The sequence below is a fragment of the Epinephelus fuscoguttatus genome, linkage group LG7 (genome assembly GCF_011397635.1).
Source record: "Epinephelus fuscoguttatus linkage group LG7, E.fuscoguttatus.final_Chr_v1".
NCBI lineage: Eukaryota > Metazoa > Chordata > Actinopteri > Perciformes > Serranidae > Epinephelus > Epinephelus fuscoguttatus.
The window spans coordinates 29779349-29908142 of NC_064758.1; the positions used below are offsets into that span (position 1 = coordinate 29779349).

Below are 128794 nucleotides of genomic sequence, written 5' to 3' on the forward strand. Positions count from 1 at the left end.
TGGAAGTTGACTTATTTTTCTACCCTCATCAGTCAAGCTTTTTTTTCATCACAGTTACTCATTGTTTGTTCTGATGATTCAACCAGAGGAGCTTAATGTCCATCCAAACCCAGCTCTGATGGTCTTCATAGAAAATGTACAAAAAATTAAACTTCTGGGATCCTGAACACCCAAAAATACCTGCTCCCACCTCACTACACAGAAGGGCACTTATCATGGTGGGCACTGCATGTCAGTGCGTAGTTGCAGATCTCACAGTGCGGAAGAAGAGCAACAACCTTGTGCACTATTTTGGTACTTTATCTCCATTTTTTTCCAGGAAAATTACAGCGGGCCAGACCTTAGTGTACTCACATGTGGCTGCAGCCTTGATAGAGTGAATCATATATGACAGTGAGTCACACCTGTGATGCAATGATGAATACTGAGCATTAATAATCATATTGATCTGGATATCTTCATGCTGTGTGCTTTGTAAGTAGTTAAAACATTTGTAAGACCAAAAACAATGTTCTTTACTTGGTAGAAACTATATTAAACAGTAAGGGATAGAATTAGGGACTATTTTTGTTTGTTTGTTTTCTATAAATCCTGTCATGATCGTCTTCAAACATCACCTGATTTCTCAGAGCAAAGTATGTCAAGCCCTCCCAGACAATTCTCCATTTCATTTTCATCTCCTCAGGCATGCATAAATACTCCTGTTATTCTAATCGGAGGCTGTGTGCCACCATACGATTGGCTGATCAGCTGATGACTCACTTCAACAGGCTGGTGCGGGGCTGGCAAAGAAGAGGGTGGGTGGAAGGGTGGGTGGGTAGGTGGCGGTGAAACAGGGAGAGCAGGAGGCGGGAGTAAAGCTCTCTCCCACAGCTTGTACGCTTATATTGTTGTTGTCAGAGCATGCTGGTTTCTCACGCACTAACACACACACACACACACACACACACACACACAACATATATACTTGCAAAGGGAGTCAAGTTAATCTATATACACTTTCTCACTGTTTTTTTCTCCTGCCTCCTCAGCCATAGCTGCCTGTAGCCAGACTTGAGGAGAGACACAGAGCCCTGAGGAGAGAGAAAGAGAGAGAGAGAGTGTGTGTGTTGTGCTGATCACAGAGGCTGCAGCCCCCAGCCTTTCCTCTGCTGCTGCTACAGTACGTGTGAAAGGCGGAGAGGGAGAGGCAGCGGAGGCAGAGCTGGTGTTTGTCTCTGAGACTCGGAGGGAAGAGGAGAGCGCTGTGAGCTGTGCGGTGCAGAGCAGAGACAGTCGGTCCTCTGGTATGTGTCCAGTGTGAGCGACTCAGTCCAGTCCCCTGCGCACCTCTGCCGCTGTCTGATCAGCAGGACTCTGACCACCGGCCACACAAACAGGTGAGTCTCATCAGCCTCATGATGAACTAATCTCATTAGCCAATTTGACTTGACACTTTGATGTGATTGTGATTTAATGTTGCTGTAAAAATAACAAAAATGCTTAAAGTTCTCATAAGAAATGAGGTGTATCCATCATTAGTTGTGTGTGTGCTAAGGGATGTGGCGTGTGGGGGTGTTTTTTTCACACGTATGTTTTGCATTAGTTTGTGCGAAGGCTTGTTTACCTCTTGACTGACAAGTGAAAAAGACCACAGGGACTTAGGGTTGGGGGGGGGGGGGGCAAAAAAAAAAGCCTCTGATAAGACGAGTAAATCTGCCTGATTTCATCCCCCTTTTCCCCCATGTGTGAATCCATGTGTCCCTGAAAGAGAAAGTGGGTGGAGTGGTAGCTCTGCTACTGTTATCTCAGTCTTGTTTGGAAACAGAGAGAGAGAGAGAGAAAAAAAAGAAAAACACGATGAAGACAGTGCCATCTCAGATGCTGCGCTTTAGGAGGACTACGGTGTTTGATGGAATGCAGATTGTGCATACATTTGTGTTGGTAACGCGCGTGTGTGTGCGTGTGGACACAGGCATTTATCGGCAACTGTCAGGAAAATCTGCAGCTGTTTACATGTCAGATTTACACTGTTTTTCTTGAGCTTACTGTGAGCCTTTTGCCTCAACTGCGCAAGAGAGCTGCTGCATCCAGCCCTAATTGTTGTGGCATTGACAGGCGATCAGTGTAAGATTATAACCAAATTCCCAGATCAAAGTCTAATCTATTACATAACAAGATTTTCAACATATTGAAGTGATTTAAAAGACAAAGCTGACATCAAACCACAGATCTGTCTAATGAGCAAGATTGTGAGTGGCTCTGTTTTCTGTGATATAATGTGCAAAGGTAGATTTTGTTGCCTGCATGTCTAAATGTGATGTCACAGTTTTAATCTACCATGTTTATTTTAATTTTGTGCCACAAGTTTATTATTTTTATCTTGATACGAAGCTGTCCTCTGATCTATCATCTGAACCAAACATTGCAGATTTCAGCACCTTCCTCTCCTCCATGTTAGCGTGTGACACTTGTCGCTCGCATCCTGGGAATGTAATTTGTGTGTAATGGCAGCTCATGAGTGTTTACCGCAGGGAATCAGCAGGTTGGTCCAGAATTATTTCCTCCACCGCACCCACTTGTTGAATCAACTTCAGCTCTTTTTGAAGTGTGCCTGTGAAGTAAGTCCTAATCTGCCGTGTCTCACTTCGAGCCTGTGCAATTTGCGTACAGAGGGGACAGAGAAATACGAGGCTTTGAATAGGACCATATGGCCGAATGAGATTTCACAGAGAGACATTGTCAGTGTCTGGATGGTTTTAAAACCCCTGAGCCATGACCGTGATCTGGGCTGCCACTGAGAGGGAAAAATCTCCCTCCCGTGTTGGTCTCCGTCACTGTGGATGCTGCTGTTGTTTGCCTCCGACTGTCAATCTGTCAGTGGCTGTGATGTTGAGGAATCAGCCCCTAGCTCCCCATTGACCCTGCCTCATCCCTTTATCACACATCCCTCAATATATCTGTCCATCCATCCGTCCATCCGTCCATCCATCCATCCATCCATCCATCCATCCATCCATCCATGTTTCTCCCATCCAGGGTTTCAAATGTTTGTCTCCTCACTTTCACCGCGCACCTCCCTCCACCCCCCCCTCCATCCCTCCGCTCTGGTCGCCACAGAAACGGCTGATTCAGGAAGGGTGGGCGGGTGTCTCAGAGCTCTTGCTGCTCTGCCCCATGCGGTGCTTTCACAGTACATTTCTGCTTCTGTGCTGCTTTTATGGCCCCGATATGCTGACAGTTCAGGTGGCTCAGTCAGATGTTATACAATCGTATCAGCAACACAAAGGCTGTTTGTTCCATCCCCACAAAGGACAGGTTCGGTATTTAGAGATGCATTGCCATTCATGTTCAGTTGGTACCAACACGGGGAATCTCTTCACTGCCCGCTGACAAATCACCAGTGCTGGCAGATGTTTTTTTTTTTTAAAGGTTTACTGTGCTGAATTTGCGGAGACATTATTTATGATTCTGACGTAAATGTCTGCCTCTTGACTGGCCTACTAATTGATCCTGAGAGATTGCAGTCCTATTTTTGCTTAAACTTATATGACACCTGAGTCACACTGTGTGTGTTTAGAGACGACACCGAGGTGATTAATAATGTAATATACCATGACCGAGTCATTTAATAATAGATATGCTACGACCTTTCCCTTACATAAGGTCGATGAAGCAGAATGGGAGTGATGGCGTACAGGATGGGAATGAATAGCTGAAAATTCTTGGATAAATAACCCCCTTCTTAACTGTGTATTGCTGTAGACCTCCCACTCACAGAAAAAAAAGAAAAGAAAAAACCAGTGAGCGCCAGAAAAAAGATTTGCTCCTGTAATTACAGATGACTTTATCAGAAGTGGCTTTTTGTTTTTGTGTTGTGGTTTTATCCATTTTGTTGCCGTGTTTAGGATTTAGCTCCGGTTGCCATGGTGATGGTTTGTACAGTAGCATAAAAACACTGCCTTTTAGAAAAGCTTCTGAACAGGAAATGAAACCTGTGTTGCACCGCAGTCAATCCTGAGCAGGACCCCGTGAACTTGTCCTGCTGTGCCTGATTAGATTAAAATGGGAATTCGTATCCACTGAGGAGCTAATGGGAAAGACCAGCTCAAGCTTTTCATGTTTTTGTGTTCATTGTGCAAACACATTGTGGATCACAGAGTCACAGTCTTTCTGTGGCACACAATCTCTGACAGATTAGCTGTTATAAAAAGTTGCTTGCAGTCAATATTATTTGAATATTCACTGTTGCTTAAACAGGGATAAAGAGCAGCGTCTCATCAGCCTGACCATTACTGATATCAAGAACTTGCTCAAAGCCAAATTCTCATCCTATGTAATGACAAACTCTCAGTTTATGTTTGGTTTTTTTGAGAGCAAAAAGGTATAAATGTCTGCAGGCTGCAGGGGTTTCTCCACCCTGCAGTGTTCAGCCATTACAGTCAGTGGTGACGCAGCCCGAGACTCACACAGCACACTGCAGACCCGTCACGAGACACAGCCAGAACAAAGAGCATACACTGTCATCTAAGAGAAAAACTCAACATGGATGATAAGACAGAAGCAGCGTTTCCAAAATACAAGGACTGTAGGTTGGCAGGAACAGTATGATGCCACGACGAGACCCCTGCTACTTTTTTAGGACGCTGTCCCAGGTAGTGCTGCGGCACTGGACGCCTCAGGTGGGACACTGGTAGATAACTCTGACGTCCCTGTGTGTGTGTACCTGTAACTATTCACTGTGTCATGTGAGCATGCGAGGTTGTAAATGTCTAAGGAGTTCTGCAGCTTTACTTGATGTCTCAACAAACTCATAACTAAAGCACAAAGGTAAGTTTATAAAAGATGAAGTCAAAAATTGCCAAAAAGAAAAATGTAGACTCAAAGTTTTCTAAATACATTAGACCCCAACAATTATACTGAATGTTGCTGTGATAGCTAATGGATATCTGAGTAAAATAAACTATGTAAAGAGATCAAATGCAGAGTTCAAACTAATTTATGACCCAGTGCTAGGCTACACTGATATGGGAATATACCACCCCAAATGCAGAAGACATTGGTTTAGTACAAATATCCAGAAACAGTGGCGACATACAAAAAAACCCAACTTAAGTGGGGCCCCTTCCCCCTTTAATACATTCATTATTGTGCCTGTGCGTAAAATCTTTGAACAACATACTGTTGCTGAAGTGTGGAGTTTTACTTTGAGCCACTAGAACATGACAGAATGTTAATTTCATTGTAGTTTGCAGGCCTTCATAATACCCTGGGTGCAAGACAAAGGTGGAAAGCCATCTTACTCTGGCCCCTACACTGAGAACGGATACTGTATATCATGACAGAAAAAAGCTGGGATAGGCTGGAGCCTATCCCAGCTGACACTTGGCAGAGGCAGGCTACACCCTGGACAGGTGTCACAAGGCTAACACATCATGCTTACATTCACACCTACGGCCAATTTAGAGTCACCAATTAACCTGCATGTCTTTGGACTGTGGGAGGAAGCTGGGGTACCCGGAGAGGGCACACTGACATGGAGGAGGGCATGTGGGCTCTGCACAGGGTTCGAGCTGTTTGAACAAGGACCCCTCTTGCTGTGAGGTGACAATGCTAACCACTGCACCACCATGCCGCCCCATTTATTACAAGCTAAAGTCAGCTAAAGTCGTTTGTTACGCGATCTCAGACACGCTCTTCTCCTACAGAAAGGCACAGCACAGTCCAAAAACTGCTGTATGCTGTATACTCACTAGAACTGCATGACATTTCTCCTCATCAATAAGAGGGTGTAGTGGGGACAGGTTGGTAGCAACGCAGCCAATACTGCACATTATTCATGACATTACACAGACTACAAGGTCTGCATTTAAAACAAACAAGCAAATCACTGGGAAACTGAAGCAAATCCGACTCAATTCAAGCCAGGGGGAATTTCGAGAAATTACAGCCTGGCCCAAACCCAGAGGGCCGGGTCGGGCCCAATCGAGTCGGGGCAGAGAATCAAACCTTTTGCCCATAGATCTAGAATAATAAAGCACTTCAAACTTAAAGGTACAATCCAGATATATTAAAAAAGGGAATCAAAACCACAAAGACAGGATTAGAACCTGCAGTCACTCTCAAACTGATTGACTGGTCTTAATATAGGAGGAAATGTTGTGTAATAACTCAGTTAAAGTCAATAAACTGTTCCAATGATGCAAACACAATAGTAAAACTGATCCAAACACCACATTTCAAGCATCCTTATAATGCATATTGCTTAATATTTATACAGGAGAAGGTGATCTAATGCTGTTTTAGATATGAGAAATAGTCTCTCAGATTTATTCAGCCAACAGCAATATTGTACTTTACTTATACTGCTTATAACATAAAGTTTCAAAACAGTAGATAAAAACGAACAGAGTGTCCAGCCCTCCTCCTGTCCCGCTGTCACACACTTCTCCAGAGGGTGCGACACAACACTAAAAGCTACAACACATATAAAAGCAGTAAAGAACGCTTGTGAATCACAACGAGCCAAATAAACCTGTCTGAGAAGGATCTACTGTAAGAGGGTCAAACAGCAGCAGGTACTCTGTAATATAACAGGCCATTGGCTTTAGCATCAAGCTGATTTACCTTTATAATAAAGAGGCACAATCATGCATAATGAAGGTAAACCCAGGCTTAAAACTGCCTACCTGGGACTTGGGTGTATGAATAAATCCTCAGCAAACCACAGGATCCTTGACCGCAACTCCTAAAATAAATGGGAATAAAAGCTGTGAAAGTTTAAGTTTGGGGATATGCTATATATTTTTTTTTTACTGTCAGTAAATCCCATGAAAAAACCCAAACCAGATTATTCTTCTGTGCCACAGACCAACACTGTTATCCAAAAAACACACATCCATGAGCCTCAGCATTGCACTGGCTGACATGTTCCTTCATTAGCATGGACATCGGCAGAGTAGTTTATTTTGAGTTGGCCCCCAGATACACCGTCCTGCTGCTGTAAATACTCACTACAACACCAAGATGGAAAAAGTCCCCAACTAATACAGCTATTTACTCCTGTTTGATTACTGTAACATTTGTAAATAACTTCAGTGGCTGGCTGCTTTAGGAAATTGTGCAGCCTGTGTTTATGAAGCCTATGAATATTTCCAGCCTTTTCTTTAAAATACACAATTAGAATACATTAAAATCTGTAAGAAGCCTGAGTCTGAATAGAACAGTGTGGAATAAAGATGTTAAAACACTTTAAAGTTCAATAAAACCAGTAGCTTGTATCCACCTCATTAAAGCCCTTTTAACACAGAGATCCTGCTGCTGCTACAAAGACCCTTAATACCACCCCACTGTGGAATTTTAGATAGCATGATGGCGCTCTGGAAGCAAAAATGGTGTGACGTGTGTGGCGTGTAACACAACAGCGCTGGCCTCCTTTGGGACTTACAATATACGCATCTGGCTGAGCTTTCTAAACAATAACAATTCTTGAATTCAGCTTTAGGGGAAAGATAATCCGGTAACTTTTGTAAAAATGTAGGGAACTGCCTGAAAAAGTGGCATATTAAGATTGTTTTCTTCGAGACATCAACATGCCAAAGAACTGATCGGTGACCGGGTGTTCAACTGACAGAGCAGCGACTACATTAAACATACTCATACTTAAATCACTTGTTAAGCTAGTGCTAAGCTAGAGATATAAAGCCCAGTTCAGACCAGTGATTCACGACAAGCCGGAACCGTTTTAGAACGTTGCAGAGAAAAGCTGCAGAGGTGTGAAGTGGCCGTCTGAGCTCGACTCAAGCTGGCTGATGGTGTCACCTGCAACTCAGCTGGTCAAATCGCCAGCGGGTGGTCTTAGAACGTAAAGCTGGTCACCTGTTTCAACAGCCAATCAGCTTGTAGTGAAGCTCGCTGGTCAAGTCAAAATGACCGCAGACGGCATGTTCGCTTGCTACAGCAAGAGCTCTGTCCCTGCCGAGCCTTGTGTTTCATCCTCAGTGTCAGACGGTGGGTCGCTACTGCTGCACGCTGTTTGCGCTTAAGCCCCGCCCACACACATGCACACTGACTGACTAACTGGCGCTGCTTACTTGCATTATTGTGGCGTATTTATTATGAATCCAATCTATCTGATGCTCATCTTGTTTTTGTTTTTTGCCCATTTCATCGCTACTACAAATACAGCTGTAGCCAGTATCTCACTATCACTATCCTCATTCATATTTTAAGAAGCAACAAATTATATTTAGTTACAAATAAGCCTGAAAAGCCGCAAACAGAACGGAAGTACAGAGAGTTGTTGCATAGAGATGATACACCATCATATGTAGTCGCATTGGTGTGAAAACTGCAGGTTTTTAGAACATTGCAGAATGGCGCATTGCAAGTAATTGCAAGTTTCAACTCATCTCTTTGCGAATCTTTGGTCTGAACTGGGCTTAAGACAACTTAAGGCTTGATTCAAAGCCGATCAAGGTGAGTTTTGTCTCATGTCTTGTCTAAGATCACCAGAAAGGACTTCAGAACAGTCAAACGCCATGGTGGCCTCAGTATTCTTCGGTCAAAATGTAATTCAACGCTGTGAAAATCTGAAACTCACTCGAGATTTTACAGTGTACAGACCACAAAATACAAACAACCTTTCTGCCAAACAAAGATGGCGACTATCTCGTTGTGTCACGTTGACTTCAGTAATGGCATAATATGGTAAAATCAGTCATCAGTCTTGATCTTGTCCTCAGGGGGGTATGGAGCTATCGGACCTCATTGTCTCCCCAATTTGCAGACATTTTTAGCTTCTGTTCTTTGAGTTAGCTGCTAACTGCAACTGTGGTGGGTCATACACATCACACGTAACATAAACGTAGCACCCATTCCATCCCTAGTCCTGTCCTGCTGGCTCATACTTTTAACACAGATGTTGATTTGGCCCGCTTGCTGCTTCCACTGCCGGCTTAAAGGTGGAACAACTCTGTCCCCTGATTCTGTGTTCTTACCTTTAACACAGCACGGTGATGACGCAAAATAACAGCCTTGAGCAGGCAGTGTAAAAGGGTCTCTAAATTCACACACACACCTGGTAATTCATGACTGACAAGGTGCTAACTGGAAAAAATGTATGCAGCATTAGATGTTTTTGTCTTCCCTGATTTGATGTGATGAAGCAACAAATCCCGACTTGGTTGTACTCATAAAAAAGATTTAAGAATATCAGCAGTGGAGCTCGCTGCTCGTGTAGGAAGATCGTTCTCCTTTGCTTTGGTGAGCAGATTAATGAGTATTGAGTGTTTCTTCCTTTATTGACTTCACTCTTTCTACACTCAGCAGCCACCAAGATTGATTTTTCCAATAAGTTGGCCGTGTCTCTTTACTGAGCTATTCTGCTGGTGGATTGGGGGTAATGAAGGTGTTGAGGAATAATCTTAAAAATGTTGCCACGAGGAATTAACTTCTTTTTGTAATCCTGGCTGCGGACAAGTGAAAAGTGCATGTTTGCTATCCACAAGCTAAAAGGAGCACACTCGGTTCAAAATACACTGAGAGGAAATCCGGTGAATCATGCATCTTGATTTCCACGTGGAGTGAAAGGTGAATATTTAGCCTCCAACCAGTCATTACCACAATCAAGCTCCTCTTCAAGAGGATCCTGGATGATTCCCTGCGGCTCGCTGCTGTCTGATGACTAATGTTCTCCCAAGCGCCATATTAAAGCCCCCTAATTGGTTAGAATAAACCAATCATTAACTTGCTCATTAGAGCTTATTGTAGTGCTGAGCCCACTGTGACTCGATCATAGCAAACTTCTGTAATTGTTCCCAAAGCCGAGTCGTGGTCCTGTCTGCGACATTATTCAGGACTCATCAACACCAATGTCCTGACTCATTTTGGTTCTTTAAAGATTCCTCGCCACTTAGTGTCAGGGTGATTCTGCACTAACCTTGCTGTCCTGGCCAAAGATTCCCATCTGGACACACTCTTCCTGCCATCTGCTCCTCTGCTCTCTTATTGGCCAGTCCCTTTGACAGTTGTGAGGCCTCCAGTTCAAAATGGCCCCCACACACACTTCTCTTTCTTGGGGGATGATTAAAAGAAAGGAGGTGAGCTGGAAGAATAGAGGAAGAGGAGGAGGCTTCAGAGGCACAGATATTCATAAAGCTCCGGGTTTAAACTCGATTCACCACAGTGCGTTTCTTTCGTGCCGCGGCACTGCGCGTCTCAGCAGTTTCCACCCAATCTCCATGTATCCTAGAAAGTGCTGACTGGCTTACGATAGGGATCACTAAGAGAACAATATGCAGTTTATGCTTAGTCAGAGGGAGACTGTTTCCCCTTAAATTAAAAGTTACATCCAGAGAGGAGCTGGGAGGGACAGGGACAAACTGAGGCTGCAGGTGTATGGATTATTTTCAGGGGGAGAGAGACAGCATGATGTAAATGCCTTCGCTGCTGTTGTTGGTGTCGATTTTGGTGCTAGTTTGGCCTCTCTGACTGATGGATACGAGGAACCTTAACTCTTGGGGAATCATCTGTGCTGCTGCTGTGCCCTGAGGTTTAGTACTCACTCTGTCCTCATACTAATGGCATCATTACTGGGCTTCTGAAATAGCATTTTCCTGCTCAACAAAATGTATACGTACACACAAGTAGACACAAGTAGAGCATCTCCCATTCACACACAAAAACACACTCAGTGATGCACAATAAATGCCCACTGTAAGAAACATATGCATGCATGCATTTATCATTATAAATGGCATACATCTATTTAAAGCAGGACGAATTAAATTGCCACCTCCGTCTCACATTGATACTGATATTTGTGAAATGCACAAAATAAGTGCTTGTGTGTGATACTTACAGAAGTACTCATGTACATATACCATGAATTCTTCACTCTTCTCACTGACCCCATTTAGATAAAAGGGATGATAATGAAAGGATGGAGGAAGCAGCACAACATGCATCTGCCAAATAGGGCAACCTTCCACGAGCGTCATTTTGAGGTGACGTCATTCCGTAAGATGTTTCCCAGGCACAGACACATGGCAGATGTCAAAGTAAGACATGTAACTATACATAGTACCCTATAGCTCCACATAACCACACCAAATGTCTACTGAAGGGGCTGTGTGAGTAACGGTGACTGAAAATCAATCACTGGATTTAAAAAAGCATCCAAAGCACAAATTTAATCACCCTCTTTTGTTGGCTTTATCATCTTTTCACAGTCCAATGAGATCAGCTGCAGTTTCATGCAAACTGCTAAATAAAATTTCTTGCCCATCGGCCAGCTGATGTCTTTCAACTGATTAATTCATCAAGCATGCACAGTCTGACAGTGTATAAGCAACAGAAGGTGTTTCTAACTACGAACATGTATTCCCTGCTTTTAATGACCATGACCGTTATGAAGTAAAACTCAGCCTTAACAGGGTATCTGCAGCTCTTAAAAAGTCTGACAACGCAGTGAATTTAGTTCTCTCAAAAACAGCCTTGGAAGGTATTAAAGGTAGGAAGGTAAAAGTCTTTTCCTAATTCTCAAAATTTGAAAATGTTTTCTATTGCTTTAGGATGGTATACGCCTATAAGATTTTTCACATATTTTCCTACAAAAAACAATAAACCCAAATTCGTACATAACCCGACATACTTTAAAAGGCTGCGATTGCGTGTTTATTGCCCTGACGGCAGTAAGCAAGGAAGCAATCCTGAGTGCTTGTAAAGAGGCAGACTTTCACCCAGGACTGTACCCTGGAGTGATGTGTTGGGATCCATTTGAACCTCGAGTGAACTTTGAGTCCTTTTAAGGTACGTCATCACCATGTTTCTTCTCCTTAACTCTTACCTTAGTAACTTTCATTGCCTAAACCTTACCTCCATAACTTTAACGTACCATAACGTAATGTCATTTGTGGGGTGTGAATTTCAAAGGATATCAAACAAACCATTCTGTGTGAATACATGACTAAAGACCAATGGGATCACTCCAGCCACGACACAGTGGTTCACAACGTAATATAAACATGGATCAGGGGCATGACCTATATCCAGCGCCCTTGCTTGGACCACACCCACCTTCAACCCCGCCCTTCATTTTGATCTGAACCACACAAGTGTGTGACTGCATCTTGCACGGTTGCTATGGTTTCAGTTCAGGAGAGGACCCAAATGCAGATTCAGCAGGCAGGTTTAGGTTTTCAACAAAAGGCAAGCCTTAATGTAGCTGATGAAGGTCTTCCAAATAAAGGCAGGCAACTCAAAAAAACATCTGGGAGCAGAACAAAAATCAAACTAAAACCAAAAAGACATGAAGACCAGGGATGGATGCATGATGATGGCAGGAATGATGAACACAGAAGGAACACAGAGGTACACAGGCGGACTGACAAAGGGAAACACACAGGTACATATACACAGAAGACTAATCACAAGGACGAGACACAGCTGGAGAAGGAAGACATGGGCAAAAGGAGTGAAACGGATTGACTGATAACAAGGGTGGAGCAGACTAATTCAAAACAGGTGTGAAGGGAAGACTCAGGGAACAGGCAGGACTTAACGAGACAGGTGTGGCAGAAAACAGGCGGGAAAACACACAAATACAGGAAGTAAAACCAGACATGACACATGAGAGAACCTACAAAATAAAACAGGAAGCAGATTAAAATGTGCCAAAGTCCACAAGATAACAGAATATGAAACCAAAACCCAAGATCATGACAACGTTGTCATAATCTGAGCATAGACAGACAGACAGACAGACAGACAGACATTTAAACACCTGGAAAATAATCAATAGTTAACACCAAAGTTAACATCATCCCCGATCTTTCCCATCCCCAACCAAACAGTTCTAATGATATCCTACGAATTAGCGCCCCACGAATAACATTACGTCCTTAATGTAAAGCTACGGATGATAAGTTTGAGTACGTAAAGTCAATGTAGTTATATTTAGGAAAAATCATGGTGAGGACCTACCCTAAAATGAATTAAAGTTCACACAGTCAGAACACTAGTCTCCTGGGAAATGTTCTGGGGTAAGTCTTGTGTTTTGTGACTTATCCACCACCCTAACCTGCCACCTAACTGAACTACTCAGGACCCCTTCTGTCTCTACTCCTGTCAGCACATTGGTCACATGATTGCAGCCTTCCAAAATATGTGGTTATGCATGAATTACTGGCTCATCACTATGTGGGATATGTACGAATTTTCAAATTACTTTTCATAAGAAAAACGTACAAACAGTGCACGAGAACAGCCTGTGAAAATTTCAGTGTGTTTTAAACCACTTATTAAATATTTGTATCCTGCTCATAAATGCTAAATAGGGGGATTTAAATTAAAGTGTCACCCACTTAATATACTTTGTGTCAACGAAACTGAAGTAAGAAGTTGCATAGGGTGCACTTTATTTCTTGCTCCAAGCTCTTCTGGATGGCTTCCTGTTCTTTTTCAGCTCCAAAAGGCATTTTACCAGTTGGAACGCTGTTTGAGATGGCAGACCTCAATCGATTTACAGGTCACAGAGAAACGAAAAGGACAAGAATGCATAAATAGGCAGCTGGAAAGAACCCCCACATCACCCCGATGTCCTGGATCCAAATCCAGCAGGGGCTATGTGTGTCACCTGCCTGAGTCTCTTTCATATTTCAACTATCGTAGAAAGACAAACAATCTTTAAAAATATCAGAAAGAAGGGTTTATGATTTCACAGTAGACTGTTTTGCTTTGACCTGCATCGTGACATAAAACTTAATCTTTTTCAAGTCTCCAGTTTATTTTTTATTTTTTCACAGTTCCATCAGTCTCCTCAAATCATCCCATGGCTTCATCTGCAGCCCATTTCAACTCTAATACAATTCAGAATGCATGAAAACAATGTGAAGTCTATTTTTTTATTTATATTTGAATGGGTATAACATCAAGGCAAAAAACTGTTTATGATTAGGAGGGTATGGCCAATAAGCGATTCAATAAACTGTTTGTATTAGATGGAGGAGGGATAATCAGAATAGTTTAGGATTCATTTCCCTTCAGACAAAAAGGGAAATGTTGTATCTAGCTTCTGATCATAGTTGCCAGTTTTAAGTAGGTATTTAATGGTGACAATATTACTGTGATAATAAAATAGTTATATCAAAATCATCCCTTTCAAAACGCATGAAATGGAAAAGTAACTTGAAAAACAAAGGGTCTACAGCCATGCTAGTGGCTCTGTGAAGCTATACGTAGGCATGTTGGTGCAATGAGCTAACCGCTAACATCAGGATGCTAACATGCTTACATCATAACATAGCCTGGAAATCCAGACTCAAATCTAGAAAGATTTTGAGTCTGGCCCTCACTGATACACCCTTCCTACCCTCAGTTAGTGGCAGCACTAACTGAGGCATATTAAATGCCGCTGCATGCAATTGGATAGCACGATAGCCAATCAGAGCACAAAAAACAAGGTGATGTATTCATTGCAGTAAGCCCCATTTGTTTGCCGACCAGTGGGGCTAACTGATATATTATGCTTTTGCTGTATCCCATCGGCAAAATGGCAAAAACGTCCTTCCTGGAAGCGAAGGCTTCTAGGACAGTCTTTTGTTCCTCTCTCAAGGTTTCTTCTAAAGCTAAATTGAACGGACGCTGTCCTTCGGCAGCTGCCATCTTGGTTGTTTACTTTTAGACTCTTATGGCGCACCGCTGTCGTCATCATGTTACGCCCGCCCAAAGCCCTGTTCAACGGGCTCTGCTCGTCGGGGCCAGATCCCCGTGCAGTGCAAATTTGAATTTGCTAGGGCCGGGGCATCTGGATTTCCAGGTTAATCATAACATGTTTCGACCGTAAAATGTTTACCATGCTCACCATCTTAATTCAGTGTGTTAGCACGCTAACATTTGCTAATCATGAATGCATAAAGAGAACTGAATACAATGTTTTAGGCGGAGCCCCGTTCATGAAAGTTGCTCAGTGGCACATGAAGCCAAAACAGTTCAGCTGCTGCATATAAAATGACCTGGATGATTGTCACTGCTTCTGCACTGTGTGGCCAACAGAGTAGGTGCAACATGAAACTTCTGCCACTCACTTCCAGTTTAACCCTCCACTGACATGAATGGGGATAAAATTATGTAATTATGCAGCTTATCAGACCGAATGGATCAAATCCTGATAGTGAAGCAAGTCATTTTGTGGGGGTTGTGACACTCAAAAAAATGTATCCACTGATTTATAGTGGGTTTTTTGCAGTGTAAGTTTAATGGAAGAAGTCTTTTTGGGCCCCAGGGCTTCATGTATAATTCCACTGTTTGGCCTTCACGAAAATTGGCTTCAAAGCCCAGCGTACTTCCTAAAAATAAAGTGCAGCAGAGGGTGATGGGAATGTTATTAGTTTTGCAAATATTTGGTCATGAACCAAATTTTGACCTGATGATAAGGCTAGATGAAAAGTTAATAGTTTTAAATGTAATGAATTTTTTACAGTTCATCCTCGGGGGGGCATAAATGTCAAATAAATCAGGTTAATCTATCCAAAAGAGATCCTTCACTCAGAACTGCAACTGTCAGCCTCACGGTAGCACAAGAGGAAAAATCAGGTGATCACCAAGGTTATTAGGACATGCTGTGGGGAGAATGCGTCGCTGTATGAAATTTTAAAGATGTGGAGATATTTCTGTTTGGACTAAAGTGGTGGACCGACAGACCAACATCGCCATCCCTAGTGTGAGTGTCGCTAAAAATTAGCACAATTCCTCCCAAATATAAAAGATGGAAATTATGGAAAGAGTTAGAGGCATTGCTATTCATAATTTAAGTTGATTTAATTTCAAATTCCCTAACAAGGCAATTTATGTTGTGTTTGTAAATGCAAAATAACCACTGCACCCCAGAGAAGATGTAGAAAAAGTCAACAAAGCCTACTTAATCCATTAAATCTTCCATTCCCACGAGGCTGCGGTGGAAGTACTTCACAGACCAAAATCTTTGGTTTCCTCTTATGAGCTCTGCGTCACTCTGAACGGCTTTGACGAGATGATGATGTGATGCGGGCAAAACGGTTCACTATTACACCTCCTTTGTGAGAACCACACACACACACACACACACACACACACACACACACACCAACAGATCCTATCCATTGCTGCACCACCTGCCTCTCATCAACCCCCTCATCAAGCAGAATAAGATCCCTGTTAATCCACTCGTCTCAGCCCATGGCGTACTAACAACGCTCACACTGCAGGGCTCAGCTGTTCCCTCAGGGCTTCCTGGAAGCCAAGAGTATAGAAAGGTGCTCACCGCCTACACGCTCACTTTATGCTTCTCCCTCTCTGACTTCATTTTATACACACATGTATCCTTGCTGTTTTCATAGTTTGTTTTTTATTCTGTAAAGGACAAAGTCAGTGGACAGTCAGGCACATGTCCAGTAGTGAAACGTAATTAACTATATTTACTCATGAACTCTTAAGCACAATTTTGAAATACTCATACCTCACCCGAGTATTTCCATTAAATGCTACTCATCTTATCTGATCCGCTCAGAGCCCGAGCACAGACGTGCCAGGGCCCAACATTCCCACACTGAAAGGCAAAGAGCCCTTTATTTTTGTAGAGATGTATTTTTCTGGGGATGCTCAAAAACTCACGAAAATCGGCACACAATTCAGAACTGGCAAAAGAAATCCAAGGTTCTGCAGTGATTGGGCTCGGGCGTGGCCATTAGGCCTCATACCGCATGTCAGAGTTGGGATAAAGTTCTGTCTGAGTGGATCATTGCTTTCATCTTTAAAAACATATTTAAAATAATTTTTTTTTTTTTTTTGCAAGACAGGAAGTCAGACATCTTGAATTTTGTGCATTGCAAAGACATAGTTTGAGGAATTTAAGATACTAAAAAAAACCCTCACGAAATGTATTGAGGTAAATATCCTACTGAGATTTGAACCTTGTTTTTTGGTATGCACTTTTAATTTCTCCTAGCTATCTGGGATCAATAGGACCTGATAAGTATAAAAAACGAAACATTGTCATCGATAATTAAGTCCCAGTGTCGTCAAACAAGATGATAATAAAGTCCCAATGTCTTCAAACGAGTACTTTCTAAATAACTGCGTCTTAGCTTGTTACTGTTGCTTACATTGGTCAAATGTGTTGCCATATCTACAACTACAAACATTATTAATCATAAATAAACAAGTTTCAACCATAAAATGCGATCAGGTTTTGGACATTGTCCATTTTTGTGTCGGGATCAGCTGCAGACTGACTTTGCAGAGATGGCTGCCATCTTGTTTTTACATGGATACGTGTATTGTGGTTCTTATACTAGATGACACAAAAAGGTGTCCATGAACAAGGACAACAGGTCAAGTGCCAAGTTAAGTAGAGGGAAGTATAAGGCCAAGTAAACCAAACATGTGATGTCTTCATATAAGAACACAAGGTCTCAGGAGGGTATTATGGGTTGTTCTTGTGAAGCATAAAGTCCAACATATTTCCTTAATATCTCTGGTGGAGTTTATTGGAGACAATTTACATTTTAACATGAGTTTGAGTTTGATTAGTTGCATTGTATGTGTTTATTTACATTTCCATAGCCCCACTTCAATTTGGGAACAAAAATCATAGCGACTGCATTCTTTTTGAATTGGGCCAGTAGTTTTTCCGTTATCCTGCTGATAATAAAACAGACAATGCAAACCAAAAACAGGGATAAATTCGGGGTTTATTAGTTAAAGGATCATTCTACTGCCGAGCCAGTGCCAGAGGATACCTGTATACTTTTACTTAAGTAGGGTTTAATGCACCACATTTACCTATAATGGAGTATTTTAACATTGTTGTATTGGTGCTTGTACCTGAAAAAAGGATCTGAGTTCTTCCACTGGAGATGTTTAGGTGTGATTTAAAGTGGAGGCCATTGTTCATGTTAGATTTGATTTGTACTTGTTTACCGTCCCTGCTTCCGGCTAGCTCCCTAAATGTTTCCCTGAGTATTTCTGATTGTGTTGTTCCGTCGATGGTGGATCCTGATGCCTGAGTTCACAACAGTGGAGGAGTTATGGGAATTATTTTGGCCTCAAAGTCCTCCAGAGGACCGTCAGGGGAGATCCAGTAACAAGGAGGTAATTGAATTTGAGGTTTCAGCTAATGATTTTTCCAACAGCAGGATGCTCCCTTCTTCTCCTGGGCTCGCAGTGTCATGCATGGCCTGCGCAGAGCGTCGCTCAGCCAAGCCCTAAATCATCCAATAATGGCTTTGGAGAAGCTAAGTACCTCTTACGCTTTTAACAGGTGTTACTTAATAGCACTTATTAATCCAACAACATATACAGAGCTTTCTTTTTGTGTGTGTCGTCTTATAAGCTTCCCTGAACAGATGTTCAGTTGGATTCATAGCCTTTGGACGAGAGAGAGCTTCATTGTTAAAAACCAATTAGGGGCTAATGAATCTCAATGAGCTCGGGATACTATATTATAACTTCACGTAGGAATTCATTAGTTGTCTTATTTAGGTTATTGTGCTTTCAGTTACTTAAAGAAGATGTTTAACCAATCCACTGATATTCAGTGGTGGAAGAAATACTCAGATCTCTTACTTACGTAAAAGTAGCAGCAACACCACAGAGTATAAATACTGTGACAGATGTAAAAGACCTGCACTCAAAATTATATGAACGTAGAGGTAGCCTACAGAAAGAACCCAAAATGAAGGTACCAAAAGTCATTAAATATACTCTAATAACCATATTCCTAAATAGTGCCACAGTCCTGCACTGGACCGTTATACTTATCTGCAATGCTTGAGTAAGAAAATGATTAAATTTGGTTAAAATTATCTCAAAAAGGTCTTTAAAAAAACATTATATTTAAGCATCTGTTACTTGTAGATGGCCTGTATTACTGATGCATTAATGTGTTTATCATTTTAATGTTGCAGCTGATAAAAGTGGAGCCAGTTTTAATTATTTTTAATAATGATGAGTAGCTTATGAATTTCCCCTCAGGCTTCCATAAACTCTTATCTTCATCTATAATAATACGTCATAATTTGTTCATTATATTTTGTGTTATTTGTCAGTGTCTGCAAAGTAACAAGTAAATTCAGATATCAGTTAAATGTAGTGGAGTAAAATGTACCATATTTGAAATGAGGTAGAGGTAGTTGAAAGTAACATGAAATGGAATTACTCAAGTAAAATACATGTACTTCCAAAATTGTACTTAGAGGGATAGTTTGAATTTTTTGAAGTGGAGTTGTATGAGGTATTTATAGTGTATTACACACAATAGATGTCAGTCAGCATGTCCTCAGTTTGAAAAAGCAGGCAGGAGTACCAACACAGAAGCTAAGCAATGCGCTGCTGTGGAGGAGTCAGCAACAAAACGTATTTTAGCCAACAAAAAAGGTCCCTCCCAAAAAATCGGTATTGGTTTAAGTGTACCCTATACTGTAATAGGGTATTATTTACCACTTTCACCACTTAACATTGCCGTTAGACAGCAAATTCCAGTGGGGAACTAAACCCGTTGGAATAGGTTGTCTTCAGCGAGATAAAGTGGTAAATATGTTCTAAATATAACATACACCAGGGTTTCCCACACATTCACTTATTTGTGGTGGCACGCTGTGATTAAAACATCTGCCACCATTTTTTATTTTCTATTTTTAAGGCTGGACCATAGGTGCACTGTTATAATTTAATATAAGCCTACTGTAAACTCTTCAACCTAAAGCAGAAAAACACCCCATGGCATCTCTTTTGTCGCCATCTTTTTTCCCTTTGTGTAATCGGATGATTTGAGGCGCAGCTTGTCTTCTGTGGTGGTCACAACAACAACAAGTTTACAGCTGGTAAACAATGGAGGAGAAACTGGTGGTAGCGGTTGCTGAATACTCAGAGCTATACAGCCCAGTGATGAACAGCAGGTTGTCAAACTGCCACTGAGTCATCCTAAAATGTGCCTGGAAACAGCCATCATGGAGGAGAAGCTCCTGGACCAGCTGGTGGTACTCCCCATGATCCACCCTCTTTATTAGGGTCTCATGTACCCACACAGATCTCTGTTTCCCTGTGCCCAACAAACTCAGCCTCTCATCCTCAACCAGAGCTACAGCATGTACCCTCTGCCTCAACATTTTAGGAATTAGCAACTAATTATTGTCAAATAACTAAAATAGATAAATAAACTGTGAATTGATTACACAGGAAGGTTAGAATAAGGTGAATCCATGGTTGCCTGGCAACACTGAAAAGGTGCAGCAAGCATTTTTTTTTCACTAGTGGCATTCAGTTTTTAAAAAATACAGTGCGGTGCGTGTTATCAATTTTTTAAATTTTAGATGGGACTGTTTTTAAATGACTAAAATTCATTTTGCTGCTGACCCATCCACTGCAGTACATTGCTTAATGTCTATGGCATGCTTCTCTTAACTGTGGGTGTGCCGACTGACATCTACTCTAGATAATTCACTGACTGTGGATAAGTGCCTCATACAACCCCACTTCAAAAGATATCTCTTTAAGTTAAGCACTTTAGCAAATGTACTGATAAGATCTACATCAGTGTTTCCTGATAAGAACCTGTTGAGCCCGTTTGAAGCTCTCTATCATCAGGTCAGTATATGTTTGATCTTTCCTTTTTTTAAAAATTAATCCACCCCTAAAATGTCAAATATTAATGTCTCAACCTCAGCATTATAATCTGCTCATAAAACTAGATTGATAGTAAGGTATATCTTATCTATGTGTTCTCAAAAGTCATCTTTAAACTCTATTAGACCTCACACTGTCTTTTGCCCCACACAGACTGACAGCCTAAATTTGAAATCTGGTGACTTCAAGGCTGATTGGTCTCCATTTGTAGTTCAGTCAAGAACAGACACTTCTCCCCTCGGACCCCTTGTCTCCTCACCTCCATCGTTATCCTTCATCATCCTTTTTATGTTGCTTGACATAATCTCCGTCTCACTTTCTGTCTTTTATTTCACCGAATCTTACTCGGATATCTATCCTCTATTAAGCTACTTAATATATTTATTTCTCTTTTCCAGCTCGGAAGCAGCTCTTATCACAAAATGAGTGGGTATCATAATTGTTCCTCTTATCCCACCCCGGCTCAGCCCACTCCTCACACACACACACACACACACACACACACACACACACATACACACAGCGGAGTTGTCATCCCTGTTGTTGTGCTGTAACCCATTTAGATGCGACATCTTGTTGTTGCCCTTCAGCTGCACCGACTCACCAGCTAATGGCCACCAGGTTTTTCTCATTAGTTAATTATGCTTTGTGATAAAGTCCGCAGCTTTGAGATGTTAGCTGAACGGCTTTTAGGCTAATGGTAACTGATCACCTCTGCACACACACCAAAGGTTTTTTTGGCACTTGTTGCGTTGTCACGGCCGTCTATTAAGCCAGTCCTCATTCAGCCACACAGACAAGCGGGTGGTGCAGCATGACTGAGGTTAGAGGCCAGCAAAAAAAAAAAAAAAAGGCTCTATCAGAGATAATGGTGGCGCCCACTGGTCTATATGTAATCATACTCTTACCAGTAGCTGCCCAATATAATTTTCCTCTCAACCTGTAATTCCAGTTTTCCAGTCATGGAGGTGTAAGTGATTCACAGATTCTGTGGTAGCACCTGCAGCAGCTTGAGTTCGACACATACGTACACAGATTTGTTCCTCTTCGAATCTTTGTCTGGCTTTGACTTGATCTATTGAGATGTGATCGATTTGTCTCATCTCATTGTCTGCTCCTTTTTTGTACTGTCACAGTCAATTTATATTTCTTTGTTCGCTCTGGAACGACTCCGGCGTGAGTCATTACATGTCCATTGTTGACTGCGTTGCTGCACAAAAGCACTGGTTTTCAAAAAAAAAAAGGGCTACAACAATGACGGAGGGTGTCAAAATGAATCATGCCTTCAGTGGCTACTCTCCACTCTTTTGAATTTGGGCTTGGTACCCAACTCTACATAGTCAGTATTGGATTCCCTTTTTGTAAGCTCAAAGCTTCAGTGCCAAACAGATGTTGGTGGAGGTGGATTTTTCTCTCCTCAAGTTACACCATTTTTCCAGCACACATTTAGCTATCTCCTGCACTTCTTGTTTACAGAACAATGATGCATGGACCCGTGTTGCCGCGGCAGTGTTTTAAAGGACGCTCAGCCCATTTCAAACCTCTTGGGTCCATCTTCTGTGTCTTTGAAACTAGTGTGAAAACCTGGGAAGGCACTCCATTCTCCGGTGTGGCACTCATACTTAATCACGCTACCTCATCACGGGTGCACTGACAAAGCGTTCCAAGAACAGGCAGACGACTCATCTTCAGACTGAACACCAAAAGACGTCTCTTTCATATGCGCAGCACTTTACACACACATGGAGAGCAGTAAATGCTTCCCATATGGCAACATCCACACATTTGTCAGCCCTTCTGCGCTGGTCCAAAAAAAAAAAAAAAAAAAAAAAATCGCAGCTAGTAAAAGAGATATTATGGAAATATACTGAGATGTATAACATTATTGCTGGAGAGAGCTCTGAAATTGTGAAAGCCACACGCTGCTGTCACATCAAAGCCCAGTTGTTATCAGTCATACTCAAAAAAGGAAAAAGGGTTTCTCTCCTTAGCCTTAAATAAATAACCTCTTTAATAATTCATCACATCAGGAGTGTGTGGATCATATGTGCATCATTGTCAGTGCTGTAATTAACCCATTCAGCTCGCTGTGGATTGCATAATACCACTCATGTAATCATACTCGCTAACAAAGAACGTAGCATAATGTAAGTGAACCAGAATTATGTCAGCTTATTTTCATGTACCGTAACACCAAGTTCCTCTCAGGATCATGCAGTAATTGTGCTGCAGCGTTGTTCCGTGCTAGTGACACATATTTCAAGAGCCAATAAATTCCAAGTTTAAATTTTGTTGTAGGGAATTTATCAGAAAAGGAGATTGTCCTCCCAAGGAAAGCAACGCTTCTGTAAATCAGGAGACATTATTATAGAGCCATAGTCTGCATAGAGAGGCGGTCAGGGTGGATGGATGGGTAAACAAAATGTCGGGACTCTGATCATATTTTTTTTATCCATTTGTGTCTAAGATTTTGTCATAACATGAATGTTTTAAGACATTACTTGATATTAAAAACACTCTTCCAACCACCTACCCCACCCTATATTTCCACGGCTAAGTAAATGATACAAACCAAGGATTGTAAATAAAGATGGACGCACAACTCTACTTCCTCCCACTGTACAAATATGAAGCCAAAATATTCTGGATACAGTCGCTGGCAGCTTTGGTGACATCATTTGGAGCCAGAGTCTGCACAGTAGTGATCTACGAGTTGGAGTTCTTGCCCATACACCCCTCCGACTGATCTCGAGCAGCACCGTTTATCGTGCGCACACCAATCAGCACGTACAGTCATGGCTTTAAAAACCCCTTTTTATAAATCAAATCTCAGTATTTACAATAACTTCCATGTAGAAAACCCCTGCATCATGTACGTAAAATCAAACGGTGCTGAGCAAATACTGCTCCTTTTTAGCCACCAAAGAAAAGCCCAACTGAAAAAATCAATATCAGTTGAAGTGTGCGCTATATTTGGAATAATTTTACCTCTTTAGCTTGCTGTCAGACAGCCCTTTCAACCGGGGAACTGAGGCCGTTCTTTCAAAGCCACCAGGCTCCACTGACACAAACATAATTATACTGAGGAGAATATGGCAGTTCCTGTTGTACCGCTGCCTCGATTGGTTTGAAGGGTAAGGTAATGCGGATAAAATATTATAAATATAGCATACACTTAAACTGATACTGATTTTTTAAGTGGCTAAAATATGTTTCGCTGTGGCCTCAGTCTACAGAATTACGTTGCTTAGCTCCCATGCAGGAAGATTTGGTTTACCAAAGCTACACAGTACATAAAATAAGCATACCAATGTTCTACTAATATATACATATACATATACACATCTGTGCACTTGAAATCAATCGCTAGTTACACAAAAAAGATATTGTTGTTGTAGCATCAAATAAGTCATTAAAACCAGTGCTGTTTCTACAGTAGCCCAGAAAGGACAAACCAAACAACCTCACTGCACACCAGACCTTTAATGAAGTAGTAGTTTTAGCCCAAACCATGATATTTCCCGAAACCTAACCAAGCTGTTCTAAGCTTAAACCAAACGCACCGATGCATCAAGCCAACGCAATGTCACATCATGAAACAGACTCTTATAACAGTGATTTATCTCCTGCCAATGGAGGCGTCAGATCAATAAATGCTTCTCTGTTTTGTTCTGCAGTGCCTGGGCCAATGCTGTATTCTGTTGTTTAATCTGGGGAACTTGTTGCAAAGATGTATCTGAGCTTTAAACCCTGACAGGTGACATTATTTGGTGGGTACTTTGTGGAAACCCCACATGTTACTTTATTTACAGCAAGTGGGAGAAATGAGGGAATCGTTCCAGTCAAATATGCACCTAGTTCTTGAGCCATTACGTAAGGCAGAAAGTTACATAATAACCCATATAGCGTGACTCCTCACCACAGGTTAAACTGCAAGATAACTTAATGCTTTCATTCAGCCATAAAACACAGCAGTGACTTGCCCTGGAATCCGTCGAAGTAATGGAGCAATCTGGCGAACCAACAAGCAATTTAAAGGGGTTCAAGCCCTTTTTCCTCCGCAGCATCAAGACGGCTCGGGGATTTGCCCGACCTCTAACGCTGCGCCGAGGCTTTCAGGGCTTTTACTGCTAAAGTGTTGTTGCATCACAGGAAAAATGGCTCAGCTATGTGTTCAACTCCTCTCTGCCATGATGTTTCATGTGAAGAGACCAGTGGGAGGACGTGTAAAAATGCATAGCAACAGACTCTTTCCTGCTCTCGCTCTCTCGCACACAGGCACAAACTCACACAGGCACATTAACGCACATGCACAGACAAATAAAAACACTGCAGGCACAGATATAGCACACATGTATCCCCCCTCAACACAAGGCTCTGCGGAATAATAATGGACCCATATTAAAGATTACACCCTCAGGCAAATGATGTAAATGGCAACACACAAAAGGAATTAGCCTCAGTTTGTGAATCACCAGCAGCAGTCGAGGGACAGCGTGCGCCCAGCTGCACTCCTCACACAGGTCATGGGCTCGGTCTGGATCTGCTGCATGTGTGTGTTGACATTTCAGACACCAGTGCGGCCCCTCTGCGCTTGCCTGTCATCATACCTGATCACACCTGTCAGATCATTTGGGGAAAAAAAAAATCCTACAAAGAATGGGAGGCTTACGAACACAGGCAGTATCCATTTCCCTCACTGAGACGCAGGATGGTGCCCGTGCAGCAGTGTGGAGTGCAGCTCTGCCTGTTGAAACCCTGCAATTCTATTTCAGGCCATCCCACACACAGTGGGAGAGGAGCAGAAATGTGTCACCCTTTAATTACAGCTTTTCAGGTCCTTGTGAAATTTTGTACATCTGTAGGTAAGAGAGTCCTACTTTGGATTTCAGGAACACACCTCCAGCAATTAGCACATCAGGGACGTGAACAGTAGTGTGTGTCTCTGTGTGTGAGTGTGTGTGTGATTCATTTGGTTTCATTTAAGCGTTGTTTTATTTGCCTGTACTTCTGGGATCCACAGCTTCAGCACATGAAAATCATGTCCTTCCAGCTATTGATGACAGAGCAGTGTGAGTAATGCAGACGGTCGATTCAAGTGTGTGTGTTATGTTCCCAATTATATCACCAGTGTTGTCACCCACTCTGAGCTTTTCTCAGTCTGTTCTGCCAGCTGAACTGCGGAGCTTTTATTCCTATAGGGTCAACCCCCTTTCAATTAATTTCTTGTTAGTCCTGATCCAAATAAGCTGCAGTAAGAATTTAATCCTCATAACTGGATTATGAGCTGATTGGCGCTACAAGAGAGCTGTTTGTTATTGAAATGAAGGGTTTACATAATTCTGGATTTGATGGTGTATTGACAGCCAATCAGAAGCAATTGGTCGCGTTGTTAAAATCAGAGCCTCGCAGAGAGGAGGATGATTTCAGGCTCCTATCAGGAGACGAGATCTAACCGGCTGTTTTCACAAGTGTCCTTGATAATGATTTTCTACGCAGAGAGCCATTGAATGCACACACACACACACACACACACCTCCCCTTCTGTGCGGATTAAGAAACAAGATGGAGGAATGAAGGACACTGAACTTGCCTGAAAGATTGCATTTAAAAACATTTTTTTCCACTCCTCCCTCTCAGCAAGAAGTAATCTGTCAAAAACCTGTTATCTGCAGTCGCCTGTTCTACCTTCCATCCAAACACACCGACACATAAACTACTTTGTCATCTCCTGCATCTACATTTAGATAAACGAATAACACATTCCCTGTCGAGCCTCTCGCTCAGTTGCCATGCTGTTATTGAGTTTTTCCCCTTTCATTACATGAGAGTTGGGTAAGGGTTACTGTATTTACTCAACCAGCCTGACTCCATGGCGACCGGCTCCCGTGCCATTATCCTGCATAGAAGGTTACTGCGCTCCGACGCACTCCAGCCCTGCTGAGTGAGATAATTCTCCCGTTACTGGAGGACGGGACAGAAAAGGTGTGCATTTTGTGTATGTGTGTCTATAACTCTTTATTATTTATCAGGGATGACAGTGAGTTCAGCGGGGGAGGGGGGAGGAGGCCAAGGGTTGACATTTGGGGCTGTTGTAAGTCCAGTAGGGAGGCTCACACAGCAGCGTTAGTGGAGCAGTAGGTTACTGTTTCAGTCCTGCCCACAGTGCTTTGTTGTGTCCACTCTGAAACTGTGAAAACGCATTTAAGTGTTTGTGAAAGGACACCACATTGCGGCTGATTTTAACAGGAATATCATCTTTTTTTTTTTTTTTAAACTCAAGATTTGTCACACTACATTTCTGTGTCTGAGTGTTATTGAACACAGCCCAGAACGTCAATCCGGAACTGTGCCTGCTGAGCCATTTGAAAGTTGCTCGCATCAGGACACTGGTTGAGGTAAAGAGGACGATACCAGATTTCATCCATCTGTTGTCCTGTAAAATTGATTATATCAGTGGATTATGTAAGCGAGGAATGAGATGAGCCAACACATTAGTTTGATAGTGCAGCACTGGGAGCCAGCGCGAAGGATCCCACTATCAGATGATGAAACTAATATTAATAAACGGATATCAGTGCACATCAGTTTAATCAACCTCTTTGTTTTTGTAAAAGCAAAACTGTAATCTGATAAATATCCAAATCCTCTTGTTCCACTTCAAAACACCTCTTGGGGGTCTCAGGCACTGAGGCAGATAATTACTACTGGAAGTTGTCTAAGAATAATTAGGGAAATATTAGTGACACAAAAAGGACTTTTACTGTTTTCTTCATCATGTATGTTAAAGAATTTGAGGGTGAATGGTAATCCCTGTGTTAGCAAAATGACCACAGTGCCTCTCCCTTGTTAACTTGACATCCCTCTCCACCCCTCTTGTCCGGAACAGAGGCGGCATCCGATCTAGACCCAGACCTTTAACGGATAAATTATGGCGAGTTATTAAATTTTGGATAGACTCTAACATGTTCATTCTTAATGCAGGCAGTTCAAAACCTGTATGTCTCATCATGTGTTCTGAGACCACTGTCATTTTTAAGAGCAGCAATAGCCATGTTTCCATCAGCCTGTTTAGATGCGCATCTAGAAGTATCGCATCGGAAAATTACGAGGGAAAAGCCAAAATTCGAATTAAAATCCCCTGATTCGCACAAACTAAAATACGCTCACTTTAGCCGGGTTTTGGTTGATTCGAAAAAATGTTGATTCGCAAAACGGGGGATGGTAACAGTTATGTTTGAATTAAGTCGGACGTAGCGCACCTCCCTCCATGGTGATATCCACACTCCGGGTCGGGAAGGTGGTAATGCATTTACAAACTGGTTGCCAACCGCCAGAAAACGCAGAAGAAGAAGAATGCGAGACTTGCTTTGTTTCCGGTTCTGCGGAAAACTCGCATGAGTTCGTAGTTTTCACCAAAGTTCGTACATTTAATGGAAACACACAGGATTCGTATTTCTTTTAATGCACATTTCCCAATGATTCGAATCACTTTTGGATGGAAACATAGCTAATGTGAAGCTTTACTACAAGCGAAGCACATCTTTTGATCAAATCCAAACAGAAAATAAAATATTTCAAACAAACCAATGTAGTTTTCACATGAATTCAATTCAAGGTACAACTCCAGTGAAACGGCAACACATTCTCACTCCAACCTCGTCACATGTTGACGTTTGGTCATGGACCTTCCACATTTACACATGACATGAAAGGTACCCTGGGTGCATTGGTTGTTGGCGTCCTAGGACTCTGTGTCAAGTTCTGCCTGTTACATGCATTGTCTTCTTTCAAAATACACTTCCATTTTCACAGGAAATCAAACTCTGGACTTAAACCCGGAAGCCTGCTGTTTGTGTCCTGTATGAAACCAAAAGTCAGTTTAGTTATTTTAAAAACAATGTAGTGTGCTAGTATGCATAGCAAACTATAGAAACAAACATAGTTGTTTTAAGCCAAACCATGATGTTTTTTTCCTTAACCTGACCACGAGTTTTTGTTGCCTGAACCTCAGGAAGTAAACCTGAAAGCTAAGACTATTACCTAAGTTATGAGTTTTATGCATATAAAGCATGTGAAAACGGAAGTTTCGAAAAGACACAATGCATGTAACTAGTGTACAATGACACACCTTCCCTGAATGTCCAAAACTGACGCAGGAGGGGTACCTAACACGTCATATCTTGACGAGTTGGGATGAGAATGTGTCGTTAGAAATTAATACATCGACTATTGAGCTCTCTAAACTAGAGTGACAACTGCTTCTGTTTTGGGCAACAATAACATAAGCTGCAAATGATCTATTCTGTATCATCTATTAAATGAGTGAGTAAATGAACGAGGCCCGGCTGGAGAAAGGATGCATTAGAGACATCCATTAGAGGACATCAAAAGAGCCCACTTCCTCAGTCTTTTTATGCTCCTACTGATCTACACTGAAGCCTGCTTACCCCCCCAAAAATTTGCATTTCAGATTTTTCAATGGCTGACCTTTATGTACTTTGTCGCATTATGTATTTGCCTGCCACAGTTCCACAGTTCTCCCTGGGGCATATTGTTGAAGTGTTTGATGTTTTCACAGTTTTTTGCAAAAGGGGGCCAAACTAAAACACTTCTTTAACATTAGGAGCATGTGTTTAACCACTACACACACACACACACACACACACACACACACACACACACTTGGAGTGAGCAGCAGAATATGTATTAAGTCAAAAACTTAAAACCTCCCACTGTACTCCAGCTTTAATATTTCATCGGATGTGCTGAGTCTTTGAGAATGTGATGCTGTTGAAAGTAGTAAAGTGCTGCTGTTACACACAGAGAGGAGTGACTAACGCAATTTAGACTCGTTTGCATGTGATTCTAGTTGTTTCGTGCACACAGTAAATAGTTTAACAGCAATCATAAATCCCCAACCGTCGTGTTTACTACATTACTGCAGCAGAGTCCACAACAGGCAAAGGATGATTAATTACTGTGTGTTGGAATAATAATTCCACACAGTGTTTGTTTACAGGGAAATAATTGCCTACATACAGCACTGAGATTAGCTGACAACCAAGAACCTGTTGAGACGATTAGTACCCTCTTTTGTTCGGCTTTTTGCGTGCAGGGGGACACAGCCGGGAGTGAGAACAATTTAAAACTCTGCACCAGTTTTTCAGATTGTAGCTTCAAGTATTTTGTCGTATTATGTGATTAATGTTGATTAGAAACATCCATGAAAAGCGTAGTCTTAATTTTTGTGTTGTTTTAAAGAGGGAAAAATAGATAATGAGGCAATTAGTCAAGCCAGGGAAACAGTTATTACTGCTGACATACTGTGTAACAGTAACATAAAGAGATTATAAGTCTGCTTTGCATTATTTTTGCTGTCATGAAGAGCCTTTGGTTGATTTTGATCGGTGTTGCTCTCACTGTGAAGAGTTAATAGAGCCTTGGTCAGGCTCTGTGCTTCAGCCGAGCACCTCCTCTCATGTCAGCTTTTACATAAATAAGAGCTTTTTCTCTCCATCACTCCCTCTCCTTCTCTTTCTCTCATGCACACCCACACAGAGCCTGTCAGAGGCACATGAGGATGGGAGGAGGAAGGAGGGAGGTGGGTGAAGCATGACACGTGAAAAAGGAAAAGCGCTGCTCTTAACACTGCATCTACAGCCCTCTATCTATTGTTTCTCTCGCTCTCCTTCTGTTTCCAGATACCGTATGTATTCAGGACTATTTTCCCTCGCTGAAATCGGAGCTATTGTGAGTTTATACGCAGAGCTTCTTCTCTTTGTTCTCAAAATTACCCAATTACCCAAGATCTTCTCTCCTCTGGCACCGAGATGTTGATTAATCTCAGTTAATTTATGTGTAAATTAAGACACTGCTAATTGGATCTCACCGAGGGAGAGGCAAATGATGAAAAAAATAAAACTAAATTCCGATTCAGTGATGACTTATGATCTGCAAACCATGATATGCCTACAGCAGATGCATTATGAATTATATAACCCCTGTGCGTAAGAGAAGGAGCACTAAAAGATTCATGTCTCCCCACAAAGACGGTGGTCGAAGGATACATATGCTGCAGGTCTCTCTCTGCTTGTATTCTTTATTGTTAAATCAATAAAAATCATACATTTCTTCAGACACTAGTAAATGGGTGTTGTTCAAGACTTTGCTCACACCAATCGGTTGCCACGGCAACTTGCAGCGTTTTTCTCAGCCTACACTTGGCTGACTGCTGCCTCACTGAGGTTCAGTTTGGATGAGTTCTCTGCTCTATACTAGTCACTGCACCTGGTTTAAATAGCAGCCGTCACTGTCAAATAATTCACACAATCCATACGCCCCAAACTGAACCTGTCACTCCGCTGTGATTATTCGAGAGGTGTCAAGTAGGCGCAGATTAATGAATTACATTGGCCTAAAAGCGAGGTACTCTGAGAGCAGCAGGCTGCCTTCAGAAAGGATGATTAATTATAAAATCAGTGCCTATGAAAAGTGTTCACGCCCCTCTGAAGTTTTCACATCTTACAACATTTAAAGGAGGTTTAATGTGGCTTTTTTTTGACACTGATCGACTCATGAAGATCCTTCGAAAAGCTCTACAAATTAATCTTTACTAAATATACAACTATACAATACAAAATACGTTTTAACCTCTTTAATATGACACTTAAATAATCATTCATGCACTCACTTGCATTAAAAGTCACATAATTAGTTGAAAGTTAAATCAACTATGTGTAGTCAAAGAGTCAAATTGATTTTAAATACACCTGTGTCTGGAAGCTCCAACTTTTAGTGAGTCAGCACCATGTCTCCAAGCAACTCAGTAGATAAAAGACAATTTCACACCCACAGTTAAATCATTAAAGGGATAATTCCACCACTCTTATGTGGATGTCCAATTAGTGTTGATGGTAAATGTCAGTTGAAGCAAAACATTATGTTGACCGAGACAGCTGAGTTCACCTGCTCGGGAAACATTACCTACATGTACCAGGATGCATTGCATGTGAGTCACAACCAACTAGCCTATAGCTATTGCTTTTTTGGCCAAAACACAACCAAGGTTTTTCTTCTGCAGGTAATAAAATAAAAACACAGAGGCTCTGTTGTCTGAACCAAGGTGAACAAAAACAGCAACACTCATTATTATATCAATATTTTCCACATTGTCCATGGCAGCACATTACTGCTTCACTCCCTCTGTTTTATACCTTTCACAAGCCTGACTTAAATTACTCCGAGCATTTTGCTAAGAGGCAACTCAACAAAACAGTCAAGTCAATTTTATTTAAAAATCCCAATATCACAAATCACAATTTGCCTCAGAAGGCTTTCCAGCAAACAACACCCCTCTGTCCTTGGATCCTCACACTAGTAAAAACTAAATGATAGAAACCAGACGTGCAATAGATGTGTGTAATGAACAGATCAACATAATACATTTAATCCATATGACAAAGTGATAGATAAACAGAGATAGAGAAACAGTAATGACAATAGCTACAATAACATCAATAATAGCTGATGGCATAAGGTGATAAAAATATTAACTCAATGGTCATTTGGTCTCCTCTTGTCCCTGCTGGTCTTAGTTGTCTTTTCCAGTTTATCTTCAGGATCCTGGAGAAGGTCTCCAGCACACCTTTGTCCAAGTAAGGAGTGACACCTTTATGCATAGTAGCGCGTTGGCAACGGCATCCAACAAAAACTATCCAAGCTGAAATTCATTGCAATGAAATGATTGGTGCAATTTGAGCAAAGGCACCGTCAGTTGGAGTTTGCTCTCAGCAGCTGGAGGGCCCCTGCTGTCACTGCATGTCTTTGGCCATAACAATACAGCTGAATATCTTCTATCGTTCATATCGTCCTCTGCACTCATATTTTGGGATGCCAATTTTTCTGTTTAATACATAGCTAGTTTGCAGTACAAGCGAAAAGAACAAGGAGGTTCTGGATCGGTGGTTTTCAAAATTTTTGGGCCCAAGGCACACCAAAGGGCACGCCAAAATCTCAAGGCACACCTTTATTTATATCTACAATATGTATTATCAGTCTTTTCATGACATAAATGTTTGTTTTTATTTACTAATATGAAATAACAACTGACAGCCAGCTACTACTCATGAAATATTTATTAAGAAGATGATTCAAGAATTCATTTTAAACATAAAAATTACATCAAAGCACCAATAACACATCAATTTAAATGAAAAATAGTAGTAAGATAATGTGATGTGTCACACACTTATAATTGACAAGTAGGTTCCCTGCAAAGCTTTATTGAATTTAAAAAAAAATTGATTAATTTTTTTGGCCTCTTTTTAAGGTAATGGATGTGCACATCATACTGATTAAAACACAAAATGAAATTAAAAATTCATTCATAACTTTTTGCACAGGCCCAGTTGAATACTGCAATAATAGTGTGTGGTTATCACACCAGCACACCATTGTGCCGCACCACACCATTTTAGCACCACTGATCTAGAGTGACAAATTCTGACCTGTAGTTCTTCCAACTACGTTACTGTCACATCAAGTTACAATACTGGACACTGAAAGAACAACAGATTTTGCAGCTGAGAACTCAACACACTGAAGAATCTAATGCTTTAATCAACTATATCATCTTTATGTACCATCAGCACTGACATCCATATAAAAGTGGTGGTGATTTTTCCCTTTAAAAAGTTAACGCCACAGCTGTAAGTCTGCCTACAGCAGGCTGTCCTCAAAAAACCAACTGACCGTGCTACAAGCAGACTAGTGAGGGAGGCCACCAAGAGACCTCCAACTCTGAAGGACAAGCTTCAAAGGCTGAGATCGGAGTGACTCGCTGTGCATACAACAACAGCTAACTGGGTGCTTCACCAGTCACTTTTTATGAGGCAGTGACAAAGAGAAAGCCTCTCTCACTTTGACGTTAAAGTTGATCAGTGTCAAAAGAGGCCACATTAAAGCTGCTCTGTGAGAGGATCAAATATGAAACGAAATATTATATAATACTTATTTTAAATATACAGCAAAGACTTGTTAGATAATTGTGTGAATGTGAATTTTTCTCTGTTCAGTTCAGACAATTTTCATACTTTACTTTAATAATTCTGATGCGGTTATTCATGGTTACAGTGTGACCCCACAGAGACGAGATTATAATTCCTCTTCACATGATAAAAACACACTTAAATGCAAAAAAATTTTAAGAAATGTCAAATACTAGCTATATAGTGGCATCTAAGGCACAAAGTGGCCCCCAGAAAGTGGCTCTGATATCACCGGTGTTAATTAGGATGTCATTGTGGTGTAAAGGTCACAAACTGAATAAAAAAACTGGGGGACCGTCGAGACAGATCATAGAATGTTTGTAATGACTGTAGACTACATGTTCAGAGGAGGTCAGACAGTCTGCAGCTTTTTTATTGCAGCCACTCGCTCCTCCAGGTGATTCTCCTGATCAGCTCCTCCGATCTGGTTGAAAGCTTATCGATCGGCTGGAAAGAGGACAAGCAATCTCTCGGTCCTGTGAGGCACAGGATTGCCCATTTCAGCCGCAGCCATTTACACACTGTTAATTACGAGAGCTTGATCCTTTCACCAACACCATCAGTGATAATAGATTTAGTCGGCTTTTCAATTAATGTTTTAATGCTGTTTTTCAGCATCTCGGAGTATGTCAGAGAAATAGAGGACATTAAATGGTATAACTTAATGATAGTCTTCAAAGTAGCGTCCCCAGTTCTCCCCCGACTTTATTGATAAAATAATCTCAAAACCCTGTACACACTGAATAATTAACATCAACAAAGCACAATGTTCTTTGGACATGAACTCCTAAAATAGTCCACATTCAAGATAAGTGACAAAAACCTGATAATTCTACATGATTTACTACAATTACCTATATAATAGTGCAGTCACCAAAATAAGCCATCGGTCGTCAGAGTACGGCTTTGTTAAGGTGAGTATTTATGGAGGTATGTTAATGTGGGTGCAGTAAACATGGATATGCTTCCGGGAAGACAAACAAATTACAAATAAGTAGAAAATTACAAAATAGAGAACACCAAACGACTTCTTTTCTCCCAAAATACATTACCACTTCTTCTTTCTGAGGCATGAATTACCCAAAAGTATGCCTCCTCCAGGAAACAGAAGTTCACAACTTGTCTCTCCTCTCTCCTTGTGTTGCTGGGGAAGAACAGAGGAGTGTGTTATGACTAACCAGTCGGCCTGGCGAGTGTGTATTACGTCAAAAAGTCACACACTCATCAGCGGCCTTCTGTACCAGCTGAATGTGCATTCAGTCAAAAGTTAGGGTGTAAAGACGACTCATTACATCGAAATTGTTTGACACTAAAGCTGTGTCTTTGTTTAATAATGCACAGCAGAGACCTAGAGTACGTCTTAATAAGTGGGGTGTGAAGGGACCATTAATCGAAGCACTGGTGCACACAGTGACGCCGTCATTCCCTCCGTCTAACAACGTGTGTGCAAAATGATTTCCTCAAGTTGGCTGTACTAATAGAGACACAGAGGACTAGCCTGTTTTACAGCACAACAAACATCCGGCCTCTTTACTGTTTGTGTTTGTAGTTTCTCTACCATACTAAACATGCATATAACATCATTTTAAAGGGACAGTTCACCCCCAAATCAAAAATACATATTTTGCCTCTTACCTGTTGTGCTATTTAGCAATCTAGATTGTTTTGGTGTGAGTTGCAGAGTGTTGGAGATATCAGCTCCAGAGATGTCTGCCTTCTCTCACATATAATGGAAGTAGATGGAACTCGGCTTGTGGAGCTCAAAGCACCCAAAAAAATAAATAAATAAAAAGATACAATTGAAAAACTCAGCTATTTCTGTTTCCAGACATCATGATCCAGTTACTCAAGATATTCCACAGTCTTTGTTGTTAGAAGTTTCATGTAGGAACTTTTTTCTTTCCACTGAACCACGCCTGCCAGCCAAATCACCATGCCGAAGGAAATGTGCATCTACTGCTAGCTCACTTAGCACCACTGAGCTAGCTAACACCACAGCTCAGCTGAGGAAGACGCCATTAATGTTTAAATCTCACATATGAAGAGCACGAGTCTCTTATACATGAGTAGATGCGCATCTCCCAGCTGGCCACCAACATTTTTAGCGTTCATATTTGGTTGAATTTACCGTAAAACTTCAATTAATGGCCCGGGCTACTATTTGTTTAAATCACTGAAATCAACAGGCCTATCTTCAGGACAGGCCTTTAACACCTTTCACACAAAACTGTTGCTATGAAAATTAGGCTTCGGATAATGTATCAAATATTTTAACTGAAATTTTTCGGTAGGTTATGAGACCATGCATCACCAATCACCCTGAGCGCGCACGTGTGAGCGCGGAGCACAGAGAAGCAGTCAGAGCTACAGGCTACAGTGAGACTAAAAACAGAGTTCAAATCACGTTTTTCGAAACTGCTTTTTATGTTGGGGCTTCAGGACACTTGGATCACTACGGATGAGCATGTTGGAGATATTTTGTGGCTTCAATTTTGTGTTCTGGGACGTTAGTCTGGGGCGGTGTCAGCCATTAGGTGTGCTAGCCGCTCCACCCGCCGATCTCCGCAAGGGATGTGAGGACTCTGAAACTTCCCCAGAGCCTTCCTCAGCATGAGGGTGAGTAGATAATGACTGAATTTTCATTTTTGGGTGCACTATCTCTTTAAAGAACCAAAGTCCAACATCTTCAAAATGTCCCAAGCCAACATCATCTTGACGTAGAATGTCCACACATAAGGTATGGAGACCAAAACCTGCAAAATCTGCAAAACGCTTTTAACGTTAATGTCCACACCACATGAAATTCATAATTTCATTGGACATTTAAAACATTAGCAACCCGATTTTCCTAACAACCAAATTTAGAGTCTATCCGACATGAGAGTCCAAAATCTTTCTGACATCACATTGACATCCTATGCCAGCTGACTCCCTTCTGCGTAGTGATGCGGTTGGCAGGTGTAGTTGGGTAGAAAGAAAATAGTTCCTACATGAAACTGCTCACAATAAGATCTGTGGATGATTCTGAGTCATGATATCTGGAAAGACACATTGTTGTCAACTTTATCAAATGTATTTTTTGGTGATTTCAGCACCACAGTCCGTGCCATCTGGTTCCATTATATTGGAGAGAAGGAAGACATCTCCACAGCTGATGCCTCCAACACTCGGCAACTCACACCAAAACAATCTAGACTAATAAATAGCACTACACTTTTTATGTTGGGATGAACTGTCCCTTTAAAGTTGCTTAAAAGAAGGTAGTGATCTCCTGCACACTGTAAGCATTCGCTTATGGACTTTTCCCACAGCAGACATTTTGTCATAGCAGGTAAAACACAGGTATAACTCGTAACATTAACCATGGCTTCATTTCATTTAAATGCCCCAGTAAGCCGTGTCATTGAGTCAGCACGCATCAAACAATGGCCCCAGCCTTCATCATTGTTATCGGTTACACCTGTGGTTTTCCTGCTAAGACATGTCAAAATGTCTCCTGTGACAAAAGGCTTATTAAAAAACGTTTCAGTCCAAGACCTTCATTGGGCAAACTTGATTTATTTAAAGGACTATTCTTTTTTTAACCTGGAGGCAGAGGATGAGATCGTCTCTGTGGTCAGAAGCAGCTGTGTGCCATGTTTAGCTTAGCTTAGCACAAACACTGGAAGCAGGAGAGAAACATCACATCTAACTCCACCAGTGCTTTCCAAAGCTGTCAAATACACACATCTTGTGTATACAACTCTTGTAAACACAGAAAACAAGACACTGGTGCCTAACGAGGAGTTTGCTCACACAGATTGGAGCCATTTCTTAATGAGCAGCAACTGTGCCAGGGAACACGAGCAGCCTCTGTCATCGTGAATGGGCCAGCTTTGCACACCTTCCCTTACCTGAACAAAACCCAGTTGTGTAATTGTGGCTAGCTTGTCAAAATACAAGATCCAACATCTAAAAAATGCAGTTTTGGAGCTGCTGAAAGTTATATGTTTGTTCTTTTGATAAAGCCTAGCTGTGTTAACCCCTGCTTTCAGTCTATATGCTAAGCTAAGCTAAACCAACCTCTCTTTTGCTTAGAGATGAATCAGTTAGAGATGTTCAGGTTGTTGTCCAAAAGTGGGTCACAGATCCATTTTGAATGAACTGCAAATGACTTGCGAATATGTCAGAAAACAATTTATTTTGGAGTACAGTGAATTTTCAGCACAGAGCTTTTATTTTGAAGTGCCCTTTCCTGTTGTAGAGTGACTGACTAACAGACAGCTACATAACAGTAACAGCAAACTAGCTCAAGGACATGACCAATAATGTTTGAAGACCTTATGGAGAAATCTGGACCACGTGGCTGGACCAGTTGGGAACCATTGGACTACACTGAATTTACATTATATCTAGTGAAAAAGTAGCTTAGCTTTGAAAAATTGAAACTATAAAGTCAGTAACTTAGAATGAACGTAAAGGAATAGTTTGACTTTTTGGGAAATATGCATGTTAATTTTCTTGCCCTTTATATGTGGCACTGTTTCTTGGGCAGGCGCAGTAACTTCCTGGAGTCTTGTCATCATTGTGAGGTTATCAGGAAACTGTAACGCATTAAACAATGTTAAACATGTTAATTTGTACCATTTGGGGGCTAATACAAGCTATGTACTAAACTCAATATAATCAACCCAAACCAAACAAAACCAAGGTGGGTGTCTGAAAGGTACCAGCTTTCCAGGGGGGAGAGAGAGGGAGCCATCTTGGATTCACCCAGCTTTTGAAAGGCCCAAGCAGGTGAAGCCAATCCCTAAACGAGATGGGAGGGGCAGGCAATCAAGGAGGCTCTGGAACAGGAAAGCAGAGGCAGGAATACCGGGAAACACACTGACTCCAAGGCCTGTAGCTGTCACAAAGGGCTATATAAGTTTTCTTACTGGGAGGTGGATATGCCTTAAGGTATCCAAAGACAGCAAAGCAAAAATCTAGGGTCCGTCCCAAGTCTCTTAAATTACTGCTAGTTATCTTACCTAGCCGACTTTGCTAGCTGTTTAGCCCCTCCCACCTAGGAAAAAATGCGAGGAGCTAGCGATAGGAGCGATGAGCGAGCATTGTCGGTTTAGAGACATGAGACGTCCTTTCCACTGAAGCGTCATGTGAAGTGACGTCCATTAATGATGACGGCGGCACCGCTGGATCTGCTCCGTAAAGCAGCCAGCATCTGGTGTTACTATGGGTACATCCCAAGTCTCATTATATTCGCTGACCACAGCAGTAACCCCCACCCCCCACCGTCATTACTCTGGTCACCCACTTTTGCATGTGTTATCATTGTTATTGAGTCATTTGCCGAAGTTTGTGCAATTACAGAACGGTCTGTAGCCCTGCCACTGTCACTGTGATGAGCATCATTATCATTATTATTATCATCATCATTATTATCACTATTATTAAATCCACTCGCCATCATTCAACAAGTCAGCTGCTGAGTGAAGACATATCAGACCTGTCAGTCTGCCTCAATCAATCAGTTTTATTTATAAAACCCAATATCACAAATCACAATTTGCCTCACAGGGCTTTACAGCATACGACATCCCTCTGTCCTTTGGACCCTCACAGCTGATCAGGAAAAACTCCCCAAAAAAACCCCTTTAATGGGGAAAAAACGGTAGAAACCTCAGGAAGAGCAACTGAGGAGGGATCCCTCTTCCAGGACGGACAGACGTGCAATAGATGTCGTACAGAACAGATCAACATAATATATTAACAGTAATCCATATGACACAATGAGACAGAGAGAGAGAGACAGAGACAGAGAGAGATGCAGGACAGACAGTAATGACAGTAGCTTACAACAACATTAATGAAAGTAATAATATTAATTAATATTACCTATTAAACATTATTCCACTCACATGACATGCAGGACAATTAATGATGGGCAAATGTGTTTGTGTGTGTGTGTGTGTGTGTGTGTGTGTGTGTGTGTGTGTGTGTGTACGCGCGTGCGTGCGTGCGTGCGTGGTGTTATATCAACACGTGTGATTCTGGACATGGGCAGCTGCACATTTAACAGCCACACCGACAGTCTGCTGAACAACGCAACAGGTTGTGAATGAAATAAACTTAATTATAACATGACAGTCTTGCACGAAATATCATTAACGTTACTCTTTGTAGTCACGTAGGCATGTGAATTACAGCATTTCATTGCAAAGAATGCATGTAACGGGTACACTTGTAGTGTTTCTCCGCCATCTTGTTCAAATGAGCCAGATGTAGAGGGCGGGTATTTATACGCCATGGCGTTCAGCTGAAAAACTCTTCCGGATAGGAAGCTCTCAACCATCCTAGCATGTAGCTGCTTAAAGCTTACTGCTAGCTCCTAGCGCTAGCTCCTCGCTGCACAAATAAGAGACTTGGGATGGCCTAGAAGATGGCGGACCTCAAACAACTTCCGGTTTAAGCGAGGAGCTACAAGTAGCACTAAAAAAATAAGAGACTTGGGATGGACCCCTAGTCAAATCCAAAGAGAACACTGGGGAAAATGGCCAGAACACACACTTGAACAGTTGAGAATGAACTGGCAACAGACAACGGGCAGCACAAGGACTAAATACACAAGGGAGTGGGGGTAATGAGGGACAGGTGAAACCAATCAGGGTGGGGCAGGTAATCACATGGGAGGGAAACACACACAGGAGCAGGAAGTAAAGTATCTGAAACTAGAGACAAGGGTGTGTTTCAAAATAAAACAGGAAATACTGACAAAAACTGAAAACAACACATTCTCACTCCAACCTCGTCAGATATCGACATCTGGTCGACATTACGTCCACACACAACATGGAAGGTACCCTGGATGCGTTGGTTGTTGACGTTCTGGGACGCTGTGTCAAGATGTCGTCTTTCAAGATACACTTGCGTTTTCACAGGAAATGTAAAGTTTACATATTGTTTCTTTCAAAATAAACGCACTACGTCGGTACAAAAACGCAAATTGATATCATTTTTCCCTTCAGCAACAAAAACACATGGTTAAGTTTAGGAGAAAAGAACAGGGTTTGGCTTTAGAATCTAACAGGACATGAACACCGCTCTCTAGGGTGGAAATCAATGGTTAATGGACCGATCCACCACCTCTCCCGCCCCAGTAGGACTTTTGCCGCCTTAACTTTCTCCCTTGTCCCTTCGCATTTCCTCCTGACACTGCCGGGCATCGTTAAACTATAACAGCGACCAGCCACGTATCATGCCAACATTAAAGGACGCCTCTTTTTGTTGGTTTGATTGTTGGCGCCAGACTTCGGAGTGACATGGGGCTCGAAAACAAGGAAACAGTACCTTAATGGGGACCTCAGGGTGTAACATATATCCACTGATTTACAGCCGTCTCTTTCACAATGTAAGCCTAACAGAAAAAGTCTTTTTAGGACTAGCGCCATGTGATGGACCCCAAAGTTGTAATTCCACTGTTAAGCCACTGTGTCAGATGCGTTCAAAGCCTGGCGCTGTTCCTGGGGGCTTGGTCTTTATGCTAAGCTAACAGGCTTCTGGCTGTATCTCCATAGGTAACGTACAGACATTAAGTGGTGTCAATCTTCTCACTGGGCATAATTCAGAAATGCCAAACTAATCCTTTAACTGAATGGAGCAATACAAATCAGCAAACGATTCATAATTTTCACCTCTAGTATCAAAATTCATGTGTAAATTTTTAAAAATCAGGAAGCAGATACTTTCTAAAATATTTGAATATCCCTTTGATGCTGATAATAAAAACATGAGGTGAATTTTAAAAGTGTAGAGGCTGTGCAATTAAAATGAATTGTAGCTTCCCTGTGACCCAGATGGTGGGAAAGTAAAATTTATATTAACGCTGGGATGTAGTTAAAATTTTAGTTTCTTCAGCAGCTCACCAGTCTGATTTCATATTGCCAACATAAGTCACGTTTGAACTGATGTCTGACTGGCGCAACAGGCTGCAGGCTTCCCAGCAGGCCCACTCTCCTCCACGCACTAATGAATAACAGCCTCAGGCCAGGCTAGAGGCTCAAGGTTACATACCTGTGATCTCTCCTCACAAAGAAATCAGCAGCACCCATCTTAGAGAGAGATAAACAGTACTCAGCTTTGCCTGGATGGAGGCTGACTCACTGGCTCAGTCTGTGGAAATGTCTGCTGTTCCTTGGCCACTGCTTAAGCTCTGTTTTTTTCCTGCGATTTCTAATCTGTGGGAAATGGTGTTGCTGTCTGAAACTGCTCCAGAAGACCTGTGTGACGCAATCACTTTGAATCAGAAATGTCAGGGCCTGGTCACACTTTGTCACCAACCAGCATGCTATGTTGTTTTTGTCTGTGAACTGCTATGACCTTGATACATGACCCACAGACACAGAAAACACACCTCATCTTAGTCTCGGTTCTCTGAGCTGCTGGCGTGTCCGCACTGACCACTCTCTGAGTGTCCACTAAAGATGCAGACCTTTCCAGTCTCCTCTCCGTCAGCTCTGCTAAATTTGTGCTAGATATATGCAAATATATTCTCTTGCGTTCATTTTACAAATATTGGTGGCGCTTTTAGTGATTTGCATTGGATGGTGGTGGCATGCGGCCACAGGTCACTCATCAGGATGAGGAAATCGACTCCCCACTTACCTCCTGATGACTCTGCTGCCTGGCTGATCGAATTTTTCAAATGTAAACATCAGAGTAAACACAGAGGAATGGTGGAGAAGATAGGCACCAGCTACGATCCTGACAACATGGACAAGCGTCTCCATCTTTGCATCAGAAGCACAGAGGGAAGCACAGAGGAATTAAACACCAGCTGTGATCCTGGCTACATGGATCTTTCCTGACAAGCATCCTGCTAGCCGTTGTATGAGCGTTGGATAATAAAGTCGACGACCTCCGTGCCTTCATAAGTTTCCAATAAAACGTCAGGAACTGTAATGTGCTTTGTTACACCAAATCTTGGTTAAATCACCGCTATTCAACCAGGTGACTCTTTTTTTATATGCCAATCAGACAGAACAGAGGACTCTGGGAAGAAAAAAAGGAGGAGGCGTGCCCTTTATGGTGAATTAGCGTTGGTGTTACAGTAGGGATATTGATATGCTGCCCCGATTTGACTTGCCGTACACCACAAGAGGAATAAACACTCTGGATCACTGCTTTAACCCCTTCAGAGGTGGCCACAGAGCCTGTGTTTGGGAAAAGCTAGCATGCAAATAACAAACTACGACGCATGCCTCCAGTGATGCAAAGGTCAGGAAATGGTCAAGTTGCTCTGCGGTCTGGACTACATGATGCAAGCTGGAGCACGTTCAAGGATGCCACTGATGGCATGAGTGAACTCACTGAATCTGTAGTGGATTTAATATCCGCCTGAGACCCTGTCTCCTCATATGAGGACATCACATTTTGGGTTTACTTGACCTTATACTTCATTCTGATCAACTTAGACCTGTTGTCCTCATTCGTGGACACTTTTTGTGCCATCTAGTGGTAGTAAGAGCACAATACACTGATCCATGTAAAAACAAGATGGCAGCCATCCCTGCCAAGTCAGTCTGCAGCCGATCCTGACACAAAAGTGGACAAAATCCAAAACCTAATCAGATTTAATGGTTAAAACTTGTTAATTTATGATTTATAACATTTGTAGTTTGATACGGCAACAAATTTGACCAATTTTAGCAACAGTAACAAGCTAAGACACTGTTAATTAGGAAGTACTCGTTTGAAGACATTAAGACTTTATTATCATTGACAATGTTTCGTTTTTCATACTTATCAGTTCCTACTGATCCCAAACAGCTAGAAGAAATTAAAAATGCATACCAAACAAAAGTTTGGGTCTCAGGAGGATATTTGAAACAACAGAAGCAACTGTACCTAAAACTACAGTTGAATCATTCCTTGACCTGAAACCATGGATTACCAGAACCATCCAGAAACATGGAGAATCTCAAAGCAGCAGCCAGCTGTGTGAGAAGAGGCAACACACAGAAAGGCCATGGACCACTGCAATGCACAAGTTGAAGGAGCTGACATGCGTTGTGCCTTGCATGATTTCACGTGAGCAATAAATAGATTGATTAATTGATTACATTACAATATCATTAACAACTTCAGTAATCACTATTGATCTTTCCAATTCACACGCGGCTCTGACATTGTTAGACACCATGTTTGTTTCCTTCCACTTTACACTAATTGACTCTAATATCTCTCCACTCATCAGCTTTCAAAATAACAAGCCATGAGATGTAAACAGAACTCATTCTTGCTCTTGTTGCTGGCTCGATAAATATTCTAGTTGCCTGTAAAATGAGTTGCATTTCATTTTCATATTTTGTTGGTGGAGGCGATACCTAGCCTTGTTAATTATTCATGTGTCAGTAATGTGTGCAGCTGTTCTCCTCTCAGACAGAAAGAAGAAGGAGGAAGAGATTGAATTGATCTCTTATCTATTCATTCAAGTAAAGCAGTGAATGCAGATTCAGCAGCGTCTGCTGATAATGATGTTTTAGCACTGCATTGTTTGAGTAGATTGTTTTTGTTATATAAAGTACTGTGATTTTACAGATATGAATCAGCAATGCTGCTGTGGCTCTAGGAGTGGTGGTCAGTCCACCACTTCGGTCCAGACTGACATTTCTAGACTTCGATAGGGAGGATTGTCGTGATATTTTTGCACAAACATTCATGGTTCCCAAAGGATGAATGCTAGTGACTTTGGTGACCCCGTGGCGTTGCCTGTTGTGCCACCAGCAGGTCAGATTTTTTTCTTTTGTTACCCATCCAGTTAAATATTTACCCAGTGGATCAGCACAAACATATCTACAGATATTCATGGTTCCCAGAGGATGAATCTTAATGACTCAAGTGATGGTTTTGTGAGACATGTCTCGACAACTATCTGATGAAATGTCATGAAATTTGGGACAGACATTTATAAATACCCTCTGGATAAATTAAAGCAACTTTGGTGATGGCTAAACTTTTCATGCAACACAATCATCACATCAAAATGTATTTTTTCCCCCATACTTCCTATGACCAGATAAATTTATGACATTTCCATCAGCCTCAGCTGTACTTAATGTGTGATGCTACTCAGCATGTTAACACGTTAAAATAGGAAGCGTGTTAGCATGCTGACGTCAGTCTGGTTTTCTTGTTTTAATGTACGTTTCGAAAGCCTTGGTGCACCTAATGTTTTCCACTGGTGAATCGAAATTTGCAAGTTTTACATACAGACTGGAATACTTTCTACCTCACATTTTTGTTTTATTCTTTGCTCATTTTGCTACCGGCCTGACACACTAGATTCATTCATTTTCCGTAACGCTTATCCTGTTAGGGGTCGCGGGGGTTTGAAGCCTATCCCAGCTGACATTTAGCGAGAGGCGGGGTACACCCTGGACAGGTCACCAGACTATCGCAGGGCTGACACATAGAGACAGACAACCATTCATGCTCACATTCACACCTACGGGCAATTTACAGTCACCACTTAACCTGCATGTCTTTGGCCTGTGGGATGAAGCTGGAGTACCCTGAGAAAACCCACGGTGACACCACCATGCCGCCCTGAAATTTTAGACCAAATTGCAATCACGAGTTAGTCTAGAACCTCATAGCTCATTTTTTATTTCTAAGGCCACAGACCAAAATGCCTCTGGACGTAACTGGACAGACCTAACCAGTCAGAGCAATGAAACATGTGATGTAGCACTGAGCAACAGACAAATGTGCTGACTCACTGACTACGGTGTGCAGAGATGAGCTGTGATGATGTAGCATCAATATGTCGCCGTTTTCTGATTTTCTTACCATGACATTCTTACCCTAACCTTAACCCATCTCACTCCTCTTGGCTGAAACCCAACCAACAAAGGCAGTTAGAACTAGCCAGAGGGAGAGTAAGGTGGATCACGCCAAAAATGACCCCTGGTATAAGGGTGCAAGAGCCAAAAATGACATCTAAAATTTTGTATGAAAAGCAAAGCTTCTTCAAGTTGTCAGTTGTTGTTTGAAACATAGCCCGTCTTAGATAAATTGGTTGTGATTGGTCCGGCCAATCTGAGGCTGGAAATCTGTCTGAAAACGACAGGGACCAGACGCATCTGCCAGAGCAAATAAAATGTTACCTGTCTCTCTTTCAATTTGAATATTCCTCTCTGCCTCCTTCCCACACTCTTGTCTGTTTCCTCAACAGGAATACCTGTATCCACTGAAGCGGTCTGTGTAGAGGAGCATGTTGTGACAGCCATGTCTCTGGAGATGGAGAAGACCATCACCAAGCTGATGTATGACTTCCAGAGGAACTCCACCTCTGATGATGATTCTGGATGTGCACTGGAAGAATATGCCTGGGTTCCCCCCGGCCTCAGTCCTGAGCAGGTAAACAAGCTCCAGCAATCATCACACACGCCTCTTCGCCGTCACTGCTGAGTGCTTCATTAGCTAATGCTTATTTTTGTCCGGCGTTGCCAGACTGTATCTAATCCAACCGAATCGGTCAGAAAAATTAAATTATTCGGACGATAAAGTATCCGTGGTGTTTTTTTTAAATAATTCCAGGATAGAAAATTCACTGATCTGAAAACAAGACAATGTATCATTATTGTTTTTAAATCCCCTTCATGGTGTTTTAGTCTGTTCAGTGGAGGAGGAGGAAGAGGAGGAGGGCAAGGGTGACACACAAATCACTGAGCTGTCAGGGGTTTCGTGGAAGAATAACTGTAAGGACATTTTTCAGCTGTCAGTGTTAACGCTGACACTGTGTAGGAACCGAGTTCACAGTCAGATGGCAGAATGACAACCAGAACCGACATCATGAAAAGGAACCACAGACTGATTAGCTGATTGCTTTGTCTGAGGAACACACGAATAAAGCAAATGTCATCAAAATATGCAATTATGTATTTATCAACCTTTTATATATTCAAACGTGTAGGGTTATGTGGAGTCCCAGTTCACATAAAGCAATGAGCACTTCACCTAATCATCATGAAGTAGATGATTATGACATCTCTCTAAAAATATGACAGAAATGTGTCACTTTAGAATTGTTATCATATTTTCCATTTATTGAATTTGTTATGCTAAGCTTCAATTTGTTCTGTAGTTTGTGTTTCTTTGCAAATTTAAACCCAGAGGAATGGAAGTAATTTGAGTCAGTGAATGTTTGGATGAATCTAATTGGAAATGTGTGGCGCCGTGTTTATGCATCCAGGTTTCACAATTCCCTGTCTGTACTCATTTGCAGTTTAAATGCCTTTTAATTGCACGCATGACCAAGCTAATGTAATCAATTGTGCACATCCAAAGGAAGATAATTCCTCGTCATTTTTTAGTTTTGTGCCTTGTTACCGTCGGTTCTGACATGAGATGAACAGAGTTCTGTTCGGCTATATTGGGCCTAAACACTGCTGTCTTTATTTAGTAAGGTCAGCACTCCTACGGCTCTGTTAACACATGACAGGCTGGGCTGATAACAGTCATTTTCTCTAGTCAGCCATCTTGACAGGATGCTGAAAGAGGCTGCAGTCTCTCTCCTCCAACAGGGGGTGCAGGCAATTGTGGCCGCCTGTTGCTTTTTTTTAATGCACTTGAATGTAATGAATTTTAAGCCTGTCACTTCGAGTTTCTCTCCGCACAGTGTCATTAATGTGAATTGCATTTAGTCTTGCAAAAGGAAATCATTACTTCAATCGGTAGAGTTCATTCAGCTGTCAGGACTCAACATCGATTACTTGACTAAATTTTCTGTGACAATAAGGGTAATTTGTGGCTGACTGTGCCTGGCTGAACCGTTCACCGATGACCCTCTCGGACACAACCTCCAGTAGATACCAGCTGTATTAGTTACTTAAGGTTATCTAATTATACTGTATATTTTCTTCTTTATCCTTCATCGTTGAAAACAATAGTACCTGGTGCCTATTAGAGTTATTTTTAGAGCTTTCGAATATTGGATTTGGTGAGATAAAGCTTCCCATAACTTGAAACAGAGCTGAAACTGGAAAATTTTGATAAGCAATTATCGTTAAAGATATACTACGCAGGAATTGTCAGTTACTGTTTGTAAACAGTCAAACATGCTTGTAAGTACACAGCAAGTTACAATTGTGGCAATGTCACATTTGTTGTTATGAAAAAATACTAGACTGTATAAAATAATGGATGTAGCTACATGATGTCACCCACTGCTTTGTGGACTCCTGTTTTGAAGGCTCAAGTTTGGCATTTCAGCCGTTGCCATCTTGGTTTTTTTGGAGCCAGAAGTGACCATATTTGGATGAGAGCTTGGAGCTCTGTAGGAGCAAGGGGTGGATCTTAAAGACTGCAACGATGCTTTGCAGACAGTCTGTCACTCAAGTGGCCCCGACCTTAAATATGCATAACTTTAAACCTTAATAAAATGTAAACAGGTGAGTTAAATGAGAATTTACCTGCCATGCAGTTGTCATGAAGGGAAAATTAGTTATAAAGACCAAAACTGTCTTTTGCACTAGGCTATAAACATAAACAACACAAAGCATTTTAACATGGGAGTCTATGGAAACTGATTCACTTTTGGAGCTAGCCCCCAGTGGCCACTTTAGGAACTGCAGTTTTTGACACTTCTACAATGGCTTCACTGTTCAGCCCCGAGAGATTTCTGCTTGGTACATACACTGCAAGCTACTGTACTAATGCAGGAAGAGAAAACAGGCCAACTCTTCATCACTCCCTCATTGTCATCTTCAGTGCTCATCACTAAAAAAGTCTACTCCAGATTCACTCTCATTTCGGAACAAGCTTTGCCTGCTTGGCGATTTGCTATATTCAAGTTTTTTGGCACTGTGTCCACGATTGGATGTGTGCTGCTACTACCTGGTCAGTCATTTTTTTATAAAGTTCCAACCTTACCTGTGTGCTGTTTTTGTCTGGGGGTGAAACACAATAAGAAAATACAGGCAGAGGGCAGAGTCTCTGCAGATAAATACACCACCGCACACCTCTGAGAGGGACTTCTTTTATATGAGTCTGCACATTGTTTTTTTTTCTTTTTAGGAAAATCCTGCATCGTATACCTCTAAAAACAAAACAAAATCACAAGTTCCACCTTCTCAAATCTGAATACTTGCTGGTTTACTCCATCTCCTATGATAGTAAATTGGAAACCTTTAGATTTTGGTCTGTTGGTTGAACAAAATAAGCAATATTAAGACATCACCTTGGGCTCTGAAAAATTGCAGTGGACAGTTTCACCAGACCAGGAACAAATAATTGATTATTCAGTGATGAAAATTATAATTTCTCACAGCTCTACATAAGTTTGAGCCAAGCAGCAACCTCTGGAGCTGAAAAATGAAACCGACACAGAAGTGCCAAAACCTGCAGTTCTTTGAACGGCCCCTTGAGGCTGGCTCCAGAAGCCAGACAATCCCCTCAGACACTCTTTACACCAGAAATAAACATGTTTACAGCCTGGTTCAAAAGACAGTTTTTATCTCTATAGCTAATTTCAACATCCATGATGACTGGACAAAGTTGAATTTTTGCATAACTCACCTGTTTAAATGTTATTAAGGCTTATAGTTATACATAATTAAAGGTGGGCAACTGAGTGACAGGCTGTCTGCCGATAGTGTTCTCGACTCCTCAGTCAGCTCCAACTCTCGCTTCTCCACAGCGCCAGCCTTTGGCCCAAATATGGTCCCTTCAAAACGGGGGTCCACAACGGTGACGTCACAGTAGCTCATCCATTATTTTATACAGTCTGTGGTTTAAGCTCAAAACACAAAGAAGCTATTAAGGAAAGTTTTAATGTGGTTTTGCCGTCTGATAGTCAACAAAGAAAGATGAAGTATGGATATTCAGCTATATACTTATACCTGTCCTTTAAATCTTACCTGATTCTGTCTAAGCTCTTCTCATCTCAAGAGGCAGATTCTGGAGAAAGGTTCCTCACGTAAAACGACCCTAACTTGCGAACCCATCATAAGGCTCGGTGTCACCCTCCTCAGCGTAGACTAAAACAAGTGGGTGGGTTATGGAGAATCTGAGGGGCAGCACTCAGAGACGCACTTCCCTTCCCTCCTGCTCTCCACCCCCCTGATTATGTAAATTGGATCACAACAACCTCAGCAAAATAGATCTTTACACTGCGCTGAACACTAGACCACTTTGTGTCAAAGGCTGTTTTGCTGAAAATCAGAGACAAGTGACAAGATTGCTTTCCTTTCTTTGAGTGTTTACTTCTCAAACACCAATCAAGGTTTTCTCCGTTTCGCCCGCTAACATGCAAATACAAAAGGAGGTTCAGGCCGCGGATACCGAGCCCTACTGCGTTGTGAATTCTAATTGCTATACGGGCGTGGAGATTTCCTTTCAGCAATCTGAATATTAGCTGTTGAAAATTTAAAGCACCTGATGCTGTTCAAGGTTGTGTCTGCAGCAGCAACAGCAGCAGCAGCGCAGTGCTGATTGTGCCACACACTTTGAATCTCAGACTCTAATTTCCAAGGGCAGGGATGGTGGAGGGCGAAGCAAAAACAAATTCTATTGGCATGAAGACCATGGTAAATTCATCTCAAAGTCATTTCAGATTCATTTAGGTGGGTTTGTCACCATGAAATAATGAAATAATGTTTAATAATGAAAATCAAACAGATGTAGAATAGCCTACCTTTAACTCTAATGGACACAGTGTGACTCAGTTACCACCGTGTGAGTCAGATTTTTATCATATGTAAAGTGACTGTAAGCAATATTTCTATATCAATAATGGATCACATGGATACTTGTACGTAAACACCGTCTTTGTGAGCACCTTTCAGCTCATTGACCTTATTTCGGAAAAAATATGTTCAGTAGTTAACAGCAAGTGACAAATTATTTTTTGATCCTGTTTGAATTGTGACATGAGTGCGTTGGTGTAAACGTTCTGGGACACAGTGTCAAGTTCTGCACTGTTACACGCATTGTCTTCTTTCAAAACACACTTCCATTGTCACAGGGAATTTACCATTTACATACAGTTTTTTTCAAAATAAACACACTACATAGGTACAACAACGTTTTTTTTCCTCCAACAACTAACACACGTGGTTGGGTTTATGCAACAAAAGCAGGGTTTGGCTTTAGAATCTTACGGGACACGAGCACCACTCTCTCGAATGAAAGTCGGTGTTTGTTGGACCCATCCACCACCCCTCCCACCTGAACTATAATGGTGACGCTTAAGGACAGCTTTTTTTTGTCAGTGTCTGACGCCGCAGGTCACTGCCCAAAAGCCGAATTTCGACTGCTTCGGGGTGAGACCAGGTTGTAAAATTAAGGAGGTAAAAAAGGTGATATATCGACATCGTATTGCTTATCGGTCAAATGAGTTGTTACATATCGGCATGTCAGATATTGCCAAAATTATGACCTTTTTCATCCTCTACTGTTATGCAAGTATTAGCTAAGCAGTAGGCATCACTGTGTCTCCTGTCAGGTGCCATTATACAACTGAAGGAGATAAATGCACAACAAGACGGAAGTCAAAGAGTGCCAGTCAAACCTCAAACGAAGGAAAACAGTTGATGTATGATAATGAAGAACACACTAGACAAGAGAGTGGAAGAGTTCTGGTTCACACATACAGAACCTGTTGTTTTCATCTGCCGCCATTTTTCATCTCTCCAGTGGAGCAGGGGCTTGAGTGACACTTGAGTCGTGATTTCTGTACATCATCATTTATTTAATGACTCTGCTTCCATTGCTCTTAGTTGGACTGACCTTTTATTGATACACCAACTTTTCCACCCCCAAACATGTGCAAAGTAAGTCTTTGAACAGAAAATCTCGCACTCTGCTCTTGCTCAGCTTCACAATTTATTAGTAACATTTCAGTCCTCCTGGACCTTCATCAAGAGTGTTCAACACCATTATATCCAACACTGAGCTTAAATAGAAACGGCCCCACCCATTTTTCAGGTGGGCACAGGTGTGGGGGAGTTAATCAGCTGTGGGTGTGTTTCTCAATAATTGAAAACAGCCTGTGCACCATATGACACATATCCCACAAATGAAAGAGCAAGGAAACAAGAAAAACATTGGGAAAAAAAACTAAAAAATCTAGAAAACCCAAGCTCCATACACTATAAATGCTATTTTTAAAGATTATTGACAAAAAATGTTGATGTTATGAATATCCAGGAGGACCGAAACATTAGTGTTTCTGTCCAAAGACTCAAGTGATATTTTCCCACGCACCTGCATCTAAGACAGTTGGATGATCGAATACCTTTCTTCAAACTATTATGTGCAAATTGAAATTGCACATAAAAACAGGTGGATGGAAACACACCCAGTGAATGCAGGTTTAATGTTTGAATATCCTGTTTATTTCAGGTCCATCAGTATTATAACTCCTTACCAGAAGAGAAGGTCCCTTACATCAACAGCCCTGGAGAGAAATATCGCATCAAACAACTGCTTCACCAGTTGCCACCACATGACAACGAGGTAAAACATTTTTTTTAACAGCAAATGTTCATCTTTGTTGTTTTGACTTACATAAGCATTTTAATGCTTATGCCAATGCCTGATGATGAACCGTGTTGTTCAGGTGCGTTACTGTAACTCACTGGACGAGGAAGAGAAGCGAGAGCTGAAGCTCTTCAGCAACCAACGGAAGAAGGACAACTTGGGCAGAGGAAGCGTGCGTCCGTTCCCTCTCACCATCACCGGGGCAATCTGCGACAAGGTAAAATCAACAACTGGTATTTTGTCCTCCGTCTCACTCCCTGAAGATATCCACAAGCAAGCCGACAACTTTTAAAGCTTGTGTCTAAAGAAGTTTAATTTTCTGTCCTATCTGTATAATTCAGCCCAATTTTCAAATTATACTCCCGGGTTTTGCTCGACTGGGCTTTCTTTTGATCAGATAGATGAAAGAGATATCAAGTAGAAAACATTTCAATCTTGAAAAGATCATAGTTATTTCAAGAGTCATCTTCTCACCCTCCATCTCCACATCTCACAGTGTGTATTCAACTTTTTCTCTGCCTCTTCTCCTACCCCTACTTTATGCCTTACCTTTTATACCTCTCCTCTTGTCTCCTTTCCTTCCTTTCCTTTCCTCTCCTCTCCTCTCATCTCCTTTACTTTCTTTTTCTGATGTTTCCTCTCATCTCCTTTCCTTTTATCCCCTCAATCCTCTTTTCCTCTCATCTGATTTCCTTTCCTTCCCTTTCCTTTCCTTTCCTTTCCTTTCCTACAGTGTGGTGGTCAGATAAATGGAGGGGACATTGTGGTTTTTGCTGCGAGGGCCGGTCATGGAAAATGCTGGCACCCTCATTGCTTTGTCTGCAGCATGTGTGAGGAACTGTTGGTGGATCTCATCTACTTCTACCAGGATGGCAAAATCCTCTGTGGCCGGCACCATGCCGAGAGGCTGAAACCCCGCTGCTGCGCCTGTGATGAGGTGCGCCTGTCTGGGCCTGGAGCCCTTCAGGGTTGGAAATGGCTGAATGGTTCATAGCTCAGAGACTTGGACGTGGTTAAAACTGGTCTGGAGAGAAAAGATGTCTCGGTATTCTTGCCATGTCTCAGAAAGTCTTCTTGTTTTCTCACCGTAATGTGCGGCAAGCTGGCCTGAGATAACAATAATAATAACATTGGCCACAGTACTCGGCACTAATTAAAGTCTGCTAAGGTTTGTTTACTTAAAGAGACAGTTCAACCTAAAATAAAAAAATACATATTTTACCTCTTACCTGTAGTGCTCTTTATTAATCCAGATTGTTTTGGTGTGAGTTGCCGAGTTTTGGAGATATCGGCTATGGAGATGTCTGCATTCTCGCTAATACAATGGAACCAGATGGCACTCAGCTTGTGGTGCTGAAAGCACCAAAAAATAAATTTGAAAAACTCAACAGCAATGTGTCTTTCCAGAAATAATGACACAGTTACTCAAGATAATCCACAGACTTTGTTTTGAGCAGTTTCATGTAGGAACTATTTTCTTTCTACTGAACTACACCTGCCAACTGTATCACCACACAGAAGGAGGAGTGCATCTACCCATAGACGAGAGTCATCTGCTTGTGACAGCGACAGATGTAAAATGAATGGTGTCCTCCTCGGCTGGGCTGTAACATAAGCTAGCTCATTCGTGTTAGCTAAGCTAGCACAACACAGCTGAGGGCCATCTTGTTTCATTATATTGGAGAGAAGACAGGCATCTCTATGGCCGATATCCCTAATACTCGGCAACTCACACCCAAAAAAATCTAGATTAATAAACAGCAGGTATTTTGAATTTTGGTGTGTCTGTCCCTTTAAGGTATAGCAATATGCAGTATTGCAGGGGTCTACTTTTATTCATATAAATTGTCAGATTTTTGTTTGTTTGGTAAATTATTCTGTACTCACACATTTGTCTGGTGTGATGTCAAGATTTCTGTCAGCTCTGAAAAGCAAGGTGATTTTTTTTATGAGCATTGTTGGCCAATATCCTATGTATGTGTCATAAACAACGTTGCTGACATTTTTTTTTCTTTAACCTTGCCTCTCAGGGCTTTCGTTAGCTGGTGTTGAAATATAGTGAGCAGTTATTTTAGAAACAATAATTCTGGAAATAGTTTCAAATCCTGCATCCAGTTTAAAGGTCATAAAAGACATTTAGGAGGGATTTTATTAGATTAACTAGAAACCCAATGGTTTTTCTTTTGGATGGCATATCCTAGAGATATATCGGGACCTCACCAAGGGGGAACTCTGATGGGTTATGAGGGGAATAAAAAAGAAGAAAAAAACTGTTGTTGTCCATAAAATACTGCTTAGTTTTCCTTTCTAGTCTTTAAAATTATCAAAATGAAACAATCAGAGAGGGAGAAAAGTAACATGTGACAATGGGTTTACAAGAAGACATTGCTTCATCTTAAGGTGTCATAGGGCAAAAAGGATAAGAACCACTGTCCTAGGGGTGATACAAAATATTATGAAGATAACAGTGGGCCACAGATGGTGCCCTGAGGGACTCAAACATCAGCACTACACTAGATTATTTTTCTTCTTCAGCAAAATTAAATTCATCTCTGCAAACAGGTGTAAAACTGCTTCAAAACCAGCTCAAATTTTCAGGTAATCTCTGTGATGAATATCCTAGCTGATGAGTGTGATGTCTTTGTCATGCAGATAATCTTTGCTGATGAATGCACTGAGGCAGAGGGCAGGCACTGGCACATGAAGCACTTCTGCTGCTACGAGTGTGAGACCACCCTCGGCGGCCAGCGCTACATCATGAAGGACGGAAGGCCACACTGCTGCAACTGCTTCGAGTCCCTTTACGCAGAGTACTGTGACGCCTGTGGAGAGCACATAGGTACAACACATGTTTAATTGCTGCTTTGAATCGTCCAACATGTATGAACCGTTACAAAAACACACCAACATGATTTTCTAACACTAACATCCTGAAAAAAACCAGCCATTTATTGTAAGTGTGGGTGTTATCAGCTCTGTGAGCCATGCCACAGCTGTGGAGAGGCGGAGTCAGTGCAGTGAGATGTGGATAGTTATTATCATCCCAAGCTCCAGTAACAGTGAAAGAGTGTGTTTCAGAGGATGCTCCCATGATGTATCCAGATGGGAGCTGTGAAAGATGATTACTTCCACTTGCTGGAGAGCAGGGCTGGTGAAATGTATTCGCACCATCACAAATCGAGCGATCATGTATGGGCACAGAATCACAAATGCTTTCCTTTAGGAGGAAAAAAAAGCTCTTTTTTTTCTCTCCATTTCAGCACTAAGCGGCAATTCTGACAAAAATGAGCTTAACCTACTGGCTAATGGCTAAAATGAGACTGTGGGTTGTGTTCATTAGCGGCTCAGACTTTGTAGAATAACATTTTTACAGTAGTACTGGCGAAAGCTGCCATCACATTACCTTTGTTAAGCAGTTAATGCTGGACCCCGTGTGTATTAACTATTTCCCATCTTATCAAAAGGTATTGATCAAGGCCAGATGACATATGATGGGCAGCACTGGCATGCAACTGAGGAGTGTTTTTGCTGCGCCCGTTGCAAGCGCTCCCTGCTGGGCCGCCCCTTCCTGCCAAAGCAGGGGCAGATATTTTGCTCACGGTCCTGCAGCGCTGGACAGGTGGGTGACCAAATATATAACCTATTTATATGTGTTTTGAAGGAGACATTCAGTAACTGTATTAATCCCTTTTATTTGAACCAATCAGGATCCAGATGAATCCGACTCCTCAGACTCAGCCTTCCAAAGTGCCCGTTCCCGTGAATCCCGCCACAGCACCAAGATTGGCAAAAAGGAGCGCAGGAATGCTGAGCAGGAGCGGCGGAGTTCTGAGGGCCGCCAGTCAGCTCCTCCACCCATGCCCGACCGTCTGTCTGCTGAAATCGATCCCCTCTCTGTTCAGATGGACCGCTTAAGCCTCTCATCTAGCCAGACCCCGAGCAGGACGCCAAACCGCACGCCCAGCCGCACTCCGAGCCGTGCCCCGAGCCTTAACCAGGTGTGGATGAGCCGGGATGACCCCTATGTCCCTGCTGCCTATGAGGGCCCCCAGAGGGAACCCTCCCCCACACCAGCACCCATACATTTGCTGGGTCAGTGTAACCCGAGGCAGGGCTACAACCCCAACGCAAACGCTCAGACTGCTGCCAATGGAGGGAAGAGGCCTGATTCCTGGGGGAAGGAACAAGGCAACGCCAAGAGGACCCCTATGGCTGCTCTGAGGGGCCACTCCTTTAATGAAAACTGGACCCACCACAGCCAGGATGAGTTCAGGCCCAACAAGCTACGCACCCAGATGAGCTTCAATGAGATGTCTAGCCAGAACCAGGGCTTCTCCGACAAGAGGAGCATCAGCCTGCACGGATTCCAGAGAGACGGCAGACCCCCGCTGACCAGGAGGAATCCCATCAATGCCATGAGCTTCAATGAGCCCCTCACTCCTCTAGAGCAGACTCCTCGTGGATCCATGGACTCCCTCACTATGTCCAATGCGACAGGTACAGTGATTTAAATGACACTGTGTGGTACAATAAAATATATATTACCAAATGCAGTGAAAATCTGACATGTGCTTTATTTTTATTTTAGCAGGCAACTCTCTGGATGGGGTCACTAAGCGTCAGGAGCATTTGTCCAGGTTCTCCATGCCTGACCTGAGCAAGGACTCGGGCGTGAATGTGTCTGAAAAGAGCAACATGGGCACCCTCAGCTCTTCAGTCCAGTTTCACAGTACAGAGTCGCTGTCCTCTTCTCGCCCCTACAACAATAACATGTACACTCCACTGAGAGTTGGCTACCCTCTGCAGTACTGGGATGGCCCGCAGCCACTGGGCTTCGACAGCAAAGGTCACGTCGGGGTGATGGGCAGCAGTGGAAACCTGCGGATGGCTCCTATGAGCGACAGAATGCCCCGCCGACGCATCAGCGCGCAGGAATCCGTGTCACAGCAACAGCAGCCACAACCAAGACGCCGCAAACACCACCGTGGGAACCATGGTAATGGGCAGCACCGCAGTGGGCGCCACCACAAACGCTCTCGCCGCTCCCGCTCTGACAATGCCCTGCACCTGGTGGCGGACCGGCCTGCTCAATTGGTAGAGCTACCCTACCGCCGCGTCCAGGAGGATTATGATCGCTTCCCCTCTGGTAGCGCTAATCGGGAGTTGTTTGGTCTGGATCCTGGTGGTTACAGACAGCAGCCCCACCGGCCCTGCCCCCGCACCACTTCTGATCTCACCCTGCAGAATGCTGGCTGGCAACCTGTGGGGCTGGGTGGGCCATGCTGGGGCGATGGCTACATGGAGGCTGCTGACCCCTGGTGCTCCAGCTGCTCCTCTTCCTCCGAGTCCGAGGGAGACGAGGGCTATTTCCTGGGTGAACCCATCCCTCGGCCCGTGCAGCTTTGCTACATCAACAACGAGGAGCTGCGCCATCGCTACAGCCCCTCTGGGATAGCTGGCCATCATGGACCTCTGCACGGACCGATTCATGGCCAGCTGCACACCCGCCAGAGGAGGAAGAGCAAAAACTGCATAATTTCTTAGATATAGAGCAAAGAGATGGTTAGGGATGAGCAGGGGAGTGAAAGAGATGAGAGAAAGAGAGGTAAGGAGACGGTTAAAGCAACAGAGAGGTGGAACACAGGGAGTGGGAAGGTGAGAGTGAGACAGATGACAGCGAGAGTGAAAAGTGTGTACGTGTATGTGTGTGTATATGTGAGTGTGTGTTGGGGTTGAACAGAGAAAAGGCCTATTTTCTGTGCTTGTGAGCTTACACAACTCTACACCGGGTAGTGTTTGTGTACACCTACACAGAATGATCTAATCATAAGAGGAAGCTCAGCTGGCTTACACAACAGAAATGTTTACAATGATGGAGATCAACTCCTGATGGTACCAGGATGCACTGATGAATTTGACTACTAAATATACCGTGGTCAAGGTAAATAACCCGATGTATGTGCGTGTCTGTGCGTGAATCCATGTTTACAGAGAGACTGAACAATTCCTTTACAGTCTGAAAAAAGGGAAGTACAACTGGTCAAACTCGCAGCGATGTGACTGTTGATGTCGCAGCTCAGTGATCCAAGCCCTGGGCAGTAAAACTTATTCTTTGTGGACAAACCAGAAATTGTGTTGGGATAGTGAAAGTTACGTGCTAGATTCCAAGCTATGTCATTGTTTACCTCAGTGGAATCCAAATGCTGCTGGAATATAGTGTTGGCTCGCTAGCCCCGTTATCACCTTGTACAAATAGTCTGTTGAACTTTGTGCTCTACATAGCCAGCTCTCCATGCTTTACCAAGGACAGAGCGCCGGCCCGGACAGCCTCTGCTCCTTGACCATTCAGGCACAGTAACGTCAGGTATGGTCCCGTTTTCTCTTCTGCAACATGCTTTGTTTTTTGAGAGTTACCCTTAGATAATTAAGAATTATAATAATAATATTAATAATATTATCACTAACAATAATAATGCAAACTATAATTATGAGAATATTAAAGAATAATACCTGTTAAATGTATATATAGTAATAAACTTAATAAAGTAATGGATGGAGTAATGTAAATGTTCTGTACATATGGTCTTAAATATTTATATATTTTGTAACTAAAGAATCATTATTTGTATAACATGATGTAGAGATAGGGAGACTTGCATGTTGATTTGTTGTTGTTGTCTCATACTGAAAATAAAGTGTACTTCAATGAACAACCAGACAGTTGTATCAAAAGTTGTTCTGATTGGTCAGCTTGAGTGACACCAGTTGTGCACCAGATCCACACTCCAGACTACTTTTAAAAGGACAGTTCACTCCAAAATCAAAAATACATGTTTCCTCTTACCTGTAGTGCTATTTATCAGTCTAGATTGTTTTGGTGTGAGTTGCCAAGTGTTCGAGTTATCGGCTGTAGAGATGTCTGACTTCTTTCCAGCATTATGGAACTGGATACCACTCAGCTTGTGGTGCTCAAAGTGCCAAAACAAAAAACTCAACAGCAATGTCTCTTTCCAGAAATCATGACCCAGTTACTCAGGATAATCCACAGACCTTGTTGTGAGCAGTTTCATGTAGGAACTATTTTCTTTTGACAGACTACATCCCCCAACTGCATCACCATGCAGAAGGTAGAGTGCATCTACTCATGGACAAGAGGCTCGTGCTGATGGCAATACAAGATGTAAACATTATTGGCGTCCTCCATGGCTGAGCTGTAGAGGAAAGTCTCACTGCAAAGTCGTCAAAATCTGGTGTTTGGGCAGTGACTTTCGGTATCAGAAAATAATGAAAAAAGGCATCCTTTAATGTCGGCATGACACGCAGCGGTTTGCCATTGTAGTTTAACGCCGCCCGGTGGCGTCAGGGGGAAACGCAGTGGGACAAGAACAAAAGTTAAGGCTGGCAAAGTGTGAATGGGGCGGGTGTGAGGGGTGGTGTATGGGTCCAACAAGCACCAACTTTCACATGAGAGAGCAGTGTTCGCATCCTGTAGGATTCTAAAGCCAAGCCCTGTTCTTTTTTCCGAAACCCAACCACTTCCTCTTGTTGCCTAAACCTAACCGTGTTTTTGTTGTCTAAAGCCAACCATTTGTGTTTGTCATTGAAGGCAAAAAAACATCAATGTGCGGTATTTTACGGATGTAGTGCATTTCTTTTGAAAGAGACTTGTGTAAACCAGTGGCGGCTGCTGGTCTTTCAAGGAAGGGAAGCTCATTTTCGGCCTACATCATAAAATGTGTCCGTTTATTTATACGTAAATTCTACCCTCTGGGGCTGCTGCGCAAGGCTAGTGTGACCGCCTGTGAGTGCTTTGGGATGGTGGAGGGGCTCACAGCAGCACCCGCTGCTCGTTGGGGACAGTAACCGCAGAGCGACAGAAGTCACAGTCTCCAAACACAAGTACAGTCTCCAATAAAAAGATGCTAGATTTGTCACTAGTCATTTTTAACAAAGAAAAAGTCACTAAGAGGATTGGAGAAGTCTCCAGATCAACTCGGAACAACGGAATGAAACTTGAAAAATGCTCCAGTGGTGGTTTATATTTCAAGATCGCTGATTCGCTCATTTCGCTGTTAATCAAAAAGGGATTCAGCCTCAGACAGATCATCCAATCATCATGCAGAAGCCCAGCGTCCAGGACAGCCAAGGCCAGCCCACTGCCCCATAGACCCCCAGAGACGCTGAGTGTCTGATGGGCGGGACAAAACCGAGCATTTATCCAATGACTGTCTAGTTTCGCTGCAGTGGAACAGCCCACTCTATTCTTCCCCATTCAAGTCTTTGGACGCTGAGCTTCCACTGTTTAATGCACTGTGACGCTACAGGAATGAATGAGAATAAAGTCGCGTCAGTGACCTGTGATAAGTAGATGATTCTGAACAAAAGTTGAACGCATTCTAGCGCATATTTAGTCAATGAAATGTAAACACAACAGTACATATTGGACCACTTATTTTTTGACATTTTAGGGGAAGCTGAGCTTCCCTTGCAGTCTTAAAGCAACCGCCACTGGTTTAAACGTTCAATTCCTTGTGACAATGGATGTGTATCTCAAAAGAAGAAGACCTGACACAGTGTCCCAGAACATCAACAACCAACACACCCAGGATACCTTGCACGTTGTATGTGGACGTGGAAAGTGCATGACCAAATGTCAATATGTATATATATAGCACTTCAAGAAAGAGGAAAATCTGTACTTTTGATTTGGAGGTGAACTGTCCCTTTAAGTAGGGAAGGGATCTGACGAAGGAAGCATGCATCTACTGCTAACTCACCTGGGACCACTGAGCTAGCTAATGTTACAGCTCATATCTCATACATATCTCGTGCTGTCATGAACACAAGCCTCTTGTCTATGAGTGGATACATGCTTCCTTCTGTACGATAATACAGTTTGGTAAAAAGGAAATTGTTCTTACATGAAACTGCTTACAACAAGGTCCGTGGATTATCTTGAGTAACCGGCTCATGATGAGGAAAAACGTGTTATTTTATTTTAGGATGAACTGTCTCTTTAAGAAGGTTTTGCAGTGTGCTCACACTGGGGGAAAGTAACTCAGAAAAGTCACCATGACATTACACACTCTAGAACTTTTGTCATGACAGATATTTTGACTTGTCATAGAAGGAGGAGCACAGGTGAAGCTAATTTAATCAACAATGGCTCAGTTCCATCAGGTGTCCCAGTGAGCCAGCGTGCACAGTACCAGGACCCTGGAACCATCTCATCTATATGGAATGCAGCCGTTTTTAATTTGATCAATTATACCTGCTGCTTTTCCAACCACGACGTGCCAGAATGTCTGCTGTGAAAATGGTCTATTGTACGGCACAATTCAATGCTCAAGTGAAATTGACAGGCTGCTCACAGGTGCAAAAAAAAAAAAAAAAAGTAATAGCCACAAAGTGCAGCTGAGGCTGATGGGAATGTCATTAATTTTGCAGGTTTTTGGTTATAAACCCCACAGTAATTTGACCCAGTGATGGAGCTAGGAGAATAATAAGGAGATAACCAAAGTTATTTGGATACATCCTCAAGGAAGCATGGAAATCTGAAGCAAATTTCATGACAATCCATCCAATAGTTGTTGAGATATTTCAGTCTGGACCAAAGTAGTGGACTGTGTCATTAGCATGACTAAAAATATGTATTAAACCTTTGAAAAACATTTTGTTTCTCTTTGTGAAATTTAATGGGAAGTGGCTTTTAAAAGTAGCAGTGTGACTGACATCTGGTGGTGCACATTTTGTATCATTTCCTGGTTAATGGTAAAGTATGTTGATTTATTTTTGTATACTAATGATATGACAAATAACACACACTGAATACAGTTAGTATGTAGTATCAAATGATCTCCTTGTTAATGCCAGCCAGTGATCACAATAGAGCCTGACAGATACTGGATGTTTAATTGGGCTGATTCTGACATCAATAACAAAAGAGAAGCACGTCATCCGATATTTGTTTCTCAACATAAACACAAATATTTTTATATGGATACTGAAATTTCTTAGTTTAAAGGGGTGCTACAGTGATTCAGCATGTCCATAAAGATAGGAGACTTAGACTGAAAAATAATGAGGTCAAGATACCTAACTTTTATTCCCTGGTCCCTATGACCTACAATTCCCATGATGCAACAGGACAGCATCTTTCATTTAACCCTCCATGCTTGGTAAACACCTGCCTTTTTGTCCACACCTCCAGATTGTTACCTTTCTCTTTCTAGTAATGTAGTACTTTTGAATTCATTTTATAGCCCCCAAGCCTTAGTGAGATAACACTGATGACATTACCATGACATCATCAGGATTGTTTTAAAACTTGACAACGCTCCCGCAGAGCCACAGAAGAAACTGTACAGCAGTTTTCACAGGCTGATTATGATGAGTAAACCGAACTGAGTGCGTAGGATCGGCCTTTAAAATTAAATGTTCACAGAGCAGAAGATTTTATGGTTGGAAATTTTACTTGTCTGGTGTGTTCCTGAATAACCTCAAATCTATCTAAGGCATTTCAGTGCTGCGACTTCTTGTTATTTAATAATAATATATATATAATAATATAAATATTTCTGATAAACAGATACTGGCCCTGCTGATGTACAGACCAGGGACAAATTAAATGAAAAGCCTGAATAAAAAAGTGGGGATAAATATCAAATGCAGATGCTTCCATGCACCAGGACTCACTCAATGGTTTGGTGAGGTTGAAAATGACATGAATACAATGCTACAGCATATACTGTAACCAGCCCAGTTGTTGAAAAAAAAACAATCTCTATCAGAATAATCTGTATTGTTTTGCTTTCCAGGATCAGCTAATCCATTTTATTTTTGTACCAGTATTTCAAGGCAACATTGGATTGGGTTACTCTGGTCCAGATACAAACTTTAGGAGATTACCAAATCCAATAACAAACGTCATACATTAGACTGCATACGATATGGCCACTGACTATGAAAAGAACAACAAGTAGAACAGCCAGCATTGGGTCACTTGAGGTGTTTTTCTTTAAGAGGTCAGCATGGCAGATGCAATATAATCCATAAATATAAGTTAAAATGAAGCAATTTTTGTTTTGTATCTCAGCTGTTTGGCGGATAATTTTATGGGAACAAAACCCCTGATTTTTTTAATTTTACTGTACTGACAGACTTAACAGATAACCCACTTCATCATTGCAACAATAAAACAAATCAAGTGCAAAATATAAATAAATGTGTGTGTGTCTGTGTGTATAAACGTATAAATACTTGACCAGTAAGTTTTATTACATTTTGTTTCTGAATCCGCCCTTTTGCTGGGATCAAACCTACTAAAAAGTGTCAAACAACATACTGAAGGTTTGATCCATCAAAACCAAGACTGGATTTCGTTATGTTGGTGAAGATTCTCAGTCATCCAGGTTATGATAATCCTAAGTACGATATCGTAGGCAACTGGACTTGCTTGAGTTTCTTGAAGACGTTTCACCTCTCGTTCAAGAGGCTTCTTCAGTTCTGACGGACTGGTGTGGAGTCGCAGGCTTTATAATCTGTGTATGTGTGATTCCTTGGAGAGTAAGGGACTCGTGATTTAATCTAACTTCAGATTCTTTCTTTTTTTTTTTAACAACTCATTTTCAAGCTTTGATTAAATACGGTCAGATTACTGCTGGGCCCACATCTCAGCCCTGCTGAACACCTATGGAAGATTTCAGACCAATGTGTAAGACAATGTTGTCCACCACCACCACCATCTCTGTAAGACCAAATAATAATATTAACTTTGATCTTCAAATGTATTTTGGGATGTCTGTGATTGTCTCTGATGCTGTATGTCCTTTAAGTGTATCTGGCTCTGTTTGCAGAAGAGATCATAATCACAGTGAGATTACCTGCTTAAATAAAGGCTGTATATATACATGGGGGAATATAAAGTTTCTCAGACTTGGCAAAGAGCACTGAAGCTACTCTGGATGTTTGTGGTGGTCTGAATCTATACTAACACGATTCATGTTGGTTTTTCCTTTAACTTATCTGTCGGGCTTTAGGTCAAATATCAAAAGGACTTTCTCCTCATTCTACAAATATTTCAACCCTAAACAAAAATGTGTGTCCTACTCATCCACTGACTTTAATGTATTTCCTGCTATGCCTTGATTTTGTCTTGCCCATATAGCCATCAATAAATCACTGAAAACAGTTTTAATCACAGTTAATACATTGTAAACAAAATACAATCATTGAAAAGCGAGTGATAATAAATTAAGCCTGTCAGTCAGATGCCAAAATACAGTTTTGACTTCTTCATAAGGACACTTAAAGCAATACAACCAGTGTATTTGTTTCATTATCAAAATCAAATTCTCAAAATTAGAAGCAGTATGAAAACATCATTATCACACAATCAGAGTTTACTTTTAATTTCTTCACCAGTGCTTCTCACCATGAGGCTGAGCAGAGCACAGAGGGGGAATTTGTCCAGGCAGCAGACCAGAATGTGCGAGCTCATGACTTCTAGTAGCAAACACAGAGACAAACAACAATCACATGGAAAAAAAATTCTCAACATTTATACCAACAGGATCAATGTCAGGAAGACTCTGCGTGTCTCTGATTAGTGAGACAGCTCCCTGGAGTCATAGTCCTCTATAAATTTCTCCATGCCTTCCAAACAGCGCTTGCCGATGTCCCTGAGGTTCTCTTGCAGTGCGGCCTGGATGGGGCGCTCCAGGGCCGGATCCTTTGCTATCAGCATCTTTGCCACAAGGCCAAACATTTCACATTCCTGATAGTACACCTGCAAGACAGACAGACAGACACACACACACACACGGTTTTAGGGCAAATGGGATGAAGGGGTGACGAGTGAGAGGGAGCAGGAGAGCAGACAAACCGAAGAAGTGTTAAAGGGAAAAGAAGAGAGCACGATAAATGAGCTGAGTGAGAAGTCTTGTCACCCGTCTCCAATTACCACTGAATGGATTAACAATCCGCCGAGACGCTCACATGCAAACTGTTCACAAGTATTGTGTGTGCCTGTATCAGAGTTTTGTGGACATTTTTGCATCAGCTACCTGTTGCCAGACTGAATCTCCTCGCTATGCCTCTATAATCCTGCAACCATGGAGATATGAAAAGCAAGAGGCCATCTTTTTCCGTCAAGTGGGTGGAAGCACACACATACACACGCATACACTCTCTTGCACAAACACACTGCCGATGAGCAGAGCCTCATGTGATGTCTGTCACATTGAAGACAGCATTAAAGCACGTGTCGGAGCCTCTTGTGATACAGGTGAGCTGACAAACAGCCTCATTTTTGTGCCCAATTAGAAAACTAAAAAACCATCAGTCACGTCAAACAATGAATAAGACCTTCTCTGTCAGGCTTGGCAGAGTGAAGACAATAATGACACTCGGGCTGCCTCAGGCTCAGCATTTCAAAATTAATGTTTAGACGACAGAAAACAAATCTTTTTTTCTTGTCTCCTGTCTCCCAGCGCTTTCCAAGATCTTTTCCTCTGTCACTCTCTCTAATCCCAGCTTCTCTTATCTCCCCTCTTCCTCTATCCATTTATGACTAACCCGTCTCCCAAGGTGTGTGTTTATGTAATGACACTCCTCTACCTCATCTATCTCCCTCCTCTTCTGTTGGATGGCTCTGTCTCGTGTCGCCGTCTGGCTCGCAGTTGAAGGGAGCTCCCTGTCTCTGCTCCATTCTCTTTCTTTGCTCTTGGTCCCCCTGTGGTCTCTCTCCCTGCTTTGGTTCCTGTCGCTCTGACAAACCTGCAACATAAAAACCAGATCAGAGTTGGACTGTAGTAATCAGACAGTTGGCCAAAAACATGGGTGCAAACACTGATGATGACTGAGCTGCTAATGACCAGAAGATGACTAAAACGAAGTTCCACATGTCAGCTTGTAACACTGCGGAGGGTGACTTAGAAATCCAAAATTTGTTTGGACTGCACATGTAATAAATAACAAGATATTAAAGCTTCAGTGTGTAGGACTTAGGGGTATATATTGAAATAAATGGAATGTAATATGATAAGTATGTTTTCTTCGGTGTATAATCGCCTGATATTGTTGTTGTGTTTTTGTTACCTTAGAATGAGTCATTTATACATGGGGAGCAGGTCCTCGTCGATAGAGTCCACCATGTTGCACCACCATATTTCAACAGTAGCCCAGACTGAACAAACCAAACACCAGCTCTAGATAAAGCCATTTGTGATTTTGCGCCTTCTCATCGGCCACCGTAGTTAGCAGCCCCTCAACAATGAAAGTGGCAGAAAAACACAGATTTCTCAACATGAAAATTTATTTACTGTATCTACCGATTTAAATCACCAGGTTTGTTTGTTTTGGAGAGGAAGAGGCCTCTGCAGATAATTCAACTCATGGTAAAAACCCTCCTAAACATCAGAGGAAAGGGTGAGCACACATTAGCAGGTGCTCATCTGTATTGAGCGGAACAGTGTATGAGAAACGTTGATTTGTAACGTGAAACTGATTTATTCATATTTTCACTGGTTTAAATCACCTGGTCTGTTTGAATTGGAGAGGTACTTTAAAAAAATCTCCTGAACACTAAATACTAAAGAAATCCCAACAGGAAGTTGACGCTTGGCACATGGGAGAGGTCTCAGCTGGTTGCAATCTGCAATCCTTACTGCTAGAAGACACTGAATCCTATGAATCCTGCACACTGCTCATTTAAAATGCAGTAACTCTTAATTAAAACTACTGTGATCAGTATTGTTATCTAAACATAGATCAAATGTGAGCATGTAATGTGACAGTGATCACTCATCCGCCTTTTCCGCCAACATGGAAAAAGCTCTGTTCTAGTTCCTACATTTAACGATGAATTATTTTGGGAAAGTCAACCAAAAGTAAATTGGTTCAGAACCCAAAAAAGTTGGTTAACAGGTACAACCATGATGACATCAGTGGGCATGTCATATTCTACAGGTTGGAAAGAGAGGACAGAGCCTTGGATGTAACAGTCCTCTGTATCTTCTTATCATTAAAGGTCCGGTGTGGAGGGTTTAGTGACATCTAGTGGTGACTTTGCAAATCCCAACCTACTGAAACTTCTCCATGTGCCAAACATGAAGGAGACCTTCAGTGGCCATTGAGAAACTGTGAATGTCCCTATCTGGAGCCAGTGTTTGGTTTGTCCATTCTGGGCTACTGTAGAAAGAACATGGCGGACTGCGTGAAAGAGGACCCACTCTGTATGTAGATATAATTGGCTTATCTTTAAGGTAATGAAAACAATTCCTATTTTAGGGCGATTATACACACTATATAGACATAAATGTGAATATAACATTTCATTTCTGCCAACGTATCCCCCTAAATCCTACTCTGGACCTTTAAAAGCTCACAGGTACTCAATGCCGTCAGCCATCTTGCTGCTACTGTTTACTTCTGTTGTGCTTGTGCAACGCCCTAAGTCGATTTCATATCCTTGATTAAAATGGTTCCACTAAAAACTAGTGGAAACGCAAGCTAGTAAATGGCACTAGGGTTCAAAGAACGCTGAACAGAACCGGTTTAAGAACCAGAGCTAATTTGGTTGAAAAGGGGTATCATTGTTGACAGAGAATTATCACATGACTGCAGTTCCTCTCAGCTCTACGGAGCGTTTTACCATCTTTCAGCACATTGTTTTGGTTTTACCTCTCAAAACTTAACTGTTTTTGTTGTGCTGTTTTCAGTTTTTCTGCTTTTGGTGAAAAAGCTCTACAAATCCACTGTACACAACCTGCCCAGCCCCAACGGAGATGCACAGTTACTCCAAATGAATGCTAATGTTGCTCTGTGTCTGCTGGATCAGTAAATAGGAGACAGTTTGCCATATTAACATAAAAGGTGATAATACGTTTGTTGTGTTAACAGTTTATTCCCGCTGCCTTAAAAAACACTTAATGCAGATTAAATGCCTCTTTTAGCCACTCACTTTCTAATAAGCATCAAGTCTGCAGTTACAAATGTTAAATCATTCATAAAGGGGTAGGCCTGTAGTTTTCTTACTTTCTAAATAGCCATCAACATGAAATAAAGAGATGGCTAAGAAGACAGAAGGTTAATGACAGAGAGGGATGTCTCACAACCTGGCAACCCAAAAGCTGTTTTGACTTGCGACTGATAAATGCTGAACATAAATGTGTTGTATGATCTTATCGTGGTGGTGCTTTGATGATTCCGGATGATTTGACCTAATAAATCATACTGAACAATATTCATCATTGTAACTGTTGTGTTAACAGGCACAATGAGTTTATGTGTTAATGAAATGAAGCATGTAGACACACTAATAGCTGACATGCTAAGAAGATTTACTTGTTGTTAGTCCTAGTATTAAAAGGCCTGTTAATAACACAGATTGTAGCTTAAGGTAAGCCCGTCATCAGCAGCTCACATTTATTAGCTCTGATTAGAATATTGGAAATCTGAAATGAGCGAGTCACTCTCTGGTTTCTCTTCGTCTCTTCACTTTAACTTCACTGCAGCAGCGACCAGCGGTGATTCATCATGTGCTGCTCCTCGCTGTGTTTAGGTCAGCCAAGAAATTTATGCGATCATTTGATTTCAGCCCTTTTCTGCAGCACCTGGGCTGTTTGCTTTATAGCCAAGTCATTCTCTGCTGTGAGCTCATGTCTAATCAACAAACAAAAACACCATCCATATGAATATATATATAGTTCGTCGCAAGTTGATCTACAGAGAAATATTCTCTTGACTATTTAGTTAATTGATTAATTCAATTTTCAAACAATAACACCAAATATTTTTTGGTTCCAGTTTGTCCAATGTGTGAATTGGCTGCTATTTTCCGTTTCATTTCCCTGTTAACTGAATATCTTTAGGGCTGTTTGAATGAACAAAACAAGACTTTTGAAAATTTTGATGGGCATTTTTCAGCATTTCTTGACATTTCAATTATTCATCAAATGATTTATCTGAACACTTGGGATTCTAGCTTTGAGCTAAAGCCAAACAAACAAATAAATAAAATCAGCAGAGTAATCGATAATGAAAACAATCATCCTTATTTCTGCCATGTTTTAACAGGTTGTACATTTCACATGACAAAAAATGCATTTCGTCCTGATCACTTTTACATTCCAAATTTTAAATTTACTAATTAGGATGAAATAGTAAAAGGCTCTTGTAAACATGGATGGATTACTGGACTGGACAACAAGGCAGAGGCCCAGGGGCCCAAAGTGTCAGATCACCCCCGGCCTTCACCTTCAAAATGTCACTCAAATTAATATATGACAACCAGGGAGAGACACAAAAAGACAGAGATACAAAGCAACTGCAAAGAGACACAAAATAACTACAAAGCAACACCAAAGACCAAAAAAGACACAAAATTACATGAAAGAGACACAAAAATATGCAAAGGAACTGCAGAGAGACAACCACAAAAGCCACAAAAATGGACAAAACAACCACAAGGAGACACAGACCAATTACAAATGACTACAAAGAGACACAAAAGACCTAAAATGAGACAAACTGACCTCAAAGAGACACAAAAAGATCCCAGAGATGCAAAGGAACTGCAGAGACACAAAATAATCACAAAAATGGGCAAAACAACCACAAGGAGACACAAAACAACTACAAAGAGACACAAAATGACTACAAAGCAACACCAAACCCCCCCCCCCCCCCCCCCCAAAAAAAATAGCTCAAAGACACCAAAAATACCTCAAAAGGGACACAAAAAGGACAAAAGGACACACAAAATTACCTCAAAGAGACACAAAAAGGACAAAAGGACACACAAAATTACCTCAAAAAGACACAAAATGACATCAAAAAGGACATAAGGACACACAAAATTACCTCAAAGAGACACAAAAAGGACAAAAGGACACACAAAATTACCTCAAAAAGACACAAAAATGACACACAAAATTACATCAAAAAGGACACAAAAAGGACACAAGGACACACAAACTTACCTCAAAGAGACACAAAAGGGACAAAAGGACACACAAAATTACCTCAAAAAGACACAAAAAGGACACAAGGACACACAAAATTACCTCAAAGAGACATAAAAAGGACAAAAGGACACACAAAATTACATCAAAAAGGACACAAAATTATCTCAAAGAGACACAAAAAGGACAAAAGGACACACAAAATTACCTCAAAAATGACACACAAAATTACATCAAAAAGGACACAAAAAGGACACAAGGACACACAAACTTACCTCAAAGAGACACAAAAAGGACAAAAGGACACACAAAATTACCTCAAAAAGACACAAAAATGACACACAAATTACATCAAAAAGGACACAAAAAGGACACAAGGACACACAAAATTACCTCAAAGAGACACAAAAAGGACAAAAGGACACACAAAATTACCTCAAAGAGACACAAAAAGGACACAAGGACACACAAAATTACCTCAAAAGGGACACAAAAAGGACACAAAAAGGAAAAAAAAGGACACACAAAATTACCTCAGAGACATGTCGTAACCTGAAAGAGATACGAAAAACTACAAAAGGACACAAAGCAACCACAAAAAGACACAAAAATACCACAAAGAGACACAAAAGACCAAAAAAAGACACAAAATTATCTCAAAGAGTTGCAAAAGAAATACAAAGAGACACAAAACTACAAAAAAACACTCAAAATCAGCTCACAGAGACACACAATGATCTGAAAGAGACCCAAACAACTACAAAGAGACACAAAACTACCACAAAGTCTGTGTGTCTTCCTCCTATGTAGCAGAGGCAGTGGGGTCCTGCATATCTGTGCCCAGGGGCCCATTGTCTCACAATCCGCCCATGCTTATAAATCACAATAACAGCTTCAGACTGTGCTGCCCTAACTCAAATCGATATTTTGGAAAGAAAAAATATTAAAGTATATTTGGTCATTTTTAGGGAATTGGTGGACCACTAGATTTTTCCACATTTCTTAACGAAATGGAAAAGCAGGAGGGGGAGAAGCAGAACAGATTTTCTGCTTGAACTTACGATGAACTGTGTGTCCTTGTCTCTGCTGGAAGTCGATCTGGATACGAACGGTCTGGTAGCTGGAAAACACACAATCAACACAACATGAGAATATTATCATGCTTTCTATTTACTGTGCCTATGAGCACCTACAGCACGTGGAGGTGTTTCTTTAGACCATCACTGACGTTTAAAGCCTCAGAATCATTTTCTTTCTCTCTCCAGCCTCCTGTTACAAACATGAAAAGTGTTGTTTACAAGTATCTGGATGGAAATCAATACATCTTTAAAGGAAATCTGCTGATATTTGGGAATTTCGCCTTGTAATATAAGACTGCAGCATTCCTACGTGAAGCAATAGTTTTGTCATGGCTCATTATATACTGCTGGCTGGTCTCTCCCTCTTTCTCTCTCTCACTCTCATATACACACACAAATCAGCGATGAGTCACCATCATCGCACCATCACTCAGGCACACAAAAAACCTGTTCCACACTCACACATACACAAACACACACCTCCACAGTGCTGCAGTGTGCGCACAGATACAGTGCCTGGGTGCAAGAGAAGATAAAAACATACAGTACCAACAGCTCAGTCGTTAAAAACAACACAACATGCCACTTTATACCAGGAAAAGATCAACAAAAACATTCACAGTTTCTGTTAAAATCAAGGAAACACGATCGTAACAAATTCTAACAGCTCCTGTTTACTTCAGGACTCCCACTGACAAATGATGAGGTCATTCTCAAGTATCTGATAAATCTACCTGGAACTAAATTACACAGTTTACATGCTGAGACATACACTGAATAATGCATGGACTGGTACATCACGTCACTACATAATCCATCTATTGATAAAGCTCCTTAGTGGTCAGCATTATGTAACACTGGTTTGTTGCTACCAGAGTGTGACTACCTACCAACCACCAGATACCACGATGAGCAAATGCCCTCCAAATATTTGTAATACAAAGTGTTCATGAAAATGTGCATGTGTGCGCCTCTGCTTGCTTATACTGCCACCCAATGGGTATTTAACAAAGTGCAGGAAGATGCTGGAAAGCTTGCAACAACACCAATAACTGAGTTGGGGGTTATTTAAGTAACTCTATGACCACTCATTAGCACAAGTAACTTATCAGCCAATCACGTGGCAGCAACTCAATGCATTTAGGCATGTAGACATGGTCAAGACGACCAGCTGAAGTTCAAACTGAGCATCAGAATGAGGAAGAAAGGTGATTTAAGTGACTTTGAACGTGGCATGGTAAAATATCCAGTGAGCCAAATGCCTTGTTGATGCCGGAGGTCAAAGGAGAATGGCCAGACTGGTTCAAGATGACAGAAAGGCAATAGCAACTCAAATAACCACTGGTCACAACCAAGGTCTGCAGAAGACCATCTCTGAACCAACAACACGTCCAACCTTGAAGCAGATGGGCTACAGCAGCAGAAGGCCACACCAGGTGCCACTCCTGTCAGCTAACAACAGGAAATTGAGGCTACAGTTCACACAGGCTCACCAAAACTGGACAATAGAAGATTGGAAAAATGTTGCCTGATCTGATGAGTCTGGATTTCTGCTGCTACATTCAGATGGCAGGGTCAGAATTTGGTGTAAACAACACAGTGTACCCATCTTCTGATGGCTACTTCCAGCAGGATAACGCACCATGTCACAAAGCTCAAATCATCTCAAACTGGTTTCTTGAACATGACAATGAGTTCACTGTACTCCAATGGCCTCCACAGTCACCAGATCTCAGTCCAATAGAGCACCTTTGGAGAGGAGGAGACCTGTACAGATTATACGGCTTCAGGTAAAAACCTCCTGAACAATGAATGCTGAAGACATTCCAACCAGGAGACACTGACTGCAATGACAACATTGCTCTTTTGTTTCTGTTTAGGTTGCGAGACACCAAGTGGCAAAAAATTCCTTCATGTACATTTAAAGCTCATGAATTACACATTTAAGCTTGTTCCTTTACAAGTGCAAAGACAATAAGTATACAGGGGGTTACGTGCCAGACTATTTCTTGGCAAAGTGAAGTCGCTTCCTGGAGTCTCTGGTGGTTGTCTGGCACCTCCGCTCCTCTGGGAAGGCTTTCCACAAGATTTGGGAACCTGGCTGTTGGGATTTGCTCCCGTTTAGCTGCAAGAGCAGTGGGTGGAAAAATAATGAAGCCAGTCCAGCTGACAGTCAGTGCACTGATGGCACACTAATGGTAAAGTCTTCTTAACACACAGCCAGACCAAAGCAATTCTTATCAGTCATCTTTACTATTACATCTCTAACCTGTGTGTGGATAGTGTTGTGGGTAAGTGGTACACCAGACCTGTTCAGTTAGCAGCCTGTGGGCCACATCTGGCCCAGAAGCAACCTCAAAGTGACCAAGCATACATAAATATGACACACCGGTATAACAAATTATGTGAACTACATAGAGTGTGTGGAAGTAGCTAACAGTGGAGCCATCTTGATTCCTTCTCATCTCTGCTGAGTTACACACGTCCAGTCCCGCTCAGGCAGGATGTGCGGTAGCTTTTCGAAACAAATGGGCTGCGGTCGAATAGTCAAAAAAAAACGTCCTATGTGTTTACCTAAACACTTCTGTTTGACCTCGATGGAAAACATCATGAGGTGAGCTGTGTGAGAATTACTGGTAGAAAGAGACAGGATGTGTTATCGGTTACTGTTATTACCACTCAATATGCTTCTGCACAGTGAAAGCTCTTGACGTGCCTGGGTCAGACACAGAATTCACTTTCAAAAGTGAAACAAAAGATGTTGCTGTTTTTACTACATTAATTTGCATCTGTTCACCACAAGTCAAAAAACAGGTTTTGAATAGGCTGCTGAAAATGTCTGGCTCGTCTACATTTCCTGGTTTTAAAATCCAGCCCGTGTGAACTTGTAATTGAACCGCCCTGTAGTTGCCTATTTTGGTAGGGACTTCAATATAGCACCAAATCCCAACAACACTATCTCAAGGCACTTTCCATATAGATCAAGTCTAAACCATACTATTTAAGAAGTACTATTAGTATTTCTGTCGTGCAGTTTTTCCACCAATAAATCTTCCTCACAGCAGACATTTCTGACATGTCACAGCAGGAAAAGCACAGGTGTCACTAATGACATTAACGATGGGAGTCAGCCATCACTAATTTCATTATTTACAGCTGTGCTTCTCCTGCTGTGACATGTCAAAACTGTCTGCTGTGAAAGTACCTGTCTATGTGCTCCTCCAGCTCTTTGGAGAAATCATAAGCCTTTATCTGATGTCTTACAGCAACAGTTTCATGCTCTTGTGCATAAGAACTAATGCTGTGAAAACCCGGCCTGTTGCATGTTGGTCCAACTGTAACTAACTGGATCGCTGTAACAATGGAGATTAAAATGATGAGCGTACTTTGTCTTTAAACCAAAAGACGGACGTCTTCATACAACACTGGGGAAAATGGGCACAGTATATCAAAACATCTGAGACCTAAGGTGCGTTTTGAATCGCATACTTTTTCTGTTTACTTTTAGTAGGCACTGCAGCTGCCTTTAAAAAGTACGTACTGTTGCATGCAGTATGCACACAATCAGGACATACTACTCCCACATAACATTACAGGCTGCACTTTGACCCTCTGGCTTTTATATCTGTTCCCTTAGAGATAAAACAAACACCACTCATTGAATTCGCCAGAGACAGAGATCAACCCGGAGAGATCTGCTGTTGTTACTTTGCATTGTATGTTGTTCAACTTTAAAGTTACTGCACAGATTGTAGATTGTAACATATTATATGTGCGACAGTGAAATCACACCTGCAGTTCTCTGTCATTGTTATTTCTATAGTTATGTCCTGTTGTTTGTAATATTTATGATTATTTTGTTCACTAAAACAATCAATATCATCCATCATCCATCACTGCGACCTCTGACAGCTGTCAATCAGCTGCCATCTGTTTGTGGCTCAGTCGATGTGACTTATCGTCCCCTGTGCAGAGGACTGTGGGTAAGAATAGCCAGAAAAGCATGCTGGCTTGCATACTGCAAAAAACAGACCAAATGTAGTAGAACATTGTGGTATTTTTGACATACTGCATTTGACATGCTATGTATTGGGACATACTAAATCTTTTTCTGGCATACTATATAGTATGGTAGTATGAGAATTGGAACATACAGCTGATTTTGTTAAGATAATGAACTGAAGGAAGGAATTTAAGGAATTAACTTTTTTCCCCCATTGTATCCTCTTAGGTGTCCAATTATCTAACTGTAACATGTGCAATTATGTGAGGCCAAATAGCTACAAGCATTGTTATTTATTTTTATTTTATTTTATTTTATTTCATATTTGTACTCATACTTGTCGTCCTCCACTTATCGGGTCTGGGTTGCGGGGGCAGCAGCCTCAGCAAAGAAGCCCAGACAGTCCTCTCTCCAGCCACTTCTGTCAGCTCTTCCGCGGGAACCCCGAGGCGTGCCCAGGCCAGCCAGGTGATGTAATCCCTCCAGTGTGTCCTGGGGCGGCCCCGAGGTCTCATCCCGGTTGGACATGCCCGAACCACCTCAACTGGCTCCTCTCAATGTGGAGGAGAAGCGGCTCTACTCCGAGTCCCTCCCGGATGTCTGAGCTCCTCACCCTATCTCTAAGCCCAGCCACCCTGCAGAGGAAACTCATTTCGGCCACTTGTACTCGCGATCTCATTCTTCCGGTCACTACCCAGAGCTTGTGACCACAGGTGAAGGTTGGAACGTAGATCGACCGGTAAATCGAGAGTTTGGCTTTGTGGCTAAGCTCCCTCTTCACCACAATGGACCAGTTTAGCGCCTGCATCACTGCTGACGCCGCCCCAATCCGCCTGTCAGTCTCCCGCTCCATCCTACCCTCACTTGTGAACAAGATCCCAAGATACTCCTCCACCTGAGGCAGGACCTCTCCCCCAACCTTGAGAGGGCAATCCACCCTTTTACGGCTGAGGACCATGGCCTCAGACTTGGAGGTGCTGATTCTCATCCCAGCCGCTTCTTTATTTTATTTCATTTATTTTAATTTTGGTTTTAATTTCAATTTTAATTTATTTTATTTTGTTTCATTTTATTTTATTTTGCCTTTACCTCGACTCTCACACAGGCTCTCTTTTCAAGCTATCACTTGAAAATGGAAAGAAATAGATTATAAATCTTAAAAAAAACAACGCTGAGAGATTATTTTCATGGTAGATTATTGCAACTTTCTGCACTCTTAGCTCTGAAAAACATTTTTTCACTGCTTGTTTATCCTTTTGTATTGACAAGTGTGTGTCTTTGCATTGACCGTGCACGTGACTCGAGGTGAAGGACACCGATAAAAGATCTTGCACTGGGGCTTGTCAATACAAGCCGAAGGTGCTGAGCATTAGTGAGGGTGTGCAGACAGTGCAAGTATAATGTCTAGCTGAGGCCATCAGATCCATTACCAGAGAAGTGGGATGGGTGGAGGTCAGAGCTCTGTGCAGGCAAGTTCTTTCATGTCCACCCTCAGGAGGACCACTGCCTTATGGAGCTCATTTTGTGCACAGGGAGGAGTTGTCATATTAAAACAGGAATAGGACACTTTGTCTAAAGTATTGCTGTATGTTGTAGCATTAGGATTTCTTCAAACTGAGGCTAAGGAGCAGAGTCCAAAGCTTAAAAACATATTTTTGGTCCTACAGTGAACATTGTCAAAGTCTCTTCATAAATGCTCAGAAAGGATGAAAGGGTGTATTATTACTGTTACTGCCAACATAAACTTACTGTTGGTTGATTTTGAAGGCGAACCTCCTTCAGAGCTCTCCCTCTGCTCGTACCGCTCCTTCTCTTTATCCCGTTCCCTGTCCTTATCCCGGTCCCTATCCTTGTCCCGTTCCCTCTCCTTATCTCGTTCCCTCTCCTTCAGTGCAATGTGGTGAAGTTTATGGTGGAAATGATCTTTCCGGTGGAAGTAACCCCGAGGGTTGAAGTGGTGGTACCTATGGCTGCTGAAGCCAGGTTTGTAGAACGAGTGGTCGTCCCTTGGAAATCTGCATCATTTGACAGGAAAGACAAATCTGCTAGAACAGTACTCAACCACGTTGCCAATATTTTGCAGTCAAGGAAAACATAACACAAAGTGCTCCCTGTTCTCAGTCTTACCGAGGTCTGTAGAATCGCCCTCCAAACTTGGGTTTGTAAGAACTGGACAGCCATGCCCTCGGTCTGGATGGACTTCGCACTCTTCTGATCAGCCTCTTCTCATCCTGCATGGACGGGAGTAAAACAGTGTATCACATCGTGGTACTTAACAAAAGAGAGCGGAACAATTGCACGGTCTGAAAAGGTCGTTTTGAGACGTGACATCTGAGAACAGGATGTACCTGAGTGGGAGACGCGGAGCTGTCAGTGGGCCTCTTGTCGACAGGCTCATCACTGTGTTCCCTGTGTCTCAACATGGAGCCCTGAGGAAATAAAGCACCATGTTAATCACAGCTGTTGTGGTGCTGCGGTACAGGTAGAGTATAATTATTATAAGAGCGGACACAGATAGGTAATTAGAAAAATAATGAACTATTTTGGTGATCAATTAAATCTTTTTTTATCGTTGTTTTATGTGACTGGAAACAGGGGGACTGTGATGGATGATTTTCACTCTCGCCCAGTTTCAGCTGGGAATAGGATAAACAGTTACAGAATATGAATGAAAGTATATTTTCATGGTAATACTTCTATACTTAGACTTAAAGATCCCGTGTGTAAGATAGTGGCATCTAGCAGTGATGTTGCAAATCTGAAACTTGTGCCAAGCATATCCAGGTAGGTATAACTGCAGCTGGAGCAGCACTAGTTACATGAATGACTCTCCCACGGTACCTACACGTCAGTCCATGATCAGCTTCCTTCACTCCTTTGCGAAAGTCTTGACAAAACTGCTAAGTTAGCAATAAGCTAGTTATTAGTACAGTGTAATGTTAAAAGAGAGGTGGTTGATGTTAGGGTTAGGGCAAAAGGAAGGGTTACATGAATCCAAATGTCCACCGTCTGGACTTGCGGACTGAGCCCTCTTGGGCTTCGTATGTACTGTGACAAGTTCACTGTCATCTCGTAAAGTCTGCTAGGGGCAGAGACCGCAAGCCACTGACAGACAGCCCTCGAGACCGTTTTACTCATTGCCATAGAAACATTCCAGTGACGATTACAATCATGCACATGTCATATTCTGTCTGCTCGTCTGTTCCTGCAGATAATAAGATGTAAATCTCATGTACAAAGTTGTTTTCAGAGTGAACAAAAAACATCTCTGCATAACATACAGACTGCAGACATTCACATACTGAGATGATTGTGAATAAGGACCGAGCTATGACTAAATAAATTGGGTAGGCCTATTAGTCACAGCAGAAGATCTTTTTTGTTGTTTTTCAGCCAATTTTCTAGTCTACATATTTAGCATTACACTGCGCAACCAATACGGTAGGCTGCAATAATACAATGCATTTTACTGACCCTCTATAGCCTATATTTCTACATGTTTCTGTATCATGATGTTGCTGAATATTATTTCTGGCCTACACAATTCAAGTATTGTTTTAATAGGCTATTTAACTGTTTTACATAGACATAATCTGTCTTTTATACTCAGCTATTGAAAAAGAATAATGTCACGTCCATATTGCAATGAATTGTGGGCAAGTCCGCAAGTCTGCAAGTGCAGTGAAGTTTGGACATTTGGATTCAGACTTTTGCTGTGTCTCAAATCGTGTACTTCTGTACTTACGCTTAATATTTTGAGTGCATAAGTGCGTTCACACTGAGAAGTATGGAAAAATGCAGTGCACTATGAGTATGTGGATGGTGCAGTCAAAACGGTCAAGAAGTTGAGTGTGGAACTATGGACACTTCTCGCCCTTAATGGTCGCCAGCTTGGCTATGTAGCAGAAGGGGGGACCACTTTTCAAACTGGAAATGGTGGCCGAGGACTGTGCGACCGTGAACATCGCTGCATTGTACAAATACGTGTGTTTTTTGCACTAAGCACCACTAAACTGTTGTCGGGTATAAGCTAGCAGTATGTTTATTGGGTTAGTTTAGCAGTCATGATTTGGTACCGCGAACGATAACGCAAATGCTAATGCTAGTTTGCAAACTAGCTAATTTGTGATCGTCATTTCCTAAACGTGCACAACAGCCGTGTTTGGTTTGAGACAACACTACCCTGTCAAAATTTGCACACTACACCAATAAGTACATAGTGCACATAGTATACTGCATAGAAGTGTGCTAACGGAAGTATGTGATTTGAGACACAGCATTTGTCTTGTGCTAGTGATGGGCGTGGTTTGTACGGGCCTGTCCTGTACACTACAAACTGTATGTGTCTGCAGATAAACATGTCTCAGCAGCCAGCCAGTGTTTGGTTTTTACGTTCAAGGCTACTACAAAATATGCCAGATACAGCTGCAGCCATCTTGTGCTGGTGACGTCATTTGGAGCCAGAGTCCACACATTAGCGACCTCTGCGGTGGAGGAGTTCCCGCCCAAACACCTGTCCGACGAATTGTGAGCAGCACCATTTTGTGCAAACACACTGATTGGAACGCACAGCTGTCAATTGTGCCGTCAAATCCGGGTTTTACAGAGTGCCGAAGTCACGCCCCTTCCAGTGAAGCTCATGGGACCTTAGATTGGAAAAAATATGAATGGCAGTGAATGAGGAGAGAAATATTATCTTTTGGTCCCATTTGAGTTGTGACATGAAATCCAAATATGTCGGTAATGAATTTAAAACATAAATTTTAAGGTCAAGAAAGTCATACTTTGTGGTAAAACTGTTGAGATATAAGCTTTTGAAAAAAAAAAACGTAATTAGAAAAACTACACAGGAGGCGGTCGCGTATGTGACGTCATAGCTTTCACTCACTTCCTGCAGCATAGCACACATCACTCACATGACTGAAAATTTATGTTTTAAATTCATTAACAACATATTTAGATTTCATGTCACAACTCAAACGGGAACAAAAAATAATATTGCTCTCCCCATTCACTGCCATTCATATTTTTTCCGATCTAAGGTCTCATGAGCTCTACCAGAAGGGGCGTGACTTCGGCACTCTATAGCATTAAATAACTACTGAAAACCAACCTTGTTAGAAAAACAAACATTTGAACAAACATTGGGATGATAAGAACTGCCATGAACAACAGAAAAATTTATTCAACGTGTACTTTGAGTTTATAGTTTGGCTCATGTCCTTTTCACTAAAATGGAGGAGGTGGGCTTTATGACCTGTACTGCAGCCAGCCACCAGGGGGCGATGGGGATGTTTTGGCTTCACTTTAAGGAGCTGTCATGTTCTCCATCTTTATTTACAGTATGACCTGCTACATATGTAGATATAAACGACCCATTCTAAAGTAATAAGGAGGTGATTATGAACGATTATGAATAAATATACCATGTCTGCTAACAGATGCTGCTAAACCACACTGGACCTTTAAGTACAGTTAGGATGGCATGGCTTTTACCACTTTTACATTTGAGTACTTCTTCCACCACTGTCCTACACTACACAGACACATGCTCTGTCTTGTGCATGAAACTGTGGTAAAATTAAATGTGTTATTATCACTCAGTGTGTTGGAAATAGTGTACAACAGCACACAGGACCAGCCATATCATTATATTAATGTGTGTGTGATGCTCAGTGGTGCCCTCATGTGACACTTTTCCACTTCCTGTGGTGTTCCTGTGGTTAATATACTCTGTCTTGTATTTGTACTGTGAGGCACTACTTGGCGTCCCCGTCTGGCCCTTTGCTAATGATTCAGCTCTGTTCCGAGTGGCTGAAGGAGAGAGTAGATCTATTTGGTTACCACACTGTAAAGTACATGACGCACTTGAGACAACAGTCAGCACTGAGGCAGCTCTCCACTCCCGGAAATGATTTTTTTTTTTTTTACCTTGCTCTGCTGAGTGTCCTGTGGTCTTGCATGATCCATGTCGGTGTGTTAGCAGCTGTCTTTGATCTGTGAGGATGACATGCTGACTTTATTTCTCTCTACAGACTCGCTCCCCAAAAAACAGGAAGCGCGTGACCTGTTAAATCTCTTCGCTAAATCTGAGAAGTTAAAAATTCACATGTCTGCCCCCCCCCCTCGTGCTTTTGTATCTCACCGGGCTGTGCAGTGACAAGTTTGAAAGCTTTACCTTGTCGGTGAATGTCTCACATTGTCGCCACTCGACCTGCGTTTTCTCTGGTTTCCGCTGGAGAATAACACAACATGCTTTTTAGCCTACTTCCTTTTTCTGCCGCCGCCCAATCAGCTTCAGACACTGCGCTCATAAAAACTTATCAAAACCGAAAACACTCGAGTTCTTTTTTTCTTCTGCTGAGAACACGCAGGCGCAGTGTACCTTATGGACTGTCACACCTGTTTACAGTATTACAATCAGACGCGTGACCTGATTTACATGAAGGTGGTGACACCAAATGATGGCGCACTTACACTGTGGGCAGATGGGTTAAAAGTTTTTAAAAATAAACCTTACCACCCTACCTTACTTTTCTTTCCTGTTTTTTTTTTATCAGTGAGTGCAAAGTACAGTACAAAAAAAAAGGTAGTTCCAGACTGCATACATGGGGGTAGATGGAGACAGGAATGTAGACAAGATGGGAAAAAACAGGGCAAAACAAAACAAACAATAAACAAGCAACAGATAGCCAATAATAGTGTTCCAGCTGTTACTGATGTGCAAACCAGTTGTTTTACTATACTATGGATGGTTACCTACATGTCTGCCCAGGTTGCCAAAATGACCTGGCCCAGAATCGGCCTGAACTTGGTATGCCTGATGAATAAGCCAGGCCAGGTGTGGTTGCCTAACTCAGGTGAGACTCGGCATGATTGACGCCCCAGAACCAAATCAGCTGGCCCAATTACAGCTGCCAACACTGCCAACGCTGAGGGCCATTATCAAAAATGACCTGGCCCAGCAACGGCCCAGACTCAGCATGCTGGATAAGAAATGTCATGCCAATAAAGCTTATTGAGATTGATGAGAGAGTCAGCATGAATGATGCCCCAGATTTGGGCCAAATCAGCTGGCCGATTCCAGCTGCTGACAGCCCTCACTGGGGGCTATTATCAGAAATGACTTGGCCCAGCATTGGCCCAAACTCGGTGTGCAGGAAGAAATTAGCCAGGTCACATGCGGTTGCCTGACTTGGCTGATACTCAGTATTAATAACGCCCCAGAATCAGGTTGAATCAGCTGGCCCGATTCCGGCTGCCATCACTGCCATCACTGAGGGCTGTTATGAGAAATGACCTGGCCCAGCATCAGCCCAAACTCGGCATGCCGGATGAAAATAGCTGGGCCGCATAAAATGACAGAGCTAAAATAAAATTGATAGAGTGACGTCAGTAATTCAAATAATTAGGTTGATAGTCCCCTACTGGTAGATTTAAAAACTGAAATATACATCTGACAGGTAGAGTGGGGATATAGTTCAATATATTCCCACTCTCCCATGTCATGCTGTGTTGTGCTACTCTGCCATGGTTTGTAGCAATACTTTTTGCTATGTAATGTTTAAAAGTTGTAAATATACAACAAATGCTGAGTACCCCCATACTGATTGACAAACCTGCAACATATGGGCAAAAAGAAAATAAGCTGGTCTTCCTCGTTGTCATTATGGACTCTACATAATAATGATTTTTCAGTTTTAAAAAATATGAACATAATTCTTGATGGAAGTGTTTTAATTAAATAGCAATGATTTAGCAAAAACACAGGTGTTATGAATGTCCTAAGCATGACTGGAGAAATGACACTTGGATTATACTGCATAAGTTGTGTGACAGTTTGTAAACTGGCCTTTTCTTCATAATTTCAACATAGCACAGGGTGACATACTGATATACAAATGGTCATTTTGGGGGTGAAGCAGGGGCGTAAATATAGACAGTGGAGGCAGTGGGCTTGCACTGGGGCCCATGGGGTGGACAGCCTGATTGCTGCCTGTGTTCACAGAAGAACTTACAATTTTCTATATGTGCCCTAAAAAAGGCAAACCTATCTCCATCATGGTTTTCTGTTTTTGTAAAATAATATAAATCTACAACAAATTATATGCTTATTCTACATTAACTGTGAAAGAAAAAAATATCTATAATTTTTTTTTTAGTTGAACTAATAAGTTCCTGTTTTCTCTTGTATTTTTTGTCATATACAGATGATGATTGCTGGGTAACATGTATGTTGATGTTGCCCAGTATCAAGTCTTAATCATGTAATGAGACGATATGATCTACAGTAGCTAGTTCAGGTGCAAAGTCTCTCAAGACTGACAGATTTAGAAGGATGGGAAAAGTTTGTTAAAGCTGAGGGGTGGTGGGGCGTCGGTGGCTTAGTGGGTATAGCCGGTGCCCCATGCACAAGGCTGTTGCTTACCTGTTGCTTACCTGTCTTCTCCATTAAAGGCAAAATGCCCAGAAAAAATCTTGAAAAAAAAAAGCTGAGGGGTGGTGAGAAAAGATATGGAATATTATTAAATATTGTTATGCCAATATCAAATTTCTATTGTATGATTATTCGTCCCTGTGATGTGTGAAGTGCATTGTTTAGTTTTTGTCTGATGATTTTTGTTTGTTTGTTTCTGGGGAGTCTTTTTTATGAAAGAGTGATGCTGTTTGTTTGTGTATTGGTTGTGTTGTATGTAATCACCACCTGCATATACTGAGCTCCACTTCTACATGCAAATATGTGAAAAAAGGAAAGAAAACAATGAATATTTAGCATTAAAAAAGAGAAAAAAAGACAAAAAAACAAAAGAAAAATGTTCCCACTCGGGGGTAGTGTTTGTGTAAAAAATAAATAAATAAATAAATAAATAAATAAATAATTAAAAAAAAAAATCTCCTATGACTGACAAACTGGGCAAAAAGCAGCACTAAGACACATTATTGTTAATATATATATACGCCTAAAACTCTTTCCCTCTGTGTGTGTGTGTGTGTGTGTGTGTCACAGCTGGTAACCAGGGTACACCAGGGTCCATTGAAACTACCTTAAACCACTGGGGTGAAGTATTCCCTCAACATTTTGTTTTCGAAAAGCGACTAATGACACAGTAAGTACAAAGAATAGCTGAGGCCATCACAAACTGACACCCTTCCCATAGGTTTAGTGTTCCTCTCTCCACCCACTGTCTCCACCCATTCCACTCCCTCCACCCTTGAGAGAGAGACACACACACACACACACACACACACACACACACACACACACACAGAGTCAAAGGAGAGAGGATTATTAAAACCAGACAACCTTAAGATGACTTGGAGGGAAGCAGTCGAGTTCTCCTTCCCTTCAGACTCCAATCATTGAGCAGAGGCTTGTTTGGAAAGGTAATCCTGAAACAAACACATTGAAGCTGTTGAGACTCTGAGCTGTGTCCTTCTCCTGTTGCTGTTTGGGGTTCAAAACTTGTTGGAGCAGTTTTTCTTTCTTGTCAGATCAGTTTTACAAATTGCTGCGTGTGAAAGTTGGGCTGTGCTGGTCAGGTATGTGTTCTACTATAATGTGTGCAGGACATGTAGTGAGATTGGAATGTATCACGTTCTTGGTTTGTTATAAAAGTCAAACTAAATTGAGGGCTTAAATGCAAATACATTTGTGAAGGCAGCTAACTTCATCACATGTAATTCAGCTGTTCTCTCATCTGTATGACTGTGTGTTGTAAGCGTTAACTTGTGTGAACACATACCTGTGTTCAGGAGGAAAACATTAAAACAAGCAGGGGGAGGGGAAACAAGACATAGACATACATTCTCACTTTGATGGATCTATTGCCTGTTGATTTATTAATTTAAATGTATAAAAATGTACTTTATAAGATAGGATTTGATTTGTTCCCACAGCACCAACACTGAAATTCATCTGGCATCGTTCAACACCATGAGTTCCAGCTAATTTAAAGTGTAAGATTAACCACGGCAGGCAACATGAGGTAAGGACAAAGTTTCCTGTAGCATCCTGAAAATACACTTTTTTTCTATGTTTTTGCTGCTGTCAACAAATCCCATGAAAAGAACAAAGCCAACAATGTGTCAGTTTGTCTTTCAACATTTTCCAACTTCCTTGTCTGTGGCACGCAGCCCTGGACTCATTACTGAGGATGTTAAGCTTTAAAAAAAGGTCACAAAAACACACTCAACTGAGCAGGTTCACCAAGACAAAGCTAATCTGATGGCCTAGTGCAACAGGCCTCAGATTAATCTGACCTTCGTTAAGGTTATAGTGTTCAGTTTAGCTGTTTTAGAGAGTTGTTGATTCAACTTAATGGGTCATTTGGATGCTGGTTGTTTGTGATGCTGTTTAACTGTATTGCATTATGCTGAAAGGTGTTTCTATTATTTCGTTCACCCCATTTATATCAATGAGGGTATACGTAAAATAAGAGAAACACCCAGTTGTATGATGCAATACAGTTTAACAGTACCACAGACTACATCCTTCAAAGTCATCAGACCATTGTATCAACACTTCTAAAACAGTTTCAATAAAAACTGAACTTTACTTTCACTTAAAAAAATGTCCTAAAATTTTAGAAAAGAAATAGTAAAGGCTGCATTTTTTGGGGACTATTTTTCAGCTTCAATGTTGGTGCGCTTGTGAGTATTTATGAAAGCAGGATGGATGTGATCAACTCAAATACATACACTGCTAATGTTCATTGTAATTCAGGAACATGTCAGTCATTGAAACACTACTGCTCATTTATATTATTTTTTATAAATACATGGCAGTATGGGCTCAAGCATCACCATCTACAATCAGACACCTTACATCTTTATACAATCAGGTACTGGAAAATAAAGGACAAAACGCCTATCCAGTGGCATCACTGTGGCATATTGGAGCGAAACAATCTTTTCAGCTTTGACAGCTTCATTAACTTTTATTTCCTGAAATTAGTTTTTAAATGTATCAATGGTCTGTCTCCAGAGCCTCTTTCCAGATTTATTCAAAGACAAGACAGTAAGAGAGTCAAAAGAAGCGGTGTGAAAGGCAATTAGCCATAGCTATATCCTCCTGAGACCTGAACTTTTGTTTGGTATGCTTTTTTAATTTCTCCTAGCTATTTGGGATCAGTAGGACCCAATAAATATAAAAAAAACTATACATTGAAAAAAATAATTAAGTCCCAATGTCTTCAAACGAGACGATATTAAAGTCCTAATGTCTTCAAACGAGTGCTTCCTAACTAACAGTGTCGCCCATATGAAACTACAAACATTATTAATCATATATTAACAAGTTTCAACCATAAAATGTGATCAGGTTTTGTCCATTTTTGTGTTGGGATCAGCTGCAGACCGACTTGGCAGGGATGGCAGCCATTTTGTTTTTACATATATTAGTGTACTGTGCTCTTACTGCCACTAGATGGCACAAAAAATGTCCATGAACGAGGACAACAGGTCTAAGTTAAGTAGAATAAAGTATGAGGTCAAGTAAACCCAAAATGTGATATCCTCACATGACGACACAGGTTCTCAGGAGGTTATACTCTCTGTGCAACACATCAGTCTCATACGTTGTATTGGAATGATGTTAACTTCCATCATTCCTATCAAATAAAAGAGAAAACAGAACATATGTTTGCCTTTATTCAGCAGGACAGTTCTAGCATGAGGAGGGGAGAGAGGGGGAATGACATGCAGCAAAGGGCCAAGGGTCGAGTCAAACCCAAAGCCTTTGTACATGGGGCACCTGCTCTACCAGGTGAGCTACTGAAAGAAACTAGAGACCATCTTATGACTGGATCACTCCAGCTGCAAAACAGCGATCCGCAACTTATAACAGATGTGAGCCAGGGGCGTAAAGTGGAAGGTCCTTCCCTAATTCCTAACCCCACACCAATCTTGGAACTTGACGTTCATTTTGAGCTTAACTACACACCTGTAAAGTTTTGTGACTGCATCTTGCTCAGTTGTGACACTATGGCACTGATAAAGTCAGCAGACAATAACACCTGCCAGAGCCCTCAAAACGGCTTCTGTGTCAGTTGTCACTACAACAGGTGCCACCTGGAGCACATTTTTGCCATTACCGTACACACAGACTTACAAGGTGAAAACAATACCAGCTGTCATGACATTGTCACAACTGATACCAGACATATCCTCATTGTCAGAGTGCATTAATGGTCTTAAAATGGTTTAACGTAACACAATCATGTCTCACAGGGTGCAAACTTTCCCAAGAGTGCAAATTCTGCAGGCGTTTAATTCGAGATGCCAGACTCTCGCCGCCAACGACAACAGAGGCTTTAAGCAGGAGTTTGAGGTATGTATAAAAGTGAATTAGATTTCTGATCTGAGAAGCTAGAAGTGTTTGTCATACGCAATAATATCTTTGTCTCTGTGAAGGAGCTTGAGAGAGTTGGTAAAGACCTCCCCTCCAGAGCAGGTGACTTACCGGTCAACAGAGAAAAGAACAGATACCCCTACATCCTGCCATGTAAGTGCAAATCATGCTAATACAGATCACAGCGACTGTGTGTGGCAGTTTATTAAACTTGTATTCGTCTGCTTTCATCTATAGATGACCACTGTCGCGTGAGGCTGTCCATTCAGAACTCCCAACCACACACTGACTACATCAATGCAAATTTTGTGCCTGTAAGAACTCATCGGCCTCCTCATATTTATTTTGTCTGTCATTTTCAGAACTCTGTCTTCCTGTTTTACCACCTGTCTGTCTGTCTGTCTGTCTGTCTGTCTGTCTATCTGTCTGTCTGTCTCCACATCTGTCTGCATCTCTTAATGACTGTGTGTCTGTATTCAGGGTGGAGGATCAGAAAGAGACTTCATCTGCACCCAGGGTCCTTTGCACAACACCATCGCTGACTTCTGGAGGATGGTGTGGGAGCAAAACGTCAGGATAATCGTCATGGTGACAGCTCTGAGATGCAAGGACATAGTGAGACACATTCAGTTTATGTGTGTGTGTGTGTGTGTGTGTGTGCCTGTTGCATGCTTTTTGCCTCTGAATCCTCTGATGAAATATTTTTCCTTATTTTATTAAATTCATCAGACATTCTGAGGAAAAGATTGACCCCACTCTTATGTTTGTACAGTAAATTTGAAGCTAGAGCTGGGAGACATAAGACGTAGCATCAAAGACTGATAATAGGGGGAAATACTTGTTTCAGCACATGCCCATTAGTGAGTTATTGGAGTGCCAATAGGCAGATCTTGTTTATCTTCAGACAGAGCCAGGCTAGCTGTCTCAACTTGTTTCTAGTCTTTGTGTCAAGATAACTGGCTGCTGACTTCAGCTTTATATTTCCTGTACAGACTTGAAAGTAGTATAAATCTTCTCATCTAAGTCTCATCAAGGAAGCAAACAAGTGAATTTTCCAAAATGTTAAACTATTCCTTTAAAGGGGTAGTAGCAGTAAGGACTGTAGATTGCAACCAGCTGAAACTTCAGTGTTCATTGGTCAGGAGGTTTTTACTATGAGCCAAATTTTCCGCAGAGGTCTCTTCCTCCAAAACAACCGGACCAGGTGATTAAAACCAGAAAAAAAACACTGAAAAGAGCAGTTGAACATTACAAATCAGTGTTCCTCTGACAATAGCTATGTTTCCATCCAAAAGTGATTCGAATTATTGAAAATTAAAAGAAATATGAATCCTGTGTGTTTCCATTAAATGTACGGACTTTGGTGAAAACTACGAACTCACGCAAGTTTTCTGCAGAACCGGCAACCAGCTTGTAAATGCATTACTGCATTCCCGACCCGGAGTGTGGATATCACCATGGAGGGAGGTGCGCTACGTCAGATGTAATTCGAACATAACTGTTTCCATCCCCCGTTTTGCGAATCAACATTTTTTTAATCAACCAAAACCCGGCTAAAGCGAGCGTATTTTAGTTTGTGCGAATCAGGGGATTTTAATTCGAATTTTGGCGTTTCCATCATAATTTTCTGATGCGATACTTCTAGATGCGCATCTAAACAGTCTGATGGAAATATGGCTACTGTTTGGCTCATCAGAAACGGGCCACTAGCCCAGCACTTGCTAACGTGTGATCACCTTTTGTCTTTGATAACGTAAGATCAAGACATCCAGGAGTTTTTTACCCACAGCCGAATTCTCTGCAGAGGTCTCTTCCTGTCCAAAATAAATGGAGCTGGTGATTTGAACTGGTTGCAACACTGGATAAATCAGTTTCACATTAAAATTTACTGTTTTCCCAATGCTATTTGGCTCATTGCGGAGGGGCTGCTAACTGTAGTGGTGGACACAAAAACACAAATGGTCCTATCTTAAGCCAGTGTTTGGTTATATGGCAGTGCAACATAGCTGACTCAAGGGGCAACCTCCAGGCCTGAAAATGAAGCCAGTGAAAAGTGCCAAAACCTGCAGTTCCTCTGATGGCCACTTGAGGCTGGCACTAGTAGCAAGTCAGTCCCCAGAGACCCCCATGTTAAAATGCCCAGCTTTACAGCAGAAATAAACATGTTTACAGCCTAGTACAAAAAATGTTTTGCTCTCTACAGCTAATATCCCACCCTCATGACATGGGTGTGGCGTATAATTTCGGGCAGGCCGCTTTGAGTGACAGGCTGTCTGCTGATAGTGTCCTCAGCTTTTCAGTCAAATCCACCCCTCCACTCCTCCACCGCGCCAACCTCTCGCCCAAATATGGTCACTACGGACTTCAAGACACCAAGATGGTGGCAGTAGGAATGCCAAACAGGAGTCTTCAAACCAATGGGTGACATCATGTAGTTCCATCTATTGTTTTTACAGTCTATGGGCAGACTCCATAGATGAGAGCTTGCTCTCTATGTAGATTTAAACGGCTCATTCTAAGGTAACAAAACCCAGACATTCTTATTTTCAGGTGATTATACACTGTAGAAAACAAACTCATCATATTTAGCTCCATTCTTGCCAATCAATCCTACACACTGGACCTTTAAGATACTTACTATCAGTTAACACCTTACACGTCTTTAATAATCTGACCCTGTCCCTTATTTCTGTGTGCAGGTACTGTGTGACAAGTATTGGCCTCTGGAACAAGGGACAGTTTATCATGGACTGATCCAAGTGACAACAGTGACCCGCAAACAAGGTCCAGATTATTTTATCACCACCATTAACCTCAGACAGGTGAGTGGTAGACACATCCATCATCCCCTCTGGTACTTTGTAAACTGCTGCTGTTGACTTCTGTGCGCTGACTGCGCCAGTAATCAATCACAGAAGAAGAAGAAGTCCTTGTGGATGGCTTGAAGGGAAGTGTTTGTGTTTCAGAGAGACTGTCCAACAGTCAGGATAATCACACACTACTACTACCCTGCCTGGCCGGACCGGGGCGTCCCTAAAGACCCATCCTCACTCTGCGCCTTCACTGAGCATGTGCGGCAGAAATTGGAGGAAATTCCACGCCTGGGGCCGGCCGTGGTGCACTGCAGGTGTGACCTCTGAACTTCAGCCCATCACCCTCTCCCTCACGAAACCCATTACTCACTTATGTTAAAAATGTGCCCCTTTCAAGATGTTGAAAGTGAATCCTCTGCTTATGTGTTTCAGTGCAGGCGTGGGGCGTTCAGGAACGTTTGTGACGCTGCTGTGGCTGATGCAGCTGTGTGCGAGGGGCATCCAGCCTGATATACAGGCTGCTGTGGAGGATCTACGGCTACATCGCATGTGGATGGTCCAGAATCTGGTCAGTCTACTGATTTGTTCCTCAAACACGCTCAGGGGATGAGGGAAGTAATGTAACCTGAGGGTTCGATGTGTGGTAGTTGTGTCACTCTTGTTGAGAGTGCACAGCAGGATGGAGACGGATATTCTCTTAATCAGCACTTTATTATTCTCCACACTTCAGCAGCTTCACAACAACAGTTTCTGGTTACACTTCCTTAGTAACTGTATAAACACTTTCAATATATTTTTAGCAGACTACTAAAACACATGAATTAACTTGTAAACCTCAGAGTAACAATAAAATGTAAGCTGGAAAAAGGAAAAGTACAACCGAAAGTAGGTGTATAAATGAAGGTGCTGGCTTATTTGACAAAAACAGGCAAATGAAGGTTTACAAAAAGTCTTTAAAGTGCTTACATAACACTACTTTCTTTAAACAAAGAAAGCAGTAATAAATTAGCATTTAGTAAATAAAACACTGAATGAATGATTCAACAAAAAGTTCACCATGCTCCTTCTAGACAAGAGTAAAGATCACTGACTCAGGTGCACTATAAACTCCAGCTTCTTAAAACTGCGACCCAAACACAGCACCTCTGCTGCCACACTGGCCCACTGGCTCCAACTTTTTGCTTCTTCAAGCTTTTTAACCACCACGTCCTTCATGAGTGATTAAGCACAGCTGCGTTCAGCCACTCTCTGCATGCCGAGAAAAGGGGGAGGGCAGCACCTGGGGAGGAAACAGGAAAAATCCCGAGTATTGAGATTTTTTTTTTTACTGAAGTAAAAGTAACAATTATAGAGCAAAACAGTACTCCATTACCAGTATAAGTCCTGCGCTCAAAATTGTACTCAAGTACAAAAGTATTAATGCGCTTAAAGGGGCAGTTCACCCTACAGTCAAAAACACATATTTTTCATCTTACCTGCAGACCTATATATCAGTCTTGGTTATTTTGGTGTGAGTTACAGAGTGTTGGAGATAACAACCATAGAGATGTCTGCCTTCTCTCTAGTGTAATGGAGCTAGATGGCACTCAGCTTGTGGTGCTCATAGTGCCAAAAAATATGCATGAAAAACTCAACAGCAATGTCTCTTTCCAGAAATCATGACCTCGTTACTCAAAATAATCCAAATACCTTGTTGTGAGCAGTTTCATGTAGGAACCATTTTTTTGCTATTGTTACCGGCTCACCCTTTTCTTACCCTTTAAGGGTGGTGGCCCTGTGGGTGTGACATGTACTTCAGTGAGTATATGGGGGGAAGAAGCTCTCTTGGGGTGTCATGGTAAAGGCAGCAGGCGGTAAAGAGTAATGATAGTCAGTAGAAGCGTCTAGATAAGCCCAGGGCTACTGTTCGACCTTATGAGAAGGCCACTGCAATAAAGCCAATGTTGGTGAATGGCACCCAAACGCCTCATCATCCTTCCTTCAGCAGAGTGGTCCAGACTGTTAGAAGCTAGTTACCAGCCAATAACAAGCCAAGCTAAAATTAATGTTAATAAGCCAGCATGTTCCCAACTATGGTTCAGAGCTGGGAAATTGTCACACAGAGAGGTAACACTACCAAACTACAGTCGCCAGTTGTATCACCATGCAGAAGGAAGCGTGCATCTACTGCTAGCTCACCTAGTGCTGCTGAGCTAGCTAAGGCAACAGCTCAGCCAAGGAAGATGCCATTAATGTTTTATAGATGCACACTTCCTTCTGTGTGGTAACACGGTTGGCTGATGTTATTCAGTAGAAAGAAAATCGTTCCTACATGAAACTGCTCACAACAAGGTCTGTGGGTTATCTCGAGTAACCGGGTCATGATTTCTGGAAAGAGACATTGCTGTTAATTTTTTGTGAAGCTACATTTTTATGGGTAATCGAATCTACAGGATAACAAATCAAATCAAATTTTATAAACTAATCATGTGTTTTGTACGTAAAATAATTTGAAACTATAGCTTTTAGACAAATGTAGCCTGGTATAACTAACATAAAACGGAAACACTCAAGTATAGGCTACAAGTATTTAAATTGTAGGTAATTACACCCTTTTATCAAAATTGAAAGTCCTTGTGATGGTAGTTATCTTACTTGAATTAAGACTGGAATTGAGAAAACAGCTCTCCCTATTGCTGGAAGTAGCTGTGCACTTAACGCACAAACACAGCAGTGGCGTTAACATTCTCATCTCTGTAATGAAACTAAAAAACCTACTCCCAAAAATGCCAAACTACTTCCTTAATGTGCTGTGTAACAATGTGATAAACACATGTCCCTGAAGTGAATTCTCTTGTAATAAGTATAAAGTAGTAGAAAATCAAAATACAAGGTGCCTCAGAATCAAACTTAAAATTGTACTTAATATTCAGTTAAATAGACTGTATTCTTGTTTAGATGGTATTATGAAGTGTGTTTAAATGCACACTTGCTATTCACTGTCCATCGCTGTCTCACTATGGCGCTCATGAATCTGTCATCTCTGTACTCATTAACACTGTGTGCTGTATTGTTTGGTCCCAAACATGAGATCCTCATTACCTGCTCATTCCTCTGTGTGTACTCAGGAGCAGTACATATTTGTTCATCAGTGTCTGCTGCACTGGCTCAGTGGAGGAACCTCAGCAAGGTGAGAACACAGAAATAAGCTCCCACTGAGCACCATCACACACCAAACTCAATTTTGGCACAGGCAGCATGCATAATTAGTCATTGTAACGTAAGTTGACATTTTAATTAGGCGTCTTCTCCTTCCCAGCAGGCCACCAATTCAGAGAGCCGGTTCAAATATTAACCACAACATTCAAGATCAGCCCCACAGATCCTCGGGACGGGGGGGCCAAGCGGGGAGGAGGAGACGTCACCATCAGCGACAGACACCTCCTGCGGACCAACCACAGAACACAATGCAGCAGATTTTAAACCCTGGGAAGCTGCTGAGGAGGTTACTGCCTTCCTCGTCTCTGTTTAATCCTGGCTCACACGCCTCCTGAAGTCATGCTGTAAAGCTGAGAATACAGAAACAAGCAAGAACATCATGTATGCCTTTATACAGCATTTAAGAAGGAAGGAAAGTGCAGAAATAATGCTGTGTGTGCTGTTCGACGTCAAGCCCTGCAGGCGGGAAACTGGCCTGACAACGTGCAAATACATGCTGGTGAAGAAACCACAGACGCTGCAGTTCCTCCTGATACAATGAGGAAAAACATAAAGGAAGAACCTGCCGTACGGGTCGAACCTGATCCTCCACTGTGAATGACTTACCATGAGATTAACAAGGACAATGACAAGGCTGCTCCCTGTACACTGATTTAAATACAGAGCTGACTACCACAAGTGGAATGTAACTAAGGACATTTACTCAAGTACTCTACTCACGTATAATTTTGAGGTACTTGTACTTTACTTGAGTATTTCTATTTTATGTTACTTTCTATTTCTACTCCGCGTCTCAATGGGAAATATTGTACTTTTTACTCAACTACATTTATTTGATATCTTTACTGTTGTTACCAAATATAAATCAACTAATCGATCACGGTGTGTAAATCTAAACTCCCCAGCAGTATTAGTAACTAATTAAAATGAGTTCCACTTTTACATTAAAGTGATGAACACATTAATGCATCCATCCATCCATTTTCATCCCCTTATCCTGGGCCAGGTCGCGGGGGCAGCAGGCCAAGCAAAGCACCCCAGACGTCCCTCTCCCCAGCAACGCTTTCCAGCTCCTCCTGGGGGACCCCAAGGTGTTCCCAGGCCAGATGAGATATGTAATCCCTCCTGGGTGTTCTGGGTCTGCCCCGGGGCCTCCTATCAGTTGGTATCGCTCCACCTCCCACACCAGCTCCAGCTCCTTCCCCACCAGAGAGGTGACAGACATCCCCAGAGCCAGCCCGCGATGCAAGGGATCAGCACACCCTAGGCCAAGCCCCTACCTGCTGCCCCGCACCCTGAATCCCGTCCCCACAGGGCGACGGCTCCATGTTATCTATTCGGGCTGAGACTGACCGGGTCCCAGGGCGGAGGCCCAGTGTCTCCATACTGAGTGAGGGCCTCAAAGTCCGAGTATGCTGTTTCATCAGTCTTCTTGAATCGCTCTTAGTCTGGCCCCTCCCCTGGGAACACTTTGCCTTGGGAAACCCTACAGGCCCTGGTCAACACAGCTCCCAGGTTCACAGGGACACACAAACCCCTCCACCACGTTAAGGTGGCAGTTCTCAGAGGATTAATGCATCAATAATTATAATTCAATAATATAGTATATATGATTCAGAAATGGCCCATTCTGCACATATACTTTTGCTATTCTACGGACATTTTCATGATGATACTTTTGTACTCTTACTTAAGATAAGTTTTGAATGCAGTACATTTAACTGTAACAGTGTTTTCACACTGAGGTTAAGGACAGCAACTAACGAGTACGTTCACTATAGATTAATCTGTTGATTCTTTTCTCAATTAATTATTTCATTGGTCTATGAAAGAGTAAAAATGTCAACCAATGTTTACCAAAGCCCAGAATCCATCCATCCATTTTCAACTGGTTATCTGAAGCTGGGTTGCGGAAGAAGCGGGCTGAGCAAAGTATTCCAGGCGTCCCTCTCCCCAGCAACGCTTTCCAGCTCCTCCTGAGGGATCCCGAGGTGTTTCAAGGCCAGATGAGATACATAATCCCTGCAGCGTGTTCCGGGTCTTCCCCAGAGCCTCTCACCACCAGCTGGACGTGCGCCCAACCAACACCCAAAGCTCAAGCTGACAACCCTTAATGTCTGGTTTTGTCCACGACCCAAAGATATTCAGCTTACTGTCACAGAGGAGTAAAGACACCTGGAAATATTCACATTTAAGAGAATTTTAACTTTGACAGACTCGATTATCAAATTAGTTGTTGATTAATTTAATAGTTGAAAATGAATCAAGTGATCATTGCAGCTCTACTGTGGTATTACTATTTTTACTTAAGTAAAAGATCAGATTGGTATCTACTGTGTGCAGCTACCAAATATGTCTGGATGATTCATTGTTTTAGTTTTTCTCTGCCTTCACCAATGAGGTCATGCTACTGGAGAACTTTTATTTAGTTGTTTGTCTTTGTGAATAATGATTGTGCACCATTCTATGTCACACAACGCAGGCTGTCAGTACTTACGGATGCACGTGCAGCAGAATTAACAGACTCACTAGAAAGGCAGACACATGGTATAGTGGCTGTACAAAAAAGGTCATGTTTCAAAAACACACAGGCACTGCCATTCTCCTTAGATGACTGAAACCCATTACAGTACATGAAGGAGCTATGAGTATTATACATTATAGAACATAAAAGGGCTAACCCACTTTTTTAGAGTCTCTCTTCTGTCATGTAATAAACATGTATGATACAACAGATCCCTCTTCGGGTGAGTTTTGGAGTTTGCAATGGACAGGACAGAGAGAGAGGAGGATCCAGCAGCAGTCGGCAGCCTTCGCCCCTCCGTCTGCCAACGTCTCCACCGTGTGGCAAGTGCTAGTAGCTGCAGGGCGAGTGATGACACTGTATTGCAGTCAAGTCTGTGTCCTAGTGTGATTCAAGGCTGCCGAGCTAGTCCAACAGCAAGCAAACAGCATTCACTAACAAGCGAGTCATCTCCAGAGTTCAGTGTGTCTGCGTGTGGATTCAGCTCGAGACAGACGAGAGTGAAATACAAAAAAAATTGGAGAATTCACACAAGTTGAAAATTAGCTTTGAGCCTATGTTTGGCTCCTTAATGCAGTCTTAATACCACTGAGGTATTCACTGTGACACTCAAGAGTGACCAAGGCAGATGAGGGGAAGAAGAGCAACAGAGAGGGATGTTTATGAAAAGCAGCGTAGCGCAGGCCAACCCCAGTGAAAATATATATGAAATATATTACAGATTAAAACAAAATGGGGAAGGGAAAATTCCAGACTATTGGTAAGGAGAACCAACAGTTAAAATAACATTTAAATTAGAGTTCAGGTCCAATAAAAAGATTAGACACTACATCCTTTGGCCAAACAGAAAGAAACTAACTTGGTGGTAAGGTCGAGAGATTGCCTCCATAAGACAGATTATTATCTGTATTGGTTTTATGTACAGTCCGTGAATGTAAGATATGCTCACACATAGTGAATATAAACATATACATGCCACCCTTTAAGACCACAAGAGGGTGTGAGAGAATAGAAAACTACCAATAATGAGCAATCAAAGGCTGGGTGAAGAGAAAGAGGAAGAGTCTAGTCCATTTATCGTTCTCCTCCGGTCCAACTAGTGCACGCTCTCCGACATGTTAATGGCTTCCTGGATTTCGCGGACGACGAGGATGCGGGCGAGCATCTGCTCCAGCTGTTCTTTTGGGATAGGTTGAGTTGAGTACCAGATGGGGCTGTTTGGAGCCACCACAGGCTCAGGAGTCAGGTAGAAGGTATCATTGCGACCTTTAGCACTCTGCGGACTGACAGAGACACAGAACACAGTGTGAGCACATTTTCGGGATGTCATTTACCAGATGTCAAAGTTACAGTTTCTGCCTCAGTACGATTTTATAAAATATTCTTTCTGCTACTGAGGGAGAGGATATGTGGAAAAAGTGTATTATCATATCACATTTATAGACATTTAATGCCAGAGTGAACAAAGGTGCCCTAAAAGGTAAATTCAGTGTTTAAACAATCTGGGCTCAGCCCTTGTCACTTCATCCTCAGGACATTTCATTTCTTTAATTATGAATTAATCTGCAGATTATATTCCTCCAGCAATCATCATCATCAAAAACCAAAAAGATATTCAGTTTACAAGAATGTAAAAGACAGAAAAGCAGCAGATCATCACCATGGATCAGAGGGAGCTAGCGACTGGCAAAGTAGTCCATTTTTTTGTCAATCAATGAATTATCTCTGCTGTAATTAACCTTTCACTAAGCCCCGACCCTTGGTGATGGTCCAACAAGCTGTTGCAGTAAGCATGGAGTCCACACTGTCACTAACTGCAGAAATATTATCATATTTTTGGGAACATGAAAGAGTGATTCCAGAGAGAAGCAGACAGAGGGGTCTACAGTCTGTGTTTGAAGGATATATCCAGGATGTCAAACTGACTCAGCAGCAACAACAGGTTAAAAAGACAAAGATAGTTAGAAGCTAAAACCCGAACTATAGCCTGCAGATCACAGTGTCAAAGTGAACCACCACATCACTGCTGATCGCCACAGAAGACAATGAATATAAAGGGAAACTTTGCTGATATTGAGCCAGCTGTGTGGCATCACAGTGCATGCAGATGAACGGTGTTTGGCTTCACCCCCGTGCTGCTGCCAGCCCATGGACCTCCACTGCTGGACGGGCAGGGATCTCCAAGGGAAGTCAAACAACAGCTGGTTGAATATCAGCAAAGTTTCCCTGCTTCCCTTCACTGGTTCCTGTACAGCAGGGTCGGTCTTTGTTTCACTGTTATAATCATTACAAAGCAAAAGCAGCATGTGTATACATTCAGTAGGCTATATCTTCAGTAGCTAGCTAGCTAACCCTACACTTTTCAGGGTTTGATTTTGGTTTTGGAACAGGGAAGAAACAAATATCTTTTTCCAACCTCTCCAGGTAACGAGTATCATTAATACACGACGTGCCCCAGGCACAACATTTAGCTCCAAATCCACTAAACCAGCCTGAAAATGAAGGAAATCTGAAACAACTGTAAGCTTAATGAATTATAGAGAAAGGTATTGGCCAAAGTATTATTTAAATTGTCCATCTGTGTTTCAATTAATCAGATAAGCCAAAACTGATTTGTAGGCTGGGTGCTTTTTTAAAGAATGTCCTTCCTTTGTTTAACACTTTCCCCACCACTGACGACATTTTCCGTCATTTATGTCAGAAAGCTTCCCTTCTTTAGTTTCATGTATATGCTGTTTATATATTCATAAAACAAATCATTCTGTGGGTCTTTAAAGATTAATGAATATGATTGAAAATGCTGGTGGTGGCTGGCAACTTAAAAACAATACTCTGACGGGGAAAGTGTTAAGTAACATTTGTTCTCCAATCAAGCTGTGTGACATTGTTCTGACATTTATACTGTGTATGTAATGCTTGTGCTTCATACAATTTGATCATGGTCTCGAATCACAAATATAAGGACATTTCTGATTTCTGAATTTTCTGCATTGAGACAATCTTTCAAGAGAGAATCACAAAGCATCTAACAATTGATGTTTCCCCGCCCTTTGTCACTGGTACTGGGCGTGTGCCACGTGTGGACTACAGCGCACTGCAGTGCATGTTTTTATGTGTTAAATGTGATCATGCTGTGCAATTCTGTGCCCACGCTGCAAACCAGTTTCCCTTTGGGGACATATACCTATTTTTTTTTTTAAACCTTTTTCTTCCTATTCACAAGTTGTGAAGGACGCTGACATTTTTATAGACAGCTGAAGCCAAAGAAGTTAGTTGCCTTTATCCCTGAACAAATTATTAAGAGGCAGAAAACACAAAAAAAATCATTCACCGTTTTTAAGAGGGAAAAATGAGGAGTTATTATAAAGCAGCCATGTTTTTGTCAGTTGCCTAGCAACAGTGTTTTCACAAGTTTAACCACTTGAACACTTAAGTGCAACGTGTTCTCCGTAACCCATGTCAATAACAAACACAAGAGTTTTATTTAAAATGTAGCAGCAGCACCTCAAAAGAGAAACTCTGGCTCTCATCATGAATTGATCACCCTAACCTTGACCACAGTGACAAACACTACATGCTTGCACAAAGAGGCAGTTTTCTTCTCACTAATGACACACTGCCATAGGTGTTGAAATAGCAGATTAATCTTTCATTAAACTGAAACACACCTGAAAAAACATGTTTTAAAGTCAAATTTCCTGATTAAAAACTCAGACTCAGAAAACTTGTGTATATTTACCATTTGAAGAGGTAGAAATCGTAGAGCTTGATGGGACATCGCAGGGGGTTCTCTGGGTCCTCCAGCTGCTCTGAGTACATGTCATCTGTGACTGAAATATACAGTACACAAAATATTATTCACCCCTAATACAAGGTTTCCTCTCAGGCACCACAGCACAAATACAATTCATACACTCTTCGGGTGCTTTCACACCTGCCCTGTTTGGTTTGGTTCAATTGAACTCAAGTTCGTTTGCCCCCTAAGCGCGGTTCGTTTGGGCAGGTGTGAACACAGCAATCACACTTGGATGTGCACCAAAACAACCGGACTGAGACCTTCGTGAAGAGGTGCTCTCGGTCCGGTTACAAACGAACTCTAGTGCGGTTCATTTGTGGTGAAAGCGTGTTCCGACCTGGATCTGAACCAACTGCAGTCCCATGACACATTGTTTGGGTTAAACATGAGCATGTTACAGTCCTGGAGGATTATTAATGTGCACCTCCTCCTGTACTGCCTTAATATGCACATTCAGCACATCCAATGCATCAAAACATTGTTTTCTAGTTGGAGCCGCGCCTCGTTTTCAAACTGTATGGTTTGACTAAAATGAACAATGGCAGCAATATAGTCCACGATGAGCAGCGCTAAAATCAACCTGCGTAGTTGTCCCTCCACTGTGACATTAGAAAGTGTCACATTTATCTTGCAAGTGTTTTCTTCTTCAATGATTTTTTTACTTCCTGGATTTTTCCCACATGGAAATTCTGACCAATCAAGAGCAGCTTTCTTGCACAAGGCATTTGATCTGGTCCGCTTGTAAATGGAGCCGTGAGAAAACGAACCGACTCTAGGCAATTATGCAACTTAGTAACAAAATTAGTCCCTGATTTGAACCAAAGCAGTTAAACTCTAGGTCTGAAGCACTCGCACCTTTCTGTCCTATGAACCTCTCTGTTGATTTAAGGTATCGGATGCTGGTGCTCTTGTCTTTGGGGTTGTTGGGACTCTTCCTGGTGTGTCTCAGCACTTTAGAAAAGGCCACTTTTAGATGCTGATCCACTGTCTTCAGGTGGAAATACCTGTAAAAAGATATACAGTATATATGTTAACAGATTTGGTCAGTGTGTGTTGATTGGTGACCACATAAAAGCAGAGAAGAGAGAGAATAAAAGTGTCTTGTGTAGATTTGTTTTTCTGCTGATATTTGGATTGGGAATTACATGTGTCCAAATGAGGATTCACTCTTATGTAAAGAGGTAAATAACAGACAGTAGTGCTGCATGTCGAGTAAGCACTATAGAAAACTCATTCAAGTGTGATGCCTGAAGGAAATGCTGTTCAACTCACTTGGTGTTGAAGAACATTAAAGTTGTGAGCAGCGTCGAGGGAGAATGAGCTCCAAGCTGTTTACATTCCCACAGCATCTCCTCCGTCACATGACTGGGGATGATATAACCTGGTAGAAGAAGTAAAGAGCAGATTATGAAGACCTTGCAATTTATCAAATTAGACAAGTAATGCACAATCTTTTGTTTAGAAGCAAATTATCATTTCATCTGTAGCGTTTCACCAATGATAACTGCTATCACAACATCATTCTGCAAAGCCCTGTAATTCTAGGAGAGCTGCTTTTTGGCTAGCTGAGACAAGTCAAGACTCGGACCTGCAGTTTTCTATGTTGGTGCTTTTAAACACACAAGTAATAAAACCTCTAGTTTCAATTCTGATAGGCTACAAAACTGAAAATACTCACTTGGAATATATGTCACATTCTTAAACTCTTAACGACAAATAAATAATAATAATAGTAAAAATTAAATGTAAAAAATATATACTGGTTGGGCCTCTACATTAACCAACCACAGGTCTGCCTTTCTCAGTATTTTTCATTATACTCTGAACATAACCAAAGACTGATGCAAACAAATAAACTGCAGTCTGCAGCTTCAACTAATATCTATAGTGACAGTGTGTCAGCAAATAAAATTAGCTTTAAAATGAACATCTTACAGATCTGCCACTGCTCTGATTCAGTGAAAGAAGCAGCAGAAGTTGTGGCTTACATTTTTGGGCAAAAAGACGGACACTTATCTCCCAATGCACAGCACAGAAAACAACATGGGATACTACAGGCAATGCATTCTTACTGTAAAGCAATCTACCTAACTTCATTTTAATATTAGCCTGTGTTGGGCTACACTGACAATGTGCAGCTGTATCATTTATGAAAATATACATATCTGATTAAATGAGAGGAGGCAGAAACTTTGGTGACACCCTTAGCTTGGTAGGTTTGCGTATTCACTACTGAGCCCTGCATCTTAGGTAATATAAGTTGATTAGAGAGCATCAACACATATTGCATGCACACCCAAGATTTGGAAAACTTTGTCCACACCTAGTGGATGAATAGATGGTCTCCAAGGCTCCAGGATCTGGTGCAAACTGTGAGCAAAGCGAGTGTAGTACTGATCTGAGAAAACGTCGTCCACACGACCATTATCAAACAGATACTGCAGGAAAAAGGAGACAGAAATATCGGTCAAACACTGTTTCAACATCAAAACGAAGTACTAAAAGAGATGAACAGATGCTGAATGGAGTGTGTGTGTGTGTTTGTGTGCAGAGTGACCTTACTTTTTGTATGCACAGAAATACATAGTAGAGAACATCGGCTTCATAAGTCTCCCCTTCAAGCCCCCGAGCCTCTGTTGTCATCAAAGAGAGACCCATGCAGAGCTCAGCTACCGCACAGGACACCAAGTCCTCCTGGAAACGCAGTGCCTGGCGTCCTAAAAAACACACACACAAACCAGTGACTGTGGTGAAAGAGAAGAGAGAATGGCAATTTGGCAACATTTGCATCAATAACTAATTACTGTCTTAACACTATAATAAACATTGTGTATATGCACTCACGGCCAATCGGTGCCAGTTTATTCTTGTCTGATTTTTCCAACTCTGCGTTTTTCCGCTGAGCCCAAAGCCCCCACACCTCCAGCCCCTCCTCTGGCTTCAGAGTGGCAGGAAGCAGCAGCTCCTGCACCTGCACCTGCTGCTGACCTTGACCATCTACCTCTGCTACCACTGTCTGACCCTGAAGAGAAACAAACACAGCAACACTGTTACCTCCTGCAAACAAGAAAGACATGTCTATATTTGTATCTAAATGTATGTAAATGAAAAATCAACATAGCAACATAACACCTATGTTAGTACCTGCAGCTGCTGCGCATCCTGCCCTGACAGCCCCTGTGTGTGCAGCACCTGCTGCTGTGGATCCCAGATAAGCGACTGTGTAGCATTGGAGTAGCCCTGTACTGCCACTGGGATGTGGATGTTTCCGTTCATCAGCTGGGCAGGGAACAGTGTGTTTGCAGCCAGTGTGTGCACCACTTCTTCCTGGCCTCCCATTCCCCCGGAGCTTGTTATGCTGGAAACAGCCTGCACTGTTTGACTTTGACTTTTCAGCTTGTCATTTTCAACTGTAACTTGTGTTGGCATTGTAGTCATTGTTGTAGTGTTTGTCCCTGCAACCTGCACTGTCCCATAGGCCTCCTGGGGGATGGCAATGTGCGTGACCTGCTCACGGCCTCCGGAACCTGCAGGAGCAGAATAGACCGGGATTGTCCAGGTCTCCCCTGTGGGACTGGTGATAGTGCCTGTGGCACTGTAAAGGTGGGAGCTGTCCACAGTTAGGAGGTCCGGCCGCAGGGACACGTAACTTTGCTGCTGGCCCTGTCCCTGAGGGATAGCCAGGACTGTGGCTACTTGCTGACCAGGCAAGGCATAGGACACAGTAATGGGCATATCAACCTTGCGCTTCTTGGCTGGCTGGAGGACACCTGCTCCCTGTGATGTGGCAACGGTAGTGCCCAGCACCCTCCTCTCAACATTGTCCTGCTGCTGGGTGGGAGAGAGAGCCCCCACTGTCTGGATCTGAATCTGCTGTCCTCCTGCAACAGCTGCCACCAGCTGGGCTTGCAGCTAAAACACATGGGAGGGAGATGATAACGGTAAATAAATTCACACTCTCACTAATAACAAAAATTGTAATTCTTCCATGATGTTGAGGCTGTGTGTGTTTATGTGTACCTGTTGGTGCTGCTCCTCGGTGAGTTCGCCAGGCTGAATCAACTGTGCAGTGGTCACACCTTGAAGCTGTTGATGGGACCCAGAGGGCACTTGGAGGACCTGACCCAGCATCTGACCTTGCTGCTGGCCCTGGATCTGCACCTGAAAACAGACATTATGTGCCAAAGTTAGTCAACCAGTGATTAAAGGGAACAGGACAGGTGTGATAAACACAACACAAAGGTTCAATAACAAGCGACACACCTGCACAATCTGTTGCTCTGCATTCTGTTGTACAGACTGCTGCTGAGACGTGGACTCCTGTATCTGTTGCTGCTGCGGCTGAACCTGCACCTGAACCTGCATCAGAGGACAGAGTCTGTCAGAGAGCTTCATTTAAACAACAGAGCTCTTTAACATACTGCCTTGTGACTATTTTAATGCACTGATTTACCGGACAAGCCAACTCCAACAATGATCCTGCCACCTCTGTGCTGTCTGTGTAGATACAGTTAGCCTCTTGTTGGTAGACCATAGTGGTGGTAGTGGTCGTAGTATCTCCGCCTTGCTGGCTGAACTCCTGCAAGGCATCTGGGCCTTTGCTGGCCAAGGACTCCAGGAACTCCTTCATGCGATGCTGAGGGATGCTCCGAGCTTTCTGCCTCACAAGCTCCTCATAGGAGCCTGTGCCATCCAGGGAGTTATTCATTGCTGCTGACTGGGTCTTCTTCTCTGGGGAGGATCTGAGAAAAAGGCAGAATTCATTTAGGATTGTTTTATATATGTTGCAGACTTGGTTACAGTTTTTATCTCTATTAGTAAAGACCTAGATCTATCACATTTCAATTACCATGTGAACACTATTACGGCATGTAAAAAAGAAAGGAGTCAGCGACAATTAAAAGAGGAAAACGCTGTGCTGACTGCACAATGTTTACAATTGACCCACAGATCACTGTCCAGTGGCACTGCAGACAGATGGTAATACGAAAGGGTTAACTCTATCTGACTGTGTACGAGCAGGGACAAAAGCGCGGCCACTTTCCAAATCCGATGCAGTCAGTGTTCAAAGCAGCGATGGAAAGTGCTGCATAATGGAAACATGCAAGCTTTGCACAGTGAAGTTAGGATTGTGTGCACGGTGCATTGGCTCTACAGCAGCTAATCTAACAGCTGATTACACAACAAGCTAGGTTAGCCAGGTACACGGCTAACGTTTACTAGCCGCGTGTTGTTTGCAAATAATGTCCAGCCACAGCTGTGTTTAGCAAAGCGTAATAACGCGACCATGTGCACAAACAATAACACAACAGCTACGTAGCAGGTGGTACATAACAGTGAGCACCAGAAAACCGGTAGCCCTCCTGTCGGTAACGTTACACCGACTACATTTTTTCTGTTATCTTCAAAGCTAGCAGGCTAACGTTAGCAGGCGCGTTAGCTAGCTACCTCTCTTCCTCAAACGGGCCGAGGCTCGAGCCACCCACAACCGCTTCTCTGCCCTTGAAACAGCGCTCCTCTTCTAACGAACCGGAAAGCGAAGTGCTATTCACGCCTCCGTGTGGCTGCCGTACTCTTTATTTCTCTTAATTTTCGTTAGATAGCCAGCTGTAGTTTTTCTTTTTCTCAAACACTCATATTTCGCTGGGCGCCATCTTACAACACTATCCTCAGACCAATAGGCAGGCGATTTGTAACTCTGGCGTGCTATCGCGGTGTTTCCCCCGCGTGATCTCGCGGTAATACGCACTCGTAGGATGGTCCGTTAAAGGCGACACACGCAGGGAGAGCAGCCGTCAAGATCAGGTAGATGTCAGTCCACCTTAAACACCGTGTTATGCCAGACAGACGCTCCTAGTGGTTCACTGACTTCTGAATCTTTTAAGGTGGTCCCGAAGAGATGCGCTGAATATTTGGGTGGTGCTCGAGGAGCTCTGGGCAGTTGAGGGTTAATTCCCACGCACTACATTTCAGCGTGGTCTGCATTTCCCCACACTGCTCTGTTTGGCCCTGATATCTGCTTGAGTAATTATTTTCACTTTCTCTTGCTCATCAGTAAAATTAGAGGAGGGGGTATATCTTCCTCTTTCACAAATTAATATCCATTTATACGATTTTTTCAAACCCAAACCATGCATTTTCTTTACTTTTCCATTGTAAAACTAAACACTTCATCCTTTTTTTATTGCTCCAATATTATTTACTCTGTCAGTATGAGCCTGATTTAAGATCATGTTGTTTGACAAGCCTGCCAAATTAGCCACAGAAACTTGTGTTGCAAATTGCATTAATAACATGATCAATAGCTTTGGTTTGTTTCTGTTTTTATAACATGATACAGCTCAGATCTTGAATTAGAATTTAGAGCAGGGGTGTCAAACATATGTCACCTGGGCCAGAACTGGTCCACTCAAGGGTCCAATCCGGCCCACTGGATGACAGAGGCTGAGAGGTGCAAGGTTTTAGGAGCAAGTTAAATAGTGAGTAGCTGCTTTAAAGGCTTTTCCACCCTGGCCAGAAAATAGTTCTGTGGGGGGAAAAAACACTAAATATGTACAGATATCAAACATTGTGCAAAATATTGTCTATCAATAGCTTCAGTGCAAAAATCTGTGTAAAAAAAATGTGATATGACTGAGAGGTAGACTGACTGAATATGGGAAAACAGACAAATTGAAACTGCATCTCAGGCTGTTCATGTGTTTCGTAAAAGGATTAATGTTTACAGACTGTACTTGTGTTTGTTTACAGGAAAAGAAAGGGGAAAAATTGGAGCTGTTGTTATTTATAGGTGACTATGCAGTGGTTTCAGTGGTCTGGCCCACTTTAGATCAAGTTGGGTTGTATGTGGGTCATGAACTAAAATGAGTTTGACACCCCTACAATATCCTATTGTTTCCTACAGTTATTAGACTTTTCTTAGTGACATCATCAGTGACATTCTCTACTGGTGAGGTCATGGGAGCAGTGGACTACATGTAATTAAACTGGTAGTTAAACCACATTTTGCAGTAGCTTGCTGGTAGTTCAGCTACATCCATATTTTCACAGTGATTCAGGTAGTTACGGTAAAACTGTAATTAATAGCCCAGGCTATTATTTACTTAAGTCACTGAAATCACAGGCCTGTATTTGGGACAGGCCTTTAATTCCTTTGACACAAAACTGTTGCTCAGCAAAGATCGGGATATACGCTCACATTATGTATGTAAACCATAAAAACATGGTAATGTATCAGATATGAATCATTTATCTGATCTAGCTCCAACAGACAGCCCTTTTGATGGTAAGTGGACCTGCATTTGTCTATAGCACCTTTATAGTCATCCAAGCAGTCAAAGCGCTTTTTACACTACCGAGTCACATTCACCCGTTCACACACACATTCACACTCATGGAGTGTATCATTGGGAATCATTCAGTCTCTTGCTCAAGGGTGCTTCTACATGCAGACTGGAGGAGCTGGGGATTGAACCCGCTCTGAGCTACAGCCACCCCAAGATCTAAGGACCCTTATGGACAACAGGAATATGAATAACTTACAGGGTATTTGAGGAATGGACAAATAATTTGAGGGAGCCAACAACCCAGTTTTATACATCTGAAGACTCCCTTAAAAAGAGAAAAAAAATAACTGCTTGGCAACCAGATTGAGCATCTAATTGAGACAGGCATTTATTTGTCAAAATGTGTAGCCACACCAGGCTAGTAAAAAGGGATGGGATGTTTAATTGGGACTAGGCTTTTAACTGAAGTTTTATTATAAATTAACCCTTTTTGTCAATGTTCATGTAGCCTAGCAAATTACTGAAATAAACAGTTTTGGTCCAAAAAAAGTAATAATTTATTTATTTATTTTTACCATTGTTTCTTTACTGTAATTAAACCCCCTTTGACCACAACTAGTCATCATAAGTAGGCTTTTGGTTATTGCTGTTTATTAACAAAGGTTCAGAGAAGTTGTTGCATGCTATTTCAGAAGCTACCTGACCGACTGGTTAATCCTGCATGGTGCAATCACCTCCACCTGGACTATAGTTTCTGGAAGGCATGGACATTCCTTCACTCTATCATGAATAGTGGGGGATTTTTATCTTTCTGGTTTGTGTATGACCTGTGATCAAGGGGGCACTTTTTGCAATAGACTCTATCAGGTGGCATTGTTTGCAGGCATGTGACTTTTTTTTTTGTTTGTTTAATCACACGTACATTGACAATTTGATCATTTTTAAAAGTTGAAACTACCTTTTTGAAGTCTAGATTCTCCTGAGGGTAGCTTTGCTGTACTTCAACTTCTTCCAGTGTAAAGCTATGCTTTCAAAGTAGCTTCCCAAACACTGCATGTACAGTATACACCCTTACACTTAATACTAAGTGAAGGCACCAATAATAGTTACCAAATGATCATCATACACTAAGTCAAACATTTGATTGTGACAGTAAACATATCATGATCTCAAATATGACTGGTAGAATATTGACATCAGCCTCAGAAACTTCAGTTTATTAACATAGACATTGCAGATTTTTTTCATATTATTTATTGTCTCCTGTCAAAAGGACACATGTACACCCCTCTGAGTCTTAAAAAAAACACACACATGATGGTATGGCAGTGATCTACCACCTTTGTAAGAAATTCATGAATGGCATTTGAGAGCATCTCCTTCATCTAACACCAGCTGAGAGCCAATGTGAAGTCATCTTACATGAGGTCACTGTTGAACAGTAAACAGAGTTGCATACATTCAACAAAGAAGAAACACTGCAAGTGAATATTAATGCAGCAGATTAGAAGAGAGTCGACAGGACTCTGGCACTGGCTGACCGAGGTTGAGATTGAGCACAGTGATACTGTAGTAATTTTGTTTTCACAGTTAAGACATAGAATTATATTTTCCAATTTCAGTCAGATCTGTGAAAGAGAACCGCAGTTAAAAAATATGGACTTGTAATTATTACAGTATCTGATTCTGAGTCAATCTCAGAATGAGCAGTCTGTGCCCTCGCTGATATTACATTTCAAGTGATGCAAACAATTTGGACATGTTTCTGTGGGCTCTTGGGAAGCAGGAAGTGCAGCTTGACCTCAAGTCAATCAGATCTTTCCTGGGTCTTCTTTGAGGGTGACTGTTCTGTTGAAAATGAGCTGCGGGGAAAGAAAGATTATAGTTACAAATCAATATACAAATCATTTCTCGAATCAGCTTAAACTAAAACACAAGTCTTCCTGAGTTATTTGGTCTTGCTGTACCTTATCTGCGGTGCTGTCGGGGTCCACGGAGAAGTAGCCGACTCTCTCAAACTGGAATTTGTCAAAAACTTTTGCTCCCTTCACTGAGGTATCCACTAAGGCACTGCTGATTACATGCAGGGAATTCTAAACGACGAAAAGGAGAAAGCATGTTTAACAATCACTACGCCTGCTGAAATGTCTCAGCTGATGTAAACAGGACTTCTGTCACAGGAGTGCAGTTAAAACTCACAGGATTGATGTCACTCAGGAAGCCATTGGGCACTTCAGACGGATCCTCTGGATGTTTGTGCAGGAATCTACAGAAACAGACGTTTTGGTTACAGGTACACTGTGGTGGACATTTCTGTAATAAAGGCTCACAAACAAAGAGTGTCTGTCTGATTTTTATTATCACGCTTGCAAGCAGGTACAGTCAACCTTTAACAGAGTCTCTGCCCGAGATGGACAACCTCCCCTTGTCCTAGTAAGACTTCAATAGAGTTGTAGCAAGGTCACCTGTGACATAGGTGACTGCAACTTGTCAAAGGAAGCAGAAAGTCTGCTGCTGCATCTTTGATACAGAGTCCTGTCCATGCTGATGAGCTTTAAGCAAACACTGCAGACTTGCTTAATGAGTACACCGTGGCTATATGCCAGAACAGTGGTTCTCAAATGGTGTGCCATGGAATTTTGTGATATCCACACATTGTTATGAAAATATTCAACTGGGCAGATACAAACATTTATGAAATGACTGTATCGGTATGTTGCGTGCACCCATTTCCTAATAAAGAGGCAAACTCTAGCTGAAAAATGTACTTTAATTTAATTTAAAAAACCTTCATGGGAAACCTATTTGTTGGCTTTCCTGCATAGGAATTCTACGTGTGTGACACATCAAAATCCCTGATTGGCAGCCAGTGTGAGGGGTGATGACATTTGACAAAGGAAGGAAAAAACCATGAGTGAGACAATGGATCACTTCATTGTATGAAGCAAATTACAACAAAGCACCAGCGAAGAGTCCTAAGAAAAGAGTCAGTAGACAGTATCACGAAAGCTACCGGTCTTATTTTTTCTCTTTTTTTATTGTCTTATGTCATGATAAGAATGATAACACACTTTATAGAAGCTATTGTTTTTTTGTTTTTTTTTTAATTTTTCCCCACCGTGGCAACAGCCTTGTACATGGGGCGACTGCTCTTTTAACTAAGCCACCGACATCCCTATAGAAGCTATTTTGATCACAGATATAGAGCGCCGAAGTCACGCCCTTTCCGGTGAAGCTCATGGGACCTTATATTGGAAAAAATATGAATGGCAGTGAATGAGGAGAGAAATATTATCTTTTGTTCCCATTTGAGTTGCAACATGAAATCCAAATATGTCGTTAATGAATTTAAAACATAAGTTTTAAGGTCAAGCTTTAAGTTTTTGAAAAAAAAAAAACAAACAAACAAACAAAAAAAACGTAATTAGAAAAACTACACAGGAGGCGGTCGCGTATGTGACGTCATAGCTTTCGTTCGCTTCCTGCAGCTTGGAGTGACTGCAACCTGGCACAAAACACACAGACATCTTCAATCATAAATCGATTAATCATAAAACAGTGGAATTTCAGCGGGGAGGCCAAGCTGCAGGAAGCGAGCGAAAGCTATGACGTCACATACGCGACCTCCTCCTGTGTACTCTTGAGTCTGTCTAATTAGAAAGATTATATCTGAACAGTTTTACCACAAAGTATGACTTTCTTGACCTTAAAATTTATGTTTTAAATACATTAACAACATATTTAGATTTCATGTCGCAACTCAAACGGGAACAAAATATTGCTCTCCCCATTCACTGCCATTCATATTTTTTCCGATCTAAGGTCCCATGAGCTCTACCAGAAGGGGCGTAACTTCGGCACTCTATAGGTGTGCCCTGAGATTTTGGCTCGCCCTTTGGTGTGCCTTGGGCACAACAAGTTTGAAAACCACTGTGCCAGAACATCAATGTCGCTCAAAGGATCAGGCTTTATCAGGCTGTATTTTCCATTACATACACTATGCAGGATTTTCTGAAACAATGTATAGACTCATACAGAAAGAATCCCTCTCAATCATTACGTGCAATGCACTAGAAGTGTGTGGCGCTGTGTTTATCTGCAGAGACACTGCCTGTGTTTTCTTATTATTTTGCTGTGGTCAAAATGTTCCTGGGTGCAGTGCGCAGGCGAGGTCGGGACTTTACAAAAAGGTAGTTATATTGTGCCAGACTGTAATCAGCAAGCATCCAAGAGGAAGCTATGTGCCAAAATTGCAAACATAGCGAGGCGAAACCTGAATCTTGGATCGATTTTTGCTGGCAACACTGCTTACAAACAGTAACCGACAATTCCCGCATAGCGTACCTTTAAGTGAGTTTTCTACGTGGAGTACTGACTGTGAATGAGAGTGAGTGATGTTTGTGACTTACAGTCGCTCATAAAGGCGCACTTCACACACCAACGGCTGGCTGACCCAGTGGATGAAGGCCTTTGGTTTCTCTGCCGTCTCAGAACTGCAACAGCTCACCTCCAGCTCCACCACTTTACCCTGAGCATCCTGAAAGACAAGGTAAGCAGAACATGCTGTGATGACATGGACCAGTGGGTTGTGTAAAATAGTACCATCCACAGAGGGAAGCAAACACTGCTGAGGATGTATGATACCAAGATCACACATTGTGTTGACATTTCAGTATAATAAGCTCCGGGGAAACTATCAAACATTAGTTGGACGGCATAAAACAAACTGCATTGAAATAGTACTTTTACCCAAAGTGCTTCACAGAGTGCCTCTCATTCACACACCCTCAGCAAGCCTTAGCATCTGATTAGGGAAGTGTTAATTAATTTAACTGCTGGTAGCCCGCTGGCCATGCTGGTTCCTGTGGTTTACACTTAGCGCTCCTGTCCTGCCTGATTCTCACCTCCTGACAAGTTAATTTCACCTAGCAATTCTGGTCTGACTGCATCTTGAAACAAGTCTTACCTTGATGACCCTCTGGACAGAGATGACGTAACCAGCATGCCTCAAACCTACAGGCTGTTCTGGGGTCAGGCGCTTGTAGCCCTTCTCCATCACCTGCAAAAGGAGAGGAGACATCATCATATTTAAACTGCTCAAAGACAGTGTGTTACTTACACTGTCATATTTATTTTTTGGGCGGTGGGGGATGGTTCTCTGTTACCTCTCTGAAGTCGCTCTGTTCAATAAAGACTGTGCGTGTAAATGGGACTGTGTGGCTGCCCTTGGCCTCGTTGGCAGGGAAGTCTGGCACTCGCACATCTGACTGAGACAGAAAAGGAAGACAGCAGGAAGATTCAGTGCCTGTGATGATAAATATCCTGTACAAATATACAGGACGTTACAAGTCCTCAGGGAGCAGTTTAATGTGTACATTTGGTACAAACCTTTGAGCTCTCAGAAAGGTTGGTTATGGTGACTTTGAGTGGTTCCAGCACAGCCATGGCTCTGGGTGCCGTGTCGTTCAACACGTCCCTCACACACGACTCCAGGAGGTGGGGCTCTGTCGTCGTCTGGGAAACTGTGACTCCGACCTGCCAACGGATGTAACATATCATTACACAACAGCATTTAATTACTAGGTCCTCCATCCAGCCTTTCATTCTTCTGTCCGTTCTGCATACCCGTGCACAGAAGTTGTTGATGGCCTCTGGTGGGAAACCTCTTCTCCTCAGCGCAGTCAGAGTGAAGAGTCGGGGATCGTCCCAATCTCTGTGATCAGAAAAGACGTGCTACAGTTACCAAACAGATTCTATGAGGCATTAAGACGAGATGTAATGGTGAAAATGCTACACACCAAACCACAGTGAGAAGGATACACGGTCTGAATGCATTCATGATGTCTGACTCATCTATCTGCGTTAAGAGCTCTGTGGTGTTATTACAATAAGTGGTGATAACTTTAAATACGCTAGGGAGTACTTAAGCCCTTTTCAGACTGGGTATTCATAACACTGATGAGTTCATCAAGCTGTTAAACGTGTTACGTAAATGTGACTTAGGTAAGGGCATTTAGGTAAGGAGCCACGTGCTATTGTCATTCATTCATTCATTCATTCATTCATTCATTTCGTTAACCACTTATCCTGTTCGGGGTCACGGTGGTGCTAGAGCCTATCCCAGCTGACAGTGGGTGAGAGGCAGGGTACACCCTGGACAGGTCACCAGACTATCACAGGTCTGATGCATAGAGGCAGACAACCATTCACACTCACATTCACACCTACGACAACGGTTTCTCCAAAAACGGAAAAGTCTGTCCTTTGCGTTTTAAAAAACTTCTGTGTTTATATGACAACGCTATTGAAACGATCCCCGTTCACACGGAGCCGCAAAATCTACTGGAAACGCTGTAGTATGCACGCCAGGCCAATGGGTGGCAGTGTCAATTTGCAAAGCAACACCACGGCATGACGCCATGCGCCTGCGCTGAAGTGCCTTCATAAAACAAAGAAGACACAATGGCGAAAGCATGCACAGAGAACTTTGCGTGGAGTTGCTACAGTAACAGATCTACACTTCACTTCAAATCAACAGGGTGAGCAGCACAAACAGAGCTCGGCATTGTTGTTGTGATGGTCGACTTTCTCGCGCGTGCCTAGTGACTGGAACCGTAATGCGCATGTGCAAAAAGTCTCCATTTTCAGAGGAACTACATATTGCAAGTTTACATGACAACGGAGACGCTGCCGTTTCCAAAAAGCTAATTTTTATAGCCCTTTATTAACATTCATTACAAGACAGACTGTTTTGTAAAGTAAAGTATTATAAATGATTAAAATAAATAACTAACAGACAGGAAACAAGTGGGCATTTTACCTGACAACGCCGCTCTCTACCAGTTTGATGATTTTCCTCTTTGACACAACAGTGTAGGTGAGGTTCAAGCGGCCATATTCCCACTGCACAGGGCAGTACACATCCAGAGCATTACACAGCCAGAAGTATGATGAACGCCTGTCACAAAAACACAAAGGAACCAATTCAGAACATTAAGAATGCGCTTGTGTGCCTCTAACAAAGATTATGATACAGCTGAGCAACAACGTGGTGTTTATACCTGGCCTGAAACTCTTTGGTACACAGTGAGTGTGTGATGTTTTCAATAGAGTCACACAGACAGTGGGTGTAGTCGTAAGTGGGGTAAATGCACCTGCAGAGAAAGATAAGAAACAAATGTTAATAAAACTTGAGATTCATGTGAGAAAGAACGTATTTAGATGAAACTACATGGCTGAAAAAAAGAGCTCAAGTTTTCATACCATTCATCTCCTGTCCGGTGATGCGGCGTGTACTTGATCCGGTATGCCACGGGGTCCGTCTTCCCGTCCTCCATGACCATCTTCATCCTGAGCGTAGCCTCTCCCTCAGCAAATATCCCCTTCTTCATCCTCTCGAACAACACCAGGGACTCCTCAATGGGTCGGTCTCTCCAGGGGGATGGAGGAGCGTTATAGCCCTTCAGTTCCTCCCCTTTCTGGTGGCACACATACGCATGACCCCTGAGGGATTACAAAGAAAAGAATACAGCATCATCTACAATTATGTGCACAGTTAACATCATGCACGCAGAGTTCCTCAACCCACCTGCGAATAAGATCCACAGCGAGGTCGTAGAGTTGCTGAAAGTTGTCCGATGCGTGCGTGACTTTGTACGGTTTGTAGCCTGTGTGATAAAGGAATACTGATAAGAAAAATATATTCAAGAATGTAGAGTACCTGAAGCTTTCCATTCATTTCCAACCACTTATCAAGGGCCAGGTCGCGGGGACAGCAGGCCAAGCAAAGCACCCCAGACATCCCTCTCCCCAGCAACACTTTCCAGCTCCTCCTGGGGGACCCCAAGGCAGCGTTCCCAGGCCAGATGAGATATGTAATCCCTCCAGCGGGCCTCCTACCAGTGGGACGTGCCCAGAACACCTCTAACAAGATGCCTGAACCAACTCAATTGACCCCTTTCGACATGAAGGAGCAGCAGCTCTACTCAGAGTTCCCTCCGGATGTTCAAGCTCCTTACTCTATCTCTAAGGATGAGCCCAGCAATCTCATTCTTTCGGTCACTACCCAGAGCTCATGACCATAGGTGAGGGTTGGGACGTAGATGGACCAGTAAATTAAAAGCTTTGCCTTCTGGCTCAGCTCCCTCTTCACGGCAATGGTCCAGTACAGTGCCCACATCACCAGAAGCCGCACCAAACTGCTGATCCATCCCACGCTCCATTCTACCCTCACTGGTGAACAATAACCCAAGAACAATCCCTCGCTTGAGCCTTCATCACATCAAAAAAATCAAACTCACCAAGCCACTCCACCATGTCCTTGATAGCAGTGAAGTATTTTTCCTCCTCTTTTTCTGGATTGGTGTCGTCATACCTCAAGAAACAAATCCCGTTGTTTGCCTACACGAAGAAACAAGGTTAAAAAAAAACACTAAACAGCGCGTGTGTTGATGATAAGAGCACAGACAAACACGCACCTTTGCATAGCCAAAATTGAAGTTGATAGCTTTGGCGTGTCCAATGTGAAGGATACCATTGGGCTCAGGAGGAAAACGTGTCCGAATCTTCAGGAAAGGAAAGGAGAAAAATCAATACACATAGTCACATTCAAACTGACGCTTTTCATCTCTAAATGTAACACACAAAGTTTTTGTACCTGCCCTCCAGTGAACTCCAAGTGCTTTTTAAGCAATTCCATTGTTTTCGGTGTGACCACATAGCCCTCAGTCTTATAGTTCTCTCCTGTGTGATGGAAGGTGAGGATAAAAGATCAACGTACACAGAAAGTAAATCCTTTTTCACTGCTCTGAATGGAGAGTGAGAAACAAAAAGCAACACGCAGAGATGCAACTTCATCTCATAGTTCAGGTGGTGCTCTCTCACCTGGTTTATGGAACTTCAGTGCTTCTCCTCTGAGCTGCTCCATTAGCGACTTTCCCTCGCCAGACATCACCTCACCTAAACAACCAACACGCACAGTTTAAAAAACACCAGACACAAACAGAAAATTAAATTAACTTTAATCTGCCGTCAACTTTGTCTGCTGCTTACCATTCACTGCCACATCCTCCTTCTTCGCCTTTACCTCATTCTCTGCGACTTTGGCCTTCTGGGGCTGCAAAAGAATTAAATATTAACCACGGATGTTTTTTTGGTAAATGATAAAAGGGACTGTCCACTGTCATATTTGTATAGTAAATGTGAAGCTACAACCAGTAGCTTAGCATAAGACTGGAAACAAGGGGAAACAGCTAGCTGGATCTAGACAGAGGTAACAAAATCCGCCAACAAGCACCTCTGAAGTTCTCCAGTTAACACTTTCTATTTATTTTGTTTAATCTGCACAAAAAGCAAAGTTTAAAAATGACAAGTTGTGATTTTACAGAGGGTTATGTACTGGACTACTTTCATATTACTCCAAAATATAAAACAATTCCTTTAAATAATGTGATGCTTGTTACCTTAGGTTTCTTCTCCAGGTCGGCCTCTGTCTTGGGTCCTAACAGGTGCAGGACCTTTAAGACCAAAGCTAGAATTGGTTACAAACACTATTCGATCACAATGACAGTCTCAGTTAATAATATTCTCTTTGTCAATACACACCTGCATGTCCACTTCGTTTTTTACAACCTTTCCATCAGCCCATTTCAGGGCAGAGCGTGCCTCTCCTGCAGCAGACACAAAAGCTCAGTGAGACACTTTCTCCATGTGCTAGGCTTTAATGGTATGACAAATATTTAACGAGGTAAGTACGGCATCATACCCATTAGCAGTCCCATGTTGAAGTGGTACCTCTCCTTTAACAGCTGCTCCTTGTGCTTCTTGATCACTGACTCCACCTGCACAACATTCCACTGTCACTGAAGACACCACACCCAGCAAAGCTTGTAAAAATAAAAAAAGAAAAAAAAGAAAAAAAGACATACTTCCGGCCAACGCAAGCTCGTGCACTTACTGCATCTTCAACCTGCTCTGGTGTGATGACCACACCCACTCCACATGCCTCTTCAAACGCCTTCTGGTTGATGGGGTCCTGAGGATGACTCTTCACAAATTCCAGTGCAGCTACAAAAAAAAAGAGGGGGAGGAGAAATTCCAGGGGCAGGAAGTCATTTTCTTCATTAAGGCAGTCCATATAATCAGGCTGGCACTTATTCAGTCTGCTTTCTCCAATGCTGTCAATGCGTCCTTCAGAATAAGCATTAGTTCTAATGTCAGGGCATTTTTCACAACACAGTTTATCCTCATAAAATGTGTTGAACAGAATATACTTTATTTCAAACATGTAATGCATAGTGTATATGTTAAAGAATTAAAATAACAGTGAACATATAAAACATTTTGTATAAGCAACATAAATTAACATTAATTTAAATGTTTGAAAAGGAGTGGGGAGAAGCAAACTGCTTGTCCAGTCCTATCTCTGCTTTACTCTGATCCATTAATACACAATCAACCTCATAACCCGACTCCTCACACCAGCGTCCATCCCCACAACCAAACCATTCTTTTCATGGTCTTCATATACCCAAAATATAAAAACAGACAACCAACAACAACATTATCACCTTCAGCGTGCTTTCTGCTCTTTTTGTACAGCACTTTGGTCAACGTGAGTTGTTTTTAAATGTGCTTTAAATAAATTTGAGTTGAGTTTAGTCATTTCTATACTTTGTACTACACTATTTTTAATTTCTTATACTACAGAAATTAAATTAAACTATCTGATATTTTTACTTTGTCTGATTTCTTTCTCTTGTCCATTCCACAAAAGCACACCACAAATAGATATACACATACCTTTAGGGTTGGTGTGAGCACTACATTTTTTCAGATTAAATTTTCCTCTTAAGTTACAACACCCTCCTCTGTTCAAGAGCAGCTTCTGTATATCGCCTGGAGGCTGATTATTTCTTGCTTTGCACATTATTTGTGCAGCCTTAAATTCCACCAGATCCATTAATTTCAATGCACGTGACTTATAAACAAGTTGTTAGTATGTTCCCGATATCCGACATCATTTACTATCCTTATAGCTCTTTTTTGTAGTATGCATAATGACTGCAGGGTGCTTTTGTAGGTCTTGCCCCACTAAAAAATCCAAATGCATATCATGTTGAATCCTGACTGAATTGAGGTATACAACACATTGTATTTTGTGTGTGAGCAGTGGTGGGTCACTGAATGCAAGGAACTAATAAAAACTGTTTTCATGTGTAAGGGATCAGTCTGGAAAATGACCTGTTAGAAAAATACATGATGATACACCTCAGTATGGTCAGGTTGCCACATGTCACAAATGTCAGAAATTACCTGCCAGCTGTAGCTCTGTGCAGATTTTGCACTGAGCTATACTGTCTGAGAGGAATGCCAGGCGTTTGGTGTCTTTAAGACGAGAGGCCACATTGTACAGTAATGTACCCATGGCTTTGTCCACTCCTGATGCCCCACGGACACGCTGGGCCTGTTAAAACCAATGAGAAAACACCAGAGTCAATCTCTTGTCTTTCAAAATGTCAACAGCCAATGGACTGTGTTACAGTCATACAGGAAGTTTTATCACTGATAAGACAGTTTGCAAACAACCTTAGGAATGTGAAAATGAAAGTGTAGTGACCGTGCCACAACGACTACCCAAAAGTTATGAGAAACACATCCAAAGCACGCCACCTCTCAACCTTTAGTCAGAGCCCCTTTAAAAAGTGCAGTAGAACTAAGTATGGATAAAACAAGTGAGCTATAAAGGGACTGTCAGTCACATTTCACAGCTGCCTCTCCAGGAAGTTGAGTTGCCCCACATACGTTGGCTCGTACCTGAATGATTGCTTCTCTCAGGGCGGAACTCAGCGCTTCATTTTTCAGCGTTTCTTTCGCTTTCTGCTCACTGAGCCCAATGGAAGTGAAAAGTGCCACCGTATCCGCCATTATCACACCGTATTCACCGGCTAAATCAAAGCCACTCGGACACGCCACCTCCACACACGACTTTTCTTCTCCGAGAGAGACCGAGGGTCGACTTCCTGTACACTTCAAAGAAAAAATGAGCTATAAAAATATTAGCCAATAGGAAACCGCGGGCTTGGATAGTATTAACCAATCGTCAATGAGTTTGATTAAAGTGACCGCCCACTATGAGCGAAAGAGCCAATCGGCAGTTGTGTTGACACCGGTAAGGGAGGGCTCCCGGAATCTGTAATGTTGCATCAGATTGACATTTCGGTAATTTCTAATAACTATTAACATGGCGCGAAGACATTAAAATAATATAGTTTATGTAAAGAGAACTTTTTACTTTTTACTTACTTTTCGAAAGCTTTTTTCCCCTCAAATAAGGGCAGTTATCCAACACGGTGTAAGGTCTTTATTGTCCATCATTATCGACGCTAGCTAAAACAACTCCGTGAAAGTCATTTACACTGACTGTTGTTAGTATCAATTGTACATTCAAATTGTGGCTCCCTGTGAAGGCATTTTACATGAAGTTTATAGGCTTATATTACTCTGCCACAGCTACTGGGTCACACTAAGATGAGTTTTATAATGTCGGAACACTGTGGTAGGAAGGTATACGCCTGTTTTAACCTCTGAACAGGCAGGAGGGTAACTGTTAGCATCAAAACAGTTATGGCCAAACATGCGGTGCTTTCATCTGGGGCAAAGATGTGGAGATCTCTGGCCTGTGCAAAGTCAGAGCTGCGTCTGGATCTCACTCTTGCCTGTGGACAATCTTTCCGGTAAGTTTGTCAAAGTCACGTGAACTCTGCCAGCATCATGAGCAACAGGACAGTTGGACAGTTGCACAGTTGCACAGTGGTATGTTAATGTTTTAGCACCCCTGGTCTTTTCAACATTTTGAGCAAAATCAGTGTATCATTTTTGTTTTGTACAATTTTAGAGTGAAAAAAGAAAAGGAACACCATGCAAAAATTAAGGCACCCCAAAACATTTGAGCTTTAACAGGGTCTGAGATCTTAATGAGCTTGTTAGGGCTATGGCTTGTTCACAGTCATCATTAGGAAAAGTCAGGTGATGCAAATTTCAAAGCTTTATAAATACTATAGCTGCCTAGCACTCTGAAAACTAAAATAATTGATTCCCACAAAGCAGGAGAATGCTATAAGAAGATAGCAAAGTGTTTTCAGGTAGTTGTTCCCTCAGTTCGTAATATGATTGAGAAATGGCAGTGAACAGGAGCTGTGGAGGTCTGGAAGACCAGGGAAATTTTCAGAGAGCTGCTCGTAGGACTGTTGAAAAGGCAAATCAGAACTACTGTTTGACTGCAAAAGACCTGCAGGAAAATTTATCAGATTCTGGAGTTGTTGTGCACTGTTCTACTGTGCAGCTACACCTGCACAAACGTGATCTTAACGGAAGAGTCATCAGAAGAAAACCTATCCTATGTCCTCACCAGAAAATCAGAAGTTTGCAAAGGAACATCTAAACAAGCCTCTTGTTTTTTGTGAAACAAGTCCTGCAGACTGATGAATTCAAAATAGAACTTTTTAGAAGCAATGAGCAAAGGTATGATTGGAGAAAACAGGCTGCAGAACTTCATAAAAAGAACACCTGTCCAGCTGTTAAACACGAAGGTGGATGGCTCGTGCTTTGGGCTAGTGTTGCAGCCAGCAGCACAGGGAATATTTTGCGGATAGAGAAAAGAATTGTTTCAACGAAATTCCAGCAAGTTCTGGAAGCAAATATCACAGCATCTGTAAAAAAGCTGGAGATGCAACAGGACAATGATCCCTAACACCTCTCGATATCCACAATGGACAACCTCAAAAGGCACAAGCTGAAGGTTTTGCTGTGGCCCTTACAGTCTCATGACTGAAACATTATCAAAAATCTGTGGATAGACCTCAAAAGAGCAATGCATGCAAGATGGCCCAAGAATCTCTCAGAACTAGAAGCCTTTTGCACAAAGAATGGGTGAAAATCCCTTAAACAAGAACTGAAAGACTCATAGCTGGTTACAAAAAGTGTTCAGAAGCTGTGATACTTGACAAAGGGGGCACTAAGTACTGACCATGCAGGGTGCCCAAACTTTGGCTTCAGGCCCTTTTCCTTTTTTGTTATTTTGAAACTGTAAAAGATTGAAATTAAAAAAGTAATCTTGCTTAAAATACTGAAGAAATGTGTCATATTTAACTACATGCCTTTTGGAAATGAGGTCATCTTTTACTTGCTTGGCACACTAAACAGCAGGGGTGCCCAAACCTTTGCATGCCACTATACCTGTGATACAGTTCAGATCCTCGTCTTTGTATTAACACATCTCAACCCACAGCTGGAGAGAAACTGCAGAGGGCCACTGGACCGGAGTGATGGGAGGACGAGTTTGGACTCTGACTCAGACAGATGACACCCTTTGGTACCACGTTTACAGAAGCCAAAGCATGCCAGAAGATGGAAGTGACAGGAAGAGGAGAGCTGGTGTTTCTCTCCAGATGGAAAACAAGTCAGAGAAGAGATTCAAAGGAGTTTTGAAGAAGGAGGAGGAGGCGGTGGCTGTGACTTCAGTGCAGGACACTGAAGAGGAAGAGGAGATGCTGAGAGATTACTTCCAACTGAATGTGAAGCTGGGGGATCTGTACAAAGAATGGGGAGCAGCAGATCCCCACTTCAAGCGCATTGCAGACATCTTCACAGGTCAGTGTGTGATTGCATGATACCACTTATCATTACAATGTAAGTAACGACTGATCCAGTGTTTGTTTTATGAAATTAATTTATTTTTTATTTTCCCAGGTGTGCGAATGCTGCGCCAGGACCCCACTGAATGTCTGTTTTCCTTCATTTGCACCTCCAACAACCACATCTCTCGTATCCAGGGCATGGTGGAGAGGCTGTGTCAGGCTCTGGGTGCCCCGCTGTGCCAACTGGATGAAGCCTCTTATTACAACTTTCCTTCCCTGTCTGCACTTGCAGGTACTATATGGGATTTTTTGCCTTTACTTGACAGGACAGCTATAGCGTGAAAGGAGGAGAGAGAGGGGGGATGCCGAGGGTTGGAATCGAACCCACAGCCGCTGCAGCAAGGATACAGCCTTTGTATTTGGGGCGTCTGCTGTTTCAGGTGGCACATTTGTAGCCATGAAGTTGATGGCACTATTTTATTTTGTCTAGCCGCATATTTACCTCAGTGTGGGGTTTTCCTGACAGTTCTGCCGTGGCTGTTAAACAACCCCGGTCACACATTTTACTTGTATTTAGGAAGATATTGTACAGCCCGAGGTCTTTGTAATAAGTTTTAGTAGCCTAGTGTCACACTCAGTTTCCCCGTGTAACTGGTCTTATTTTAGTGTATAATAGAGCTCATGAGTGTCAAGGATCATTCACTTATTTGGATGTTTCTCTGTGAGGAAACACACGACAGAAGAGGTACTATATTCTTTTTCCACAGATCCTTCAAGTGTCAGTGGTGCAGGGTTCACAGTTGCATCGGGTTTCTTGGGTCCCCAGTGATATAATTCGTCCCTTCACTTTTGCTGATAGTGCAAATGGTTCAACGGTAGAAAATCCAACCAGGAGGAGTTGGTTTTTGTTCTGGTCAGTGCAACAGTATTTTCAACTTCAGTCATGTTGCAGAGTAGAAAGAAATATCAGCACAAACATTGCCTGTCATTGAAAGCCTACTATCCAGCCTCTGTTGTATGAAAGTAGAATTATAAGATCAGTGCTTTGGTTTAGAGCTGAATGGTGGATAAATCTTACTGCAGGGTCTGTGACAAATGCGTTAAAACTTTTATTTCCTTCCTCAAATACCCAAATGTTTCAGACAGCTGTATACAAGTTTGTTTATTTGTTCATCATTTCCACATTCACAGTAAATGTAAATCAAATGTTGCTTCCCACAAATCAAGGTGCTAAAACATATTACACAAATTACAGCACAGGCACACACATACACACAGGAAAAATAAACAGGAAATGAACAATATTCATATTAGATTTATTTGCTGATCATAGCTGTGTTGTTTCCTACATTGTAATTGGCAGACAACAGCGTGGAGGCACGTCTCAGGGATCTCGGTTTTGGATACAGGGCTCGGTTCCTTCAGCAGAGCGCGAAGCAGATTTTGGACACCCATGGGCTCCAGTGGCTTGATGGTCTACGCAGTGTCCCGTATCTGCTGGCCCGTGATGCTCTGCGTACTCTGCCCGGTGTGGGCACCAAGGTAGAGCAGGAAAAGAACCTGTTGGCCTCTTATATTTTTCATGTGATGTAACAGTAGCATGTAAAGAAGCCTGTGTGTCTTCCTGTAGGTGGCAGACTGTGTATGTCTGATGTCCCTTGATAAGGCAGAGGCCGTACCCATAGACACACACGTGTGGCAGATTGCTAAACGTGACTACAACTACGGCTCTGGCAACGGACAAAAGAGCATCACAGATAAACTGCACAGAGATCTTGGTCAGTATTCATGCACCTCATCAGTAGTAATGATTGTAAATACAGAGTAAAGATCCTCTAAACACAGTGTCCAATGTAATATTTCTGCACAGGGGATTTTTTCAGAAAACTGTGGGGACCTTATGCTGGTTGGGCACAGTCGGTGAGTGTCATCAGGCTGTCTGTCACATCTCGTAGAGTCTGTCTGCTATATACTCACAGTGTCTTCATCTGTCTTAGGTGTTGTTCTGTGCCGACCTCAAGAAGTTCCAAAAGCTGAAAGAAATGCCACATCTGAAGGAGCCAAAGAAAGAAGAGGATGGTGAAGAAGAAATAAGGCCAGTGAGCAAGAAAGCAAAAATTAAGAAGGAACAAAATGGAACTGTGAAGAACACGAAAACTGAATCAGCACGTCACAAGAACACAAAGACGTCATGAGAACATGAGAGTGATATGAGGTAAACAACCCTCTCACGTCAGGTTTCACATCAAAATACTGTGCTGCATATTTTTAATTAAAAAAATATTGGAATGAAATATATAAACGGTATATTTGTCGTGGTATAAAACTAATGATTGCAAGATTCTCAGGGTTTTCCTTCACATGTGTTTATGTTTACTGTGACCTCTTCCTTGTCTACCTTCATATGAGTTCAACACTAGAATACAAATACAGCACACCGGTGACTTTTTCACAATAAAGACAAAATAACTCATGCTCTTTCTTTGTGCATAAATGTTGCCAGGAGAGGCCCCTAGGTGGCAGTATGTATTTGAAGTTATTGCTCTCCAAGATAGTGTCACATAATGGGCTGTTTGCTTTCGTCAGACTTTTTTTTTGTATGGGAACAACAAATTTCCCTTTTCCCTGTGTGAATACTTTCTGCTAAGCCCCCTGGCTCCTGTTACACCACACACCGACACGTCATGGCATCTGCATGCACGTCTGAAAAGGTCACAGGACGCCAAAATGGTGTGTTGCATTTCTGCAGTGCATTCCCTGCATGAAAATAGTATGTGTTAGTGTCGGATCATAAAAGGCTGTTTGAATGGTTGTTGAAGTGTCATGGTGACTGTATGTTTATCTATAGGCATTAGTTGACTGTGTCAGCTGGTCTTTTTATAGCAGGGATTGCAGTTATCTGCTGTCACTGCTTGCGGGCTGTGGGACTCTGGTGACAACATGGACATGTCTCCTCGGGTGTGTGACCTATTAGTGTCCCTATACGACAACAACAGTGCAATATTTTAGTTTAAAATATACAGAGAAAAATAATTCCAAAATGTGCCTATCAATCGTCTTTCTTACCCTAATTTGAAAGCATGTTTTTTGACATGTTGATGTAAGTGAGCAAGTGCATCATGCATGTAGTTGTTGTTGTGTGTCCATGTGTGCATGTCTTCCATCCATAGATGACGTTTATTTGTGGATGTGTGTGCAGCCATGCGTGTTAATGAATATGTGAGTCAGCTTTCATCCCCACTCTCCGTTGAGCTGGACAGAAGCTGGGGCCCAGCTTTAGGGCAGAGTCACAGTGAAGAAGAAGAGCAGAGTAAAAATACAGCAGAGAGAAGAGGAATATTATTTTGTGTTTTGTAAAAGGCAGGGAGAGGTGAAAGTGTGCTGGAGGTGGGGTATATGAATTTTAAAGAAAAAGCCATGCGTGCACGCAAGTTGACACACAAATACCGAAACAGCACACGCATTATGTAAGAGATGGGTCTCAGCTTGTGTCGTGCCCTCGGGAACTACTCAGTTGAAAGGACATCTCTCTTCGTGTCTGCTTTGTCTCAGAGGGCTTCACTGCTTCCTGCAGCTACCAGGGGGCGCCATTTTTGGAGATCCGGCAAAATGGGAAGGGCCTCTCGGATATTTCCAGATGTGCAGCAGCAAGGTTGAATTTGTTTGTCTCTGAGTGACAGAATATAAGAGGTGGTTTTGCGGTTGACCTATTATCAAGTGTGAGAGTGTGCTGCCAAAATTGAGTGCTCTCAGAGTGGTTGACACGCAGAAAATCACAGTGTTTGGAATTTTATACATAACAATCATAATATTGTAGTTTTTCCCCAGAAAATTATGGATAAAAAAATCAAATGGTTATTTGTCTTATCTGTTTTTGGTTAATACAGTGAATCAGATGCCTGACAAATCAAGGAACATGCGTCACACTGATGCAGAAGTTATGTAAAAATTGCCACACAGCTATCCTGCTCATCATATGGCCTAATTTGGCAAGAGATAATTAAGAGATAGCTGCCATGATATAAAAAAAGTAAGACAGACAAACAGATAGACAGAGATGGATGGATGGATCTATCTATCTATCTATCTATCTATCTATCTATCTATCTATCTATCTATCTATCAGGGCTAGTCGATGCTGTACTGTATATGATCTCCTATTGATTTAAGGTGCTTAATTAGATGAGTCCAAAGGAAGGCAATCCAGAAAAATATAGTAAAATGAGGAAGTTAAATACTGAAAAGCCTTATTGTAGTGGTTATATCAGTTAAAGAGCCAACGTGTTTCGAACACTGCAGGTTTTCGCAGGGCTTTCAAAACATACAACACAGACATGGCCCCAGCTTTCTGGATCCATCAACCGGATGTTTAAAATACCCTGGTCTCAGTGAGGAAATAGACTTCACATGTTTTTGTGATTTCTCATTATTCTCTACAAGCTTTGCCATTCTTCTCACAGTCCATGGGTTAATATAGGTGTGTATATATTTAATAAAAATTCTGGGTATCTCATCTCATGTCACTGTGTTTTTTATTAACTTATTTTTTCATTATTGTCTATTTGTCTCACCTGTCATGGCATTATATGGGTCATGTGATGGCCTCTGACTGGCTCCTGCCAGGGTTAGGGTTAGGGCTCTTTTAATGATTTAGCCGCTACAGTAAAAGCTTTTTAATATTTCCTTCCTCATTTTTCTGTATTTTTCGGAGTGCCTAGATTACCTTCTTGTGGATCCTGTTGTTTCCCGTTCTCCATGAGCACCCTACACAAGATTTTGATCTAGGTTTGTTTAGACAGAGCAACCAGTCGTCTCTCTCTTACATAGATGAGTATTGGGAACAACTGCACAGTTTCGTTGACACTGTCTGGAATGTCAGTGCATGAATTTGATTGTATACTTATTAATAAGGTCATAGTTAAGGGAGGGTTTTGCCCTCTGTAATGAATTACATGAGAGGAGCAGAACATTAGAAACTCCTCTCAGTGCAATGCAGACCAGTACAGCACCACCACTTAGAGGAAAGTCAAACCTAAAATATAGAATTATGCAACAGTTTTAAAAAATCCTGATCATTCAAGGCATCGTCAAAGTAGAATTTATGGCAGTTAATACAGTTACACTGCACAGGTGTTCCTAATAAAGTGGCCACCAAGTCTGCGTATACATGCAAACAGTTATTTAAAGGAATATTTGTTGTTTTGTTTGTTTAAAGGAATAATATTTGCTGAGTCTTATTCCCAGGTCACTTTGGATCAGTGGTTCGGTCCGACTACTGATCAAATGAATGAGATGCTACAGTGAACTCTCTTTCTTCAGGATTCCATACTGAGCTTTTAAAAGCATGTAAAATTTAGGAATGTATGTTCAGTTGTGTAATAAAGATGAATGTATGGGGATGTATATAATTGTTGAGTAAGGTATTGGATAATAATTATAATTTAAAAAAATCACAATCATGGTCGTAATTCAAAAGTGTAAATCTCTGACAACTTTATATGTTTTCATAGTGATTTAATGCGGCCATTTATATTACAGCTAACCATATTTGTCAAAGGAAAATGTTATTATTGTATCATTAAAAGACAATTTAAAATGATTTGATAGAGTTCTTCATATCCAGGCTCTGTGGAGGTCTTTATCCCCTTTGAGCCCAAAAATGGTCTCCATGCACATCCTCACTCTGCCTACCACTTGAAATGATGGATATTATTATTCCTGAATAGTTACAGATGTATTATATAACAGCATCTGATACAATACCTAAGATGGATAAAATGTAAAGAGTGTTGTGTTGATTCACCTTAGATGTGGTGAAACCCAATGCTGCTGGAGACAGCCTTGGGGGGAGCCTGGGGGGACGGGGGGGGAAGACAGTCCCCACATGGAAGTCTGTCTTTGAGGCCCAGAGTTGGGGAGATTATTCTTTGGTGTCTAGACAACCATAGGGTGAGGGGAAAGCCACAGAGAGAAAATACTGCGCGTACAGAGCTGGCAGAGGCATTTTAGATCTGAAGCTTTCCTGCCTCGTGTGTGCGGATGGACGTGAGCATATGAAGGTCTTGGCTGTTCTTAATGAAAGAGGCTTATTTGTGGTGAAAATTAATACTTTCTACCATCTGATAGGATCCCCACTGGGCTGGCTGTGATTAAGGTTCAGTGCCTTATAGATCAGGAGGAAGAAACAATTTCATCTGCTCCGGGGTTGAATTTCAGAGCCCCTACCAGGATCAATTCATATGACTAACTGGAATGTATTCACCACATTCCTGGACAAAGATGATATAGAAACACTATCCAATGTATATATGGATGAGGGATAGCATGATTCCCATGTGTGGTTTTGCTGTGTGTCAGCGTCAGCGCAGCTAACTCCCTCCTTTTAAAGTAATTGTTCATTTAGTGGCATGCTTTAAATACTGCTGCCCTCTCACTTTATTTAAAGCCTGCTAAAAATTCCCCATATGCATCAATAGCTGTCAGTCGAATGCAATGCATGTACGTGCTGGTTACTGTGTTGACCTGCTTTAAGTTGTGTGGGCGATGTTATTCTCGGTTACAAGGAAAATTAAAATGATTAAATTCAAAATGAGAAAATAAAGATGACTAATTTGATACGTATTGAAAATTTTCTTGAGGAGGTCAACGCCTGGTGAGGCTTCTCTGTGTGGAATGTGCAGGCACCCACTATAAATCCTCCTGAGAGACCCTGTGTCCTAATATGAGGACATCACATTTTGGGTTTACTTGACCTTATACTTCATTCTGATTAACTTAGACCTGTTGTCCTCGTTGGTGGACACATTAGTGGTAGTAATGGTGCGTTCCAGGCAACCTGTAACTCGACTGTTTTTACAGCCCTCTACCCGTGAAAGTGCACTGGAATGGCAGTCAAACCTGTAACTTACCACCCGAGAACACGTACCAGATCGATGTACT

General features: G+C 42.0%; 6 protein-coding genes across 12 annotated transcripts; 3 read left to right on the forward strand and 3 right to left on the reverse strand.

The window, feature by feature from the left end:
* The first annotated feature begins 854 nt into the window (after positions 1-854).
* On the forward strand, positions 855-62621 carry LOC125891337 (prickle-like protein 2). Of its 2 annotated transcripts, XM_049580541.1 has the most exons (9): positions 855-1379; positions 45901-46085; positions 52071-52184; positions 52288-52425; positions 52942-53145; positions 54861-55047; positions 55673-55827; positions 55916-56705; positions 56797-62621. In XM_049580541.1, the coding sequence occupies exons 2-9, from the start codon at positions 45954-45956 to the stop codon at positions 57750-57752; spliced, it is 2676 nt and encodes an 891-aa protein (XP_049436498.1). In that variant the 5' UTR covers positions 855-1379; positions 45901-45953; the 3' UTR covers positions 57753-62621. The 2 variants fall into 2 exon arrangements, with proteins under 2 accessions (XP_049436498.1, XP_049436499.1); XM_049580542.1 differs by lacking the exon at positions 52942-53145.
* A 1764-nt stretch (positions 62622-64385) lies between these two features.
* LOC125891339 (periphilin-1) lies at positions 64386-81637 on the reverse strand. Of its 2 annotated transcripts, XM_049580543.1 has the most exons (9): positions 81432-81637; positions 81185-81250; positions 77602-77682; positions 77381-77484; positions 77003-77268; positions 71233-71291; positions 69743-69781; positions 65826-65984; positions 64386-64995 (listed from the first exon to the last, which is right to left on the reverse strand). In XM_049580543.1, the coding sequence occupies exons 2-9, from the start codon at positions 81221-81223 to the stop codon at positions 64813-64815; spliced, it is 930 nt and encodes a 309-aa protein (XP_049436500.1). In that variant the 5' UTR covers positions 81224-81250; positions 81432-81637; the 3' UTR covers positions 64386-64812. The 2 variants fall into 2 exon arrangements, with proteins under 2 accessions (XP_049436500.1, XP_049436501.1); XM_049580544.1 differs by lacking the exon at positions 69743-69781 and having other exon boundaries at positions 81432-81630.
* Positions 81638-84497: 2860 nt separating this feature from the next.
* Positions 84498-96020, forward strand: LOC125891786 (receptor-type tyrosine-protein phosphatase V-like). 4 transcript variants are annotated; one of them, XR_007449656.1, is made up of 12 exons: positions 84498-84637; positions 85151-85239; positions 87482-87581; positions 87665-87755; positions 87840-87916; positions 88083-88217; positions 90302-90424; positions 90569-90729; positions 90848-90983; positions 93523-93584; positions 93714-94346; positions 94620-96020. XR_007449656.1 is itself a non-coding variant. In XM_049581289.1 (11 exons), the coding sequence occupies exons 2-11, from the start codon at positions 85235-85237 to the stop codon at positions 93946-93948; spliced, it is 1125 nt and encodes a 374-aa protein (XP_049437246.1). In that variant the 5' UTR covers positions 84498-84637; positions 85151-85234; the 3' UTR covers positions 93949-96020. The 4 variants fall into 4 exon arrangements, 3 of the variants coding, with proteins under 3 accessions (XP_049437246.1, XP_049437248.1, XP_049437247.1); XM_049581289.1 differs by having other exon boundaries at positions 93714-96020; XM_049581291.1 differs by having other exon boundaries at positions 93717-96020.
* A 136-nt stretch (positions 96021-96156) lies between these two features.
* Positions 96157-105606, reverse strand: LOC125891785 (transcriptional regulator QRICH1-like). Its single transcript, XM_049581287.1, has 12 exons — positions 105382-105606; positions 104387-104675; positions 104197-104292; positions 103954-104094; positions 103078-103845; positions 102778-102955; positions 102496-102650; positions 102257-102371; positions 101206-101314; positions 100789-100937; positions 99877-99967; positions 96157-97420 (listed from the first exon to the last, which is right to left on the reverse strand). Exons 2-12 carry the CDS (start codon positions 104639-104641, stop codon positions 97234-97236), a joined length of 2244 nt encoding a protein of 747 aa, XP_049437244.1. The 5' UTR covers positions 104642-104675; positions 105382-105606; the 3' UTR covers positions 96157-97233.
* Positions 105607-108409: 2803 nt separating this feature from the next.
* qars1 (glutaminyl-tRNA synthetase 1) lies at positions 108410-119236 on the reverse strand. The gene is made up of 23 exons (XM_049581066.1): positions 119034-119236; positions 118533-118683; positions 117175-117284; positions 116983-117058; positions 116823-116887; positions 116681-116734; positions 116271-116334; positions 116103-116177; positions 115876-115961; positions 115697-115783; positions 115520-115619; positions 114808-114886; positions 114483-114722; positions 114281-114373; positions 114040-114177; positions 112845-112932; positions 112608-112754; positions 112385-112486; positions 112186-112278; positions 111629-111756; positions 109419-109485; positions 109187-109312; positions 108410-109081 (listed from the first exon to the last, which is right to left on the reverse strand). The coding sequence occupies exons 1-23, from the start codon at positions 119142-119144 to the stop codon at positions 109031-109033; spliced, it is 2331 nt and encodes a 776-aa protein (XP_049437023.1). The 5' UTR covers positions 119145-119236; the 3' UTR covers positions 108410-109030.
* Positions 119237-119399: 163 nt separating this feature from the next.
* On the forward strand, positions 119400-127387 carry ogg1 (8-oxoguanine DNA glycosylase). 2 transcript variants are annotated; one of them, XM_049582258.1, is made up of 8 exons: positions 119400-119953; positions 121507-121868; positions 121968-122147; positions 123219-123397; positions 123486-123633; positions 123726-123775; positions 123853-124070; positions 125408-127387. In XM_049582258.1, exons 1-7 carry the CDS (start codon positions 119844-119846, stop codon positions 124048-124050), a joined length of 1227 nt encoding a protein of 408 aa, XP_049438215.1. In that variant the 5' UTR covers positions 119400-119843; the 3' UTR covers positions 124051-124070; positions 125408-127387. The 2 variants fall into 2 exon arrangements, with proteins under 2 accessions (XP_049438215.1, XP_049438214.1); XM_049582257.1 differs by having other exon boundaries at positions 119401-119953; positions 123853-127387.
* Positions 127388-128794: the final 1407 nt, after the last annotated feature.

Coding starts and splice junctions, on each gene's coding strand:
- LOC125891337 (XM_049580541.1), top strand. CDS start 45,954: ATGTCTCTGGAGATGGAGAAGACCATCACCAAGCTGATGTATGACTTC. Junction 55,828..55,915: donor GGTCCTGCAGCGCTGGACAG/GTGGGTGACCAA, acceptor TGAACCAATCAG/GATCCAGATGAATCCGACTC. Junction 56,706..56,796: donor CACTATGTCCAATGCGACAG/GTACAGTGATTT, acceptor TTTTTATTTTAG/CAGGCAACTCTCTGGATGGG.
- LOC125891339 (XM_049580543.1), bottom strand. CDS start 81,223: ATGGATCATGCAAGACCACAGGACACTCAGCAGAGCAAG. Junction 77,683..81,184: donor AGGACACTCAGCAGAGCAAG/GTAAAAAAAAAA, acceptor TTATTTCCTCAG/GGCTCCATGTTGAGACACAG. Junction 77,269..77,380: donor GGGCGATTCTACAGACCTCG/GTAAGACTGAGA, acceptor CAAATGATGCAG/ATTTCCAAGGGACGACCACT.
- LOC125891786 (XM_049581289.1), top strand. Junction 87,756..87,839: donor ATACCCCTACATCCTGCCAT/GTAAGTGCAAAT, acceptor TTTCATCTATAG/ATGACCACTGTCGCGTGAGG. Junction 88,218..90,301: donor CTCTGAGATGCAAGGACATA/GTGAGACACATT, acceptor TTCTGTGTGCAG/GTACTGTGTGACAAGTATTG.
- LOC125891785 (XM_049581287.1), bottom strand. CDS start 104,641: ATGAATAACTCCCTGGATGGCACAGGCTCCTATGAGGAGCTTGTGAGG. Junction 104,095..104,196: donor CAGAGCAACAGATTGTGCAG/GTGTGTCGCTTG, acceptor GTCTGTTTTCAG/GTGCAGATCCAGGGCCAGCA. Junction 99,968..100,788: donor GAGGTTCATAGGACAGAAAG/GTGCGAGTGCTT, acceptor TGTATATTTCAG/TCACAGATGACATGTACTCA.
- qars1 (XM_049581066.1), bottom strand. CDS start 119,144: ATGGCGGATACGGTGGCACTTTTCACTTCCATTGGGCTCAGTGAGCAG. Junction 114,374..114,482: donor CACCGGACAGGAGATGAATG/GTATGAAAACTT, acceptor CTTTCTCTGCAG/GTGCATTTACCCCACTTACG. Junction 109,486..111,628: donor GTGCGCCTTTATGAGCGACT/GTAAGTCACAAA, acceptor CTGTTTCTGTAG/ATTCCTGCACAAACATCCAG.
- ogg1 (XM_049582258.1), top strand. CDS start 119,844: ATGGCCAAACATGCGGTGCTTTCATCTGGGGCAAAGATGTGGAGATCT. Junction 119,954..121,506: donor GCCTGTGGACAATCTTTCCG/GTAAGTTTGTCA, acceptor CTCAACCCACAG/CTGGAGAGAAACTGCAGAGG. Junction 121,869..121,967: donor CATTGCAGACATCTTCACAG/GTCAGTGTGTGA, acceptor TTATTTTCCCAG/GTGTGCGAATGCTGCGCCAG.